General features: G+C 38.3%; 6 protein-coding genes across 6 annotated transcripts; 3 read left to right on the top strand and 3 right to left on the bottom strand.

The window, feature by feature from the left end:
• Positions 1-16696: 16696 nt before the first annotated feature.
• LOC118273603 (fibronectin type-III domain-containing protein 3a) lies at positions 16697-28845 on the top strand. Its single transcript, XM_035590652.2, is given in 8 exon segments — positions 16697-16929; positions 19583-19770; positions 22512-22704; positions 23297-23619; positions 23710-23873; positions 23953-26155; positions 26247-26397; positions 26400-28845. Coding segments are annotated over 8 exon segments (3519 nt in total). The 5' UTR covers positions 16697-16760; the 3' UTR covers positions 26528-28845.
• On the bottom strand, positions 28538-44927 carry LOC118273607 (protein eyes shut). Its single transcript, XM_035590658.2, has 21 exons — positions 44291-44927; positions 43152-43300; positions 41874-42104; positions 41550-41663; positions 41303-41471; positions 40314-41229; positions 39788-40101; positions 39372-39561; positions 39083-39237; positions 38488-38624; positions 36654-36905; positions 34498-34671; positions 33890-34106; positions 33401-33561; positions 32790-32990; positions 32284-32469; positions 31944-32072; positions 31192-31437; positions 30761-30936; positions 30191-30482; positions 28538-29268 (listed from the first exon to the last, which is right to left on the bottom strand). The coding sequence occupies exons 1-21, from the start codon at positions 44422-44424 to the stop codon at positions 29105-29107; spliced, it is 4707 nt and encodes a 1568-aa protein (XP_035446551.2). The 5' UTR covers positions 44425-44927; the 3' UTR covers positions 28538-29104.
• A 659-nt stretch (positions 44928-45586) lies between these two features.
• Positions 45587-49092, top strand: LOC118273605 (MKRN2 opposite strand protein). Its single transcript, XM_035590655.2, has 4 exons — positions 45587-45922; positions 46004-46081; positions 46207-46414; positions 46499-49092. The coding sequence occupies exons 1-4, from the start codon at positions 45798-45800 to the stop codon at positions 46730-46732; spliced, it is 645 nt and encodes a 214-aa protein (XP_035446548.1). The 5' UTR covers positions 45587-45797; the 3' UTR covers positions 46733-49092.
• A 45-nt stretch (positions 49093-49137) lies between these two features.
• LOC118273606 (putative defense protein Hdd11) lies at positions 49138-62954 on the bottom strand. Its single transcript, XM_035590656.2, has 5 exons — positions 62718-62954; positions 59672-59841; positions 57171-57338; positions 52370-52470; positions 49138-49341 (listed from the first exon to the last, which is right to left on the bottom strand). The coding sequence occupies exons 2-5, from the start codon at positions 59828-59830 to the stop codon at positions 49269-49271; spliced, it is 501 nt and encodes a 166-aa protein (XP_035446549.1). The 5' UTR covers positions 59831-59841; positions 62718-62954; the 3' UTR covers positions 49138-49268.
• Positions 62955-68724: 5770 nt separating this feature from the next.
• On the top strand, positions 68725-70191 carry LOC118273714 (transcription elongation factor S-II). The gene is made up of 2 exons (XM_035590814.2): positions 68725-68923; positions 69170-70191. Exons 1-2 carry the CDS (start codon positions 68855-68857, stop codon positions 69974-69976), a joined length of 876 nt encoding a protein of 291 aa, XP_035446707.1. The 5' UTR covers positions 68725-68854; the 3' UTR covers positions 69977-70191.
• Positions 70192-70258: 67 nt separating this feature from the next.
• On the bottom strand, positions 70259-106211 carry LOC118273713 (zinc finger protein Xfin). Its single transcript, XM_035590813.2, has 5 exons — positions 106042-106211; positions 79481-80434; positions 73946-75342; positions 73682-73850; positions 70259-73568 (listed from the first exon to the last, which is right to left on the bottom strand). The coding sequence occupies exons 2-5, from the start codon at positions 80426-80428 to the stop codon at positions 71019-71021; spliced, it is 5064 nt and encodes a 1687-aa protein (XP_035446706.2). The 5' UTR covers positions 80429-80434; positions 106042-106211; the 3' UTR covers positions 70259-71018.
• Positions 106212-112687: the final 6476 nt, after the last annotated feature.

Below are 112687 nucleotides of genomic sequence, written 5' to 3' on the forward strand. Positions count from 1 at the left end.
CTGTCTGGACAAGGAAAACAATAAGTTAATCAAATCTGATATATTTTTTTGTCTGAACGGCAATGATTGGGCAGCTAATTCTATTGTGTTCTGATTTAGCCATTTTTGTGCCAAGCTTGTTATTTTTTGCGGAATAGAAATCGGATTTCAAAATGCATTACTAATCTTCATCCTTTTGGGTTTTTTGGAAATCTGTTAATTTAAGTCTTACCAAACATTACATTTTGCGTATTGTGTAATAGGTACTAATCTTATATATTCATTAAAGGTTCTTAATGTCACATCGCTACCTAACAGGAAAAAATACAAACATTTATTTCACATTACCAATTTTCAGAAAATGTACAGGATAAGAATAAATAATTCAACAGTTTTCCTAATTTATTACATTTCCTTTAAATTCGACGTTAGTCAGAAACTGTGCCAGTACCTACTTGTAATATCACTTTTTTGATAACTGTAGCAATTTTTGCAAATTATAAATCACAATCACAATATCCAAGCAAGTGGAATCGCGGGCAAGAGCTAGCAATATATAAAACTAGGTACGTACAATGCTAATGACATTTTTTCACATTGGCTCGTATGTGATTGCGTGTGCGCATACCATACTGCACATTGTAAATAATGTATGCGGCATAGTTCGTGCTCCATTTACGTTATCACGGCGGTAAATTAAAATTATGCTTGTTATTTACGACATGTGTGAGATTGCCAATAGATAGTTGAATGGTGCACGCGTTTGTCCATTTGACTATTAAGTCATTCATTACTTATCATTTTAATTCATGACCCTTCTCCAGCCATTCTCGTGCTCTAATACATTCATGTTATTATCTTCCTTACCCCCAATTAAACCTTTGATTATATCAACTCTATTGTGAAATGGTTCCAACAACTGATAAAGATTATTTGTCTCATATTCTCCGCACGCATCCATGTCGTAATAAATGATTACATAGTGTTTACAAAATGGCGATATGGTTATCCCACGGCGGCAATATGTGTCATCGTTTCAATCATTATAAATGTGGAATGATTCTGTGCAAACGACCGTTACTCGTATTCACATGTATAATGTAGTTTGTGCGTCTGTATGAGCACACAATGTTAGTGTGAACAGCATTTGCTTGATTGTTATTCAGTTCAGCTGCCGAGCGAGACATGATGCCGGGCGACGCTACTCGCGACGATCGAATCGTGGCTTCTAGTGCACGAATGATTCGGAGGTCGATGTACGACCCCTCCCCACCAGCCGATAGTCAAGCTTTGCCCATATCTAGTGGCTAAAATTAAATTATTATGATGACTTTATCATCCCGCCACAGATTACACACAATACTTAACCCAAAATGTTCTCTTAAAGCGGCTCAGATTATTGATTTTCATTCGACATTCGCACTGATTTAATTTTCTGATATGAAACTGAATCATATAAGAATTTTAATAAAATTGAATCAAAACGGTTGTTACTTACTTTCACGTTTTGAGACACGTGATCGACGTATTTTCCAGTGAGGCAGTTTACGTTTTCACTAAATAAATGTGTGTTTTTTCCAAAGAGTACGACTATCGAATATCGACACCCACTGTTATGCATGCGCCGACTCTCGCTCTATTGATTTTGTTAGAAATCGAGCTGCAAATTGTTCATTCATTGCTATGCACTTCAAACAATTTTATCATTGCTATTATTAGCAGGATCTCAACAGTTTACAGTGTAACGTATCAGAATCACACAATAGTAGACTAAATACAAATGAATGATATTATAGTAGTAATTATTTCATTCATAACTTTAATCGCTTTGCTATTGCTGTCAAGAATATGTCGATTTGTTTACCCACTTCGATGATAATTACACAGATTAGGAATGGAGTACGGCACCGAAATAACTTTATGCCACAGCTGTAGTAAGACTATTAAACTACTTGAAAATTGCGCGAAGTTGTTGACATTTGGCATTTTACTATGGGAATTAACATCTTGTCGCATTGTGTGGCGATGTAAAGGCCGTCTGTGTTCTCCGTCTGTGAAAATTAAGAATGGTATGTTTAGCTTTACCGTTCGAATGTGGTTTTACCAGTTACGTCAGTATCTTAACCCCAATGTGACATAACTATCAAACAATTATCAGTTTATTCATATCTCGTGTAGTAACAAATACAGGACGTAACGTTTTTGGATATTTGTGAACTCTAACCTTTGCTGTGATTAGAGTATTAAACTTACATTTTTTCCTCCTTCAAATTTATTATTTCGAAATATCACTTTGTTTAAAGATGTTGAACACGAACTTGTGAACCCGAAAATTAAAAACAAAAAACTTTTTAAATAGATTGCAAAATGGCGGTCTTGTTTTAGAAACTCTTTTGCAAAAAACTGCTTTGTTGCCATGTGAGATAATCTGTTCGACTTTAGAACGTGCATTCAAATTTAGGAATGGCGGCAAGCTAAAAGCTTTGGATGTAAAACAAAAGGAGTCGTCAGCGTCAGTTTGTCACCAGAGGCCCTGGGCCTTCTAAATGACAGGCTTATGACTCACCAACAGGTCTACCTTCCTTGTTAGGCTCTAAAGCTACTTTCTGTACGTACGTCATTATGTCCATTTTGTTGTGCAAATTTAAATATTCACAGAATTCGTAGAAATACGCGTGTCTACGCGGCCCTGTTGCTAACTAACTGTCAGGATACGCCGGTTTTTAATGATCTCCGTTTTATATAAACCCAATACCTACTCTTTAGTCAGTTTCTAAAATAAAAAGACATATAATTTCAAAATCATTACTTATAAGGTTCTTATTATAAGGTTCAATGGTAACTTAAGTTCATAAAACAACAGTAAACTTGTTTTGTTCGCTACCATGCTTATTTTTGATGACAGTGTCTGTTGAGTAACACAAACGAGTTTAGTTTTAATATTTGTTCCTGAAAATTTAACTAGGTGTCATGATTGTTTTTGGTTGTCATTGTAACTGTGTCATTCTTGCTATATATATCTTTATTATAATAAAACGTTCTTTTTAGATATTAATACTGTTGTTTATTAAGAAATACTCCGTAATCTAACAGGTTATGGGCCCAGGAGGTTCTGTAATTGATATCTAAAAGAAAATAGCAAAGAAAAAGTTACAATCGTATTTTGAGAAATAATCTCAAAATGGAGTCCACGCGATCTATGAACATGGATAAATTTGACGGAAATAACTTCAGACAATGGAAGTTTCAGATAAAATGTGCCTTGAAAGCAAAAGGGATAGATATTTCAGTGCCCAAACCGTCTGAAAATAGTGTTGAATGGACAAAGAACGATGGCATGGCGATGTTCATCATTACATCTTCGATGGAACTCAAGCAAATCACTCTAGTGGAAAATTGTGAAACAGCTCAGGAAATTATGACGAAACTAGAATCTATATATGAACAAAAGAGTGAGTTATGTAAAATGATAATCCATGAAAAATTTTATCAGTACAAAATGTCACCGACTGACAGCGTAGCTCAACATATTTCGAAAGTGGAATCGTTAGCCAAGCAGTTGAAAGAAAGTGGTGAAAATGTCAGTGAAATGGCTGTGATTACAAAAATACTTGGAACACTGCCACAAAAGTACAGATCACTTCGTCAAGCATGGATGTCATTGGATCCAAAACAACAAACTCTTATCAATCTCACTGCACGATTGTTAGATGAAGAAGCTAGTTTGCAATGTGAAGAAGAGCAAGAAACTGCTCTCCTCGTGGCCAACAAAAGTTGGAAGAAGAGCTCTAAACAAAGTGAGCCAAATAAAAATGCTTGTAGTTCGAATCAGAATAATAACACTAAACATAGGTTTGAATGTTACAATTGTGGAAAACGAGGACATTTTTCTCGAGAATGTCGTTATCCAAAGAAATCCAAGAACAGAAAACCTCAACAAGAAGGTGCAAATATGTTAGCGTTCAATGTAGAAGAAAGTTTACATGAAGCTGAACAGAATGTTTGGATTTTAGATAGTGGTGCCTCCGCACATATGACCTACAGAAAGGAGTTCTTTGCAGAACTATTTGAATGCAATCAGAAATCATTGACATTAGGAAACAAGCAATCAGTGGAAGTAGCTGGTATAGGCAAGGTATTAATAAAGAGATATGTCAATGGACAGTGGGAGACTAGTGAACTACATGATGTATTGTATGTTCCGAATTTGCGACGAAATCTATTCTCTGAGGGTGTGATTATGCGAAAATCTTACACCATTGTTAAGAAAGACTCCAATGCATTCATTTACAAAGATAATAAGTTAGTATTGTATGCAACAATGACTGAAAATAATCTATATGAATTGAAAATAAAAGCTGTAATCTCAGATACATGTAACTTGGTACAAAATGATAAAAGTAACATGAAAATTTGGCACGAAAGATTGGGACATATTAACATACAAAATATCAGGAATATGAGTGCTGAAAATACAGTAGAAGGCTTGAATTTTGACAACAATGATAAAGCTGATTTTGTCTGTGAAGCATGTGCCTATGGAAAGCAGAGCAGATTTAGATTTCACAAATCTGTAAGAGGAGAACTACAGCCAGGCGACCTTATATATAGTGATGTCTGTGGTCCAATGAGTCATACATCTGTTCAAGGTGCAAGATACTTTGTATTGTTCAAGGATGCTGCAACAAGCTTCAGGCATGTATATTTTATAAAGCATAAAAGTGATGTAATTGATATATTCAAGAAATATAATGCTATTATCAAAAATAAATACATGCATAGTATCAAAATATTGCATACTGATAACGGAAGAGAGTATGTAAATAAATCCTTCAAAGAGTATCTTAGCAAAGAAGGTATAGTTCATGAGTGTACTGCACCTTATACACCTGAACAAAATGGGCGTGCTGAAAGAGAGAACCGTACCATTGTAGAGAGTGCACGTTCCATGTTGTATGCAAGAGATGTGTTACTGGAATTATGGGCAGAAGCTGTGAATTGTGCAGTTTATTTATTAAACAGAACTTCTTCCAGCCAGACTCCAAAGAAAACACCATATGAACTATGGAATGGCATCAAACCTGATGTAGGCCATGTGAAGGTATTTGGAAGCATTGGTTATGTCCATATTCCTGATCAACTAAGAACAAAACTTGATAAGAAGAGTGAGAAAATGATACTAGTTGGGTATGATAACAACAATTATAGAATGTTCAATCCAGAAACCAAGAAGATTAAAATATCTAGAAATGTTATTTTTGAAGAACATAATGTTCCAGAGAGAAGGAAAAATATTACGCAAATATATATTGATGATGAAGAGAAGACATTAGAACAAGAAAATCAAATGCAAGAAAACAATCTAGAGAATACTCATTTAGAAATATCATCATCAGAGAATGACAATAGCATGTTGAGTTGTAGTAGTAGTAGTGACCCTACATATAAACCGTCTCAAGAATTAGATGATGATTTAATTTCAAGGAATATAAATTTGAGACCTAGAATTAATAGAAGATTTGAAGCAAATCTTGTTGAACTGTCACTGCCTCAGACATACGCTGAAGCAATGAAGAGTCCACAAAGAAATGACTGGTTGAAAGCTATTGATGAAGAACTGCTTGCGCATGAAGAAAATAATACTTGGACTCCAGTCGAGAGGTCTGGTCAACATACACTTACTACTAAGTGGGTTTTTGCAATTAAAAAGGAGAAAATGATCAGGTAAGACGATTCAAAGCTCGTTTATGCGCACGAGGTTTTAATCAAGTTAAAGGTATAGATTATCAAGAAATATTCTCTCCAACAACGAGATACGATTCTATAAGAATTGTTCTTTCTATTGCAGCTAAATATAAATTAGAAATTGAACAATTTGATGTAAAAACTGCTTTTTTGAATGGGTACTTGGATGAGGATATTTTTATAGAAGTACCAGAAGGAATTACATTTAAAAATGATTGTATTTTAAAACTTAATAAATCATTGTATGGTCTGAAACAGGCATCGCGTTGTTGGAATAGAAGATTCACAGAATTTTTGGTTAAGTATGGTTTTGTGCAATCTCAGGCTGACTGTTGTGTTTATGTTGGTATTTTCAATGGGGTAAAAGTAATTCTAATAATTTATGTTGATGATGTACTTTTAGTTTCTTCTAGTTCCTCAATGATTAAAATAATTATGAAAGATTTGAAACAAGAATTTAAAATAAGGGAACTAAAATTGAAATATTTTGTGGGAATGGAAATAGAGAGAGTAAATAATAGTATCTATATTTGTCAAAGGGATTACATAGAACAAATAATAGAGAAGTTTTGTATGAGTAATTCAAATCCTGTCAATACCCCGGCAGATGTAAATGTTGTTATTTCAAAGAAAGTTGATGAAGATATTGTTAATTTTCCATACAGGGAAGCTATAGGCTCCTTATTGTTTTTAAGTTCTGTTTCAAGGCCTGACATTTCTTTTGCTGTAAATGTTTTGAGCAGATATGTAAACAATCCAAGTCAGCAACATGTAAATGCACTTAAACGTATTATTAGATACCTAATAAATACTAAGGACTTATGTATAACTTATGGAGGAAGTAGTGATCTTACTGGCTATTCAGATTCAGATTTTGCAGGCGATATTGATACGCGTAAGTCTACTACGGGTTACATTTTCATTTTGAATGGGGGACCAATAACGTGGTGTAGCCAGAAACAAAAGACTACTGCTCTCTCCACGACAGAAGCAGAATTTGTAGCTGCATGTGAGGCTGCAAAGGAGATATTGTGGTTAAAACAATTATTGTTGGATTTAGGTGAAAATATTATATCTGTGCCATTGTATGTTGATAACCAGAGTGCGATCAAGCTGATCAATAATCCTGTTTATCACAAGAAAACTAAACACATAGATATAAAGTTTAATTTTATAAGAGAAAAGGTTGAGGTTGGTGTAATTAAGATAAATTATATTCCTAGTAATAGTCAATTGGCTGACATATTGACTAAAGCATTACCAACTCAATCTTTTACCTATTTAAGAGATCAGATTTTGTTTTCTTTTCCCACTGTTTGATATGTGAGTTTCAGTGGGAGATTTATTTTTTATTGTAGTTAAATTTTAGGGGGAGTGTTGAGTAACACAAATGAGTTTAGTTTTAATATTTGTTCCTGAAAATTTAACTAGGTGTCATGATTGTTTTTGGTTGTCATTGTAACTGTGTCATTCTTGCTATATATATCTTTATTATAATAAAACGTTCTTTTTAGATATTAATACTGTTGTTTATTAAGAAATACTCCGTAATCTAACAGTGTCTACTGGTAAGTAGTACTAGGTGCTATATCTCATAAAATTTCCAAAAACTAGACCTACAAGTTGCTACTTTAGGAGTCTAGACACCTACTTAACAGGATATTACTCAAAATTATAATATTCGATTCACATTTCATTATGGATATGGTTTTTCAAAATGGAAGCGGTGTCCTGAAATGGTCGATCATAAATTAAAACCTGTCGTTGACCATACTCCTTGCATTCAATATTCATTTACATATTAACTTAAAATACAGGATCTATGAATGTTCAATAATATTTTTAACTGAGGTTTTTTAATTGTTTTTCCTGTTTCGGTTACTTTGTAGCAATAGTATTGTAACTGTAGATCTAGATAAAGGGTAAAACGGTAAACCGAATGTCTTTGCCCACAGTAAAGTTTTAATTGTAAATATGTTCTCTCTCATTTTAAAGCAAAGAAATAACGAATGCGGACTGATAGCTAAACAATGTAGTCAAGAACTGTAGCTAGAATATTTTCTACGTTGTCAGGCGTGGCGTGGTTATTTACTATACATATACATACAATAAGACCAGGCGTCGCCTACTATTGGCCTCGATCCAGGAATAGGTCCATCCACAGTTCAAGTGTACTCCATTTCCGATGAATAGTTTTACGCCCGCCCGTTAGTCGGCACTATTTTGTAATGCAGTTGTACGATAGTGTCTATATTTAAGTTAATTTTGAACTGCACCAAACCTAGTCCGCTATTGATTTTGTCTCGGAGTACAGTTCTCAATGTTATGTAACAAGTTCTATTACTCGTACTAGTGCCGGTTATTTACTAAAGTTGGTTCAATAATATCAGAAATTGCTGAAAGTAGCGTGGCAGTTCGTCGTTCGATATTTCTTAGAAATATACAATTTCTATTGGAATTGTATAAATAAAGTTCTCTTTGCCACAAATAGTGCTTTAGTTTCTTTCAATAATTCCCTCGTTTCGACTTATTACTTATGAAGCATAGCAACCTACCTCCAGTTTACTTTGAGGACGAGGCTTGACATTTAAATGTCTTCAAACTTTTAAGCTTGACTTATATTTCGAAGACGTCGTTTTCAGAAACGTTCTGTGTAATTTATTTTGACAAGCATTTGCATATAGATTAGTGAAATATTCCCCTAGATCGTAGTGTAGGTGTCGGTGGTAATAAGGTTTAATTTTTCATAAAAACATTGTTGAGTTTGGGCGGGGAGTGCGTCATTGCGTGGGCGCCGCCGCCTGCCGGGCGTAGGGCGGGCGCCGGTCGCCACAGCCTCCATAATCCATACCCCTTTTTTGTTCCTCTTTGTTCAGCTTCAAACACCACAAGTCGTTACACCTACATATTAAAAGGTAATAAGTAATAGTGCCACAGATGGCTGTAGGCTCAGAAAAAGTGAAATATTTCGAGACATATTTGTCTAATGATCTTAAAAGCTTAGTCATACATAAGTGGTCAATCTGCCCACCGCCAGGCATTTTATATTGATGACTAACGTTTAAATAATTATGATAATGTATCGTAACTACAAATACAGAGGGTACCTAATGCCTTGTTTACGTCGCTGAGGGAATAATCCGTATCAAAGTGGGCGTATAATGCAGATTACTGAATAAATAAACAGTATTGATTTATTTTGTTAAATGAACGTCATAATTATCGTGGTTAATAATTGGTATCTTTATGATCCGGTCACGCTCGGTTGGTTTGTTTTGCTAAAACATTTTACAAAAAATCTCTTTGCAATAGCAACAGGTAAACGTGTAGTTATTTTATTGAAGTACATTATAATACATGTAGTCGCCGGCACGCTGGCACGGGTACCGATTATAGTCTGTGTTTTGTATAGAAAGTTGTTATTGTTTCCATGTTGACGTGTAGATAATACTTCTAAAAGCTTTATGGGCCGGCTAGACCGTGCGTGGGAGGTGACGCGTAGGCACTCAGTTGTGCGAAAAATTACCCATACGGTAAGGTAACCAACCTTTTTGTTCCGAGTATAATACGCCTCCGAACCGGCGCTAAGTGACAACTGACAAGTAATATCAACATTGCTGTCTATAAAAGTATTGCGAATGAAAAATGTATTGTAACAATGTTATGATCATATGATCGGTTCGTCGAAACACTTTGCAGCGTTGATAAACGAAGATGTCGAGAATTAATAGCGGGTAGCGGTTACTTTGTCAACGTAAGACTTATGATTTATTATATTGTTTGTTCTGCATAAATGATTTAAACAAGTGCTGAGAAAGAATACCTGTTGATTGGATAGTTAGGACAAGCTGGGCGACTTGGAAGCAAGCTAGTGATGCTGGCTGGGTCATGATACCACCAATGTTGTGCGCTCAAGACTCAGCCCGCTACGTTGCGTGTAAACAGGATTTTGTTGAGTCTGTATACTTATACAAGTGTGTCGTTAATAATCGCATCTCCTCATACATTGTGTACAGACCGCGGCTAGCGTGCGGGTGTACCAATCATAACAGGCAGTTCTCGCTACCGGCCTCACTCCACTCCACATTTGCTATGTAAATTAATTCTCGGAACGTCTCTGCCGTTCGCAGTTCGAGACGCACTCGATTCTTCCTTTTGCAATCCTCGATATTTGGGAATCCCGACTGGGAATGTTTAACGGTCGCTGCAACCTTCGTTCATGTGTTTGTTAGTTAACTAATGACTTCGAAGTTAAACTTGGCGTTTGAGATTAGGTATCAACTAAACTAATGGATAAGATTTTTCGCGACCAACACAAAGACACAACCTGTGTGGTGTTGTGACTGTGACAAATATACAACTGTTTGCAAGACAAAGAACGTGGATATGTCACAGTCAGTCGTACACTGACCTAGGCGTAGTACCTACTGCCTAATAGTCAATACGTGCCAACACCAAGTAAGATCTCTACCTCTACGTGCCCCATGCATAACGGCACACTATGCTTAACAATTCACTATCCACTTGTCTCAGGTTTATTGATCTTTACGAATAGACTAAGCAAAAGTTTCTCCTCTAAATTCGGTGTGAAATAAATTAATTAACACAACTATTGTCAGTCTACCAATGCAATTTGACACAAAATGAACACAATTCCTTTGTGAGTCAGACGTGCGAATTGCACATACATTGAATATCAATAAGTTTACAGTAGTTCCGTTTTACCAATACGGGCGACGCTCGAATATTTTTAGAGCTAATATTGTACCGACGTATTGTGTTTAGTCAAACCTGATTAAATGTAGACAAGCCTTAATTTTATGTTAGACTAACACCTCGGGTAATGAATATTGAAGATGTAAAACTATACGATACAGTCATTCGATGACTGTGAAATCCGTAACAAAGCAATTAATCAGGAAAACCACAAATAATAAGTTACTAAACACAGTTGCCACCGCAAGATAGGCCAGTACGGAGATAAATCATGGTCCATGTTCACGTACTGGCATGTTAAGAGGAAAATCTGATAGCAACTTGTTGTTTCTTTGGCGGAGCTGGTTTTTATCGTAAATTATAATTGTTGTCGGATCGATAGACGACGTGAGTGCACGTGCGTCAGCGGCGAGATTACGCTTCGTTTCAATTACCCACACACCGATACGAAAATCATAAAAATGTATTCGCAAAATTGGCTCTGTACTAACGTGAAATCGATGGAACCTGACGTCGGAAATGCTGACTATTGACGGCAGAGACCGACATACATATTATATCAGCTTTCTAAGCTTGACTCATTGATTTGTTATTGTTAGACATCATTAACATACGCCCAGCAGTGGCGCTATAAATAGGAGCTAAGCAACAACTAAGACGTAATTATAGCAAGTTATGACGTGGCATAATAAGCGAGGGCTGAGGGCATCGAGCGTATGGTCGGCCGTGACCCTGGCGGGCACCTCCACGGAGGCAAGCGGCTCATCTGTAGGCACGACCCTATTTACATAACAACGCACGTAGGATCCGGCGTTAATAGCGAACGCCACGCCAGCGCCACGCCATCACCTCCCTGCATTTATTCAATTGAACAAGATCGAGAGCAATAGATGAACGACTTGAGAATTCAGGGGGACGGGAAATTGTCTGCTGCGACGTTGTATTTGTTTACGAGTTACTCGCTGGCCGTCTGAGGCGGAATCTACTGGCCACGAGTGCTTTATCACGTTGCTGGTCTCGACACTATGACGCAACTAGGTCTATACTAGTTAGAATATTTTCGTGAAATATCTTCAAAAGTCCCGCAGGTATCTATTTTCGAAGTTTAAGGTGTATTTTTATGATACGAGCTAGTTTATGAGTCAGTTGTTTAGCTAGCCGCATGCGCAGCTGGGATCGCGAGGAAGTGTGCTTCTCACAACACTAGCTAAGCTATAGTACTAATATTCATATGTGCAAGGCTCAAGGTTGGCTGCGTCAGCCAGCTGTACTATTCGGCTGCGAATTATAATCATATCGAATTAGTTAAGAATGCATGTGTGGTTCGGTCGCGGTACGAGTCAAGGCTGTCTCGATAACGCAAACGATCAATTAACGGCTATGCTTCCTGCCATATTGGTTTAATAAAATATTTGAATGTTCGTGGTCTGGCTGAACGGGTGAATGAGAGGTGAATAATATAATGGAATTTTAAACATTTAAAGCGAAGTTGGTGGCTGAATAGAAATACCTTATTATGAGTCCTTGAATGGCTTTAAAGAGAAATATAGAAGGTGAATGATTGCGGAAGGTGTGTGAAGGGAATAATTATGTGTCAATTGATGATTGAATGGCTGGGAACGTGTAGTAGTAGCCTCGGATTATCTATGGAGTCTAAAAAAGCGGTATGACGTTGTTATGGTCATAAAGTTCCGATGTTGTTACACTACTATCTATTGAATAATTAGGGCAGCAAGCATCGTACCGTGAACTGTACGCTTAGTACGAGTTTGCTTTACGTTGAACGAAAACAAAACGACAACGCGTTCGGCGCTCTGATTGGTTGATTCTCTCACACTGGCCAATCAGCGCGCCGTACGCGCTCTCGTTTGATGTAAAGGAAATTCGTACTAAGGGTACTGAACAGTATTTCATCATAGCGTTGTTATCGCCGTATCATATTGCTAGGGGATTTACCTGTACATAAATATGTTCTATACGTAGCAAAATACTATAAGGTAACCATTATACCTATTGGTATCGGCTTTTTGCTTACGACAAAAAATTTGAGAACTTAACGTCTGAGAATAACAAGCAATAATTATGATGAAATTGTCACTATGGAGCAGTGTGGTCCATATCGCTAGATGTCATCAAAAATCAGATCATCTTAAATTATTTTTGCTTTGGTATTTTGAAGAACGAAAGTGTCAATAGGGCTTATGTATCCTCAGCTACGGACTACCCTAGAGTTGCGGATAAGCTAGTGGGTTTTTGGTGCTCCAACTCGAACAGCAGAAGTAGGAACGGGGTGGTTTTTAGTCAGTAAGATTTTAACACTCCCTCTCGTCTTACCCAAGGCGGGAGAACTTATTACCCCCTTAAAAAGGGCATATTTATGACATAAATGGATAAACAAACATGTTGTACAGTTCCCTGTATACATAGAATATTGTTTGGGTATTTATCGTAAAACATAGGTATCATAAAACGTTTTTTTTTCCTATAAATGCATAAGTAGGTAACCAAAGTAATAATTAGTGCGGGATTCCGTTCCCGCATTAATATCCTCATTGAAATAATATCAACCACGTAAACTGCGATAATGAGCATTTAGTTCAGTATCAATTAAAGTGCCTTTTGTATGTCAATGTTTCTTGGAAATTTTAATCGATTTCGGTTCAAAAATAATGAGGAAAATATTACTGTTCCTATTGAAAATAAATACTTAGGTATCTAAGTACAAAAAGTCAGTGCCCACACTTTGTGAACTTATTGTTCTAAATATAACCCGCGTCCATTGTCATCGAAGATATATCTGATCCGACATAAATCCTGCCGTCCCTTACCAAAGATATAATACGTGTCTTATCATCCTAATCAGTTCACCTTTACAAACACAAAACCACACTTTCGGCATTGGAAAACAAATAACAAAATGTTGAACTTGATCTGACATTTCCTGTTAGGGCCGAACACCCCAGTAAAATATCGCTTGCAATAAAATACATTTAACGATGAGCCATACATCAGATTCAATGTCTCAGGTACTAGGCGCGCATAAATACCAAGTAGTAGTTTACTCCAGTAGGTACATTGTAGAGCTATGTAGCGTGTAATTGTCCAACGGAAATGCAAAGGTTTCTATTACACAGTTATCAAACGCACACAGATAACTATTGAGTTGCATGTCGTGTCGTGCCGGGTGATAAGAAATAAAATGTTTGTTATCATTTAATCATCTATGTCCGTTATAGCCACGGGGAAGGTTTAATCTTTCCTCCGGCTCAGTCGTGAATAAATAATAGAGGAAAACGGCATATTTCAATTCCACCTAAAAAGTTCCATGGTGCCAAAGACTTTACTTTCCTTTTAAAAGATAAATTAATTGGTTCTTATTGAATGTTTAAGAGGATTAAAACTGAAATGAAGTTATCATTTCTCTTTTAATTTTCTACTTTGTGAAGATTGGCTGCGTCTGCTTTCAGTACTTTCAGGCTATAAGAGGGCAAACGGATGAAACTTTCTTTTCGAAATTAAAAATTGATTTAGTTTAGACTACTTTTACTTATAAAAGGTGCGATATTAAATAGGATACGTAATTTTTTTGATAGGAAATTAAAATTTTTGATTATTTCAATCAATCATTATGCTGATATGCAATGCATCAAAATGTTTATTTATCTAAGGTAGTGACAGATAAATGGAGGTAATTTGGAACTCAATTACCAAGTCGTGTACTTATACTTAGGTCCGTACCTAACTACCTATTAATAATTAACGTGCGGCATGTACGTTCAGTAATGTACAACTACACATACATACGAAGGCATCTAAGTAATTTTCCACTTAAAATTAAATTCGACTTTATGTTGCTGTGCGAATTACGGCAGTTCGTTGAAAAATCTGGTTGATCTCTTGACGTCATACAAAAACAGTGTAGTGTACAGTTGTACTATATGTATTTGGAGGAAAATCGGTGACTTTGGAACCGTCATACGTAATTTTCAACCTATTTCGTTTTCCTGTCCGTGAGTGATGTGCCTGTTTATGAATGACCATGATGGGGCCAGGGACTAAAACCTAATACCTATTTACCTATAGCGAGCAACAAATTGGATACCTAGTTCTTTCGTACCGTGATCGTTAATGCCAGGATAAAGTTTGCATGAAAGGAAAAACATGGGGAAAATCGGGAAAGTATATTCGTATGAAGCACCCGCTCGCCTTGTGTAAGATCTTAAGACTTGTTGCATCGAAGTGAAGTTTGACCCATCAAAGTGTACGCTAGCACTTAATATTTAAATTAAATGAGGGTATCAAACCGTCGCGTGACGTTTGAACACAAAGTTATTAATATAATTGATAATTAATTTATTTATAGGCGTGATTGCAATGACACATAGTTAAACAATAAATAACGTTTGCCTAATGACATATTGTAACAGTTTACAACAGTGCAACTGGGCGACCACAATGTGCCCTGCCACGCACATGAATGACTCCACATTTTGTTGATTTGGTGACTCAACTGTGCACGCCACGCAGCTACAGTCGACTCATTCATACGTTCACACAAAACCTTAACAATTAGTCAAACAAATATTAAAAGGATCAAGTTACTTATGTATGTATGTGTGGGAAATACACGTTACCGTGAAGTGAATATTTGCGCGCGATTGTCACGGAATTAGCGCTAATTATTCTAGTGACGTAAATAAATATAGCTACGCTAAGTTTATATTTAGATTGTTTAAATTACTCAGTATAAAAAAAACAAAGTTGTATCACACAGGTGTGCTCCCAGTACATTACTAGTCGAAAGCTATTTTTTCCACTTTGATCGTGCTGTTCAATAATCCTTCAGTTGATAGCTACGAGGAAAAATGTTTCTTTGAAATCCGATACGTAAATGGAAATACACAAACAAAAATGTACCTATATCGTAATTTATGTAAAATGAGCATCAATTTACTTACGTTCATTCGACGAAGCAGAAGGCGTATAAGAAATCGACTTTTTGCTGCGATTACCTAATTTCAGGGTTCTGTCAGCACGACGCCGCGTTGTTTTGTTAGAAAACACCGAATAATTTGCGTAAGCAATTGCTCTTTAGTTAGTGAAGTATAAATATAAATTAGTGAAAATGTGCTAATTAAAAAAAATACAGAAATGCTGCAATATTTGAGGCGCGGAGATTAAACAACTTTTTTATAACGGCTAGGCTATGAGCGTTGGTTTCAAGGAGCTCGGCTCATGCCACAATCACTGACACAGATTGCGGGCTCATCCACGCAGAACTCGTGAGGTTCCATGACAGCACCCCATTTAAAAGGCAAATACGGTCACGACGTGCTCACACGGATGTATCGATATCGTTACGTTACGATGTGCCTTGTGCAACTCGCAACACTAATGCATCTGCTAGACGCTAGACAAAATCAACTTTAAAACATGTGATGCAATACTTTTTGCAACTTTTTGGTTGTGGTCGAAAAGTCTTTGTACTGAATAAAGCGGTTTTTTGGCAATGTTGGGTTAGTAAATATTATTATTCCAGTCATGAATGTAGTTTATGTAGTGTGGTATATCGTTTTGGTAAAAAAATAATGCGTAGGTAACTGCGTCATAGGGTTTTCCTAAACGTAAAGCCTAAATGCAATGACTTAATAATATCCTGTTTTGTTATTCATATTTAGATCCGACTCATTCGAACAAATCTCGAATTATCTGCCCACAATTTTTTGGTTTGGTAAATGTCTATCTATTGAAGGGGGTCGAAGTAATATGGAAGCGTCATGTTTGAATACCACTTATAGTGCTGCTCACCCATTAAGGTAAAAAAGCGTGACGACGATGACATCGGGATCGGGTGAACGGACAAATTGTAACGGTCCGGTCGACTACGGAACTTTAATAACACCATGAAGTTCAGATACTTTGATAACCATCGTAATTTAATTAGAGCTGGTACTTAATGCACCACGATTCAGCCTACCACGATGTGAAGATGAGAAATGCCTCTCATGTTTACGTTTGGTTCCTGTTCCTTCTTCAGCACCTGATGATATTCACGTTTGGTTCCTGTTCCTTCTTGAGCACCAGATAGAACTGTATCAAATTCTTCCGAAAATGTTTTTACCCGTTGAAAAAGGAGTCTTACTCAAATCACGTGCCTTTCATATCAGCCATAATTTTTACGATGCACAACTGTTCTAAGCTAAGCACACAATAGTCTTCCTACAAAAATGTTAATGGCTTAATGTTTTGTCCACAGATCGTTGTCGTTTGAGTCAGATGCGGCGTGGACGGCAGCGTGCCATGCAGTGCTAGTGCCCACCATGGTCGGCGTGGGGGTCGCAGAGGGAGGCGGGGGCGGGGGCGGCCCTGGCGACGGCTACTACGGAGAGTACTACCCTCCCGAACAATACTACGTCCCGCAGGAGATGTGTCCTCACCCCTCGCAACATCCTCAGCATGCGCACATGTGTACCGTCCTCCCTGAATACGGTAAGTTGTTGTTAAGCCTCTAAATTTTTTTTTTTTTTTATATTAAATGGGCCGACGTTTGGCCGCTATCTCGCCTGATGGTAAGTGATGATGCGGCCTACGATGGAGCACGTCTGTCCACAAGCAACCTATTCACTCGGGCTTTGAAGACACCCAGGTTATACCCATCAGGAAACACAATGCTGACAAAAACCTGTTGAAGCCTGATCCTGAGCTAGCGTTGATCATCATTGTTTTATAAGGGGTCTAAAGTGTTAGGTGGTCTTATAGCAAGTGCAAGGTGCTCACTTAAATGATTATAAAACACATGGAACGCCGTGGTGGTCACCGGTGACCGACGTTAGCGGAGGATTTGCCTTCAACAGTTTTCTATTGGCAGTCAAAGACTTAAGTAAACACCTCTGAAACTATGAAGTTTATTAGATTTAGAAAGAAAACCTTAAAATAAAGGGCAATACAATCGTTAAAAGATCCATGGTAATTAATGCTCATATCTTCTCCATCTGAGAAGAGGTCTTTGCTCAGCAGTGGACACTTATAGGCTGTTGATGTGTGATGATGATGATTCTGACTTGGTCATTGGCATTGTGACTTGTAAATTAACTTCCATAATTGGCGTTTTTACTGTTGAGTCAAGCCCAAGTTTTTACAATTACTCTTTAGGTCCTGGTTTATCCAAGATTTGACATAAATTTAAAGTTTCACAAATAGTGTACTCTTTTTCCTCCTACGTTATCTTTTATGTTCTAAATTGATTTTTATTATTTATCTTTTCAAGAACTGCGTTTAATGATGACTTTGTTCACCCTCCTCTTATCAATACTCCTTGCATTAAATTCAATTTAGAGAGGTCACTAACCCTAGTTAGAGGCGTTTAATTAATGTTAATTCAGTTTAGGTGCTTAACATGCTCGTTAACAAAATATTTGTGAAGAAATGCAAAGTTTTCAAATAGTCTTTAGTTAACTAATTTGTTTTATTACAGCCAGTAATGTTTTATGATGTTAAGTGAATATTTTCACTCATGGAATGCGAAATTTATTATGTGTAGTGTTTTATCATGTACATAAATGTCTGTTTTGTAATTTACTTATTATTTATTTGCTCGTAACACTAAGTACGGCAGCTATCTAATAGTTAGTGCTGTGGTAACATTCTTTTACTATCGTTACGTGATTATAAGTTAGTGCCCATACTTTGTAGTCATATAATCCATCCATTTGACTTGACATAAGTACCACATAGTAACCTGTAGTTAGCTATAAAAGATCTTTGATCTAGAATGTAATACCATAACATTATAAATCCTTTGTACAGTAGATTAAACTTTACAGGTAGCCAAGTCAATAAATAATTTGCATAAGCTAATTACCTTTCTAAATATAGACACAATGGGCCGTGTTTAGAATTTGTTTACTGCCATTATTTTGTTTTCCAAAACAGTAATTAGGGTTGGCTAAAAATAGAATCTCGGCAAACCACATTCAATTAGTGGTTGTGTCAGAAAGTTAAGTAACCGTAACGAATTAAAACTGGGAAAAAACCCTTCTACCGTGAGTCGAAACAAAGAGCTTCAAGGCTCTCGTGGGATACCTAGTGCACGGCATTGCTCAAGACTGCGGTCGTGTTGCATCGCGAGTTCGCGAGCCGGCCTTAGCTATGCGGCACGTTTCCGCCGCGGGCGCTTCGTACCGAGCCGGATGATCACACAAAGAACGCTTTCTACGAACACCCGAAACACGTTCATTCATAACCACAAAGTTACGGGGCGGAACGGCGCGTCGGCGTCGTCGATGTCAAAATAAAGCGGAATTAAGCCACCCGTGACGTGGCACTCCGCCCGAGCACGCAACCTGCCGCACATCACTACATGCAAACATTATTTATTATCAGCCATGTTTATACTGAATACATAAATAAATTATACCTAGCCATTAACTTTTTGATGATTTTATTTATCTTATCAGTGTAAAATGTAAACATTAAACAACAATACGTGTACGCTTGCAATAAGGTGAAGCAATTTTTTTGGCGGTTAAGTAATATGGATCGCAAATAACTTGGTTATGTTATCTCGAAAGCTATTTATAATGTTTAATTTATTTTATCAAACTGAACCACTTATTTCTTTTAATTTCTAATTAATTAAAACGTTACTTAAAGTAAGAAGTTTATATAGGTTTTTTTTACCTAGCAACATTATATTATCGTCGTTTGACGTTAATCCGATCATGATTGGAAATTACGTTATTAATGGCCGTTGATAATTGTATTAATTAACTTCAATTATAATAATTTAAATCCGGTCGAAGGAAAAACATTCCTTATATGGACCACGACTATATTTTTTAATCTTTATTTCATAGTGTGACATCATCAGTTGTTGTTTATTAATTAGCTGTCTTAGTAGGTGGGCAATACTAGCAAAACTTAAATACTAAGCAGAAACCAAGGGGCACTAGTTAGTAGGTACCTAAAACCTTTTTAGTATGGCTAATTAAAAGGAGATAGATGGAACAAAATTGCTAGTATGGATTGTGAGCCTTCTTCTTTCAACATAGGAGTGGCTATTCAATGAAAAAGTTAGTTAGTTAGTACATACCTTAAATCTTCTACTTATTTTATTTATTAAACTCATATTGTATGTTTTCAGGCGGTATGCCAGTAGTGCCGTCAGGCACGATGATGCCCCCAATGATGCCGCCGGTGTTAGATGAGAATATGCGGCACTACCTGGTGCATGCGCAGGCGCATCCGCACCACGCAGCGCATCACCAGCCGCCGCACCACCAGCCACAACACCACCAACCACCGCCCCACCACCAGCCACCACATCATTATGTAAGTTTATAACAATATTCGTATCTTTTTGTTTAAAACCACCTTTTCGTTCTTAAGCAAATATCTTCCACTTTGCCAGTTTGTCTAGGAACAAGGTAATAACTACTTAGGTAGGAACTCTACTACGGTAACAAGGTATCTATTCGGTCGCAAAATAGATATAGAAATCAGTCCATCTATTCTAGAACTGTCATGGGCAGTATAAAAACACACAGCAGTAGATCTTTTTTAACGCAGTTATTAACCAATTACTCTTCCTGCTTTGGGCGAGGCGAGAGGGAGTGTCAGACTCTTACTGACTAAAAACCACCTCGTTCCTACTCCTGCTGCTACTTTTCGAGCCGAAGCCCCGGTAACCCACTAGGCAGTATGCAAAGAAGTAGATATTAGGGTCAAACTTATTGTAGGTTTCATTGTTTTTTACCCTTCTTTTTGCGTTAGGCGTCCATGTTCATAAAAAGGTTTTTCTCCGGAATGTGTGAATAGCTCAGAAGTTGGAACCGATCACTTTAATCAATTGCATACTCCATCGGCTGTAACAATGGTCATTGATGCAATATGATCACGTGGTACGTGTGACATGCGTGTCTTGACCAGGATAGCCATGTCATGCCGTGTTATGCAAGTAAAACTAATTAGCCTTATCCCGGATAGAGCTAATCAGATCCTTGTTTTGTTAGAGCTACTTAAGTAGCTTCTTTCTATGAATTTCTGACTCATATACCATATGCGCAACACGGATCTAAGAGGGTTCTTTTTTATTACAAAAACGAAGGATCTTGTCTTACCTACCTAGCAATCCTAGAAAGAATGAACCATATAGGTACAATGACTATAAAATGATTCCGATTCCACAACAGGATAATCAAAGGAATCCCATTTACTGCGCAGTAGGACTTTCGACCTTGCGATCCTAAGAATAGGGGACAATACGTAGTGCACCCGCAATCTAGTAATTCTATCATGCACTTGCAGGTTCTTGTTATCTAATAAACTTCTTGTTATCCGTTTGATAGTTTCACCTCCAACAGCCAATCGCTAACAAATTGCAGCCACCTCGTTATATAACTTTACTCGTGTACATCATGTATACTGCATACTTCTATGTACCTAGGTAGTAGATGTATTCGCAAAAGATGAGCATATTAATCGATTCTGGGCTTTAAAAAATAATATCTTCTCAATCAGATAATGAGGTTCAGTACCCATATTATGCCAATATCAATTCGGTATTCGCAACATCTTAGTAGGTATAGTATGTGTACAACCGTATTTTTCGCTCACAGCATACCTTCGCGGTTCAATGGCCCATCAAGGCCAATATATGCTATTAACATTTTAAAGTTGTTGACAATCAACTACTAACATGATCCGATGTATATTATCCAACGCCCATAAACCTAGTGTAGTTTGACTGCTTTTAATTTTACTTAAATTAATGTATAAAGACTTGGTAATGCTTTTTAGTGGTGGATGAACCAAATGAAAAGAATACCTTAAAATCTGTTAGTCTCTAGTTCGGCTTATATTTTTTTAAGCTTAACAGCAAAATTACAAAGAAAGAGTTTATAAATTGATTAATGAACTGTACTCTTTGATAAATTATGGACGCCAGTTGAGTAAAGAAAAATATAAGATCCTGTTTTGTTTCTAAACGCAATGGCACAATGCAAGTGCAATGCAACTGTCAGTGTCAAATCAAAGTTTGACGTTTAATTAATGTCATCAGTTCGTTGCCTTTTGTTTGTACCGGCGAAACGGTAGCAAAAGCGATTTATTTACCAACAAATAACAAATAATAATCTAAAGCGTGTTTTCTAGATGATTCACAATTTGGCTAACTATTAACTGTGTATCATGTTGTAGTTAAATAAAAATGTACAATGTAAACTGAGTACAAGTTCACAACTGACAAAATCACTTCGATAGCTTGAACCTTCTGTGTAAACATTTCTGTCGTTACATCGATTGTTTCGCTTGTAATTTCAACAGTGTACCTAGGTACATGGACATTTCGCTTTAAAATTTGTGTACAGGCGTTGTTATCCGACAATATTCAGTAGGTAGGTGATTAAATAAAGTCGCGCTTTATGCGAGGCTAATCTAATCGTGGCGAAGTTATACGTTCGCGTATGATTGTGTAGCGCAGTGTTATCACGAAAAACAGTTGGCTGTTGCTAGTACGTGGCAGTGACGTTTACTAAAAACTATTGAAATTGTTATTTAAATGCTGTTAAAGTCTTAAAAATGGGTGATCCTGAGCAAAATAAGGCGAATGCCTCTCAACAAGCAGGACATAATCGGGTCTGTTCAAATAAACTTGTTTATTTCATTTTATTACACAGGTTTTAATACAATATGCTTATGTATGTGGAGTTCTCAATGTTTGTGCCTTATGTTTAATGAAAATTAAATAAATTTGTTTCTCTGTTTTACCTAAATAGGTTCACATCAAGATATAATCTAAGATAATTCTAAAAATAAATACATGCTAACTATCCATACATACATAAGGCAATAATATATCAATGTGTTTGAAGTAATAAAAATACTCACTTGACATTGCTGTAAAATGAAATGGTTTAGATTCTTTCGTTACCTACTAATATTATTATTAATTTTAATCTACCCACTATTCGTAATTACACAAAATAGTTCATTGTAGGTATATGAACAAATCATTGGCAATCATTTTATAAGAATCAATGTAGGTACTTGACAAGTGACACTTGTTCTTCCAGCCTCCTACAAATGGTACGGGGGGACCGCAACACTACTACAGTACGGGCTACCCACCGCACTTCCACCACGTTCCACACCACATGCAGCATTCCCCACCTCCAGTGTACCAGAAAGACGAGAGGACCCAGAGGCAGTACTCTAAACTAAAACAAAAACTAGAAAGGAAACAAACTAATAGGAACAACGGAATTGGTGAGTTTTTTTTTGTTTCCAAATATTTATTGATATTGCTGCTTATAAAGTTGTGTGTGTGTGTTTTTTAATCATTGTTTAGATGTATTCCTGTCTTTTTGTTTAGCTTATTGATTGATAACCTGCATTGCTTCATTGCATCAATTTAACAATATGTGTGTAGTTGCCAATGTGCATCATGACTTCTTATCCTTTTAGACATATTGTCTCCATGTTGTAACTACTATAATTTACTGAAAATTTTAAAACTCATGCTGTGATTTGGTTCTGTTTAGGAAAAAATATATTTAAGTTTAATCATTTGAAATACTTTGTAATAAATAATACTTGATATAGCAGGTAGTTGGAAATTATGTATGCTAGGTAAAAATAAGTTTACATCCTTTTATTTGGAATTTAATAGTTAAAAGTGAAAAGTTGAAGTATGTTTTTGGGGAATGAATGGAAAAAATATGTGGTTTCAAGTATACTTGTAGTAAATTTGCAAGCAGGAGTGGCAAGAAGAGTAAATCTGCTATAACAATAAATAGCAATTTTATTGGTTAATTGTATTTCATCAATCATTAAACAGTTATCAATATTGTGAATGCAGATGCGAATTCGGGTGCTAGTACGCCGTCGTTGTCTCCGCGGAAGGAATTGAACGGGCGCGCGGGCAGTAGTGGCGGTGGCAGCTTAGCCAACAGCATGCCCAGCAGTGGACCCAGCAGCGGCGCCAGCACCGCCGGCGTCGGCAGCGGCACGACCACCTCCTCCGGAGCCTGGTCCGAGGAAGGAGAAGCTTCCTCAGCCGAAACTTCAGTACAAGGCGATGGCTCATCTGCCGCAGCCTCTGTCCAAGGCGACGGAGAGGGTGAAGATGAAACGTCGGCCCAGGCCATACTCGACATGTTTGCTGCTAGACGCACACCTCAGGTTTGTAGTTAAACATGAATGTATGTGTGATACGTCTAATTATTTTACTTTATAGAATATAGAATTAAGAGGTGAATTGAAAATTTTCAGATCACTGATGTATCGTCGACCAGCGCTCTAGTGATTTGGAATATACCAGTGCCAGAAGACGTCATAGTACCAAGTGGCGAGTTAACTTACGATTTGCTCCTGGCTGATCGTAAGGCTGGTGGCCGCTACAAGGCTATCTATAGTGGACAAAGTCTTACATGCCGGTGAGTGAGACTATATATTCCTACAAATTGAAGTTCCATGATTTGATTTCCATAATAACTCGTTCTTTTTTTGTAACAGGGTGAGAGATCTGAAACCGGGTTATGAATATTCGGTATGCCTCCAAATCCGCGCCGGCAAGTTAGATGCGACGAGTGCGTCGGCCACATTCCGCGCCCCCGCCGCGCGCCCCGACCAGATGCCGGCGCCGCGCGTGGCGCAGCGGGCGCGCACCTCGCTGCCGCTCCGCTGGAACGCCGCCACCGACAACGGCGCGCGCATCCTCTACTACGTGCTGGAGATGGACGACGGCGAGGGCTTCGTAGAGATCAGCCGGCCCCGTACTCGGCAGCACACGGTCAACAACCTCCGGCCGCAGACTCGCTACCGGTTCCGTATCGCCGCAGTCAACGAGTGCGGGCGCGGCGAGTGGAGCGAGGAGGCAGTCGCCTGGACCACGGGCTCGCCCCCGCCGGCCCCCGCTCCCCCCGCGCTGACTTCTGCCAGCAACGAGTCCTTGGTTCTCGGGTGGGAGCGTCGCTCCGACGAAGAATTTACCTTACAAATGGACGACGCAGCTCGCGGCCACGGATTTTTACCAGTGTATTCGGGTCCAGACCGATCTTACGTCTGCAGTGGACTCCATCGTGCTACCGATTACCGTTTTCGTCTTCGAAGTGAGACCGTCGACGGTCAAGGTCCCTGGTCTGTAGAAGTGACGTACCGAACGCTACCTGAACGCCCCGGGCCACCTGGAAGACCGACTGCACGTGGACGTATTCATTCACGTGCTTTCCGCCTACGCTGGGAACCACCTGTCGATGACGGTGGCGCAGCCATCGATTCCTATACCCTCGAGCTCGACGCTGGCGATGGATACCGACCGGCTTACCGTGGACCCGAGCGTGAAGCACATTGCGATCGACTACTGCCCGGTACACCTTACCGAGCGCGCGTGCGTTGTAACAACGAGGCCGGCGCCAGCGACTGGTCTGCCACCGAGACTGTGACCACGGAGTGCGCGGTGCCTGGCGCCCCGCCGGCGCCGGCGCCCGCCGCCGAGCCGCGCAGCACGCTGCTGGCGCTGCGCTGGCGGGCGCCCGACTGTACCGGCGGCGCGCCCATCACCGAGTATCGGGTGGAAATCGTTCCCTCGGCCGATACTGACGGAGCTGCTCGCGTCGCCTATCAAGGAGTTGACTGCGAATGTATAGTTCGTGAACTGATGCCCGGTCGTGAGTATCGTACGTGGGTCACGGCGCACAACAGGGTGGGCGCGAGCCCACCGTCTCAAGCTCTCACGTTCTCGACGGCACCGGCGCCACCTGAGGCACCCGAAACCCCCACTGCACAACTGGAGGGCGCTCGCGCTGCTCGCCTGGAATGGACCGCACCACGCGACAATGGAGCACCCATCCTCGACTATCGCCTCGAAATGAGCGCAACGAACGTCGACGACGCCTTCTCAGAAGTGTACAGGGGTGCGGAGACGAGCTGCCTGGTGGGACGTTTGGTCCCGTTCTCCCCCTACTTCTTCCGAGTGTGCGCCACTAACTCTGCGGGGCGCGGCGCGTGGTCCGGCGTGCGCGACGTGCTGACGCCGCGCGCCCCGCCCGGCGCCCCCGCCGGCCTGCGCCACGAGGCCACGGCCGACAGCCTGCGCCTGCACTGGCGCCCCCCGCCGGCGCACGGCGCCATCGTGCTGCGCTACCGCGTGGAGGTGGGCGACGCCGCCTTCGACACGGACGGGCCGGCGCCCGAGCGGCTCGTGCAGGGGCTGGAGCCCGACACCGTGTACCGCGTGCGGGTGGCCGCGCTCAACGAGCTGGGGCTGGGCGAGTGGTCCGAGGAGGCGCGCGCCGCAACCCGGCCGCGGCCGCCCGCGCCGCCCGCACTACGCTGTGTACAGGCGCAGCACAACTACCTGCGGCTGGACTGGCCCGCCGCGGCCGGGGACGGCGCCCAGTACTGCGTGGAGATGCGCTCGCTGGACGCCCGCGACTTCCGCCCCGTGTACCGCGGCTCCGCGCGCTCCTGCAAGGTCAAGAAGCTGCGCGAGGCGACTACTTACGCATTCCGGATACGTGCCAGCGACGAGCGCGGCGGCCGCGGCGTCTGGTCGGAGCCGCTGGAGGCCAGCACCATCAGCGCGCCCCCGCCCGCGCCCCGCGCCCCCACGGTGCAGCAGTGCGCCCCCCGCGCCGCGCTGGTGTCGTGGGATGCGCTGGAAGACTCCGAGTACGTGCTGCAGTGCGCGCGCGCCAAGGACGCCGTTTACAAGCAGGTCAGTTCTCGATTAATCCAATTCCCAATTGTTCGACGTTATCGAATTCGTGTCGGTATAATGTTGGTATAACCGTGCGTGTGTTGTGCAGGTGTACTCTGGCAGCGAGACGCAGTTCCAGCTGGAGGAGCTGGAGCTGGGCGCGGAGTACCTGGTGCGGCTGTGCTGCGTGCGCGCCGGGCTGGCGGGCGCGTGGGGCCCGGCGGCGCGCCTGGCGGTGGCGGGCGCGGCGCCGGCGCCCGCGTGCGGCGACCGCGCACGACGCGCGCGCTGCAGCCGGGGCACGTGGCGCTGCTGATGGCGGCGGCGTTCCTGGCGCTGGCCGTGTGCGTGGCCGTGCTGCTGCAGCGCCTGGTGGAGGCGCGGCCGTGACGCGAGCTGGCCGCGGCCCGGCCGCGCGCGCTGGCCCGCCTGTAGCCGGCCGACTATGGCTGAGTGCGGCCGGCTGCGGCCGACGGTGGCCGAGTGCGGCCGACGTGGCCGACTGTGGCCGACTGTGGCCGAGTGACTCGAGTTCTCGTGTTTTGTACGGCCGAGTCCGGGCGGCGGACGGGCGCCAGCTCGCGATGGCCGCGCCTCTCGTCGCGTCCGTCGATGGATATCGATGTTTTAATTTAGATTACAAAAATATTACCGGCTTTGCATTTTTTGCATCGATGTGAGGTTGCCATTCAGAGTGTATATTTTTTACAGTCGAGCGAGAGAGCCTCTCGTTCTATCGTGTCTCCTATGTGTTGTATCTAAACTTTCACAAATTTTCATAAATCTAGTCTATGCTTGTAACTTATTATTTTATTTACTGTATTAGCGAAATGCCGTTGTGCTTGTTATACTATATTTGAATATCGAATCGTAATATTTGTTTAGATGGTGATACGACACGTACTTCCGATATTTACTATTTTATCCTCTTTGTATTTTTCCATACATTTGATATTTTTATAAAATTGAATTATCGAACGATCTGTTGCATAACTTTATCAGATTTAATTATAAGAAGATAGCAAACGAGGTGCTCTATATTATTATTAAAGTTTTGTTAAGAGGGACGTGGCCCCTCGCTCTGCAACGAGTTTCCAGTGTGTGTGCTGTGATCACTTCCTTATGCGAATGAGACTGATTTTACAAGTAAATGCTTTGTTTATAGAATGAATCAATGCTTATCCTTGACGAGTCCTGTGTCGCCAGTCCCCGGCTGGCCACGGCCGCCCGTGTCCACTCGGCACGCGCGCGACACAGAACAATCCGATTTTATATGCTCCGAGTGCTTATTTGATAGTATCGATGTACCTAATTATATTGTATTATCGATAACTTCATAATATTGTTGTTTTTAATTCTCAGAACATGACCTTTTATTGATGACATTATATAATATAGATTAATTAATTTGTTTATAAATTTAGAGATTACGAATTATTGAGATTGTTACCACCCGGTATAAAAGTAAGAACAGGAATTCAATTTTAGAAAATTATGTTTGAAATATGATATTTTAAATTAGATTCCCATACTGGTGTCTGTTACTTTAATAACATTATTAGAAAATTGTTAACTGATGTTCATATACCTATAAATATAATTTTAATAAACGAATTTCTTGTAGATAAGAAAAAGTGAATTTAAGTATCATTTATATTCAGAACTAGAGTAAATAAAGCATTGTACGGGGATGAACTTTGATGTTTCTTAGTATCATTATTCAGATTAATGTCGTTTCGTGAAGGTAATGTCGTACATAATAAATAACATTGAATATTGTCATTGTTACGTAGGCTTCGTATTGTATTCGACCGTACGTACGTACCGGGCCGCCGCCTCGTACCGCGCGGCGCCCTGTACGTCGCTGTATTTATTTATTATTGTTTATGGTTGGGATACAATTACGCACCAATAGGCATTAATATATCGTAAATATGTAATATTTACTTCTACTGTGATTAGCATATTCTATTCTTTCTATTGTATCTTTATTATTATTATTGTCTGAAACATTCCTAGAGTACGTGTTACTTTTTGGATTTGAAATGTCTTCTGTTTTTATTAAATTTGTTAATATTTCTGTAGTTGAGAAATTCACTTCGTGCCTATTTCCGTACGGCATAATTTAAAACGTAAGCGCAGCTTACACTGTTATAAATTTATTATTTAATTTTCGAAAAATTTATCATAATGACGATGTGCAATTAACAATTATTTATTCTTTATCGCTTAATATAAATATTTATTTTTTAGAAATTATTATCAGAATAGTATCGTGTATCAAGTGAAGGAATCGATGTTCCTAGTGAGTTTTACACTCTTGTACAATACACCGATTGCAAGCTAAATTGTGTACTATGGTCAAGCATTCCAACTTTATTCCACTTGTAAATAGGCCTAATGAATTCTATGACTTTTATAAATGTACATGCTTTAATAATGAAATGTAAATAAATCTGATATTCATGAGCTTCGTGTAAGGAGCATGTTTAGATGCTGAACATGTATGCCAATTGAAATTACTGCATTGTGTTGAGAACTAAACGTTTTTAAATTAATGAGAATAACGGGGATAACATCTCATATTGTATTTGTGTTTGAGTATGTAACGTATAACGAAAAATGTATATGTTTTAATATAATATTTGATGATGTTATGTATACAATTTATTAAACATGAATATATCAATAAAACTATATTTTGTGTACATTGAATGTTTAATTTGTTTTTCTACAATACAAAACATACCACCAAACTTAATTAAGATCTGCTCAAATGCCATAATACTAAGTTATAAGTAATACTAAGAACAACCTTACATATAATTGCACCCATAAGTTATAAATACTTAATTACGTGTCCTATGTTAACATTGTGTTTATAAGACATTGGTCCTATAAGAAGACTAGAGTTTTGTACTATGAGTATTTTCACAATTACCTAGTTCTTATTTTAACTTAGTCTGATTAAGTTGGGGGGTACAGTTGGCACGACTTCACGTTTTCGCTATACACTTCTGTGTAATTCGTTATAAATGATTTCTCCCTTGTAGATATTTGGTCGATGCAGCCTTTGAAATTATTTGGGAATAGTTTTTTCGCTTTTTCGTAGTCATTGTCTGATATGCCACCTGTAAAATAAATAACTCGATTAGTCTTACAAGTAATTTCCACAGCTTAGGTTATACATAAATATGTGGGAAACTTGAAAATTGATTAACGTTACATAAAATACGCTCGAATATGAAGTGTAGGAAGACAAGTTTTAGCTCTGCCCATGGCATTTTTTTTTTTTTGAGGGGGAACATCATCCAATGATTTCTCCTGCCTTAGGTGAGGCGAGGGGAGTGTCAGACTCTTACTGACTAAAAACCACCCCGTTCCTACTCCTGCTTTTCGAACCGGAGCTCCGGTAAACCCGCTAGGTAGTCCGCAACTCCGGACTGCCCATGGCCTGCGATCATTACAGGAATTTTAATATAGACCTTGCCTTTGTTACCCAGATAAATAGGTAGCCCATGTCTTTTTTTTAAGATTTTATCTGTTTTGGGCCTCATCTAAGCCCGTTCAGTAATTTTTGGGTTAAAGAGTGACACAGATACATCCTTTTACATTTAGTAAGAATATACAATGTGATAGGGGTGAGACTTCTAACCTGTTAAGGCTGAGTACTATATCTAATTTTATCGACAAAAATAATAATACGGGGAGTTGAACCCCTAATTGAAAATATTGAAAAATAGTGATTTTTTCGGTAAAAATAATTCACAAATGATTTTTTTTCTCACCAAAACATTATCAAACATATGAAAAAAGTAATGAATTAGTTAGCCAAGGTTATTAGCTACCGTTTGTCGTTTTTTTTTGTTTCTACGACGCATACAACCTTTGTTATCAAAAAAAGTAAAAAAAATATTAAAATAGCCATAATTTTTAGGGGAGGATTCGACCCTTCGACCCCCGACTTTTGTCGATAAAATTAGATGTAGAACTCAGCCTTAACGGGTTAGAAGTCTCGCCCCTATCACATTGTAGATATAAACTAACACTTACCAATAAACATATCAATATCATCATATTCAGCTTCAATATTAAGTCCAGGTTCTTCAGTATACACTAGTGTATTGTCAGCAGTCAAGGTAATATTAGTCTTGTTAATCTGTAGAACTAAAATATGCCATTCAGCATCACTGAGGTAGCCAGCATGAGGCATCAGTCTGGATAAAGTCCTTGGAGATAACACATCTCCATAGTTGGATTTAGCTGTTTTGACACTATTGTGATTGAAAGACCAGACCAGTTTTGCATATCCGTTCTCAAGGCCTAATCCAATGTAATCGTTGCCCTGTTGAAAACAATATGTTATGTAAGTCACATTTATTTACTTTAGTAAAATGTAAAAAGAATCGGTGCCAGGATAAGCCCCTGAGGCACTCCCTATTCTTGATTATGTGTCATAAAACAACTGAAATGCGTCAATTAGCCTACATCAGTTTGGTACATTCTTAGAAAACATTTTAGAGATGGGTTTGGATGAATTTTAGTAAAATATTTGGTGTCGAGCCGTGTTGAATGCTTCTAAGGAATCCAAGATGAATTTAAGACAAAAATATTAATACTTACCATTTCAATCCAAAGCAAAAGACCATTTGGTTCAGCAGTTGTAAAGTTGAGTGCGACGTAACTCGGCCTGGATAGTGTAGGAGCGATTCGTTGTTGATTCGTATGGACCATTGCAGACTGCCGTCCTAGTGATACCAGTGAAGAGCCATCAAACTGCGGGATTTTGATCTCGATCTCTGGGAAATAGAAGAAGGAAATTAAAGAACATGATGATTGAGGGTTGATTTAGCTTTGTTGTAAAATGGACCATTCATCAAACCATATTCAGAATGGTAAGATTTTTAAATAGCTGATAAGTATTTTTCTGACAAATTAGGAGTTACAGCGTTACATGAAAGGGGGTTAAAGGCGCAAAATTGTTCAAAATAGGAAAGGAGTCTAAAATATTATTCATAATTAAACAGATCTAGTAAAATAACTACTATACTAACTTTGATCACAAAAAGTCCCAGCGTATCCTGCAGAGCAGATACACCGGTCAGCTCTGCAGCGTCCTCTAGGCGGGGCACATGTAGATGGTTGGCAGGAGACATGGCGACGGCAACGGCCAGTGCCAATGTAGTTGGTGGAAGCCCCACATGAACACCGAGCCCTGCCCTGTTCTAGTATACAGACGCCACCACCGCACGTTTCATCTCCACACGCTGTGCCGTCACAGTCTGCCAAGTTGCGGCCCTCTGATGAAAAAGGAGTTCAGGATCATTTAGTAGTTTTTGTACGTGGCTCTTTCTCTATCATCAGTAGCTTTTTTGGTTAAATGAGTGTTACTTGCTCACCATTGGAGGTACTAGTGTAGTGTGAGATCTGTTTCGTGTTTATCTAAAGTTAATTCCTTATTTATCAATAGGATATCATACTATGTTTGTTGTAGTCCTATTACCAGAATGGTCGATGACTGAGCAGTGCAAGAGGGACGGAGCTATGTAGGTTGTATAACTCCATCCCTCTTGCACTGCTCAGTGATCGGTGACACAATAAAATTGTAATAGCAGACTTTGGCAACACGGTTGCTTTCGTTGGGTTCGGACTTCAGATGGATTAGGCGGAAAATATCAAAATCATGCATGGATCTATTTTTTTTAATGAAATAGTGGTCTCGTTTGGACCAGTCACCTTATTTGCCGGGTCACCTGATGGTAAGCGAGATTATGATTTAAATCTGAGATGTCTCAGTAAGTGTTACCTTGTATATTCTGCTGTTCCAAAGGCAGCAGAATATTGTTGACGTGGAAGTTTTTGATGCAGCCCGTGTATGGAGCTGGTGCACCGGACATCGCGTCGAAAGGCAAGGTAGACAGGTCTTTTGCACCACCTAAAAGAAGATAGGAGGCAAATAAATTTTAAAACAATTTTTTAGGAAAGGCACCCGAAGATATTAAAATTCTGGCTTTCCTTATTTTTATTGATGGTTATTCAATGAATCTAAACAGTGAACTTTAATATCTGCCTTTATAAACAGAGTTGCAAGGTTTTTGGAGCTTATTTACTGGTTGGGCATTACAATGGCCAAATTATACACTTACCAAGCAATATAGAAGCGTTGCCATTGGTATGAGGATATGCGTGTGCCAACATGGCCTCCGTACTGAGCGACCCATCGACCCACACATACAGTCTACTGCCATACCGACCAGCTTTGACGCTGTGCCACTGGGACATTGACACTACCACTCCACTGCGCACCAGGGACGTCACTCCGGATAGACGATCTGAAAAAATATGCGCTTTTTGTTTGAAGAGAAATGCGTGATTGGCTAAATAGGTTCCCGTGGTCATGTAATCGAATTGGAAGCAGTTACAGATATTTATGATTAAAATGATAGATAGGTAGATGATATGTAAAATTTCATAAAAAGTAATTCAGCAATGGGTGGTGGATCTTCAATTGAATATTGCCTAAATATGATAGTATGCAAGTCAAAATAAAGACTATTTCAGCACACATACAGAAGGTAACCATTAGCTGGTTACTTAGTCGTTGGCAGTGATCTAATGACATGGAACCTATCAAACAAATACAAGTCCATACCAGTCCACCGATACTCCAGTAAGCCCCCTTGAAGAGACAGGGCAGTATAGAAATGTGGGGTCTTGACAAACATCACCAGACCACGCTCCTTCGCCGGTTTGATCTCAGACTCCAAAGACAGACTGACGCTAGATATAGACGTGGGGTGCAGCTGCAAGTATGATCTCGTTCCGGTGAACAGGACATCCGTGGGGATTAGGTCTGGAATCAGAGATTAGATTAGTAGATAGAGAAAATCGAAAATCTCGAGTTGAATCTTTAGAAAACCATATTCAAATTTTGTTGTATCAGTAGAAAAGCTCAATACATTAATAAGATACATAATATTTCTGAAGTGTTTCGTAGAAGAGTGGATAGCAAAATACGTGCGCTGCGCGCGAGACTTCAATCCGCATAGTCGATTATAATATTACTGGGATGTTCAACTATGCCTCAATATTTAACCTTGAAGAACTGCTCTTTGATTGGGAATCTAGGACATAGAACAACGCAATAAAAAGTTGATACTCCTATAGCAACTTCCTTACTGCTTTGCTTATTCTAATAGGGAGTAACAAAGGACTAATGATACTACACTCCATAAAGTCCATAATAAAAACAACACAACCCACCTTGATCACAATACACCCCAGTCTTGCCATAAGGACAGTCGCACTGCGTGTTCCCTTCAGTGGTGATGACGCACTGTCCTTGACATTTGGAGTGCGCGCGGTCGCAAGGGTTGCGGGTGCTAGAGCACGTTGCCCCGAACCAACCCTCGTTGCAGATACATCTAGTTGTTTAGAATTGTTATTAAATTGGTTTACAGAGAATAATGTAATCTTTTGAGGTAGATTAATTGGTTTCTTTGGGAGTTACAAACAGAAGGCAGATTTTATTGGTCATTTATTTTGAGGATGTGATTTTTCATTGGGATCTGATTGTTTAAGTTGGATATATTGTGTAGGTTTACTAAGTCAGATGTTGAATCCTATTTGAGATACAGGAGCTTTAGGATTTTTGGTACTATTTAAGAAGATGTCTTTTATAGATTTCTAGTTTTTACACAATCAACGACTTAATAAAATAACTAAACACACATTTGGCAGCAAAATCCTTACCCATAAGTAGCAGGAGAGTGTATGCAGACGCCTCGTGGTGCGTTACAGGACTTAGCAGTGCACTGTGCGACCCCACACTGTCCCACTCCTCGGCCCCCAGCGGCCCTCGCTCCAGCCCCCACAGCCTGCCCACCAACTTCCCAAATACAACCCCGCCATCCACTATGCAGGGGCAAATCGTGGGGTAGATCTATGAAGTCTGGTGATGGATGTCCACCTGACAAAAACAGATAGACACCTTGGTAAGAAACAAAGCAACGTGATGTTTTATTCTCTTTCTTCTTCTCTGCTTGCTCCTATCCCAAGTTACTTTCGGTCGGTCAGCGCTACAATACACGCAACATGGTTTCCTTTAAGCATTCTTCTCTATCAGTAACCCTTAGTACAAGTTTGCTTTACGTTCAAAGTAATCGAAACGAGTGCCCCTTCGGTACTCTGATTGGCCGGTTCGAATAAACCAACCAATCAGAGAGCCGAACGCGCCCTCGTTTCGTTTTCGTCTAACGTAAAGCAAACTTGTACTAAGGGTATAGGCTTCATCACACCATCAGCATATCCATAGGAGCCATAATTATTTTTCAAAGTATTCAGTATCTTATCAGACTTACCAATAAATATATACGGTAGTAAAGTCATCTTAGTGCTATGAGCAGGGGCATTGCCGGAGATATTGTGGCGTCCGTCCACACTGAGACCGGCTGAGCGGCCGCGTCTCCACACGCGCACTGCATGGCCACCACGTCGGGGGCTTAACGCACGGGATGTGAAGACACGGCGAGGACCTTGAAGATGGTAGAAGTACAATCATATCTTGAAAGTTTGTAGTCATGTTGTTCTTAGAAACTAGACAATACCTATATAGACAAGGTGTTTGTTTGAATTCGACATTGTAGGTATCAAAAATATTCCGAATACTTGCAACGCTTATTGTGTGTTGATTCAGATGTTCTTTGACACTGAAACGCTATGTTTTTCCTATAATAGGTACTATATTAATTGGGAAATTCATTAGGTAATTTAGTCTATTATTCGAGTCGGAGAGCTAACGATTTTGTATTATAATTTTATTGTAACTTTGGTGAGACATACTAAATTAATTATTATGTTATCGGCTTACTCATTACTAGCATGGCTTGAAACTAGTCGAGTTCCTCGTCAAAACGTTACGTGAGTAAGCCGATAACATAATAATTGATTTTGTATTAATTAAAAATTAAAGAAAATCGATATATTTCGTTCTTGTAGACAAAGCAATAAGGCGTATTCCGGGAAACTATAATAACAACAACGTTTTTTACTTTCAAACTATTAATTTAGAGATAATTTTCAGTTTACGCGAGGTAGCATTTACATTGAACGGACTCAAAGTTACTACCTAATTGGAAAGTTCAGGGTTAGTTTCAATGATATCTCTAATTACCCTTTCACCGAAGTTGGTGCGCTGATATCATAGTACAAAAATATCTTAAACAAATTACTGTTTGCTTGTACCGAATCTCTAAATTGTTTGAGTGCAATAACAGCTAGTTGAAACGACACACAATACATAGTTTGCTATGTCCAAATATTGACTCTATCCTTAACATCATCTAAATGGTGACTTCAGAGATATGTATAGACTAGAATAGATATTCCTCTATTCATAACGTACATCAGTAGGCACGGGCGATATGCAATGTTAAGATTGATATGAGTTTGCTTTACGTTTAAAGTAATCGAAACGCATTGAGCAAGCATGGTGATTAATGCTTAATAGACCTCCTTCGTATGAGAAGCGACACTTATGGTCAGCAGTGGCCACTAAAAGGCTGATAATGTAAGAAAAAAGACCTCAAAAACGACACAGACTAGAAAATACAATGGAATCTCGTCGTCTTAATTTTTAAACATTACAATGTTGACACATTTATTTAAATACGGTGCTCTAAGGCTCTCACACTCCCATGAATCCCACGATAGGGCTCTAAAAGACTCTCAAGAGAGCATTGAATTAGAACATAGACATAATAACTGTGATTCAAATAGTTTGATCCTCGCAAAACATAGAATGAGTCATTTATCCGCCGGCATTGGTTGGTTGGCTGTGAATGCAACGTCAATAAAAACATGCATTCTTGAGGTATCGCATTCACTTGATTGCTTCGGTGGCGTGTTGCCAACGCTATCGTATGAGGAGTGATTCACAAATTCTGGTAGAAAGGTTTATAATATTTAGGTAAGACTTGTGCTTAGATCTGGCATAAGAGAACATGTCACATTACATAAAATATGGGGAGACTTTCTCTACTTCACTACATAGTATAAGACAAAGTCGCTTTCTCTGTCCCTATGTCCCTTTGCTTGCTTAAATCTTTACAATTCCGCAACGGATTTTGATGATAGAGTGATTCAAGAGGTAGGTTTATATGTATAAAACTTGTGTAATATATCGGCATTACACCCATGCGAAGCTGGGGCGGGTGGCTAGTTTCCAATAATTATTAAACTAGCAACGAGACGCGATGTAAGTAGATTCATTCAAGTCTTTTATCAAGGCTAAAGTTAAGGTTAGCCAGCCTTCAGAGATCGATGTCTCAGTCACATTCAAACAATTAAACAGAAACAAACAAACAAGCAAGACAATAAACAAAAGACACATCACATCACACATCACCAGCCTATAAGTGACCACTGCTGACCAAAGGCCTCTTCTCGCACAAAGGTTTGAGCATTAATCAACACGCTTGCTGGCTGGTGGTGATTTCATACTAAACAGAAGACTTACCGCTACCCATATTCCAAGTCAGCATAATATATCCCTTGACAAAAGTCAATGCGAGATGTTGACTCCGTGAGTCATGTCTTCCACTCTGGCCGATGAAAGCCAGCAGAGCTATTTGATCCATGTCTGAAGTCTGGAAGCGAAGGCGCAGGTCGAAGCGATCGGAGTTCATTGCAGCCGGGGATAATGCGTACATGATGTAGGAAGATATGCCAGTACTGATCGGAGCTAATGCTGGACGCGTTATTTCTACATCTGTGAATGAAATTTGAAAGGTTTTAGTTAGGAGCAGTCACTAGTGGGCTTTTACAAAAAGGAGGGTGTGTTTTTTGTTTTGTAAAGCACGGTGATCTCCTGCAAAATTAAGGATAGGTACCTAATGAAACTGATTTCTTTCCTAATTTTTGGGACTTGTCGTACTCCATTCAGGCTTTCGATGGGATTTTTGAAAGGTCTCTACTGTGCTTATAGATATTGAATTCATGTGTGACAGTCACAGGTGACAGTGGTTGCAAATATGGGTTAACAGACAAGTTTTATAATGAAAACTGAAAATATCGTTTTGATGAAAATAGGTACTTCAATTTAATTGATTTTTTAAAGTAGCATTGAAGAAAGCGAATCAAGTGATTGTTTGGTGATTGTCTATCTAGACAATCACCTTTTTTATGATTAATCTGATTAGACAATCACTCCGTTTTTAAACAACTGAGCTGCATTTCGATATTTCGAAACTCTTTCGTTGGTTATCCGACATAGAAAAATAACAAAGCAATTATATTTATTTTTAAATTGTTATTAATATGTCATTCATTCCCCAACGAAGTGAATGTAAGTTACGGCGCCATTACTATGATAAGTTAAACTATAATTTAGTTGAGTGCTGTTACAAAACACACCAATCGATCTAACCTCTGACATTTTCTAACCTTTAACGACTGCCATATTGATATTTAGCAATCTAGCTATGTTATTATGTTGGTAAACAGTCATATGTATAAATGTTTTTCCCTGAGGGCATGGGTAGTGAACCTAACGAGTTTTATACGACATGTCTCACTGGTAATAATAATCTATTTGTTTCTTTAAATTAATCTGTCTATCTTGTTTCGAGTAAGTAGTCAACTCGGACCACATGCCTACGGCCCATTTGGGACGAGTTGGGGAAATTAAAAATAAATTAAGTTTTTAGTGGTCAACTCGTCCCACCTTTTTTTGTATGGATTTTTAAACTTTGTCAATGCTTGGTACAGTTAGCAACACAAGATTAAAAATGTTTTTAAATCGTTTTTTTCTATACTTTCGTTTTGTTCATAGATTATTTCATATTAAAAAATCCTGACGAAGTAAGAACATCTTTTTTTAGTGTCGGTTAAATAATTTATTACCTAATTTTTTTTTAGTTAACCAAAATTATTAAGAATAGTAAACATGTGTGACTTAAACAATGGTCATGGCGGTCACTTATGAAGTAAATGATAACATAGATAGAATGAAGTTCCTAGAAAATCTTTGGTTTTCAACAAAGTGAATACTGACTGACTTTTAGTGACGTGGGACGAGTTGACCACTAAAATTATTATTTTATTTTAGTGAAATGGGCCGTAGGTATGTGGTCCGAGTTGACTACTTACTCCTTGTTTCATTAGAGGTGAGACGTATTACTCAAAATGACGTAGTTGGTCACGCAACTGCAAGCACGACTGCCGAATCAGGAATCTCGGGTTCAATTCCCGAGACCGGTGAATGGGACTTTTAACAAAACGAGTAAAAAGTGGGTGTAATCATAAGTTTAACTTGTAAGTTTGTGAAATGAAATGAACAATGTGTTACTTACTGTATTCACACAAGATGCCATGCTTCCCGTAGGGGCACAGGCAAAGGAACCCACTGCCTGGATGGCGGACGCAGCTTCCACCCGACTGACAGGGGTTGTTCTCGCACACAGATTCGTTGCAATGCTCTCCGAGCCAACTGCAAAATATAATGAAATACTTGCTCTTAAAACGTATTTAAATACTAAGATTTTAGTTAAATATATAGTCTATAATTTTACATTCTTGTTATAACGATCAGTGTCCGACTCCCAATGGAGACTAGTATTAATCAACAAATACATTATTGCAGAGTTAAAACTTTTCAATAATAAATAATGTATCTAGTAACCTGTATGTCGATGAAATCTGGCTTGTCGAACAAACCCATTATCGCTAATATTTATAATAGTGTAGATAATAATCTGCTATACTTTGACAATCAGCTACATTGTTGGAATAAAGGTAAACGAGCAGACGGATCACCAGATGCTGATGATTCTATTAAAGACTCTCAAGATAGCATTGCTATCAGCGCTGTCCATGGATAAATGGTACTCAACTACTACTACTACATTGAAATTCTGTCTGTGTCATTGTCTCACTTTACTTCCTTACCCATTAGCACAGGAGCAGGTATACCCTCCATCGTGGTGGTCACTGCAGGTGCCTCCATTGAGGCAAGGGCCGGAGAGACATGAGAGGGACAGGCACTCTGTTACTTCTCCAGCGTCCAGAGCATCACCGAATACATCGCGTTTCTCACCGTTTACCTGAAGTTAAGCAATGTATTCTATAGATGAAGATATAATATTTTTAAATTTAATGCATAATTTATTAATGGTGTCAAATATAGATTTGGCTATCAGACATCAAATTTTATGATGACTGATATTTATGAACTTACAATCAGATCCCGAATGCATCCAATAAAAGGTTTGCTCTCGCTATCCTTGACGTCTCTAGAGTTGCCAAGGTACAATGTAGAGTTATGATCGAGAGTGGTGATATTGGCCACCTGACCACCACTCATAGCCACTGTGTCATTGAGACGTAGGGTCGCGTTGCAGTGCTGATCTTCTGGGTATAAATCTAGCCTGGAAAAGATTGTAAAATAAAATTTACTAATAAAAAAATATAAATGAAGAAAAAAGACAGAAGTAATTACAAAATTGAGAGGTTAAACTGTTTTAAGACCAGATTGGAAGTGATACCGATCACCCTACTCCAAAAGGCTAGAAGGGCATGACTTGACAATCCATAACGACTCTAATAATTATGTCCAATACAAAATATAAGAAGAACAAGCCATTTAAAAGGTACCTTGTTTCAATCTTCATCGGATATCCCTTATTGACAAAAGTCTTCAACTCGCTCAAAAGCATCGTTTGGTAACCGCACGAAAATTTGAATTTCAATAATCCAGAATTCATGTACAGTTGCATGTAAACTCCTTTCGCGATATCCGCATGCAATATTTGTCCGTCCGTAATGAGAGTTTTCGCGTTGAATTCTATGTTGATAGAAGTTGCATTTGCTAGTTTATGTGCTATAAACGAATTGCCTCCGAATGCTGCAGATGTTATTGCTATTGGTTCGTCACAAAATCTTCCTCCATAGTTGAAATTGCAATGACACTGTAAAAAAGATTTTAAAGTAACAGAGAGAGTCGCAATGTATCAATAATCTAATCAATTATTATCTATCGATCTTAATTCATAGCAAACTTTATATTCATAACTTTATGTTACGTTTTTGGCCTTGTACAGAAAATCATGGTATCTTTACACAATCAACTATTAAATCTTGTATTAATCAGTAAAATAAATGATCTTCAATTATTTCTTACCCGTATCCCATGAGGCGTATTGATACAACTTCCATGACCATTACAAATCGAATCAGTGCACTCAGACTGCGCTGTAGTAACAATCTCAGTGCTACCACTACTGACACTACCGCTACTAACTTCCACAGCTTCAGTAGTAAACGAAGATCCAGTAGATAAATCAGTTCCTGGTCGGTCAGTGGGAATGTCTGTGAACATTTGATCTGTACTGACATCGACTTTAGGTGTAGTTGTTATTTCTCCAGGAACTGTTACTTCTTCCGTAGTACTAGGAGTAGTACCAGAAGATGTAGAAGTACCTTCTTCTGTAGTTTCTTTAGTTGTTGCTATTGGTATATCAACTTTAGTACTATCCGTCGAACTGGAAGTGAAATCCGTAGAAGTAGGTGACTGTGAAGTACTAGCTGTGTCATCAGTTGTTGTAGCATCTGTTTTTGCATTATCTGACTCTATAGTTGGTCTTGTCTCTTCATGGTCTGGTAGCTCTGAAATTCCTGCTTTCGTTGTCGTAGATTCACTAGTTCCTGTAGTTTCTTCAGATGTACTACTGATTCCATCTTCTTTAGTTGTTATTTCGGTTACAACGGTTGTAGCAGTGGAAACTAGTTCCTTTTCAGTACTGGTATCTGTCACTGTAGTAGGCATAGCTTCACTATCAGTAGTTAAAAGCGTTGTGTCATTAGTTGGGCCATATGTGGAAGACATTTCAGTGGAAACCCTTGGTGTTGTAGTTTCTTCTATCAATGTTGTTAGAACTGATTGTGTGGAACTAGTAAGAGGTGTTGGGCTAACATATTCACAGTCGTAGCTTTCATCGTCCAGTATGAGACATTCGCATAATGGACCGGTCAGTCTTGGAGGGCATGAGCATGTGAAATTATCCACACCGTCTATACATGTCCCGCCGTTCATACACCTGTAAACAAGATATCAGTAGCCAATAATATTTTTGTCATAATTGTGTAGTTTTAGGTAGAGTAACAATTTACCTGGGTCCCAATAAACATTCGTCGTATTGTAATTCGCATCTTTCTCCATGATAGTCAGGAACGCAATAACAGACTCTCGCGCCATCTTCTACAACGCACAACGCATTGTTACTGCAAGAGTTTTCATCGCAAAATTCTATTTGAACTTCGCAACTCTTTCCTGTGAAACCTGAAATACGCCAAACAGCAATAAATAAAATTCTACCTAGTTGTCTAAATAATTAGGTCTTAAATAATTTGTTTTTACCAAAAGCACAAGCACACATATAATCTGCGTGCACATCGATGCAAACACCTCCATTCTGACAAGGATTTGATTCGCATTCATCAATTTGGTCTTCACATTTTGGACCCGCCCAACCTTTGAAAGAAGGAACATAATTAAAATCCGAGGGTTCCTTACCCTTAAAATAAACAAAGGAAATACTAACTCAAACTTTGAAAGTCCTGGAGATGTAATTGAAAATGAAATGTCGTTCGTTGAAAGAGCATCTTTATTCCACAATCGCGTGACTGACACTATAAGGCAAGACGATAATGCCATCGACGTTGTATTCAAAACATTACTTACCCGGCAAGCATTTGCAATAAAATTTAAAGCCAGGCCCCTCAATACATTGACCCCCGTTGTAGCAACGAACTTCTTCCGTAGAGTTGCATACAGCTACGTCTAACTCACAATGGTCTCCAGAAAACCCTGGTACGCAGGAGCAGAGGTATCCATTGTTCATGTCTATGCATGTGCCGTTGTTGAGGCAAGGGTTGGACTCGCATTCATTGTAGTTTGTCTCGCAGTTGTCACCTAAAATTTTTAATCAACCTATACATATATGTGATATATAGAGGGTAGAAATTATATGGTATAACCATACCAAGAACGACTTGGGATTATAGGCTGCGATTTCGACTATATGGCAATGGAGATCTTTATGGAGACAAATTGCGGCTCTAAGAGATATTAATGATTACTTAAACTATTACTTATAGTAACGATTGCTATGGAATAAGAATAAGTAGGTTTAGCATTACAAACATGAGGGTCACTGGTGTCCGACGTTAGTGGAGGATCAAAGACTTAAAACTCCTTATTTGTGATTTAACTAATCGGTATGGAATCCTCGTAGTCCTCACAAAGTAGGCATGATGTACCTATTAATGTAATTGCTTTCATAAATTCCGTGTGACCCTAATTCGGGGGTGTACCGATAGACGCTTTCACGTTAGGTAAACAATAAACATATTTAGAATATTGTGTTGTGTCCTACATTTATTTAGGCAGCTAGCCACCCACTGTAGGTTCAATCAATACTTTTACGTCAATTCAGATTGTTATCTTAACACACAGGCAAGTAGATTACGGTTAAAATATTCCTTCCTCCAATTTCCATAGCCAGGTATTTCCAATATAAAAATTCAATTTTAAAAGAATCTGAGATATTAGTTTAACATCGTCATCTCATTAGTTTTGAATCAAAGTAAATTATAGTATTCTTTCACGAACATCTGCTTTGCAGACTATTGAGATTTTTATTTATTTTCTAGTCTAATTTCGTATATTTCATTGCCGATTCAGTTTAGATCTGCTTTCTTGTCTGGATTATTATTTTTCAGATATTTATTCAAGTTTCGAATTTATTGACTGACAAACCATTATTTTGAATAATATAGCTACTGGATTAGATAGTAGTGGTATACGTAACGCAATTATTTTTTTCCGTATTGTCAAGAAGACTTTTACATTTCTACTTTGAGTTCCAACGCTTTCTACTGCTTTAATGCTACCCTCTTAATCATCATTAGTGCCACCTGGAGATCGCCAATTTTGACAAACCTGTAATTTTCAACGTACCTATGAATCCGTCAGGGCAGGAGCAGTTGTAGGAAGCAATACCATCGATGCAGGTGCCTCCATTTTGGCACGGATTGGACCAGCATTCATCCCAGTTTGTTTGACACTGAACTCCAGTGTAGCCGTCGACACAGTAACATGAGTATGTCCTGTAAATATTTTAAGAAGGTACATAATTAAATTTTTGAGTAGGTAAGTATATGTATATTTCGATAATGAAGATAGACAAATGGCCTTAGCAACAGGCCCTATTGACTATAAAGTTGTGGAGGCCATCAGGGCCTGCTAATGATATTAAAATGATTTTTATGGTAAACCAGTGCCTCTATAGGCGTTAGCTATTGTAACTAGATCATAGCTGTTAACTTTTTTAATGGATCAGCCTATAACATTAACGTATCAGCTGTTATACGAATAAATTGGTTTAATTGAATTTTCTACTATAATGTATTGCCGCAGTAACTACGTACAAAATGCAACCATTTCCCGGAAATGTTAGCGAGGTCAGGCGCAATTATTTATTTACGAAAAGAACTGTAAATATTGGCACGTGTCGTGTATAACTAGGGTTTAATACATTTATGAGGTAGAATACATTTATTTTATAATTTCTCATTAGGAGCAGGGAGTCTAGAACGGTGCCCAGTTTTCGGTAATAGGCTCACCTCCATTACATGGCACTTATAAGTCAAATGATGAAAATTGTGCCCATTGTACGGTGGCATTACGTACCGTAGTGCTTTATGATACTTTTTTTAATAAATATCTATATTTACCCTTACCGCCGCATTCAGAGGCATTTAATTAATGTCTAATTACTTAAACTATTCCTTAGTAACAATTTTGTATCGAAAATAATTGCTAGGGACTGGGTTAAGTACCTAATCATTAATTATTAATCTTCTAGCGGTGTTGTAAGAAAAAAATCGACTAAGGAACTGCTCATTGAATAGAGACTCAGCAGTAGCATTCTCTGTTAACTCTGTTAAACCTGAAGTTTTTGAACTGCAATCTCCAAACCAAGCATGATTAATATGGCAAACCCTGGCAAGGCTTATATGTAGAGGAGGCTCATAGTCCAGTAGTGGACGGTCACGGACTGTTTATGTGTATAATTTGAATTAAGTGAAGCTACTTACGTGTTTACGTCATCTATGCAAATACCATGGAGGCAGGGACTACTGAGGCAGGATATGCCCGCGGCAACCACCTTCGCTGCTGCTAGCAACCACCAAACTGTTTGCAATAAACCTTTCACCTTCCCCAAAAACATCGTGATCAAGAAACTACGCGATCTCTATACATTCATGTCAATTTTTATGCCTATGCCGCGGTCAAGCTCAACCGATTAAAAAAAATACAAAGTTCAATGACATTGTAATAAGTTGGTCATAAATATTTCAATTGAACACAGTTTTTTTTTAAGTAATTACGTCCTAAAATTACTTTAATCACATGAATTTTCTAATCACACACGCATTTGTTAAACAGTGTATTGAAATGTACCTAATGGTACATGTTAGGCTGTATCCTAACAAAGGATCGCACGCTTTACAGCGCACACTGTCGAAAGAACTGGGTCTCGTGGACGAGGTGTGGTTTACCGCCAGCGTTAGTTACCATGGTAACTGGTAAACACACAATACAACGCTCCATGATGAACGATTATTGACAAAATTTCGACACCATGATCGTAACACGTATTGGTAACAAATAGGGCATACAATATTATGAAACATCCTTTTGTACTTAGTAACAAATGGATTACGTATTTATAATTAGGACTTATTTTATTTGAGGATAAGATTATTCGCGTCTTAAAAGCAGAATAATAAAGATTAATTATTTACCTAAAATTTGTTTCAGTAATAAATAAAATAAAAATTAATTAATACTTTATAATGTTCACTGCCATTTGCTTTTAATTTTAAGCCTATTTTGAAATAATTTTAGCATACAAAACCTAGTCATTGGCCAATGGCACCAATGCGTGCCATTGCCAATGCCAAAGTTTTTTTTTTCATTAAATTTTAAACTAAAGTTTACAACTTATCAAAATTTAAATTTTAGCGCCAATAGTTAAACATTGTATAGCCAATCTTAAAACACAAAGATTAAAGTTTTAACCAATGGAAATGCGTACAATTATCATCTGTTCACAGCTGTTTAGCTACCCAATCACCGCTCAAGGCGTCTACGTGCGTTCGAAACACAGTGCTTAAAACAAAACTAATGGTAGAGATTTAAAGATTTCGATTGAACTAAATACCAATTTCATACTAATAACTTCATGAGAAAGTAATAATATTATAATATCAAGCAAGCATGATTTACTTTTTCTAAATAACAAGACTATTCAGTGTCAAATTTTCATAATTCGGTATTTTCGTATTTTTTGCGAGTTACATTTTCGAACGTAACTTTAGCTTGCTTTGTAGAAAGGTTTGAAGCGAGAGTCGAGTTGTGAAAGGTAGACAATGGCAAAGTTCTTATGAGGTTCTCATTAGTCTTTGCTTGGTCATTACGTTATTCTGCTAGTATTCACAGTTTTATTTTGCTCAAAGCAAATTCATTAATCAACGATTGTGGTGATACTATTGTAAGCGACTGTTTCATTGAAAATTCGGCTTAATTCATTGTGCAAAAATGGATCCGGGTATTCTTTGTTTCCACCATTGTGATCACAAAGTATTTTGCACTATAATACCTGAAAAATGCCCTGTTTGTGATCAAAAATTGGATAGATATGATTACAATCTACTGCCCTTCAGGTAACAATATGTTTATGTAACGGCTTTTCGCGTAGCAAGAGTGATGAAGGTTGTTGCTAAGTGCCCCAAATTTTGTTTTAGGGTTCCTTATCCGTTCGTTAAAGCATCCCAGCATCCTCGCGCCATCGTCATGAAGCCAACTCACGGCGATTTTCTCAAGTAAGTTACAGTTGTTGCTACGTGCCAAAGTATGGCTCATTTCCGTTGAAAAGTTAATAGCTCGTAAAGTGAATCACAGCCTTATCAAATCGTTTATACTTACATGATTTTTTCATTCTTTACAGTGACTATTACAATTCCAAAGATTTGCACATAGGAGTGACTAACTCTCAAGGTTGTGTGGTGGAGTTTAGTGAGGAGGGGATCCGTGGTGTGGACCCCATGACTAAGAAGTGGAGTAGCTGCGACTCCAGCTCAGATTGGGACCAGTGTCTGCTGTTAGAGCAGTTTGATGAGTTGTGGAATGAGATTTGGGATAGTGTTCTTCTCAAGGTATGTAAACATTATGTTTATGAACCTAAAATAATCTTGTTTACATTCCACAAATTGCTTATTTATCATTGTTGGTTGTTCCAGGTAAGCCAGAGTCCACTGTGGGAGGCTGAAAGGTATAATGAAGAAAGGCACAACTGCTTCACATTTGTACTTGCATTCCTGCGAGCCCTGGACTGTGGTGAGCTCTCTGAGAAGGCTAGAGACCCCAAACTTTTCTGTAAGCAATATGTTGTTCCAAGAACCTCTGCTGCAGGGAAGTACATCTCCTTGTATAGACAGCTGAAAAGGCAAAACTATTTCATACAGAACCAATGATAGCCTATATAAAATAACAACTTAATTCTATGTATTTATTTACTACTTATTCAGTATTAACTGTGATGTTTTATATTTAGGTATAAGACTTTTAAATTGAAGTGCATTTATTTTAGACCAATGACAATTTAATTTCTGATTACATTTTTAATATGTTATCTATGATGTAGGGGTATTTATTTATTTCGTAAGTATTTATTGTTTCAAGGTGTAATGAGATGGTAAAATTTCTTTCTTTTAAAATGCATCTGTACAAATAAAAAGGCTGTCTAAATGTATTATGCGAACAGGTATTCTGCTGATAATAAATACACAAGTGACTTAATCTGATAATATGTACATCATGACAGAAATTGAGATTGTGGTAATGATTAGTCTGTATTGGGTATGTCTGTATGCGTGTATATGACGGTAACACTCACCAATATTGCCTTTTACACAAACACATTTTTATACGACCTTATCTTGCCAGTTTATAGTTATATTGTAACGTTTGTATCACAACAGGATATACAACACACATTTTATATAATAAACAGTGGCATTATCTATCTATAGAGTAATGAGATGTCACATATCCATTTAAATTAAACACATGAATTGTCTGCAATTTAAATCTTCCAGCATGGTAGTTAACTTTAATAAAAACTCTTTCTATAATAACTTATTTGAATAATGGAATTACATGTTTAGTGTCGTAGTCAATTACTGTTTTCTATACATTTACATAACACTCATATATTATATTCATAGGTACTGCAGATATCATCTTCCATAGTTGCTAGAATAGATACCAATGTAGTTGTATGTACTTGCAAGTCTCGGTTCCACACCATGTTCTGTGTTTCATGTATTTTTCGCGGCTAGGGGACGTCCATTAACCATTTGAGGCTCGGTTAAGGGGGAGGTTTGATAAAAAATCTCGATGGGGTACAGGGGTTTTAATAACATATCACATGTATTTAATTTTTCATTAAACTCAGGATTTTTTTAATCTTTCGAACGGGGTGTACTTTGTATTTATTGCACTTCCTAACTTCATAAAAGATTATATGTATGTAATTCTCAACCTTAACTAAATTAGATAATATTTTGTATTTTTTGTGAAAAATAATACATGTGATGTTTTGTGGGGGATTAATCTAATGGAATGGACGGCCCCATATTTGGTTTATGTTACTTAACTACTTATTTGCAGTTTGATCTCATTTCATTCTACTGCAAAGATTGTTTAATTATAACCTTTTTTTGTGAACTACCAAGGCTCATTGATGAATTTATTTGAAAGGCTTCTAGTACTTTGTTATGATTTAGTTTTCTTCTTAAAAAGTTGTTGTTTAAATTCTAGATGTGTTATGAGATATTCCTTTGAATTGTAATTTCAAAGAATTGTGTCAATGTTACTGTGACTTCATATGTTGTGAGAGTGTATGAACAATAGTTGTTTATCAAAACTGTGTAGCGGTTTGTATCGGAATTGCTTCAATGTGAATAGAATTCGAGCTTTATTCCTAAACCAAGCTTGGTCGAAGACTTAAAATTGTAATATCTGGAAATGAGTGTATGTTACGAGAAGTGTAAGGGGAATGAGGGATCTGTACTCTGATTCATTCTATTTAAAGTCACTTGCAATGAGATTCGTTGATCTAATTACTGAATTTAATCAATGAATTGAGGATATCAAGCTTCTAAACTTGTCTATAATCGATTTCAAATTAAAGGCACTAAAATAAAATTAAAATAGAACTGTGATATCTCATTATATTCCAAAAAAATCCGTCCCCTTCCACTCTTACGCCGATCAATAAAACCTACTCGAATATCTATGCATATCTTGTAAGACCACTATCTGTAGCAACACAAAATAAAAAAAAAATGTAAGTCTTTGAAAGCTTTCATGCCTGTATCTACAGTATGAGCATAATAGATAAAATATTTATTTAAAAAAAGCTGTTAGAGCTAATTATTTAGGTAATGTGTTATAATTTATTTAGTGTTTTTATTTAATTTAATTTTTAAATCATACTATGTATGTTTTCGGCCTAAGGCAGCTAAGATTTATAATGAGCTATTTATATTATTTTTTTCTTAAAATTGTAAACAAAAAATTAAGATAAGTTTGATTGTAAATATGATAGGAAAGCCTAATTATTAATATTGAAAATGAAATTTTCGTTTAGTATTGCCAGTGATTATAAGAGAGTATTGTAATTAAAAATTTGATGTGCTCTACTGTAGATACAAGCTATTAGTTCCTATCCTACTCTACTCGTATTTATTGAGACTTGAATTTTGTAAACGGATCTCGAAGACAAAAATTCTAGGTGCTATGTTTGAAATAAAGTATTTGTTAAAATTAATTTGCGTTTTGTTTCACACCCAAAAAAAAAAAAAACAGCAACCTGTATGTATAATTAATTATTTTATTTTGTTATGAAATGTCTACTGTCGAAATAGAAGACAAACAAATACACAAGAAATGTGAGAAAGGTATAAATTACAAAATAATAATACTCTTGGGGCTTAATTAAATAAATTAGCTGGATACTTTGATGGGGGCTGATTCGACGCCCACCCAGAATACGGCTCCGTTCAGGGCGATGGTTGCTCTGTGAAAAAAAGAAAAATAAACATTAATAACAAAAGTACTGGCTATTTTGTGCACATCACAGTTTTTTTGAGGTGGGAAAATCATCCTATGGCTTCTCCCGCCTTGGGTGAGACGAGAGGGAGAATTCAAGTATTTATTGCACCCATAATGTACATAGGTGTTAGAAAATACAGTATTTAGTCACAATTATGGACCCTGTCGGGCACAGCAAAATATAAAATTCGTAGGAGAGTGTTAGATTTACTGACTAAAAACCACCCCATGAAGGAACGGGGCCACGGTAACCTTTTACGTTGTCCGCAACTCCGGACAGTTATAAGTATAACACACAGCTTTCAATCCATAATGCGTCTCAGTTGCCAATATACCTAATTGAACCTAATTTACCCAAGGCAACTTAATTGAATCGATCGCATTCACGAACAAAGGACTTGTAACACGTTTGATTCATTTCAAACACCCACACACCATTTTCGAATTAATTCTGTTAATTCATATCGCATCGTGCTCATGCATTATAAAGTTACCAAAGTCTGGAATGACTTTCACGGGTTATGAACCCGTGTCCTTTTTAACCCTTCGACGTCCCTTGTGTCCGTGGTATATAATATTATCTAATAATATGTATTCTATTGTCTAGTGTTTACTTATTGTACGAAGGTAGGTAGTTGATATGTAGTTTGGTGTCGGTCTACAGGCCTTTGTTTTTGAGGTAAATTTAGATCAGACAAAAGCTTTGCTTATTTATAGCTCAGCCGTCCTTTCTTTGTGTATAATCCTGGAGCCGTTTATAAAAATAGATCCATTAGCAAATTAAATCCTTTTCTCGAGTCTTTGAGGCGAATAAAACAAAGTCCGGTAGTGAAATTTTAATTATAATAATAACAGTGGCACCGTTTTTTTTCTTATCTTCAACGGGTTGGCCGAAATGGCGTAGCTTATTGGCGTATTATTTTTACCAGGTTTATGAGGCCTTCTTGTGGCTGATTTAGATCAGACCCAATAAGAGTTAAATGTTGAAAAATAGTAATAAAAAAATCCTTGTTCGAGATAGCTATATAGCTAACTAAAGTAGGCACATGCCTACCTCACCTATACGTATTATTTTTTCTCAATAGTTTTTTTTTTAATTTTAAATGGGCCGACATAAGGCCGCTATCTCGCCTGATGGTAAGTGATGATGCGGCCTTTTTATTTATTTATTTTATTTATTATCATAAGGCACGTCAACAGAATAAACACCAACATTAAAGAAAGACAAGATGAAGACACAAGATCATGTGCTTATGCCAATTATAGACATGCACGACATTTACATTATTAACACAGTTAGATGACATAAATATTAATATAAAATTAAATACAATGCAATTAACAGTATTTTGTACTTAAGTCTAATAGGAACTATAAAATTAAAAAAATACTTAAAATAACACAAAAACAGAACAGGAAAATTGAAATAAATATAACATTATAAAATTAAAGACAAGTAACATAACATAATTAATAAATTAATAGTTAAATTGGAACATTATTCATATTCATATTCTTTTTAATTATTTTGGATCGGAAAAGAGCGGGTCGGTCGTGATAAATGTCCAGATCGTATAATCGCCAAAACTGGTTGTATGTGGATGTTAATCTAACCACGGGGGCACGCGATCCCAAGTTTGTTCTAGATCTGGGGACACTAAAGAAGGACTGAGATATTCTCCTGGCATTCGGTCTTGGAACAGATATCCCTATGCGATCCAAGAAACCATAACATAGAGCAGAGTTCTTAACGACTTTTTGAAGAAAAACCAAATCCAACATTTGTCGCCTCCGCTGGAGGGTTTTCATCCTGAAGTGTGATAATCTATCATTGTAGGGGCATCTGGCACTGATTCCAGGACTAATGTACGCTAGATGTCGGGTGAAAGACCGTTGGATTGACTCAATCCGTTGCGTGTGTACAGCATACTGAGGATTCCAAATAACGCTACCAAATTCAAGTATGCTACGAACCAATGAATTATACAGTAATATTTTTGATGAAATACTTTTAAAATCCCTAGTATTCCGCAAAATGAAGCCCAACATTTTAGCAGATCTTTTGACTGTGCTATCGTAATGTGGTATAAAACTAAGTTCAGAGTCCAAGATTACCCCCAAATCCCGTACTACTCGCGTGACATCTATCACATCATTATTAATATGGAATTGAGTTGGTGTGATTTTTTAACCTACCTAGTTCCTTTAAATTGCAAAACGACTCAGTGATCAACTGGGCGGCAATAAACTGGGCCACGTGGACCAGTTGTACAAAATTAATTATGCCTACTATTTTTGTGGCCAACTGGGCCGAACGCACTTTGGTCTCGTGGACAAGATTTTATTATTTAATTTGCTGTGGTTAAGTGGGCCGAAAGTATCCAATACAGGCAGATACAGAGTGTTTCAGTAATTTCAAATACATCAACCTACAGAGTTTCAACTATGTAGGCCCAACAGTTTTGAAAATAAATGGCTGTGACATACGGACGGACGGACGGACGGACGAACAGACAGACATGACGAATCTATAAGGGTTCCGTTTTTTGCCATTTGGCTACGGAACCCTAATAACGACAACAAAATATAAAGAAACGCACAAGACAGAGGAAGAAAGCGCACTTTACTTTCGTAACGGCTGTAGATACTGTATACATATACATAAGTAAAACAAAATGGTACCCACTAGGTAAATATTTATTATATTTGAAATTACTGAAACACTCTGTATCTGCCTGTATTGGATACTTTCGGCCCACTTAACCACAGCAAATTAAATAATAAAATCTTGTCCACGAGACCAAAGTGCGTTCGGCCCAGTTGGCCACAAAAATAGTAGGCATAATTAATTTTGTACAACTGGTCCACGTGGCCCAGTTTATTGCCGCCCAGTTGATCACTGAGTCTGCAAAACAATGCACATTAGGCATGTATAGGCACCTCGAAGACTGTTTTTTTGCTAATAATATTTAAAAATGAAGTATTGTAGTTACCTGATCTTGACTTCTCCGTTGAATCCAGCAGGGGGAGTCCATGTGAAGGCGACAGTCTGCTTGTCGAACTTCTCATCGTGCTTCTTGTGGGTCACAGCGTTCTGGAAGTAACATGATCATTATAAATTAATGTTTTGATGTTATTAGGTCCTGCGCTACATATGTGATTTGATTTGTTTATTCAACTTAAGGCACTATATTATTAAATGTGATTTCTTAATTGGAGAAGAACAACCCTATTTGACTGTGTTTATGTTTTTATATGCTGTGGTATACTGTGTGGCTAGATAACTTTTTATGTTTTGTCAACCCAATTACATTACAGACACGTTGCGGGTCGGTTGTCTAGCTTTGCAGTCTTATAGTTCTTAATTACAATTTATGTCAGTTTTGGTAGCTATGTTATTCTAAGTACATTAAACTGGGTGTGCAATAGTACCATGTCTGCATCTGATTAAACTGGCACCTGGCATATAACATGGTTTTTGTAACTGAAAAAGGTAACATTTTTTACTGGAGTAGTTATGTGACCTCTATGTCTAGCCTATTGAAGTTTAGAATCCCTAAAGAATTCAGAAATTCAGTCACGTTCGACCCGACTGCGGCTAGTCCCGCCAAATTGAAAAAAGTTTACACATTCCACTAACTTTTTTAATCAACCCACAATGCATAGATGATGAATACTAAATTTCTTAATTAATACATCTTGTCTATAATATAAATATGACACAAATAAAGCTGTTATAGCATCGCAACTAGTACGTGAATACAACCATGCTACGTTGCGCGGTAATCCGTGACAAAGCTACTTAACTAACCCCGTTCCTACTCCTGCTTTTCGAGCTGGAGCCTCGGTAAACCCGCTAGGTTGTCCGCAGCTCCGGAATAACAGTAGGTAGTCTTACTGTAGTATCTATGCGATATGTATGTACCTAATAGGTAGGTGTTAAATTGACGCCTTGTTAGTAAAAGATTTACGCATGTTGTGACACTGTAATTTGATCAAACAATTATATGTATAAACTACCATACATGTGTTATACAGCAATGGCGACAATAATTGGATCGACTAGACAGACTCAACAATTTAGGTACAAAAGTGCATACATGTTCACCTTCATTGTTCAGTTCCTAGATTGAGTGAGATAATATTAATTTTTACTTCCTTCCTATTTAAATATTACCTATACCTATAGATATCTACTGACCTAAGTCACACAGGCATTATAATACCAAGTCGTAGTTAAGTTTGAAGGAATAACGATAGGTTAGTTAGAAATTACTTGTTTCCAGTCTATACTTATAAAGACTAAGCAGTCTAGGCACCCTACAGGCTACTTGGTCAAGGTCTAAATCGAATAGTAATAGTTCTGAACGTACAGACAACGGTTTACTATAGAGAGGCCGACTTAGATGGTATAATGACGGTGTTGTGTGTATATGTTGACTACCTGACACAATCTACACGCAATTATCGTGGTATAAGCCTCGCCATTGATTACACCTACCTAGGTACACATCAAAACATACCCTGCCTCTTTTTCTCTATAGTTATAGCTAACAAAGAAATATGGCTGCAACTGTTGCCCGCACGCCGGTTTGGCAATGACGTTAATTGTATTTAAACCTGAGTGAAGGGTTCCTATGTCCTCGGATGTGAACAATTTGTAAGATTTGACAATATAATCACCAAAAAATTGAATCGTTACAATGGCTAATAAGCCTTGCATATAATATTATGATATTGATACACTACCTTGTTTAGTTTTGTATAAATTAAAACGTTTCACGTGTATAAGATTATGCGTTATTTATTTAGGTATTTATGTAGATTATTTCATTATTATGGATGTGTCTTTTCGGCATTTTTTATTTTAAATTTTACCTCCAACTCTTCTACCTGCCGAAACTAAGCGACCTTTTAGAATGAACTTACAGCCTTGAGTGATGCAACACAACTTTGAGTATTTTAACATCTGTCTGTTTATGTTAAACATGGAAACTCGAACCTATTGAGTATTGACCAACCGAATGAGTGTTTTAACAAGAAAAGGCCTTCTACTAACTTAAATGTTAAGGAAGATTGGTTATTTATTATGCTTAATTATTTATTTATTCAAAATCAAATATGATAATCATAAACAAGTCACTAAAACAACGTCAAGTTTAGTAGGTAAAAGTAGTTTATCTTACAATCGATCTCCAAAAAAACAAAAACTGAATTAATATTATTATTATTTACATTAAGGATTTCATAATGCATGGTAACACATTAAAAAAAAGAATAAACCACAAAACTAGAGGTCATTAAATACGTCAACGGCTACCTTCCTTAATTCAAATTTAAATCAAGTCTTTTTTAATGATGATGCTCCGACTTGATTACATTTGCAGAGCGAGGTTGTAAAACTAAATACCTAATTCCTAATCTAGGTATTTAGCATTAGGTAGCTAATTTATTAATGTCTGTCTGATCCACTCATTGACATTTTAGTGACATGGGAAAGTCTAGAGTCAGACTGGATCATAAAACTTGGTTTTTTATTTTCGTATTTTCGAGTATTTAGGCCACCAAATTAGGCGATTGATTCTGTTGGTAGAATTGTTCTGGTCTGTTGGTAATGACTACCTATAGAGTCATTAGTTTGAAAATATTGCAAAGTTTTTTATTAAGGGGGAGAATCATCCATAGATTTTTGCCGAGGGTGAGGCTAGAGGGAGTGTCATACTCTTACTGTCTAAAAACTACCCCGTTCCTACTCCTGCTTTTCGAGCTGGAGCCCTGTTAACCCGCTAGGCAGTCCGCAGCTCTGGATTCCAGGTTCAGATTTAATCATAAAACTTGGTTTTTATTTTCGTAATTTCCAGTATCTAGGCCACCAAATTAGGTCTTTTGAGGGTTCTGTTTATGGCTACGTTGGCATCAATCATCAAATAGCTTAAGGTGAATGAAGGATTGCAGGATAATTTATTACGAAAGTAGTAATCAAATCTACTACCAAACTAAATATGAGTACCTAAGTTAAGTGTTCGTAAAAATCAATGATGAAATCTGTTGGTTGTCCATGCCCTTTGAAGAAAGGCTATAGTTGTGTATACCTACCTCTAATAAGGTCAATACTCCGATTTAATAAAATGTCGTTGTACTAACTAGGTAGGAAAACCTCTACCGTAACGTAGCATCGTGATTGGCTGTTATTCGGCGCTTTAATTTTCAAAGCACATCCACACAGTACATAGTTTCGAATAAATACATGAGCAAGTAATCTAATCACTTAATTTAATAGATCTTTTGTTACAGAACAACGGAATCATTGTGATACAACTGAAGGTCTAATTTAGAATGACAAACAGGTCTGTAAGGGTCTACGTCATAAGTACGGAAATGTAGACATTTTTTTTTTCAGGTATAATAAACATTTGTCTCCAAACTCGCGTGTCACGTTTTCAACGAAATACAACGGCTACATGATAATTGGTTCTGCTCTAAAAAAATACGAGCGATTTTTTGCGCTCGATCGCCTGATAGATTTTTTGCGGCAACACTGGTAAAGAAAGCTTTTAATCGATATTATTGAATTGTAAACATGTTTCTTTTTGTGTAACATTCTTTTAAACATAACAAGCTTATTTTTGAAAGGCTGGGCAGACTGAGTCTTACTGCCGTACTCAGAGTCATTTAATGACCCAGTCCTTTATTTTCTATTTATTAATTTTTAGTACCTAATTTAGTCAGTTCTTAGCGATTATTTAGGGAAAAATCATCATATTAAGGAATAGTTAAACTAACCATTAAATGTCTCTGAGTATGGCAGTTACCGAGTCCATTCATGTTAATAAGAATTATTTTCTTCATACATACATTATTATAATAATGTCTTAGCTTAGCCTTAGTATCTAAGTTACGCAGCAAGAAAATTAATATGAAACTGTTATTCAAATATAAATATGTTCACCGAACCGTAATATGGCTTCAAAGTTTGTGAAGGACGCGTGTTTCATGGAAATAAGCGAGTAACATTGAATTTACGACGCATTCAAACGGTGTTTTATTCAAATAACCGCAGGATTTTGTTCACAAAAACTTACTTAAAACAAGGATGTGTGTGTATGAATGTGTAAATAAAAAACGATTCGGTAAAAATAATGAGACGTCAGAATATCATCGCAAGGTCTATTGATTTTGACGTTTTGTACAAATACGATCAGATACTATGCATGTGTGTGAATGTTTTAATTCTTGATTTAAAATACCTATTTTATAAGCATTATTTTTTAAAAATATTAGCGTATTGCACTCATCCTACACATTAGTGCTAAATGACCTTTATGTCCGTTTTCACCAGCCTCTTCTAAACTTAGACTAAGTTAGGCACACATAAGCTAAGTTAGGTGACATTTTTGGTATAACCGACACCTACGAATACCAGTCAGCCAGTGTAAAGGCTTATTTTAGGTGCTACGTCACGCCAAGTTACTTCTTGTAAAGTGACAGTTTGTCGGTTGTCGGTCGACAATAGGCTAGTTTCCTACTAGTTAAATTCAATACTTTTTTCGAAACGTTAAAACCTAAGTATATGTATATTTTCTATGATATTTGTATGAAATACTGCGTTATGATGTCATCAGAAATTTTACTTTACTAGCTTTTATATGTAGTTATGTGTGTGAAGTGGAATTTTGCACCTGATTTTCAACACTTTACATACATGTTTAGTTTACAAGACTATGACTATGCTAAACTGCATAAAATATTGTTTTTTAAATAGATTTCCTAGTAAGAGTGAGTATATCTACTTACACCAGGTTCGCCGCAGTCGAGCAGCTGTGCGAAGGGGTCGTTGGGCTTCAGGGTGAACTTGCCGATGGGCTTGTCTCCGGCGCGGGCCTGCGCGAGGAGTCCACGGATGGTGTTGGCGGGGCCGTTGCCGCTGATCGTGATCTCCACTGGAGTACCGGCTTTCACTGCCTGTTGATAATAAAATGTTGTTAGTTCCTTTAAATTGAGTCGAAAGAAAAGGTTCAGTTTCAGCAGTTTCAGGAGCAAGATGTATATAACTGCCGCAATGTGCACCTCTGCCTACCCCTTTGGGGATAAAAGGCGTGACGATGCACATACGAGTATATAGCTCTAGAAAGTCTTATTTAGGACTAGCTGCTTCCGCGTGGTTTCACCCGCTCTTTTGATCGTAGCGTGATGTTTCTTAGCCTACCTATAACCTTCCTCGATAAATGGACTATCCAATACAAAAACAATTATTCAAATCGGACCAGTAGTTTCGGAGATTAGCGCGTTCAAAAAACTCTTTAGCTAAAATTTAGTATATACTAGATTCGAACTTAGAAATATTATAAAGATTTGAACTAATAGTTTTTATTTTCACTAGGTATATAATGTATGTACGTACGTTATATGAGGTAGTCAAAGTACATATAAACATTTGTTAACTAATGATTTCTAAAGATAGATAAGAGCTCTTAGTTTTTTGTACTTGCTATCTAAGTAGTAAAAAATAGCAAAGTAAACGAGCTTTTTTGCCAATTGATCGGTTGTCTAAGCGAATTGGATCAAAATTCTAAGTAGGTAACCTTGTAGGTAGTTGTACCCTGCTTATATCTTATTTGGTTTTAATTGTATGTGACCACGTGTTCCCTACGTGCTAACTAATGGTACATCTGCAATATGGTAAGATACTTTCCTGCTTACTAATGGTAAGATACATCTACAATATGACAGAAAATCCTTAATTTTGATCCGGTTTTTTCCTTCATTCCTCCTACACGCGGATAGGAAATAAATAACCAAGGAAAAAAAGTATTTTTCTATTTATAGTTGTAGATTTACCTATTTTCTTCTTTTTCTAATTTCGTTTTTCTCCGTGGACAATTAATAATAGCTTTGTTATCACAGGAGCATCAATTACAAAACCAATTTTAAGTTGTATCTACTGAAAAATTCGGTAGCTTTTACTTCAGCAAAGCTACGAAAGCGCGCTACGTAAGGTAGGTACGTATATTCAGGAGTGTAAATCAATAAGTTCACATTTTCAGCAAGGGCAGTCGGGACGTCCCTCGCGTTTCGATTCAGGGACAAATGTACCTAGTTCTATACATATAGGTACACAGTAATATGCACTTTAGAGTTGTATTAAGAAATACATATTGATTTAAGCAAAGTAAATAAGTTTTGGAGTGTGTCAAAAGATTTGAATACGATAAAAACTAACACATGTAAACGGGGAATTACATTAGGCCTGTACCATTAGTACGAGTTTGATGAAACGAAACGAGAGCGCGTTCGGCGCTCTGATTGGTTAGTTTATTCGCGCTGGCCAATCAGAACGCCGAACGCGCTGTCGTTTCGTTTTCGTTCAACGTAAAGTAAACTCGTACTAAGGGTACTGTTATTGAAATTTCTGTAGGTACTACTACATAGGTAAAGGATGATATATTTATTATACTTAGCCCAAGATCGATGCGAAATGTTTATAAACAAACCATAACGTTACGTGAGATATTATCTCATCAATTTCTCAAGCGGTCACATCTTCCGCGCCATTTCTTACACATTTTCTATGTTTCTTTATTATTGTAGTCTTACCTTTATGATTTGTTTTCAAATAATTCGCTTCAATCTTGGCCTAAGTACCAATAGTTGTGTAATTTTCATTGGACGTTAAGAGCGAGCTTAAACCCCAAACTAATCCTAAATTGTCACTATAATCTGCTGCAATCTATGGCAGAAGCTTTGCTTGGGATCTGACATCTAATCCGTAATACTGTAATCTCATACTGTAACTTGGACCATCGAAATACAGTTTTTATTGTATGCGTTCTATACGTATAATATTTAACCGTTATTACATTCTAGCCAAAAGCACTTCTTTTAGACCTGTTCACATTAATTTTACTAATTAATTTCAGTTTCAGTAAAATAAAAAGTTCCTTCTCAATCAAGTATATTACTAAGTATTTAGTAACTCTCTCTCACTTCGATTTTGGTATAAAAGCGAGAGAGAGCTTCTATGTACTTTGTTAAAGGACTTAATTACTAGTGTTCGCAAACAAGGCAAATCTATACTAATATATAAAAGTAAAGATTTTGTATTGTTTGGGGTAATCTCCGAGAACTACTGATCCGATTTGAATAATTCTTTTTGAGTTGTAGCGCTATCGAGGCAGGTTATAGGCATAAAACATCACACTACGATCAATAGGAACCGAGCGGAGCGGGTGAAACCGCGCGGAAGTAGCTAGTTACTTATAAATTCTTATTTCTTCTTGTTACAAATTCTTACGCACCTGTGAGCTAGTCGTGATTTTGTATGGTGGTGGGGTGGACTGGCGTGGCACGGGGTGTTTGGGCACCATGTCCCCGCAGACGCTGTCAGGGGCTCCGGTGGAGTAGGCATTGGCGGCGGCCACCAAGGCTACGGCGAGGACTGCGTACGATGCCAACATTTTGACTGTTTCTGGAAAAAAAGGAGTATTGTTATACCATGTACTATGGCATCTCCATGTATATTCATGTATATTTGTATCTACTGTAGATCCTGGCTTACAGGAGTTGCAGCGTCAAAATGGGAGGTTGTGGCGATATTTGTCCCAAAAAATACCATGTAATATCCACTTTTCATCCCCCATTTGTGTTGTAAGTCGCGTGCAAAAGTGGGTGAGCCTATAGCTATGTACGATTTACGTGTAATAATGTGCACGTCTGCCTACCCTATCAGGGGTAAAAAAGGCGAGGTGTTGGCCAGTTGTTATACCATGTCATCGATAGAAATCTTAGGATTATAAACAGTCGGGTCTACAGGAAAATTAACAAAGTTTTAAGTTTAATTTAATTAATGTAACAGCAACCAACGGCAAACTTAGCGCGGGCTTGTTAAGCTCCAGTCATCGTAAATCATAATGGATTATAAAGCTTTAAAGGTATCTTTTCAATTAATTTAAATGGTGTAAAGTCCCTAGATGCATTTTTAAAATTTTACTAGCTTGTGAGTAGAAAATACGAATGTTTGTGAGTTTATGTGTATGTTTTTTACTCAATCACGTCAAAACGGCTGAAGCGATCGGGATGATATTTGGAACAAGGCTAGATTATGATCTGTAATAACACATAGGCTATTTTTCATCCCACAGGAACACGAGTGCAGCCGCTGGCAAAAGTTAGTATTCTTTAATACATATACGTTATTGAAATTAATTAAAATGCATCTCCATCAAAATATTAAATAATATTAATTTTATGCATTCATCCAATCAAAATAATCCTTGATCGATGCATGTTAACAAAAAACGCGAGCCATTTGAAAGGTCTCAATCAAGAGTTCAAGTTAATCGATCCAAGTAAGGACGATGCCTTGCTTACATTAAGTTTTTCATTGAAAAAGTATAATTTTGAATAGATGCATAAATCATTAAGCTCTATGATTGATGTGCGGAGATAATTTTAGACATAGAACGTCGTAGAATCCGATGCTAAGTCGAAATAAATGCAAAGCAAACGAAAGCGGGTCATGGTCCTTTCGGTTCTTCAGAACTCAAGCTCTTGCAAAGATACGACTCTCGAGGACAGGTTCTCAACAAATATGGTGACGTAACCTGACGATCGACAAACTTTGCCGGCGAACGTTTGACTACATTTACTTCAATGTGACCAAAAATAACAGGTTCGGTTCACGCTTTGTTATTGTGTTTAGTGCTTAACCATTGTAAAGTTAATAGTCTTACAACCTAAATATAATATGGGAAGTCAGTGACAAAACTGTTGCATATATTATATTATGTCTTGAAAGTATTGCTTCAATCGAGTTTTCATAATAGTGTGGTACCGGTCCAACCCGGTTTTTGATTTTGAGTCGTTACGACATTTTTGAAATGTAAACATTACATAAAAATATTTCATTGTGTGTCTTTGTCTTTAATAAATGATTCCAACTGCTACACTCAGAGGCATTTAATTATGACCAAAACTATTCCTTAGTAACGATTTTGTATCGAAAACAATTGCTAAGGACTGGGTTAAGTAACCATTAATTAAATGACTCTGAATGCGGTATTAAGTTCCATTTAAAACTAGAATTAGCAATTTTAAGTTTAGACTTTATTAGACGACAGACTTGAGAGAGAAGTTGATCCAGTAACTAATATTGGGGCTAATCTTTAGATTATTCAAACAATGACAATATTCTTAAACAATGACAATATCTACAAATTACTATGACAATAACATAAACTAGAGCATAATCATAAAATATTTATTACATGTATAAGTGAAATAAACAATATTTCCTAATAATTACACTTTTAATTCAACAAAACCCAATAAATTAAAAACGACGATAAAAAAAATCAACCGCAGATGGACATCAAACCTGATTGCTTAGCAACACAGATTAAAAAAAAAGGCCAGGTCAGCCAATAGCAATGAGTATAGACAAAGGTAATGCAACTTCATCCAATTAGAGCTTACTGGTAACCTATTACTGCTTATGTTAGAAGGCCTAGGTTAAATACTGACAGTAAACGCATAGATCGGGAATTTGCATATTGTGAATGGGTCTTACCAATAGAACTTTAAAACAATGCTAATTTATAAATACTTGTTGCTCAGTTTACATAACTTATATTGAAAATGCGAAAGTAATTTTGTTTGTTTGTTACTTTTCTATGATTTATTTACTCAATCAATTGTCTTAATTGATATCAGAGATGTTAGTTTTAAATGCTATTAATGAATCTACAATTTAAACAATGATCTTAAATTCTTAAAATCTTAAAATGAATGTTAACCTAATAAAATTGTAGCAAGGAAAATTGATGTTTCATGCACAATTTTATTTTATAATTTGTGCTTTAGAAACGTAATAAAAATAATTAAATATAATTTTGTAATTAGTGTTTAGCACATAATGTGGGTCATAATATAAGCTTGTTAGATTTTAATGAATAAAATGTTTTTCTTTAATTAGTTAAAGGTTGTTCCGTATTTTGACTTAAGACAGAATATAATAATTGGATTATACAATTTACATTGTTTACTTCATTGCCGATTGAAACTAATGATCAAAATAATGAAATATATGACGGTCATTAATTCTGTATTTATAATTCGAGCCCAGATTCCGAAACACTATTTCAACACCGACACGAATTCATAAATAAAATTAAAACTATTAAAAAATTACATCAATTATTTATTAATTTTTATTGCAAGTACACTTTGTTGACATAGACAATGACATTAAGTTAACTTTTTAACGGAAATATAATTAGTTAGAAACAATAAACACTAGTTATGATTGTTATGTAGGGATATGTAAAGTAAATATTATTTGATTACCTTTTGATTTGTTTGAAATCGCGCGCCGCGTGCTTCGGTTAGTGTGTGAACGGTTACAAACAGCAAACTTGGTAACTTGCAAGTTATATAGGTATCGCAACCACTGTCCGTATGGAAGGGCGGAAGGCCAAAGAATAAACGACAGATGGTGACTCTGTCTCTAGCATTACTTGCGTTTTTTTATAAAATCATCACTGACTTGCACGATTAAACTTCACAATAGTTTTCTGGGTTTGCGTTCGAATTAAGACTTGTTAGTCTGCCCGTCTAAGGTAGTTGTGAATTACTTTTTTTAATTTACCCACTTGTTTTGTTTTGGTTTTTCTAAACTTTTGACCTGATTTAAATAAAATTGTACCTAATTTTGTAAGGTTCGAAAATGTTATAAAATTGAAACATGGATGTAATTCACGATGTCCTTTGGATTCAATGAAACACAATTAAAACCTTCTTTCAAGAAGTTATTGTACTTAAAGCTTAAAATTGGGAGCTATTGTTTTAATCTTCTGCTTATATCCTGTCTATAGGTACTTAGATAAAAAATAGCGAGGATTTATGAAATTAGTATTTTTGTTAGTCATTTTATTAAGTAAGGACATCTTAAACCAACCCATTCGCTTTTACTTATAATGGAACAAAACCACATCTGTCTGTATATTCTTTGACAGGTTTATCTAGAACTATGAAGACAAACCCTGGCGTGTGCGTGCGTCTTACTAAATTATATTAAATTAATAAAATTACAATTTTAACGTTAAAATTAATATTCTTTGGTGTGCCATTGCCACGTTTGGATGAAATTAATTTATTAGACTTATGTATGTCTCTCTTTCGTAAATAAATCGCTGTACAAGTTTCCTTGATATTTTCCTCAAAATCAGAATGGATAATAAATTACTTATGAAGATAAAACCCGCATCAAAGGATTCCTGTTTTCCTACATAACATAAGTAGGTACATGTAATATTATGTCGTTGTTTAGAAAAAATATAACATTTCATAATCTATTATATAAAAATAAGTCGGGTTTTCCTTCCTGACGCTATAACTCCAGAACACACGAACCGATTTCCACAGTTTTGCATTCGTTGGAAAGGTCTCGGGCTCCGTGAGGTTTATAGCAAAGAAAATTCAAGAGAAAAGCAGGTAAACGGAAAATCATTGGTGGTGAAACGGAGTTCGCCGGTTTTGCTAGTGTTCTATATAATAAGGTTAAGTACTTAAGTTGATATTATCTTTATTAAGTGATTCAACAAAGGCATTTGTTTTATTAAGCAGTAATGTTACGACAAACATTCCCCTGCCGTTGTATCTCACGGTCCTGCCACGAAGCAAGAGGTGGAGTGGGGTGATTTTTGTTAGTATAAGTCTGACACTCCCTCTCGCTTCAACGAGAGGAGTTTCTATTATGGCACTGCAAAAAAATCTTATTGCCAATTAGGACATTTTGCCCGACCCGGCAATCGAACCCGAGACTTCTTGCACGGAAGTCGTACTTGCGACCTATCGACAAACGAGGCAGTCTAAAAGTTTAACTATCATCATCATATCACTATCAGCCACAAGAAGTCCATATGCCTCCCCCAAGGACAGTTTAACTATGGAAGTAAAATAATGTTGTTGAGATGTTTAAAGTTTTATTACAGAGCATAATTGAGTCTATTCTCTAATGTGATAGCCAAATATCAGAAGTCTATAAACGGTATTGATGGTTTACCTGATTTGGTGCTCAGTAAACTTGTGACGAAAATAACATGACAATCTTTATTTTAAAGTTAACTCATTCATAACATGTTCAGAATGACTATCAATTTTCGTCTATGTTACCTATGAGTAATACTGTTTATAGTATTGATTTATGTATCTGTGGAGAATATGAAAAACGGCTTGACTATGTAACTTTAAGCTGTGTAGAGTGAAGGATTAATTTGCAGATGATTTGTTTATAGCGAAAAGTTTTACCTATAAACTAAATATTGCTATAAAACTTCCCGGAGCTGCGGATTGCCCAGCGGTTTACCGGGCTCCGGCCCGAAAAGCAGGAGTAAGAACGCGGTGGTTTTTAGTTAATAAGTGTCTCACACTCCCTTTCGCTATGCCCAAGGCGGGAGAAGTTACTGTATGATTTTCCTTGCTCAAAAAAGGTATAAAACTTGAAAATTACTCATTACTTAAAACAGTTAAAACATCAGGTAAATACGGAGTACGTAAGTGGAGAGAGAGGGAGAGATATGTATTGTTATCCCTTTCTAAATTTCTATCCTTAATCCCTGTTGGCAAGAAGGAGACTATTCCCGTTCTAGAATTGATTGAAAGCAATAATAAAGTATACATAGCAAAATCCACATTGCAAGCTTAGTATACAAAAAATTACATCAAAAAGTATTATTTACACAATCACGTGTGACATGACTGTATGAACTATCTTACTCACCGTAGTTTATTTATTTATTGAAGATATTACAACGCGTCTCTCAAGTCATTGTGAATTTATGATGACACTTTACACGTAATATATAGCTATTTAAGGTATTTTTTATAAAAATCATAGAATATAAGTGTATAAGCAAACATGGTACTTTGCGTGGTAGTTGTGGCAGTTTTATGGGTAGGTTTATGGGGGATATAAACATATTTAAAACAGAGACCAAGGCAAGGAGGTCTGTGATAAATCTAATCCTTTTAAACTGCGATCTCCAACCCACTTGCCAAGCATTTAAATTATGGCAAACCCCTATTTAACCGACTAAAAAAGGGGATTTTTTAGTTTGACCTGCATGTTTAATATCTTGTTCTAGCTGGCGGAAAATAAGTTGGAATCACGTAACAAAGTTATTCGGATATAATCTAGTTACTTTATTTATTATATTTTTTTTTGTTGTTTACCTTATTGTGGAAATTAGGTATATAGTATCTACCTAAGACGCGACATCATATAGGTACATCTATGATATGGCCATGAACGAAAAATTGGATAGAATAAATTATAATGAATGTTTTTTTAATATTATATTACTATTACTTATTACATTTTATTAGGTAGGTACCTACATATTAATTGTTGTCATAATCATTCATAATTGTATTATGAATAAGTGAATATTCTCCTAGAATTCTGATTTACGTTTTTCCCTAAGACTAAAAGTGAATGAGTAAGTTATAAACTACCTATTCTTTTCATCATAGTTTAATTGTAACACAAATGCAATTTCCTGTACCTACTGCAATCTAAAGTGTTCAGGAAAATGGTGTAAAAAACAAAGACTTTTGTACTTGGGACAAATGCAGGATTGTAAACAAAGAGATGATGTGTCAGGGGCATAATAGGTTAATTCCCTTGCATCATCATACGGGTATATAAGATCTTACAATGATGAGTACTTGGTTAGTCTACTGTGCGCTTTGTTAACGATAACATGATAGGTTCATTACGAAATGCTCGAGGTCCCAGCTCGAAGTTCTTATTAAATATGTAATAGGTAGGTTCTATTAGTGTATTACATATCTGTATGTTCTTAATAAATATTTTTTTAATAAAGAAAATCCCACAAAAGCATCATGTAAATTGTTGCTACCATAATTATAGTACTGGTCAAAAAGTAACCAGACCTCATAAAGAGAAAAAATTGTAATCTTAATGTCCAATCTTAAAAACCCTAATTTTACACTTAATTTGTGGTACAATAGTTGTTGCATACGCGCAGTTGGTTTTATGTAGCGCGTAGCACCTGCGTAGCGCGTAGAGCGTAGCGCGTAGTACCGTACGTAGCTCATAGACAGAAGCGCGTAGTACAGAGCACGTAGATTGTAGCGCATAGTTCGTAGTGTGTATTACATATTGCGTAGGTTATTATACGTAGCACGCAGATCCTAGTGCATAGTACATAGCAAGGCTCGGATACCGGTTAAATTTCCAAACCGTTATTATGTACTTGTACGCAAAACCTTTACATTGGGTTTCGTTCGCGAAACCGGTTTTTTTAAACCGGTATTTGGAACAGTATTTTCATAAAGGTTTTTTCGGATTAAACGGTTTAGAGCAATAAAAACCGGTTAATACGACGCACATCAAAGAAACGCCGCGCGCTGGTCAGTTTATATTCAATATACAGAGAAAAGTAACGAAAGGTATGTGTATTTTTTGTTATATATTGTATATTTACTAATATTTCAACGCGTGTACCGACATGCCCCTCGTCGAATAAACCGGTTAATTTGGGTTAAAATAAAGTTCTTTAATGTTCACGTTTTTAAGAAAAGTTCGGAGAAAAACCGATATAAACCGGTATTAACCGATATTTTTTAAACCGGTTCCGAGCCTTGGTACATAGAGCCTAAAATAGATCGTATTCTTAGCTTGTAGCGCGTTATCCGTAGCGCGGAGTTCGTAGGACGTAACAGCGTAATCGTGATATTAATCTCGCAGGCGTAACGAGCGAGTCGACCGCGAGAAAAGAGTCTATAAATGCCTTAATTAAAATGTGTGGCCTGCCCATTTCCTTACTACAAACATGTGCATTATGCGCGACTGTGCCTAGCAAACGCGCCCTTGTGTTTGTTTTGGCTCGTCTTGGTGAGACAAGGGTACTACTACCATCTACCCTCAGATAAAATATCATAAAAATCTTGTAAAAAAGATTATGATTCTAGCTTCATACACTATTAAGTATAAATTTCGGTTACAGCGCCATCTTACTGAACTTTCTGAAATTAATTTCATGACTGGGGACAGATTTCGCTGTTTGTATACGTAGGCGTAGGTTCACTTTTCAGCTACCGGCTACGAGACGTACATTTACTTTCAATTTGAGTATGCTGAAAACCCACACGGTAGCCTAAAATTTAGAGATCCACTACTTAAATGTATAACACTACAGCATCAGTACCTATTACAATTTTTACGAAAAAAAATCAGTTTTCTTCGAGTATATCCTCATGTTTCAACTGGAAATGTAATAATTAAATTATTATAACAGTGTTCTAAACCAAATAAATTTGTGCCAGTAGCTCCACTCATGTCATCGGAATAAAAAATAGCCTATGTTATATTCGGTATTTAGAATAGTACGTATTAATTTTTGTTGCTCTCTGATTACTTAAATAGATTTCAAACTTATGTATAAAAAGATTAATCATTGTGGTTAAAGAAGATACCTACCAATTGCTATTTTTTATACTTGGTAAAACTTAATTTGTAACAAATAACACAGAATATACCTGATTATTATATACCGTAAGTGTAGATGTAAAATTATTGAATACTACCTATATTTCATTTAAATATTCCCGCTAAAGAATAGCGTCTCGAAAAAGCTTAAATTGTCTATGATAATCTATAATATTGGTTAGTTTCCTATTGGATAATTTATTTATTTGATTTGATTGTTTTTATACTTTATTGCAGCCAATATTTACGTTATACTTTTTATCGTTGTTTTTAATTTTAGAAATGTTTGTATTACATACAAAAAATACAATAATAATGTTTATAACCAAATCTAACCTATAAAGCGGTTTTGACACGGCGGGAAAAATATTGTCCGTATTTATAATTATGATGGCCGATCTAAAGCAATTAAATTTGGCAAATAGTGCAATTAGTTTATTCAATATTTTATTCTGGATGGAAACGGAATTATCTGGTACTTGTAGTTTCTAGTAAAATTTAAAAAGTAAAATAATTAATTCTTTATTTTAAACATAGAAGTTGCCATAAATAATATATCAGTGTCCCAAATAAAGAATCTAACAACAATATTGAGCATTGGTAGATCTGAATACTCACGGTAATCATCTGATTTACCATAAAAATAAACAACCGATTACTGGAAATATAATGAAAACTTGCTAGTTTTATACACACGGCTATGTTTATCTTGTGCTCCGTATTTAATTTGTTTTTCCACATGTTTTTAAAAACCAATATGTTTAAAATGTTATCATACAGAACTGGAACGTGGTGGTTTTCTGTAAAATTTAATTATTGCAACACTGCGTCAGACTTCAATCGAACTGTCTCAAATTGTCTATGGTTTAGTTACATTTTCCGTGTGGTGGTCGATTTATCAATATTTTTCCTATATTTTGTTTTCGGAATATAGGCGGGAACCTGTTGTCTTCAATAAAACTCACTAACAATGAGTGTCGAAGAGGATATTATGAAAATACAAAAGAAATTGACAAAAATGATTTCAGCGGATGGCACGGTAGGTCTATTATTATAGGAATGAAATTATCGGAACTAAATGCATTTTCAGCCTGGAATTACCTAGAAATAACTGCCACAAATGTGGTAAAACATTTCTGATAAACTAAATGTGTGTTATCTTAACGTTTTGTAATAGATTTTCGAAGGTAATTGTTTTATTTACAGCAGTAGATACGGTATGCATGCTCGTCGCTCTAATGGAACCATAGCCAGACTAAACTAAAACCTCTGTCGTTTGTTTTAGGGCCAGGAAGAAGCATTGGATCTGCTGAAATCTTTACAGACCATGGCTATAAATCTGGATGTGTTGACTAAAACCAGAATAGGTATGACAGTCAATAATCTTCGAAAATCCAGCAAGGATGAAGAAGTGATATCTTTATGTAAAACTTTGATTAAAAACTGGAAGAAGTTTTTGTCAACACCAGGCACACCGGGCAAAGATAATGGCAACTCCTCAAAATCTAAAAAAGAAGGCAAAGATAAAGATAAAAAAGATGATAAGGAAAAAGACAAGAAGTTGCCGGCTTCATTCCCACCACCAAACAATACAACCGATGCTGTAAGGCTGAAGTGTAGGGAACTTCTCACGCAAGCTCTAAAAGTTGATGGTGAATCCTCAAATGCATGTGGCAGCCCTGAGGAACTTGCTGAGGAATTAGAGGAATGCATTTACGCTGAGTTCAAAAATACTGACATGAGATATAAGAACAGGGTACGGTCAAGAGTAGCCAATCTGAAAGATCCAAAGAATCCAACATTGCGTACAAACTTCCTTAATGGTGTGATCTCTGCATCCCGCCTTGCTAAGATGACCCCTGAAGAAATGGCCAGTGATGAGATGAAGAAGCTGCGGGAGAAGTTCATTAAGGAGGCTATTGACGATGCTCAGTTGGCCACAGTACAGGGTACAAAAACTGAGATGCTTAAGTGTGGCAAGTGCAAAAAGAAGAACTGCACATACAACCAGCTGCAGACAAGAAGTTCTGATGAACCTATGACTACATTTGTACTTTGTAATGAATGCGGCAATCGCTGGAAATTCTGTTAAGACTGCTTTTAACCATCCTAAGGTGACTAGTGTACCCTACTTTATGAGATACTGTGTTGTATCAAGTATAATATTACATTTACTATGAATTATGGTTTCTGTTTTTGCTATTTTAACACCACCTTACTACTGTCATTGAGTTTTAAATCATGTTTAGTAGATAAGGTGACCTTAGTTTAAAACTTAATTAAATAAAAGAATCTGCTTTAAGTGAACTTAGCATTTAATTTCACCATGATCTCCATTTCTATGAGTGGATAAGGAATATTCTATTTAAACTACTTTTCTTATTGAATAATCATATATTTATAAAACATTTTGCACAACAGGAATGTGTCCTTTAGGACATACCTAAAGTATATAAAACTGGCACTAATATAAACTATGATTACACATCATAATTATAGTATAAATTACTATTCAGTATTTCTAATTAGCTTTCTATTGATGCATAGAAATGTTGGATTTTTACAATCGGTTATAATATAGTATTTCAGAATCACATATTGGGTACAAAGTTATCAAAACAAAATATCGTAATTGACCTGAAATCGCAATTTTGATAACGAATTTCTTTCATAAATAAAAACATTACTTTTAAGCTACCAAACAGTTTTCTAGGCCCAATTTCTTCAACACTAGATAATTTTATCAGTATTTTCGTCAGGTTTCATACTATGAATCAATCTGTTGATTGTAAAACAACTCACAATCTTTTTGTTGGTAACAACAATAAATTCTAAAATCATGTTATGTATAATACAATTCAAAGCATTAATAAAAGTTTGATTTACATACTATTAATTTAAGCATTTTGTAGTAATTCAGATTTAAAAGCAATTTCAATTTTTAATTTTTTTTATTAATCCAATGAATAACCAAAATGGCCAGAATCGTTACATTCTAATATGGCAAGCTATGCTTTGGTGAACATCAACATTTTTCATTTGGCTTAGGCTAAAACTATACATTGTTGTAAACAATTTCTAATCTATGTAGTTTAAAGTATAATTTAATCACTTATCAGACCTAATGATAAAACTTATTCCACTAGTAACTCTCCAGTTTTAATTTTTACAAATATCTTTTCTTCATTACCTACAAAACATTTGTTTTGTATGTCTATTTTGAGATCAACTGGTTTACTATCATCATCCAACTTGGTGATAGTAAAGGACACATCTTCATTAGCCACGAAACATTCGGGAATCAGAGTTTTATGGTAATTGAAGTGTGTCTTCAGATGTTCACGAAGGAAATGTGACTGCACCACCGCTAGATCGCAATGAGGACATTTATGGCCTCCCGCATTTAAAACATCAGAGTCGTCATGTCGTCTGTAATGATTGTTTAGAGAATCTTGACGCTGATTAGCGTATGGACATAATATACACATGTGCATTTTGCGTTCTTTGGTCGGCGATGCGTCCGATGCATTAAAATCTTTTCCAAAATTATGCATAGACCGTCTTCGTTGCAGCAATCGTAACGTTTGCTGGTCACTGATTGAGAATTGTTGGAAGTCACTCTTCGGTGCGCCCTTCGGCATAGTTTTTATAGCAAGTTTAATGTTATCACTGCTATCTTCTTGCTTGACATCTTCTTGGTTTTCAGATTCCATAAACGTGTCGCTGCCTTTCTTTCTCTCAGCTTGCGCTTCATCGTTCATTTGATGTTTTCGCATATGTTGCACATAATTAGCATAGTATTTAACAGAATAATCACATAACTCACATTTGTACCTTTGTTTGGAGCCGTGCAATGATAAATGGATCTTGTATTGCTCTCTTTTTTCAAAGGCGGATGGGCATTTGTGGCATTTGTATCGTTTTTCTTTTTGTCGTCCATTCTTAAGGTACGTTGGATAGATGAATTCAGGATTACCATGCATTAAGTAACCGAATTGGGGATCAGCCTGCAGAACAGGTGGGAAATGATCATTAGGCTTTACTAATTTATCTTTATCTGTTAAAACTCTCTTCTGTGCCTCAGTCTTTCTCTGGAACAAATCAGTGCCAGACAAGGGAATGTTTTTATAATCCATGTCTTCACCAGATTCATAATCACAACTTGTCTTATTTTCGTTTTCGTGAAGTAATTCATGTTTGGCTAAATTACCAATGTTCTTTACGGCATAGTTACATTTTTTACATTTGTATTCTCCCTCTCCTCCGTGTAGCCCCATGTGATATGTGAGTGCGGAGTTTTTGAAGAATTTCGCGGGACATTGGTTACAGCTGTATTGTCTTGGCGTACTTTTTGTCTCACTATGTTTTTTCGTATGAATTTCGCCAGTTTCAAGTTTGCTGGGACCAGTGGCAATCCATGTTATTGCTGACGTTTTGGGGCAGTGAACGAGTTCTAATATGGGTTGTCGGTGTGAAGGATGAGTGTTGTGAATGAACTTAAGCATCTTTGTTTTCGTGTGGTATTCATCCGTGTGAACGATAGTATGCACTGTCAAGTCGTCCTCTTCTGTAAGTGAGAAATCGCAACTTTTACATTTGTATGTGTGTGATTCATCATGACCCTTTCTATGATCTTCTATTTCTCCTTCTTCAAAGAACCTTGCTGGGCATTTTTGACAAAAGTATAAGAACTTGACTTCTCTGTTTTCAGTTGGAGTTTCGTCTCTAGAACATGATTCTGGGTTTGTTATTTTTTCAAGTTCTATAACTTTCCTTAGTTTTAAGATCTGTTCTTCATCTGGTACGTCGTCCTCAACAGGGCAATAGATACGACCATATATTTCTCCATGGGACTTGGAATGTTCTGACAGCCTGACGGCGTTATCACAGGTATATTTGCACTCCAAGCACTTGTAAATAGTTGTATCATTTTCGAATACGATGCAGTGAATTTTTTCATGATTAGGTATTTTGCATTTGATAGCATTTACATAGGAACAGTAACGGCACTTGTACATTTTATGGAACTCGTTCTTCGCTGAAACCCAAACGTAGGGTATTTCTTCTAAAGTATTGTGGTAGTCAGCTTTTGAGTCTGATTTATTTTGCGATGACGTTGAAGCTTCTAATTCGGCTTCAGATTCCATTCTTTTCGTTGCAATACCGTGAACTCGTAGGTGCTGATGCAGAAGGTGTCTCTTGGATACACTGTAGTTGCATTCTGGGCATTTATAAGGTGTATCGGCTGGCAGTCGATGGAACTGTTCATGATACATGAATTGTGACTTGCTGTTGGTTTCGTACGGGCACTCGATGCATTTGTGTCGTTTGGTGTGGTTCATTGATGGAGTTGCAGCTGCTTGCGGTTCTGGTGCAGGGGATTTAGTCCCCATGGCTTTTGCAATATAATCTTCTGGGTCAGTTATGCCGTGAAGAAGTAAATGTTGTATCAATTCAGGTTCATCCTTTACGAAGAATGGGCAGAAGTAACACTTGAAGATAGAGCTGGCCGAGGGTTGGTGTTGTTGCAAATGTGCGATGAGGAGCTTTTTGTCACTCGTCCTGTATGGACACTTGTTGCAGGTGTCAATGTTGATCTCGTTGATGTTCATCGGTGGATCAGGTTTAGGTTTGACTGTTGTTATAACCTTTATCACTCCATCATGCTTTAATCGGCAGTGACGCTGAAAACAGAAAATAGAAATTATTACAATGAAGCATATTAGTACAAATATCTTATACTTGGAGAAAGGAAAATGATTTGAAATACCTACATATGTTAGGTATAGAGACGTACCTGTATAACATGTTTCCAGTTAGATAACTGATTACAATGGCCACAGCGATACGCCAGGTCAGCCGGGTCAGGAGTATTGTTCTCGAGTTTCTTAGGCATTGGTTTCGGTTCCTCATCAGATCTGGAGTGCTGTCGAACATGCTCCAAGAGAGCTTCTTTTGAGGGATCCCTGAAAACAAGACGAAAACATTTCGTAAATACACATATCAAAGGCAATAATTTTAATAACATATAGATAATCGTGTTTTTTCACACACAACTTACTTGTAGTTGCACTTTTTGCATTTCCATAATGTTTTTTTAGGTTTCTTGATATCGTCCAGAGCTCTATTTTCTAAAAAGTCGTATTTGTCTTCAGTATGCTGAGTCTGCAAGTTTAGTGGCTGCATTTCAAATTGTACGTTCATTGCGTCCGATATATCATTAAATGGTTCGTCTATTTCCATTGAGCTGTCCACTGCAGTATTAGGATCCAAGTAATGAAACTCATTTTCTCCATTTTCATTCATAATTGGCATCGCTAAGAATTTATTATATTTGCTGTAGTTACGACGTCCTGTTTCATCGGTCATGAGTACCTTAGCTTCGTTATGTTCAGGATCCCGGGCTGACTTCAATTTGATGTGCTTGGTTATATCCCATCTCCAATTTGACTTGTATTTGCAGAGGGAACACTCGAATGGCTTCTTGTTCAAATGCCCCACGATATGAACGTGGAATCTCGACGCTGTGGTGGAGAAAAATGGACAATGTGGACATTTAAACACTTTCCGTCCAATAGCTTGACTCGGTGATAGATTCATGCTCTCATTGTCATCCACAATTTCGGCGTCGTAATTTCTTTGTAACTCCGCCGGTAAGGTACTATCATCGTTGATACTTATATCTAGAGGCATTTCAAACTTGTTAGGGTTGTTTTGATTGAAAGTGTTCCAAACAAAAACGATATTTTCCATTGGATGTGGTTCACTTTCCTTCTCATGTATCGGAATGATTCCATCATTGCTATCCTGATTCTTTAGTGCGTTTTCATCATCAATTTTTGCACTATTTCCGCAAGTTTGCATGTGAATGTATAAATCTGCACTCGACTTACATCTGTGTCTGCAATTCTGGCAGCGAGTTGAACTTAAACTTTTGTGGGGTGCGTTCGCATTGATCCGGTTAGCGTGTGGCGCACAATTCTTCTCGTGAACAGAGTGTTCTGACAAGCACTTGCTTTCGAAACCACAGTTCTTGCATATTAGAGATCCTTCTTCCCCAGTTTCTGTTAACAGTCGTTCCTTCAATTTGTCGAAAAACGATTCATTTTTCTTGCGTCCTGTGGTTTCTTTGGTCGGTAGGTTTCCTGTTAAAAGTGAATTTTCACTTGAGACGTCATCGATGTCGTTGTGCGGAGATTCTTTAAACTTCTTGTTTGGTGGCTCGCCAGAACATTGTTTTTGATTGGGCGTTGAAGAATTCAGCGGTATGAGTTGTGGTATTGGTCTAGGGACCTTTCTGCTCTGTTTTTTCTCATCAGAACTGTGTGTGGGTGACAGCTGGCTGTAGCCATCATTTGAATTCTCCTTTTTCGCGATTCCATCATGCGACGCTGTGGCATCGTTTGAATCACTTTTACAACTGACTAGTTCTCTTTCTGCGTATTGAAGCCCCATATCCTGAAATTAAAGATAAAGTAATACATTAATCACTGTTGTATACGTATTTATTTTATTAATAATGTTTTTCCCCGAAGACTTATCATGCAAGTGTTTCCAAATAATACCTATCACATGCATAAGGGATCAGGGTGATACCGACAACATTGAATATATAAATTAGGTGTGAATTGGAACCTCAGACTCAAATGATTAGACCACTAATTTTATCACTTGAAATAACAATTATTTATTTAATAGTTGATATCAATTACTATGCACCAGTATTTAGAACCCTGTGTAACCCATGGTGATAATAATTATGGCACATTTTGTAGTCAGATATTAGGATTTGTGAAACATATAAGGGTTTGGGTCAAGGTTTCATAAAATAGATGAAATTATCCTGAAATTAACGGTAAGAAAGGTACTTCTAGTAACGTCACACATAGAAAAACACGTATCTACGAGTGCACAAACATACAAATAACAATTAAGAGAAAAGTACGGAGTAATACAATTTTCGGAACAAACACTTAAAGTCATCTACGTACTCACTTGAGAAAATACATATCTACTTACTGAGAAACTTGAAAATACGTTTAGTAAAAAAGTATTCGTGAAGAAAAATACAGATTGAATTATTTAAGAATAATAATAATAACTAACTACGTAGACCATGCTCAAATGTTTTAATTTACTCACAAAGATTCCGTTTGTTACGCTTTCATACTAAATTCGATTTTGTAAAATTTTTGTACTGTCTACACAGAGACGATTATGACATATTATTATAAATTACATTTAATGTATACTAATAAGAAAATTAAGAGAAAATTGTGAATAAAAAAACGAGGCTTAATCACTAACAGACCCTGTCAAATAACAATTGTGCTAACCACATCTAGAAAAATGCATATTGCATTTATGCATTGTTGATATTGATATGTGAAATGTTATGAAATATTCATGATAAGACAATTTTCATATAGAAAAATATGAAATTAATTAAATGTCCAAGATGACTCGTTAATACGTTATTAGTTCAACAACTTTCGTAGTCTATGTAGTCAAGCTCCTACTAAATTACGTACAAATGAAAAAAGCACTAACACCAAAACGGTGGACTGTGAAACAGAATTCGTTATTTCATTTCCCGTAAAAGGAAGACTCAGTAATAGCGTCATAGGATTAACTCTTACACGAAAAAGTGCTTAATCTAGGAACTAACTGAATCTAGTCTGGATACTAAAAGAAAAAGTGTGACCTAACACTGTTTTCATGATAACAATAAAAAATATACCTTAGGCCCCTTTATGCCAACCACCCTTAAACATCTCTTAACTAAAAACGACGTAACACCTAAACTAACCCCCTGTGTTGTTATGTTTCACTTAGTAATTGGTAGTTGAAAATGACGCTAAAAGTCACCTATCGCAGCTTCGTGGTTCATTAAAATTCAGTAGTTTTGTGAATACAGGCATGTTGGTATGCGGCTATCTCTAAGAAATGTAATTGTTACTAACTGTTCCCTAGTAACGATTTTGTTCTGAAAACAATTGTTAAGGACTGGTTTAAGTAACCATTAAATGACTAAGTACGGCTGTAAGTTTTATAACGGTAAATTAGGACTATTTTAGTTACCATAGGCATATTATAGTTAAATAGGCAGAGTCGTAACTCGGTCTAGTCTAGATATTTGAGTCGGGCACAAGTCAAGCGTTATTCAGTCTACATAGTTTAGATTCGGGAGCTGGAGAGTTTTAATGTAAACATATCTAGGCAGTATAGATTTGAAAGTGATTTAACATCAAGTCTGTAGACTGTAGTATGATACTGTGAAGCATTGAACTTAAATCCCTATGTACTTAAAGGGCACTTACTTTGTGTGTTATTTGTTTCAGGTACCCTAATACAGAAAATCGCGAAACTTTCACATGTTATTCGTTTTACAAAGTCGAAAAAATCGTAATCCGCATTTTCTACTGTTTTATAAATATGTATTAACAAATGACTAATATTTTATCTAACTTGCGAGGACTGCGATTTTATATTTGGGAAAAGAACTTGCAGTTACTCAAATAGCACAATCGAATTCAGAATACCTTTCGATCCAATAACATTTAATGATTACTTAGACTATTTCTTAGACGATGGTGTATCGAATACAATTGTTAAGCCACGGGTTAAGTAACCTAAATCATTATTATGTACTAAGTACCGTAAGAACAGTTATGTACATACATTTATGTAAAGTAAGTACATAGATTGAAAGCATCATTGACCACCCTCTATACTCTAGCTAGTAAATCTCTATAAACCTATATACACGTTCTATGTATTATTATCAGTGGAGATCTAGCTAATTGATATTAGGTCCGCAACAAAGATTGACCCACCGAAATCGACTTGGCCATTAGTAATTTACGTTTTATTAATATCTTAGGATTAGTTATACCGTATAGGGAAACCTCTTATGACTTAATAAACCACATATCTGTTATCATCTTGGCTGACGATATACGAAAAATGAGCGAAGTAGGCCCAGTAGGTAAGCCAAAAAGTGCATTATTCTGTTTGATCTAATTTGAACACTCTTTGCAAATACGGCACTATAACAGTCGCGCCGCATATTCGTAACATTCCTAGGCAACTTATAACATCATAGCTCTTCTGTGGTGAAGGTAAATGGAGCTGTTCACACAGAATTTAATTATTATTTATTTTGTATGAAAATTTCAAATTATTAATTTTCGGTTTTCGTTGAAATATTTAGTTGTAATATGCTTCTGTGGACGAGTACTACTTGTAGTTTCATTTAAGTCATATGAGTGATCACCATACTGTATAATTCGTGTTAAGTTTACATTTTAATTGTTCATAAGGGATCTAAGTGTCATTTGGGTAAAATACGGTGTTAATCCCGGGAAAAACGTTTGTCCTCTTTCGAGACGAGGAAGGAAGAATGGACTGCCGCATTTTTTACAGAGAAACGGTTTTATAGACTGAAGACTAATGTTAGATTGTTTTTTCTTCAAGTGACCGGTTTTTTTAATGATAGGGACTAAGGCTGTAAGGCTTTAATGATGGATGTCAAACTACAGACAAAAATTCGTGACATCTTACTTAAAAGAATAGAAGTAACAAATATTTAATTATTATTTTGTCCTATAGAGTCGGAAAAGTTTACCAAATTTCCTTATGTTTTTATTATCCTACGCGACCATAAATCGATTGAAACACGAAAGAAATGCATTCATTTTACATTCAATTTCCTGATTGAAACACTGACAGTTTAATTTTTATTTGTATTCACTTTGATAAAGAGTGTTTTAATAGATTCCTAAACAACATCGGTATGCAGAAGCGACACACTTTAGTTGAAAATATTTACACACTTTGTGTATTACGGGATCGCGAAATGGCTTTAAAAACATCTTGTATCTCTTATAATTTAGATTCAGGACGTTGAATTATTTTTATCTAATCGTCACCGACAGATCTGCGATATTTATAATGACAAGGTATTCAGCCGACGAAGGGTGCAGTGGATTGAACGCGCGGCCTACATACGGTGTCTGGGTTCGATGTTCGGGTCGATCGTACCGAACAGTTAGGAAGCAGCGCTGTGGTAAGCAGAAGTGCGGTTATTGACGCTTCCTTATTAGTTGTCGAAATGATAGTGTTGTTTTAAAGCTTTATAGAAACGAGTCGCTCCTAGGACCTAATTATATAATACTTATGCATTTCCTACGTAAGTCTGATATCTGAATGTTTACAGTTTTGAGTGATTATTTTGTAAACAAGTTATCTTTATCTTAATCTTTATGTTATGAACGTCGACTTTTGCTTAAAGTTACTATTGCAATTACTATTAGTTAAGAGACAGAGGTGCTGTGGTTGTGGGAACGACTAGATATAACATTGGCAAGCGTGGAAAACAAATGCAAGCGTGAACGAGACATGCACGAATGTAAACATGATGCAAAAGGTTGCGAGAAGCGATATAATGTCGAGTGCAATCCATGTGCGGTGGCGCTCATGATAAGAGTGACAACGGTGTGACGTCACCGGTGGTACCGGCGAGGCGGCGGCGGCGGCAGCGGCCGGGCGCGGCCCCTCGCCACGCACACAACACACATACACGACGGCGACTCACCGAGACCGAGTGTGAGGACCGTGAGTCGCCGCTCCCTTCTTCCTCCTTGGGGAGCAACGCGCTCGCTGCGTCGAGCTCCGCGGTAACCGTGTCGCTGGCGCCCACCCGGTTGCGGCGGCGGCTGAACAGCGATTGGCCCGCTGCCGGTGTGTGATGATTCATTTCGTGCACCGTCAGACTCTGCTTGATGTCCGCTGTGAAGTTGCACATCGAACAATGGAAACTCCCAGTACCACCGTGGTTCTTCATATGACGATCCAAATTCCACTTGTATGGTGTTCGAAAATCACACATTGTACACTTTATCATAGGCATCGAATGGTACTTGACGTGCTTTGTGAATCTAGCTCTTATGTGGGTGACATAGTTACACTTATTGCATGAGAAAAATTTGTTTTTCGATTTTAACCCGTCAGAGGGCGCTGATTGATCAACACTTCTGTTGCCGTCGACGTCGTTATCATCCATGGAGTCTTCATCGACTTCCATCATCATATCCTCGCAGTCCTCGACTTCTTCGAGTAAGTCTTCAATGCGTTCTGTTGGCTCCATGTTTTCATATGAGGGTGGTGATAACGCAGCCACAGCTTTGGTAGTAGTTGAGGAAGTCGTCGGCTTTGATACTCCATGTATCATTTTGACGTGCCTTACAAGCTTCTGATGATGTCTCGAGGCGTAAATACAGTACGGACAATCGTAAATTTTCAGTCTGACGAAGTGTGCGTCTCGCGTGTGCACGAGATAAGCGCGCGGGTTCTGCGTAAAGAACGTGCACTTAGTGCAGTTATAGTTCCGCCTTATCTTGCACTGTGGTAACTCAAATTCATCCGCAGCGTCTGAGGCCTCCTCCGAAGACACGTCGCCACAGACGCGGCCTTCAAGGTGGCGCACGACAGTCGCGACCTCGCCGGCTTGTGCGCTCGGCGGCGAGGACATCTGCTGTAGCATACTCCGCTGCAACAGAACAATGTTCGTTGTCGGTTAAACGTTCCGGGAGGGCGCGCGGGCGCGGCGTGGGGCGGCGAGGGGTGTCGGGTGTCGCGCGGCGCGCTGCAGCGGACACGTGTGCGGTGCGCGAGAGCGTCGCCGGCTGAATGAGGCGCCGCGGCCGCCGCGGCCGGCTCTCAGGCAAGCAGCCGACAAGCGCGGCGTGGCGGCTGGCGGCCGGGCCGGAGGGCGCGTGGGCGCGGGCCGGGGCGCCGGGCGGAGGGTCGCCCGATGTCGTGTTCCTATGTTTTTCATCCTCGGCGATGGCAAGGGGAGCCGCCGGCCGGACGACCTCCACTCGGCAGCGGTCTAATGAGAGCTTGTGCTCGGGATGTTGTCGACAACATTTTTGTATTAGGTTGCGGTGTGTGCGACATCATCATTATACGGAGCGCGGCCGCGGCCGGTGCGAACTTTGTAATCACGTAATAAGGGCAACGTTTCAAAAGGGAAGACTAATGATGAAGCACAGGTAAGCAGATTTACAAACGCCAACAGAGGTGGGTACTTGAGTGCGGGGTGAATAAGAAGTACCTGCCTGCTACGAATGTTAGTAAAGGCCTCTACGAATCTAATACCTTTAGTGAGTAAGTGAGCAGAAATTGTAAACAACTTGTTGTTGTCAAAACCAATTAAGTACAATAGAAGTGATTTAAACAAATCATAAGCGTTGATGTCTTTTATAAAGATACGAAACTTTTTATTGTTTAAAGTTTAAGTTAATCGTTCGACACTTACTTTACGTACATTAAACGCACATTAGATAAATGTTATGGTAGTAAACATAATTGATGATAGTATCGTGGTGTGTTTAATGAAAAAATGCTTTAAGTAGTAGATAATTGAGTTCATTAAAACATAACTGAAAAAAATGTGTAGACGTGTGAAAATTGCGTAGCTGTTTAAGTACAAGTGTTTATTAATAATCGCTATTGACTATTTGTAATGTTAACTTTTTTTCTTTATACAAAAGAAGGTATGAATAAAGTAAAGTGTAAGCGCTTAAATAGTAATTTGCTTGATATCAAATGTTACCAAAACCTGCTTCGGCTGCATATCAGGGATGAAAGTAAGGGACAGCTTTTATCAGGCGCGACAAACACCATACAAACAGACCATAACCCTTCCTTTTGACTTACCGTGGTCTGCTGAGGACGGATAAAAATGCGACACATCCCCGAAACACAATTATAAACCTTATCTCCTAAGCATACAGTCAAAACTACATTGTACTGATCTTTATACATGTATCTACATTGCTGTACGTACAGGAGAATACCAACAGCTGTAGCGTCTGATTCGAGATGCTTTGTTGTAATTTTGATCTTAGTTGCAGGTGGTTAAGGTTGAGATTTGAGGAGATGGAGGTATTGTCAAAATTTGTAACAAGGTATCGTGCCTATGAGTCTCATTTCAATGATGTATTTATAATATAGCGTATTTGTATGAGAAATGAGTCGTGATCGCGAGTTGATTTATTGTCTATGGTTAGGGTTCCTTGCGGAAGAGCCCATTGACAAACTATTCTTAAAAACATAATATTTAAAATAGTTCTGAATTTAAATTGAAAATGTTTACAGAAATGAAGTGTTAATAGTGCTACTGTTTTCAACTAATGGGGTCGTTAAATAATGCGTTTCAATTTCAATAGATAATTGCAATTAGGGGTTTTGTTTAAAAAGTAATGTACTTATTTGTGTATTAAACATAAATGGTTTTATCGAATTAGTGTAAATAATTTAGGCATTTTGTATATAATTTTATGCATATGCATATTTTATTGATATTATAATGTTTCCAATGAATACAATAATTAAATTAATGAAATATTCTCATAATTTTTGTTACCTAATCAAATAATTTCCCAAAGTTATCAAATATTGTGCGGCTAGTTCGATGATTTGACATAATTGTGCGGTTCATTTGTCAATAATTATGTGTGTGTGGTGGATGACTTGCACTACTACATTATCTAATTAAATCGTTATTACAGCTATTTAACAGATTATCAGATATTTCACTGTAAAAGTGAAAAGAAAAATAACACCAACAAGTATAGTAATAAAGTAAGTTATTGTGTTGAAGTTTCCTTAAATGTCCACTCGTGATATGTTATATCATAGCTAAGAGTGATCATCATATCAAAAACTCTAAGAAGTGTTAAACTGTCTTCATAACAATTAAAAATAAATATTTGTACGGAACCCCGACGGTCAAAAGAAGAAATGCCACGCCGCCGCTATGATCGTTCAAAATAATAAATTACCCGGGAGACAAAAAACGATGCTAATTGCCGACTGCTTTAACCGAAGCTATTAATGAAATTAACTTAATACTTCGCTTCTATTAGCTCGACACGGATACAAGTAGAACTCATCGCGTTCAGCTAGTGGTATAGCAACAATGGTATGTTGTATACTTCGTGCTGCGTTCAATACGGATGGACAACTATGTACCTATATTATTTATCTACGGATGTTCTCTTCGACTAAGTACCTACTGGGTATGTAACCAACACAAGCAAAGGTAACGATTACATTGTATTGTAGTTTATTTATAACTAATAAACAGGCTAGCGTGGCCGATGACTAACTTGCGCAGTGAAAATGTGGCCGATACCATTGAACTTTACGGTAATGAACGCTATCCTGTTGGCTATACATGCAAGGCCGGGCTCGGCGTGGCGGCGGGAGCCTCGAGCAGGCCTCGTGTGTCACAGGCAGTGCTGGTCGACAGGAAGCGCGGGGGGCGCGGGGCAGGCCCGTCGCAGACAAGTGACAGGGCCGAGGCAGGAAACGGCCGGAGAAGGCATCCCAGGCCGAGCACAATGGAGGCGGCGCGCCGCAGGGGGAGCCCTCGCAATCGATATGCCGTCGCTAAGGTCCGATGGCCGCTGCGAGCGGTTTGGAGCGCTGCAGAGGCGGATGCCCCCGGCCCGCGCGCCGCACGCCCCGCGCTCACCACACCTGCTGTGTATTTATAGAGCGGCACAGCCGGCGCAGGGATGCAGGGATGTCGACTTTACCACGGCCGTCGACGTCTACCTACCTATGCGATGTAGGCACGCACGCAACGATCGCACGCACGCCGCGCCCGCTGCCGATGCCGCCCGGGTGACGCCCGACTGTTTATTATTTGTCACAATGAACATAAAAATAGCACCGTCCGTTAAGTACCATGCTGAATACACTGCAGCCAACGGTTCATACGAACACTCATTCACTGATTAACACTGCTTCGACGCAAACTAGGTGGGCGAAGTACCTAATTACCTTTCAACACGAATGTTGGGTGTCGGAGATAGTGGTTGGAGCGAACAGATTGGATGAAACTTGTAATTATTCATTACATAGCTGGTAAACATTGTTATCGAATCAAACTCATATCATTCAAAACACACTTGTTGCCAGCGAACCAAAAAAGAAGATCGACATGGAGATAAAGCGAATGAATATTAAAGCACGTGAATATGGGCCAGTTCCCTATAAACGTGTAATATAATAAACGTTATGTTAATACCACCTCGTTCCTTTCACTCTCGTTTGAGTTCGATTCCCGAGACAAGTCATTTAATGTTATCGAGGACGCTTTTCCTTTCGTTGATAGTTCACGAACGGTATTTTTTATCTCGCACCTTCCAATTATATCGATTGAGTCATTGGGATCGCGTGCCGTAACTCATACTCATTCAATATTAGGTATATCGGTTACTCCCGAATTCTGAAACTACATTAAACTTGGTGCCGCGGTCAGTCGTCTTGAAAGTTTCTTTCAAGGTCAGCGGGAGTTGGTAATTGACTGACGTTTGAGGATCGGGCCGTACCTGTGCGAATGTACGATTTGAAGTATGCAGTAACAAAGATGGATTGTAAAAGACTTTTGTCGGATTTCACGTTTAACACACGTCACACTTACTGCTAACAATTTGCCGGCGTTAAGTCGCTTTATCACAACAAGACGAGAGTGGTGTGACGCCGTATCAGTGTTTCTTTCGATATGGTATTGTTGGATTTGTTGCCAAAGATAGTGTTCACACATTGTAGTTCTTAAGGTAGCAACATAAACTGTATTCCCTTATTAACTAAAGTTACTACCACGTACTTAACATCATCAACAACAAAAAAAAAACCACCAAAGAGTTTGTTTGAAGCAATTATTTACCATGATCCATGACGCTTAATTACTATATTGGCTTACGTAATCAGCTAAATAAGTGCATCAATATTGTTATGTTTGGATTTGTTTTTAATCTCTGATACTTGTTTAGGAAAAATAAAGAATAAAACTAAAACTGATCAGTTTAATTAATTGTCCCTACAAGGATGTTGAATTTTAAGACGCAAAAAATAACATGAGTTATAAAGAAACTCTTCATTTATAAAAACAGTGTGAACATTTTTGAGAATCCGAATTTTGGATACCAGAAAACAAAGAAAAATAAACCCAAACACGTAATATACAAAGTTCAAATTGTAAACATTACCTGTCATTGACAGATAAATCAATGTAATAAACAACAAATACAGCACAAATTGCTGGAAAAGAAATTCTTTCTATGCATAAAATATTGTTTGCAAAATACATGATGACTCAAGGTAACTTGAGCTTTATAACCGTGGCGTTATTAAGGTTATTATCCTAACAAAGCAATTGATGTAAGTCATTGGCTTCGTCGCCTAGTGCGCATTCAATGTGCAATAGAAGATTTTATTCTCTAACTTGTGATACATAGTACTGTCTTGGTGTTATTTTTTTTTTGTATAAAATAACCACGCCTCTTTTGTCTATCAGGTTAAACAGTACCGTAGTCTCTATTGTTAATAAGAGCGATATTATTCTGTCAATTTATTGTAGGTCGAAAATTATTTCTTGATTGCTTTGTTTGCAAATCAATAGTGACTCGTAAGCGTTTATGGTTGTTTACCAATAACTGGTGTTAATTGCTTCTTTCACATACAGAAGTAGCCTAGTAACGCCACCAAATCGTATGAAAATGAGTGTAGCCGTTTAGATGTTAAGTAGTAATAAACAAACTCGGAAACCTTCTCGTTCATTCTGTAGGCATCTACACTGTAGAATGGAGTAGGTACAAGGACTGATCGACAGACAGACATTTTGTTTTTTATATTGTAATATTTGCTTGAAGTTCAAGAGTGCCTTCCTGATCTTTTGAAATAAATATTTTTGACTTTGACTTTGAAACATTTGTAGCATCATGTAGAATGGATTAGGTACAAAAGATCGCCAAACTGTTGGGAGAATTCAAAGGGAAAATAGAAGAAATAAATGAAGAACAGATGTTCAGATGTTTCAATGAAAGATGGCTTCAGTAGTACTGTAAATACTACAACAGATATGGTGCTAACCAACAGGAATGTTGTATAAGTCATGTATAAAGTTGTATATATATGTATAGAGGTCGTAAATAGGTATTGAACAGTAAGCGTTGTTTTTGTTGTAAAAGGAAGTGATTGTCGAAACTTTACAACATTGTGTTTAAGTATATAAAGTACTAGTATTTAATGCTACCTGTATATATAAGTATTGTTTACGCTATAAAAACTTTTCCAGTTGTGTGTGTACCATTCAGATTGGGGCTCAGTAGGACTGATGCCGACCCGGAACTGCGGACTGCCTAGCGGAAAAGCAGGAGTAGGAACGGGGTGGTTTTTAGTCAGTAAGAGTTTGATACTCCCTCTCGCCTCGCCCAAGGCGGGAGAGGGAGAAGTCATTGCATGATTATCCTCCCTCAAAAGGAAAAAAAGTTTGTTTCCTCGCTTGCAATTACGCTTGAAATGACATATACGGTATGTCGCGTGGTAATTGAAGATCGCAATCTATGTAGATGACAAATTTCATCTAAATCCGTTCAGTGATTTCTGTATAATTAAGTAACGAACATAAACTTTTTTGCGCAGTGGGGACATTGAAGTTGTTTTCCAAATCTCTTCTACACATTCCTGGTATCAACAAACAACTTCATCTAATAATTTTATTTGATGATAAATAGAATTTCAAACACTAAGAAGTATTTCAATCTTCCTTTGATCGATATAATGTAAAGACTACGTCTGCCAAAAAACAAAGAGACCGGCAGAGTCGATGGCATTCTACTACTATGTACTTGAGCTACATAATCCTCACAAAATGACAGGCGAAATGAAAGACCGCCTAAATTACCATCAGCTGCCTACCCCGCCCCGCGATGTAAGCGTGACGTATCATGATTTACACGAAACCATTTTTTCACCGAACGTCGGGTTTTCAGCCGTAGCGACGTAGCGCATAGCTACGAATAGAGGTAAAAGTTTGTCTAATGTTGCCGTTTGTTAGCCAATGATGTGTAAACTACTGAACAGTGTTAATGAAATATTGTTTTATAGATAAATGAAATACTATCATTGAGTATGATTGATTGGTATATCAGTAATTAGGTATTAGTTTTTAATTACGAGGAAAAAGTACCGTGTAGCTGTTCCAGTATGCATCCGATAAATGATAGCAGCGAGTTGTTTTCAGCGGCGTCTGTGCTCTGAATTAGTTCGCTTAGCCACAAGTATATGACCGATACGACATATGTATGTACGTCTGTAGGTATGTTCCGCGTGCATGTGTTGGTGCGTCGCTATAACTGTGTGGTGTCTGTCGTCATTTGTTTGCAACGTCTTGTAGGAGGCGAAGTGAGCAGTTGTAAGCATTCCAAGCGTGACTAACCCGAAGTGCCTTCATGTTGAAGCGCTCACCTCGAAGCGGCCTCAGACTGACCACTTCTTGAATTCAAACCCGTTTTTGTCCTTATAGACACATTGTCAATGTCCCCAACCCTTAGAAGACACTTGATACCTGTTTTCGGGTATTCTATTGCCGTAATTCTATAGGGCGTGGATCCGAATGTTGGAGTAATGTTTTCGTAACAAGTTAAACATACAATATACTGTACTTAATGAAGTGACAATGTTGTCATGTTGTTGTTTACTCTGTTAGTATGTCGTTATTACGTTTTCCCGTTAACTTAATTTGACCCTACACATAGCTGCCGCTGATCGACATTGCTTGTAAAAGAGCACTTTATCGTATAATCCTACCCCGCCTACCATCAACAACGCTATAATTACGAAGTTAAATCTGTAATTCTGTTGAGGACGCCGCCGTCGACAGCTAGCAATCAATCGGCACGTGTATGTACCGACACACCGACACTATAGGCTAGTACTTGCAGTACCTATGTACGTACGTACCTACTTAACTACCTCGGCATACAATACCTATTATGAGGTCCGATAAGAATGCGTGCCGCGTGCTTGCCTTAAAGAGTACGCGATGTTAGGCCAATGTTGAATCAGTGATCAGCCATCCATTATTAAACCGAGGCGAGACACAATACGTGCAGCGCAGCAGGAGATGGACTTAAATTATGCGAGTTTATAGCTTCGGGATGGTGCAGCGACGCTGCGGATTTTGCGACGCAAATAATTTGCGCGCCAATTGACCTTTCGTCGGACGTCGTCGACAGAGCAGCGCGGTGGCGGCGGCGGCGGGCGCTTCGGCCCAACACGAGCTATATATAGTTGCGCGACAACACGCCACGCCGAGCGAACACCCGCCAGGGGCCGGCTACGTAGGCAGTTTTCCTTTATCACCCGCCCGACAGCCTCAGCCTGGATTTTACCGAGGCTTTGCCAGCGCCGCCTCTACAGACACAGTCGACGGGATGTCGACCCACACCACCCTCCCGAGATCAATACAGATGGTCGCCGCAAGAACACCCTAGTGTGGAAACGTACAACCGTAGACTCGGGCCTAAATAGGGTGAGCTTTATAGGGTGCGACAGTGTAGGTGCCGCGGAGCGACTGTTACAGCGCCGCCGGTGTTAATTATAGCGACGTGCAATCTCAGGGACCCTATAGGTACACAGTACAGAGAGGTCTGTCTGTGGTGCTCTAAAAGAAGTCCATTGCAGACAACAGATCATTGGAAACTATAAATGTCTTGTTTATGCGAAGATAGATATTAATGCGATGAGTCTCGCTAACGAGTATGACTGTCACCGGTCCGACTGGTAATTAACACGACCTTGAAGCAGGCTGCTAAACGATGCACGGCGCTCGCGTCGCATGTAATGAAAGGATCGCTGCGGTCGGTTGTCGACGGCCATCGGCTTCGTAGCAACAGTGTTCTCGACTGGATGGAATTCGTACCGAGTGGCGGGTGGCGTGCACTGTGCTCGTTTAGAGATGGCTGCGATAAGGCGCAGTGACGCTCCTCGGGCGCGGGCGTCGTGTCGGCAGCGCGGCTGTGTGCGTGCGGCGTGCCGGTGTGCCGACGCCGTCCCTGGAGTCCCGCCCCCCCGCGCCCGCGCCCGCCCCGCTCCCGCGCCCGCTGCACGTTCCGCAACATGTGCGGCTGCCCTGCCTGCCTCCGTCCACACGCCACCCAACAGTCGCAGCCGCTCTCATGTCGCTCCTCCGCTCCTCCCGCGCCGAGGCCCGCTGATAAATGCGCCTTATCAAGCCACCAGATAGCAGAGGTGCTGCTCGCTCGTTTAGGTGTCACGGACGACGCGCACAGATCGACGGCGGCCGACTCGTGCATGAACACAGTCACGGCGACTTGTTTGTGTTACTTGGCGATTTACTCATTATGAGTCAATAGGCACTGTTTTCAACAGCGCACTCGATATACAAGTATTTCGCACATCGCAGCGCTTACCACTAATGTGCATATTAAGCGCAGCTGCTAACTCCCGACATCAGCCAGTCACACGCTGGCTTCGTGCATTGCAAGCTGAAGCGCATATTACGCATCTCGTAGTCAGTAGTTAGCCGACATTCTCGCGGTCTCCAGGCCACGTGTTGCACAAGACACCTGGTGTCGCAAACTAGAACTGCTATAACACCGAACTATTGCTCCGCACGTACCTCCATGGGTTTCAATATATCTACATTCCTTAACACCGAATGACTAAAAGAAAAGAAAAATATCCCGAACATCCGATAACTCACTCTATGTAACTAGCTCTATGAACTACTCTACTGTACACAATATCATACAAACTATGTTTAACATGATATAACATCAGCACAGTGTAAACAATCGACATGATTTGCATCGTTTTTTGGGATATGATGATTGTCCATTCGAATTACTCCATAAAGGATGACTTCAATGTCACGAGTGTTGTCCAATGACAGACGACATAGTCATGTACATCTCTGTAGAGGCTGAACTTTTGTCTACGACGTGCATACAGTGACGCTATCTGCATAATTATTGAATAACAATAAGGTGTTGAACCGCAATTTGCACCGTTTGTATATGCGTGCCTAATATAAATTGAAAATGCGATACCAGCAGTTTGCAGCGAAGACAGTACGGTGCGATCACATACTTCACCTACATATCGAGTGCATGGTGTAGGGAGTAGAAACCTAGGAAAGCGGCCGCAACGTGTCGCAAGAAGCCGTTGAAGTAACATAAGCGCAGCAAATTATCAGGGTCGAGCGACGACGCCGCCGCGGGCCGCACGACCGCCTGCCTACGCGCCTACCTAGCTAGATGTACCGCCTATATACTCGTATATACTTGCTGCTCGTGTAAACAGCCACGCCGCACGCTGTCTGCGCACAAGACGGAAAAATACGATCACGGACATGGCGTAAGGACAGCCGCACAGCCGGCCGACAATACACCGCGACAACAAAGCCATCCAACAAAGTCGCGCGCCCACTTCTCAGAAACGCTCGGCCGTAGCACTGAAGAATATCTACATACCTATAATATTGTTTTGCGTTCGCCTGCAACGTCTGCGTAAATGTAGAACATTCCATTTACGAAACACATGAAGTGGCTGACGCTGAATTGTGGATGACGCTTAGGTTAGAATTAAAATCTGTTGGTAATCATAATACGAGACGGGGGCCGTCGCTGGTCGCCATATTGAGGCGTCTGCTTCGAAACGAGTTTTGTTGTGTGCAAGCGCAGGCAGCCGGCTGCCAGCTGCTCTCGTGTCAGGTGGTGCGTGGCCTCGCACCGACCGCCGCCGACCGCCGACCGCCGACATAACAACTAGCTAGTTAGGTATCTACCGCCACTTCGTATTTGAGATGCAATAACGACGCGATCACAGCCGAGTACTAATTAAGGTATAGAGCGGAGTCAATTAGGAGACGGCACGATTGTTAACGATGGCGACAGCCGTTGCCCACTACCGAGTCACGAACTACTGCTACTACTAGATATCAATTTGCGCTGCTCATATATTTTCAGAAAGTATAGTCGTGTACAATGTAGCTTAAATGAAGATGAATTCTTCAGTGCTACGACCACACAACAGATAAAGAGGTTACGACAGTAACTTTATGTATGTACATATTTGTTAGATATGTATAGTTGTTTGTATATGTACAAGTTGTGTACCAACATACAAAATTTTTGTCATATTAAAAGACAAATAAGAGTACTTACTTACTGAACTGAAAACATATAACAAAACTGTTTCAGTAGTAACTACGACTCCACGACTACAGTTTCTGAAACAGTGATTCAACTGTAATAGTTGATTAGTGCGCTCAACAGAAACAATAGTTTGCGCTTAGGTGATATTTAGGTGGTGAAGTCGCCTGCGCAGTGAGGTCAGTGGCGAGTGCGACGCCCGTGGAGCGGCGCGGCGGCGCGGCGGCGCCGACAACAAGCGCAGCAGCGAGCACGCATACATTACGTGCCGCCTACATCCAACACGCGCCTGCCTATCTGCGGTTATTACGTATGTAGTGTTCGATATAGCGCTGGCACGGCCGCGACCGCTCGCCGCTCCTCATTGTTGGCTGGATGCGAGCGAATGAACGACCTCTTTTCGTTTCAGTGACATCGCGGATGCAACGCTCCAGAGGGGAGCGCACCGCAAATGAAAGCATCCTGCCAAAACCTGCTTTATGACGTTTGCAGCAACAACGATTTCAGCTCGATCAACCTTCGTTAAAGTTGGCTTCGTCACCGAAATTAGTCAAGCACTTTTTTCTTCTTGTAACTCTTGCAGAATACGTAATTTGTGTACATGGCTGCTGGCAGTTATAATGAACCAATTCATCGTAACTTTGTTCGCTTAATACATCGAAGTAGGTAAACAGGTAGTTTGATGGTATCGACAGCTCCCGAGGCGCCCTGACGAGTTAGGTACCTTGTAAATCAGGACTGACAGCCTGCGGTACAGCACTTGAACATAATCGGTCGTTACAGTGGACTTTTAAGGAGATTGCAAATAAAATGAGAGTAGCTTGTGATAAAAACGGACTAATTCAATAGGAATTGTGTGCGGTGTTTTGAGACTCGTTCCCTATTACCGCAGGCTACAATATGCGTGGTAATAATACCTACAGCCAGTACCTACACCCACCAAGCATTACCACCTACACGTTACTGAAGAACAACAAGCTCGAAGCTGTATCATGACAATCACACAAACACGACCATTATGACGTAAAAATACGTAGTCTTAGTTATCGCCTACTAGCCAAAGAAATATCTCTCAATAATACATAACATTACATAACACAGCCACATCTACACATATACAGTCCCGTTCGCCTAGCATATATGTGCGTAGGTAGCTATGTATATGTTAGGCTATGTGGCTTCATAGAATCCTCTGCAAGGCTATCGCTGATAACGTTATCTCGGCTAAGTGCCGGCGACTGGATACTGCAGACCACAGTTTTAGGTCCAATAGTCGCGAAACTGCACCAATTTTAGTATACATTCAATGTTTTAAGCTTCGAAAATTCTTATTACAGTCAGAATTTTTTAAGAGCTCCGTATATAAACACGAAAATATTTAGGTAAGTACTATCTATAGTTGGTGTAATGTAAGTTAAAGATTCAATTTCATCAAAGTGCCTGGTTATGCCTCTGCAGGGTCACTTTTACCTCCTGTGGTGATGACAGAATTATGTCTGCCTTCTCCTTTGAGGAAATAGCCGCAATGTTATTGCTCGCACACATAGAAACGTTCATTAGAGGATAACACAGCTAATTACAATGTTTACCTCATTATTATAAAGAACAAATAAATAAGCAGTACCTATGAAACATCTTTATGTAATTCTCGACCTTTCTTGAAAAAAATATTCTATGATTCTGCCTAAACTAGGCTCTGAAAAACCGTAAACAAAAAGATATCTGAAATTCATGACTAACGGATATGCAAAGAGATTGACGGAAATCAAATTTTGATTTAGGAACGTAAATTGAATACCGTTACATTGTCAATGGAAAACAGTTCGATTGTGTGACTGTATTATAAGTCTATACTATGGTCTATCTATGGTGATGTGACAAGGACGACAGCTTGTCAAACTATACGAAATTGTCAAAATAGTTTAATACATTTTCTACTGTATTCCTTATTAGAATAAAGTCGAAGATCTATTGCCGAATTTCATTTTAGGATATCTTCTAGTGCTGTATCAACGTATTTCGAAGGAAAATCTGTCGAGAGACCCCTGCCGCGCCCCAAGCCTGCGGGGAACGGCGACGGGAGGTCGCTCGACCTCTGCTCCTTAGCTATCTAAAACTAGACGTATATACGAACCCCACACAAGTACATAGCCATCGTTAGTCACAGCTTACTGAGCCAGCGTCGAACAGCCGACGCGTGGTGAGAACAAAGTAATCATAATTTATGCTGATGCTGTATAAGTAAATCAATGTTTGGCAGCTCGAACTAGGACCCTCGATTTATTGGGGAAACGATAAGAAACGGGGAAAAAGAGAATCGTACTCATAACTCATCATATCTCAGAAAATTGACCATGAATTTTAGCCAAGTTGATTATTTGTTAAAGTCAAAATCAAAGGCAAGGCATTTATTTCAATTAATCCTAAATTAGGCACTTTTGAAACGTTAAATTGAATTGTTCGTCTGTCTGTCAGTGAAGCTAGGTGTTCGTTCCAAAGTGTAATTTCGAATGGAGAAGAACGAGCAAGAAACTCCATCGTTATCATTAACACGTCTCTTTTTTTGTAGCTAGATCGATGGTCGCCAAAACTGCTGATGGCATCGCTGTTCATTGATATACTCTAGAGGTATAGTCGATTAAAGCTAGCCCACGTGCCCACGTTGTCGATTTAACGCCCATCGCTCCATTAAAACACCAGAGTACTGCACAACTGCGTTATAAATCACCAACGGATGTTGAAATGTGGACAACATCTGTTCTCAAAGTCCAACGTATTGTTCAGTAATAAAAAGTACTTAACTAACATAAGATCATGGTTTTAATTCACTGAAGAGATAGACAGAGGCACGCATATTAACTACTAGTTTCATCTGTCATTGGATTTGGTAAATTGAGTTAGAATTTTGATCCATTTTGTGTGGAGCTTGTAACATAAAATTCTGAATCTTCCGCAGTGAAATACAGACATATATATGAAGGTTTCTATTGAGACTAGTTGTCTATGTAACACCCACTTAACACCAGTTATGTTAAAAGTTCCTTCTTGTAACAAGGAACGACCCGTTTTTTTATTGAGGGGTGAAAATCATCCAATGACTTCTACCGCCTTGGGTGAGGCGGGAGGGAGTGTCAGACTCTTACTGCCTAAAAACCACCCCGTTCCTTCTCCTGCTTTGTCTGCAGCTCCGGGTAAGGAGTGACCCTAATGCTATGAACTGATGACAATACCAGACTGCGTGCTATTACAATACTTAAGTAATATCAGATAAACATCATTATACTGACCTATTGCTATTACGTAGCGTAATGATAATCATATAACAATTACCTTATCTCTGAAGTCGTAACCGATAGGGCTTACTGTCATTCATTGTTAAGGTTGCCAGAAATTGTCTAAATTACTACTGTGGGAAGAGAAGCTAACTTGAATTGTATTTTGGTTAAAATTATGTCTTGAAAACTTATTTTTGTAGTGACTGCGTAATTGAAAATTGTTTTTATTGTCATCTACAATAGTAATTACATCATTATTTCAATTTGGTACAAATGCCATAACATGAAATATTAACTAATAACAATTTAAGGTAAATGTGAAATGCCAAAAAGCCTCTATACACATATGAATTGATATGTATTGAAACTTTTAAGTAAACTTAGTCAAAGCCAAGGTAAATTATGGTAACTGAGAATTGTACAAGTTGAACTATTCACAGATGGCAAATAAAAGCATATCTTTCCGCAATCTCAAATCCTTTTAAACTGCTATCACCAACCCGATTGCCAAGCGTGAAGATAATCGCCAATCCCTCTTCTCTAGAGGAACTCCTCACGGGCCGTCGATGATGAAATAGCATACCAATAGTAATTTTCACGCCCAAACAATCCTAATATGGTGTCTATATGAGTGACATTGTCAAAAGCCCCTATAAGCCGGCAGAAGGCGACGCCCCAATCCCGGCAGAGCGACCCAAATTCCTATTACGTAATAAGTATGCAACACCGACCATTAGACACAGACAGCTACATGGCATGGACAGTTTGCCAATACTATTTACACGTAAAATCTTTTTAGTTAATTAGTTTAATAAGGCACAATTACATAACAATAATATTTTAGCGTCGACGATAAACCTGAACTCTTTAAAGTACGATCTCCAATGTCTACCGAGCTTAGTTATTATATTAGTCAAATAGAGGTTCGTAGTCCAGTAGTGGAGTGCTACGAGCTGACGATGATGTTCTTGTAAGCCACGTATACCGATCATAATTTGACATTAAAAAAAGACTCTTACTGCCACACTCAGAGTCATTTAATAGTTACTTAAACTATTCCTTAGTAACGCTTTTGTACAGAAAACGTTTGCTAAGTATTGAATTAAGTAACGAATAAATGTGTCTGAGTACGGCAGTTAGACATACTGGCACAGTTGCTACGAAATCGACTGCTTTGCTACGAATCGCGGGTTCGTTTGCCTGTAACATTTCTATGAATTATTATGTCGTGTTCTTTCACTCACTTAACTATCCTTGTCAGATTAAATTAAGAGCGGAAACATAATTATAATCTAAACCATATAGCACCATAAATCATTGCAGAGATTGTAGAATTAATTTCATAATGTTACTGCAAAAAATATGAGCTGAAAGTGGTTTTATCTTCAAAGTAGACGGTAAAATTGTAATTTTAACGTGAAGACCCGTGCCCGCAGGTAACTCCTATGTACTTACTCATGTACATATGTATAATCCTACCAATATAAGTGCGAGTGAGAATAGGTGCTATGTAGGTTTGTTACTCTTTCACGAAAAAATTACTAGACGAATTTGATACAAACATAGTTTTTTTTTTATAAAATGTTGCCCCACTTTAGGATTTTCTCCTGTGTCGTGGGAGCGTTTACAAACATACAAGTTAACATACACTTCACTGGATCCGGAAAAACTATTTGTGGGTCACATAACGAGTTGCTCCGTGCGGGAATCGAACACACGACACGTTGCGCGGCAGACAGTTGCCCAGCCACCGCACCAACCGTGAGTCGATCGATCGAGTCGATTTTTTAATCACAGTTCTCTGTGTAGCAGCGTCATTCACTTCATTATTGAGCGACATGTAATGAGCCATTATCACATACTGCATGACTGAAATAATCACAGTTTCCCAAAATACAAGCTTATAGCTTAGTTTGGAAAGCTGTATCAGTACCATTCGTTATTCACACGCGTCCATGTAATTACCGCATTTCTGTGAATGTACTATTGTGAAATGGGACAATTTTTTTTTTGTATTCATAACACAAAAAAGCTTTAAAAAATAAATAAAAGCAAAAGGCTTTAAATAGAGAGGAGTGCAAGAAGGGTGGGGAGGCTTATGCCCAGCAATGGGACGATCATGGCTGAAATCTAAATCTAATGGGTAACCCATGGGGGTAATTTATCGAACATTATCAGGTACGGTCTCCTGAACACACAAGTGACGTAAAAGAAAATCTATTCTACATATATCTTTGTATATATAAAAAAACTCACAATGTTTTGGTACGTTATCATAAACAAATTTCAGTTTTTCCTGATAGCTAAATTACGCAGCTGGTCTGGAGTGCATTTGAAAGAAAGAAAACAATATGACCAATGGAACACCTCTGGCATCCACTTCTAGGACTAAAAGGCGTCGGATTTACCAGGGCTCTGGCACGAAAAGCAGGAGTAGGAACGGGGTGGTTTTTAGTCAGTAAGAGTCCGATACTCCCTCTCGTCTACACAAGGCGGGAGAAGTCATTGGATGATTTTCACCCCTAAAAAAAAAAAAGCGTGATGTTATTTCTAATAGTCCTATTAGTGTATTATTTTTGTTTGTGTTTAATGATCGTTCTTTAAAAACTTTGATAGGAAAGTGTGCCACACTAATTACGTTTGGATTAAAAGTTTCGGAAGCTTTACGGCTTCGATAATATTTTCTCAGCTAACAAATTGATTGGAAAATTTAAAATTGTGTCTTGGATATCGCCATCATGCTTGTTATCTTCAGGGTCTGCAACTACAAGGGTAGGTGACTATTTTTTATGTATAATGTCCGTTTTGTAGATTGTGTATTTTAATTTAAAATATTAGACACGTATTTTTTTATTTTACGGAAACAAATACTTTCGAAGATACCTATATCGATTTGAAATATCGTGTGACGTCACTTCAAGGTACACTTTATATGTAGAAATGACGTATTTGCACCCATTCCTAAACTTTGTTTCGTTTTAACTAAATATTGTTATTTCATATGAGAAAATAAAAAAATACGTGATTAATATTTTTCATTACCTAACTAACGGACTAAATAGATTATTGATTTTTATACCATATCATCATCCCTATTATACTAGTACCTATATAGACTTATCTATCATTCAAACCGCAACCACGCTGTTACTGCAGAAATAGAAACGGTGACATAACTTCACAGGTCTCAGAATAAACTGACGATATTAATACACTATCAATAATCATTAAAACATATTCCCTATGTAATCAGCCAGTTTTCAGTCCCCAGATGCATATCAACAGCAATAACTACTATTTCACGTACATGATCTTAAGCGGCGAGGTACTAAATTTCAACTCTGCTCAACATCAGAGATCAAAAGCTTCATGTGCCGAGGCTACATAGGTATGTAGTACGAGTATGTAGCTCGCACCGGCCGCATGTACTTATGTGTAGATACTGAGCGAGCAGGATTCTGTACGGTGCAGTAAAACGACCAAAAGCAGACGTCAGCTGCAATGCAGCTGCCGGCATGCCGACGCCCGCCTGCCGCAGCCGAGCTGGGCACTGTGAGCACCACACCATTACAGCTTAGCGAATTATTCAACCGTCTAATGCAGGTGCGAAACCTGCAGATTTCTGCTCGACATGCATTACTCCAACTTTTTTATTTATTATCTGTGGAAATGTTGACGTAGCGCTAGTGTGCTCAGCAGTGCGTCTATGGTGCGTGTTTATGGCGGCTATCGATTTTTAGCTCATTTTTAACGTTAAAGATATATGACTGCGGTGGTGTATTTAAGGCTTTAAGCTTTATAAAGATTAATTGATAATTATGAAGCCTTTTGTGAATTAACAACAACTTAACAACGTTTTATTTATGTTGACATAGTTAAATTAAAGTATGAGTTTCGTAAAACAAACTAAAATATATGGTTATGCCTACTTCTCTACTGTGTTACTGTTTAGGCAGCCCAAGAATTATTGAAACAGCTAAGAAATAAACGTTTCGAAGAAATGTACGCCGGCGACACGATATTTCTGCTAACGTTGTTTTTTTTAGTTCGGACTCATTAGTAATGCTTTTGTAATACTTGTCTAGTTGTTTTAATAGTATTTACTAGGAAAAATTAACGCTGAGATGTGTTGCAATATTTCGAAAATTAATAGGTCTTGGCCACGTGAAAATAGGTTTTAGGAGTAAGAGGAGAGCGAGAAAGAGAGAGAGTGTGTGTGAGAGAGAGAGAGTTTCATCGTGATTTTGTTGTTGTTAACTATTTTTATGATATTGAAATATAACATCTATATCAAGGACATTAAAGTTCAATTTTTAGAACCATCTTCGTACCAAAGTAACATAAATTTGTAATATCGATGGGACATCGGTATTTCATGGTATTTGTCCAAATCGATCGATGTCTGTAACATTACCCTAAGGGTTGGGTCTTAGAAGAACCTCCGTCAATTTTTCTCATTCCCTTAGAACATGTAAACAAAAGCGACCTCTTTCGGAGTTCGTTGAAAGCATTCCTTTTATAATTTACTAACTTTTTTCCCATATATTATGTCCATGGTACTATGGACTTGGCTTGGCAGATTAAGCGCCTGTTTCACCACCTTCATATAAGTACCCGATAAACTTATGTGACAGATAGTTCATACAAATTACGTACCGTACTTAATTCAAATTTATCTGGGGCATAGAGGCTATCCCAGACATTGTGAAACTTTTTTAAGTGGGCAAATTCATCAATTACTTCTTTCTCTCGCCAGGGCGAAGCGAGAGGGAATGTCACTCTTACTGACTAAAAACCACCCCGTTCCTACTCCTGCTTTTCGAGCCGGAGCCCCGGTAAACCCGCTAGGTAGTAAGCTCCATTATTTAAACGTCAGACACTTGTTTTGACGTATCTAGTGTTGTGACATTAAAAAAAGTTAGTTGTTAATCGATTAATTACTGTTGATTAGGGATTGAAAAGCTAGTAAACTACTGTTTTTTCTGTAATTTTGTTGACATCGAGTTGTTTAATGCTATTATATATATATATATATATATATATATATATATATATATTTAATACATATTTAATACTAAGACGATTTCGTAAAAATACTTCAATTGGTAAATCTCATCCTAACCGGAGCTGCGGACTACCTAGCCAGTTTCGAAAAGCAGTAGTAGAAACGGGGGGTGTTTAGTCAGTAAGAGTCTAACACTTCCTCTCGCCTCGCCTAAGACGAGAGAAGTCATTGGACGATTTTCCCATCTAAAAAAAACTGCTCATTTGTTTTTGCGTCATTCACTTCTCAAAATTTATTATAAAGGTCCGAAAAGGACTGCAAAAAAGAAACTAAAATTGTCAGAACTCATAAAAAACAGTGACGAACACCAAGTCCGGTGAGTTCAGATCCACGGTACGGAAACCGTGGACAATTTGAGGCAGTCCTTTTCCCTATCCCCATACATATACCCATAACACAATATTCTTTGCCGCAAACGCAATCTCAGAGGCCTCTGACACAGCAAAACATGAGAAAAAACCAACGAAGTTAGGTTAAAAATTAGGTCACCCCCTAACACCGGTCCACTACTTGCTTAATAGCATTAGGTACTGAGCTTGGGTGACGCAAAATACAATATTTTCCCCAGCGTCCACGGCACATCATATCCTTGTTCCATGTCACTCTTATTCCCAAGTATTAAGAGTGGTTTTTGAAGTGCACGCAGCTTTATTGACATGCATGCCACTTTTTATCTTTTTAAAGGTTTTTTAACAAGTACATTGCGCGCCCTTTGAGTGTCAAACTCGCTACCGTTGTTGACAGGCTAATCTCTATAAAGGTATGAGGTTCGCTTTCCAAGTGAGGAACTTCAAAAGTATCTATAGCAGATGCGAAATACTTTTGGAAATATATCGTATTAAATTTGTTTAAGGGTGACTTTGAAAGTCATGAAATGGAAAGATGGAAAGCTTCATATTTGCATAGAAATGATTTAACAAAAAAATCTTATGGTAACATTTTTATCTGCAAATATGACCCTTAGTAACACAACAATAAGAACGATTCTAATTCACAGACACGTGTTACTTCAAACTTGATTATACCTCTATTTAGTTCATACAGTTGGCGTACAGTACAAATCAAAATAACAGCACTCAGTAATCAGCCTTATTCAGAACGCAACAAAGTGCAAATTAGAGGACCCGAGGATCGCATTCAACATGCTACAGTGCTTATGTTTGTGAATTTGTGTCCAAAAGTTCGACACGTGTCGCAGTTTGACATTGAACTAGAGAAACAGACCTTTGTTAAACATTTTGAAAAAAAAGGTAGATTTTTAACCGACTTCAAAAAAAGGAGGTTCTCAGTTTGACTTGTATGTTTGTTTGCGCAATAATCTCACGTTTAGTTAGCCAATTTGGATGCGGTTTTTAGTATAGTACCTATATTTTAAACTTAGGAGAAGGTTTTAGGGGTGTTATTATTTGCATACTATTTGTAGACTACTTTTCGGTTCTGAAAAAATAAAGATTGGCACTTTTTATTAAGTTACAAGTACTCTTGTGTTTAGTAGGAGTTAAGCAGAGAATAAAGTAGAAGAACTACAAATAGAAGGAGTAGAATAAAAAGTAGAAGATCAAACTTTTAATATTTGGATTTAATGAAACTTTGACGTTTGCTTTCAATAAGAAAGACAATGCTTAATTATGCAGATATGAATGATAATCTCAAGGGCAATGTCAATGGCTGCCTATGAAAGGATGCAAATTAAAAAGCTGGTCTTTTAAATTTGTTGTAAGGTTTGTTTGGTTTATAGCTTTATCATGAAAATGCTTAATGCGTTTGAAAGGGAGTTTTAGGTGTGTATTATACACTTGATAGTCATGATTTAAACTGTTATCTAGCAGATGCCACTATGGATAAGAGTAGGTGTTTCGTTATTTTCAGAACTCGCGAAGATTTTATAAAAAAAAATCAATTAAGTATTGTGATGCAAACTTAGTTTTGTTCGTACCCCGGTAGCTGCAGACTACCTAGTACCGGGGCTCCGGCTCGAAAAGCAGGAGTAGGAATGGGGTGGTTTTTAGTCAGTAAGAGTTTGGCACTTCCTCTCGCCTCACCCAAGGCAGGATAGGTCATTGGGTGATTGTAAAAGAAGTCTTGTTCGCTTGTTGTCTTGAACACGTTTTATAATGAAACGTTGCAATTGAGTAATAAATAGTAATAATGCAATGTGTCAAACATTGTGTAAGTAATAAAATTGTAGCATTTTCAAATATAACAGGGTTTATCAACGGTGTTGAGACTTCGCAGGAATTGAGGAAAATGTTCTATTTATACGTACTTTAAGTAATGACATTCCCTGGTCCTTATAAGGAACGGAGTAATGATAACAGAGGTGCTGTTGACGTGCACTTTGAAGCATTTAACCTACATCATCATCATAATGAGACGGATGATCTAAGAGGAATATGATGCGTACCCCTTAAAGGGGAGTAAGGGGACGACAGATAGACGAGAGACCGACGAATGTATATGTATATAGGTAACTGTTATCCCTCTAAAAAAAATCTTTTTATCATTCTAACTAAGATCTGATTCATAAAAAAGCTTATTAACACATTGAACGCCGTGGTGGTCACTGGTGACCTATATTAGCGGAGGATTTGCCTTCAACAGTTTCCTATTGGCAGTCAAAGACTTAAGAGGACGCAATGCTTATGCTCTTATTATTCATTTGCAATAGGTACAACCTGCTAAAATTTATCAAGAGACTGACGCTGAAGACAAAAAGGTATTGGTGAGTTTTGACAGCATTAATTAAGTAAGAGAGAAGATAATTTGAGTAGTAAATGAATCGTAGTGTACTAGAATACAAATTTGTATGCACTCTACGGAAGCGATGAGAGCGGCTTTTAAAGGTAACAATAAATGTTTACATGATCTCTATTCCTAAATCCAAAATACCAATTAGCAACTATCTCCCTCTTACTCATAGACTGACTGAGAAGGAATGAGCATTGATCACCGTGCTTGCCCAAGGCGTATTGGCAATTTCACATGATAATATTTTTGCAAGTCCGGGTTTCCCTACGACGTTTTCTTTCACCGTATGTTAGCGGGGTTGATATAATTGTTAATAAACTCTAATTAGCTGTTATCATGTAAACTATACTGCATTAATATTGTACTGCAAAGTTATTTATAGTTATTAAATGTCAAGTTCACACCTATTATTGTCCTACAGCGACTACGTTTTAGCGATTGTCCGATCATGTCCTACTGTCCTATCATGGAGCTGTTCTAAAGAAGTTTGATAGACTTTAACCGATCGCAGCTGCGGACTACCTAGCGGGTTTACCGGGGCTCCAGCTCGAAAAGCAGGAATAGGAACGGGATGGTTTTTAGTCAGTAATAGTCTGACACTCCCTCTCGCCTCGCCTAAGGTGTGAGAAGGCATTGGATGTTTTCCCCTCTTTAAAAAAAAGACTTTAACCGATTCAGGATCTAAGTTAGAATTCCGATCACATTGTAAAATAATGTGGATTCTTGTGGCACGCACTCAACGTGTTGAGACATCGAGGTTTTTTAGGCCGGGAGATCCTAACAGTCCCCTTTGTCATTTTTCCGGCAAAGGGGCTGTAAGAGGGTTTTCACTCCAAAGTAAACAAAAAGGAACTGATGCCCAGTAGTCGATAGACCAATGGACAGACAATAAGTTAATAGTAGTAATAACTAACCCGCTGTTGCAGTCTCTAGGAAGCAAAGAAAGCAAGAACATTTATTATTTAACGTGTAAAGATTTGTTGCATTTTTACGCATAAATTGCTGGACAGATTTAGATGTCTTTCGGCGTGTAGATAGATCACTTGTTTTGGAGGCTGGTCCATGGTAAAAGATGATTAGTAGATTTACAAAATGCGTTTCGAGTATACTTCAAGAATGAGTTTATGACACCTATTTCGGAGTGAGAGATAAGATTAAAAACATTATAGTGTGTAAGTAAACATTTGTTATATTTGGGTGAAACCTGTTCTTTGGTGTTATTATCCCGTAACATAACACCATCATCCCTAAAAGGGGTAGGCAGAGAATATTGAATGTAGCGACCACTTTTCCAGTTATATTATGAATCCTACATAATAGGGGACAAGGCTGTTGCCTGTATTCTATATAGGTATATACTAATTAGACCTTTACAGCTTGTTAGTCAATTGGCCATTCATAAACGGTTGTCGGTAACCCATCCAGTGGCTGACCGCGCCAACTGACGCTTTACGTCGAGAGACAGTGTTAGTCTCTGTTATTGATCGGGCTTGTGCCGACTCTGGCTAAAGCTGGACTGTCAGTTGGCTATAATGGTACGTCTATGGGAGTGGTATGATGTTAAATCATGTTTAACCGGAATGATTTGTCAAATTCCTTCGTTAAAATAGATGTTTTGTATTGAGACAAAAAGTATCAGTTTGTGAACTACCTGTATTATTATTTTTCATCAGATCAACTTGATGGTAATCGATTAGCGTCGTTGAAGGACACCCACAACACCAGAGAAGCTACAAGTGCTTTACCACCCTCTTAAAAGATGTTGTAATTGAAAGTTCCGTTACGGATTGCGAAAAATGAATAGCCAAACAGGTCTTGTATACACAATTCCGGACACCCTCTACAAATGCTGAGATGTTAATAGCATCCTGTGTATACGGTAATATGTATGAGCACAACAGGACCTAAGCTCCAGATTAGATGTAAAGCAAACTACATACATGTACTAAGTGAGGTGTAGTAAGTACCTACATGGCTACGTATAATGTTATATATGTGTGTATGTACATATAGCTGCCTCGCCAGCACGCCACGTGTTTTTCGTGTAGCTCGCCCGGCGTGTCAACTGAGTAGGTACTTCTACCTCGTAGCAATGCCAACGAGAGCTGTGCTCTATACATTGACACTAAATACGTTGTGTGTGTATAAAGTACGTATTTGTGTCTTGTTTGCGACTGAGGACAGCGATGACGATGTATGGAGTAAGTTCTGACAATGGTGTATCATGCTGTGCTTTATACTCTACAGGGATATTTTGACTAATCATTGGCAAAAAATACGTAGTTGTATGAGGCATGTTAGTGCGACATCTACCTCAACAGATCGCTTCTCTAATTAACGAAATGTACGTCCAATTTAAAACGGTCATTTGCTTTTTCGACAGCCCCGGCGTGAAAGAAGCAGATTTAGCAAATCCTAGTTGGAAGTCCCGGGTCGACTACTCCAGCAGGGAGCCACCCCGTCACTCACCCACCCTCCCAACTTTCACTCTCTTGTGCGTCGGGGATCTCGACCCTACTCTGGCTACAAAACGCTTTTAACGTCCCACCAAGCGCACGACAGAACAGCCCTTACAAGCACAACCTTTAGAGGCGAGTATCGCATGAAAGCAGATAGTGCGAGGTCGAGAACATTTGAGCGATGCGTCTAGGGCGTAATAAGTGTTGACACATCGCCACGGAATACTCGGCCGTGTGATGTAAGCGGTAAGGGCGAAGTCCGCTTGACGGGATAAGTGTTACACGCACAGTGTACTGCTGCTGAAGACAACACCGGCGAGTACCGGATCCCTCGTCAGCGGGCAGGCCGCGCACATTTCACGAATATTTCATACGCCGTGCCTGATTTAGCGATTAAACAATATGAATATCTCTGAGCATAGTAGGTACGTAGATAGCACGATTGGACGACACGTGCGGCCGCGGCACACTCACAAACAACAACAAAGAATTAACACGCAATAGCAGCACATAGAATAAGTAATTCATCCTCCAATCTTCATTAACCACTTCTGACCCCAATTAGGACCCGCTGCCGACAACAACAGCGCTTTCAATACCTAAGTGCGTGGTGCTACGTGAGCACGGCACGGCACTACCTACTCGACATCACGTTACCACATGACATCATTGCCACTGGATCAACCTCTAACTTCCGTTTGTATCAAGTCTTGTGGTTTGTCATCGAGCAAACACAACTAGCTCGGGTGTAAGCAGTCGGTTGTTGTGATCGCGACTGTACCGACACGAGACGAGAGGTCAGCTGTAGCATCGGTGCACGTAATTTATCAGTTAGCGCTATGTACAAACAATTAACATCTGAGCTGCCATTACGGCTACAGATAAATACTTGGAAATTGTTAGTGTTGCGAATACCTAACAACTAGATGCTCGAATCTGTAAAGTTCGCGGTACGTAGGTACATAGTGGTACTATTGTCTACAACTACAACTGTTGAGTACAGTCGGGTGTAAACAATAACAAACAAACAGCAGCCAGTTCCCGGTAGCGAGAGTCAGCGCGGTTTGTGGCGAACTTGCTTATTGTTGTCTGCGAGTTGTGAGAGGACGTATCTGTTGTCAAGAACGACGCAAGAGCAGAGCAAAGACAGAGCAGAAGCCGAGGTCGGGCGCGCCCGCGTCGCCGACCGCGCCGGGCGAGCGCTTCTCCCGACCGACCCTACGGCCCACACGATAAGGCACACAACGCCGCGCGCGCTCGCTGACCTCACCGCACCGCCGGCAAATAATAAATATGTAACACTGATAAAAGCCGCAGAAGCGATGACCGGCAAGTATTTAGGGATTCTCGTTTGGCAAACACGACGGGTCATCGCGCCCCCGGCGCCGCTGCGAGGCCGCCAAGTAATGGACGTTGCCGGTGTACAGCACCGGCTGTCTACAATAACTAGTCAGCCCGAAGTAGTCGCGGCAAGAGAAACTATAAAGTACCCGGCGACGGGTCCTGCAGCGGCCCTCAACGCAGCGCTCAGTGGAAGCGAAAGAAGTTATGAAAGTCACGTGCGATATACATACCTGCGTGTGGAGAGGTGTGTGTTGCCGCGCTCGAACAGCACTCGTGTCGGAGGCGCGCGGCTGACTGGCGGGCGCCGGGCGGCAGCACGACGTCGCCGCGGCAGCAGCGGCCCCCGCCCGCGCCCCGCGCGCCGCTGCATTCTGTGCGTGCGCCCGCCGACCGCCGGCCGTCGGGAGAGCCGCCGCTCGTCGCTTCCACTGACATCAGCGGAGCCGCCTGACGCCTCCCCATATCTCGCACGCACGCAACTCGCCTGTCACCTCTGCGTGACCCTCGCGACCGACTAGCCGTACCGACCTCGCTATGTTTCAACGTGTAGTAGGTACCTATAGGCACTCCACCGACCAAGCCGTCGACGATTCTAATTACATTATGTCTGCTTATAATATTCTAATTGACACAAAACAAAGGTTAGGTAGATACTTAAAGCTATGTTAGCGTGTTAACGGCAAGATTCCGTCCAGTACAGGTGTGGCGGTCCCCGGGTGGTTCGCGAGGACTTCATGGTCAGCTAACTCACGTAGAATGTTCTACAGGTTAGATGATTAAATAATGATATAAACTCATGCATTAGTTTCAGCGCAGACAATGGCAGGAGTGGTAGTCCGTAGTCGCGTCGTGTGCATGTTTGTTTACATACATATGTAGGTACAACAGGTACGAGTAGACATGTAGGTGTCTGCGTGTAGCTGCGAGTACTGGTAACCTTTAACAAGATGTAGTCGGTCGCTGCGGTTTTATTGGAACAATCTCTTGGAACAGCTGGCAGCGCCGATATCTCTCATTCGTGGGGAGTGTACAGTTTGACTGTGGGCCTACGTAGGTAACATTACGCCTGAGTCCAGCAGTGGACTGCGGCGGTGCTGATTACGTAAGAGGGGAAATCTCGTACTGATAATGATAGTATTCCTAGAGTTATCCAATGATAAAAACAGTGTTATTTAACATAATACATTGCTTGTAAATAAAGTTAGGGAGTGACGGCTTGACCCTGAAAGATGTACCAAAATATTAGCATAACATGTTGGCTTGTCTCACGCCTTTGTAATTTATATTCGGCTAAAAATACTTTAGATTGTCTCTTGCTAACTCAATGGTTGTGAGCAGAACAGTCAAGTGAAGCGTTTCGGGTTCGATTCCCAGGTAGATCAAAGTACCATTGGAGTTTTCAGCACAAATTCTTGGATCCTGTAATAGGGTCACTCTATTTTAAATTAGACTTAATAAATGATGAATAGTGAATTTTGTAGTAAGTTCACCTCTACCTATCCGTTTTATGTTAAAAGTGTTATGTTAGATCGTCTCTTTGGTTGCACGCGTTCAGTGGTTGTGATTTCAGCTGCCGAATGAAACTCAGTGGGTTTGATTTCTAAAAGATTGTCTGTAAAACGGACTAATATGAAAAACTTAATAGAAAAGGGGATGAAACACATCTGCCTAACACCTGCATGATGATAGCATGATGTTATGTTAAACACAAGTTTAGTATAGCTATTCTTTCTCTTACCAGGTGTAATTCGACAACCTATTACCCAAAAATTTGCAATCGAAAACTGAACCGATCTCTCTGGACAACGCGGTCGACAGTCGCATTTATAACCACTGAGTCAAGCAGGGACGACCTATAAGTTATTTTATGGTCACAATACTTTGTAAACGACACGTAGTTAGCACATACTTATAAATACATAGTTACTTATATCATTCTATGCATTGCCTGATGTGTACCCTTAGTATGAGTTTGCTTTACGTTAAAGTAATCGAAACGAGAGCATGTTCGGAGCTCTGATTAGCCGGCTCGAATAAACCAACCAATGGGACCGCACGTTTGGTGCGGTGGCTAAGCAACTGGCTGCCGCGCAACGTGTAGCGGGTTTGATTCCCGCACGGAGCAACTCTTTGTGTTATCCACAAATTGTTGTTTCGGGTCTGGGTGTCATGTGCATGTGAAATTGTATGTTTGTAAATGCATCCACGACACAGGAGAAAATCCTAGTGTGGGGTAACGTTTAAAAAAATACCAAAGGTAAACGTGCCATACTTTAAAACCCGTGCTGTTATGATATTATTATGTTATGTACTAAAATCCGTAACAATTAAAATCGTAAACAATTATGTATATCACGTAACTGTTGTATAAGAGGAGACCGCGCCCTTTCATCCCGTGGGTCCCTAGCAGCATGGTAACGAGGTCAATTGCCTACCTACAGGTACTCGGCAGTTGGTGCGTAAGTTAAATACAGTATACTAGCTTCTGACAGCGGCTTTGTCCGCCTTTCCGTGTGTAAAAAGTCAGCTCATACTTTGTCTGTATAGGTATACCAAAATTCATGGAATTCCGTTCAGTAGTTTCAGCGTGATTGACGGAAAAACATCCAAACATAAAACTTTCTAATGCAATATAGTGTGATTAATAGCACGGTTTTTCATAAAGTAACGGGCAAGACGTTTTCACCATAGTAGGTTACCATAATCCCTAATTTAGTATATCTCACGAAAGTAATATTAAAATCCTTGATATTGATAAAAAACTATTGTAAGTTGCCTAGACGGCCTCGTTGGCGGACAAGGGGTCCTAGGTTCGATTACCGGGTCGTGCAAAATATTACTGGGATTTTTCGATTTTTCGAAAATTTCTTAGTAGTAGCACGGAGTCTGCTTGCGTGCTAATGTATGTATGAACTTCTCTGCCTATCCCTTTTAGAGTTACAGACACGGTTATGTAACATATCTCAACGCATAGTTACATTTACAATAACTTTTGCTAGAGACTAATTGGTTTTTTGATAACAATCCTAGTTTGTAGGTAACAAACTACATGAAATTATAAATAGTTACTAGTTAGTAAGTTTACTAACATAGTGATAGAAACAAAATATAAGTTTGGATTTCATATATTCGACTGCACGGTTGGTGCGGTGACTGGGCAACTAGCTGCCTTGCAACGTGTAGCGGGTTCGCAGCATCTCTTTGTGTGATCCACAAATTGTTGTTTCGGGTCTGAGTGTCATGTACATGAGAACTTGTGTAAACGCACCCACGACATAGGAGAAAACCCTAGTGTATGCAACGTGTATCTAAAAAAAAATAATCACAAAAACAGTCCCACTTAATTCCAAATCTTGTAACTGAAAATCGCTACTAGTCATCGCAATATAGACTCCTATACCTAACAATTACAAATTACGAAAACAGACAGAAAACTGTAGCTATAAAGAAATAACAATTCTAGCACTATTAAAATAAAAACTGTATTTCTTTAGCAAACTCTAAAATAACATTAAGACTCTACTGTTTTAATAGAAAAATCACAATTCTTACCAATGAAATAAAGAAAAATCCTCTTTAAAAAGAGAGATGGGAGTAAAAAAAAAGTTAGTAAAAATATCTGCCTCCTAACAGTTGTTTGTGTAAGAGTGCCCTGCATGAATTGATCGTGCTCCCTCCTCGCGTGGTCTGTTTGCCCACGAATTGTTCCCACGCCTAATCCCCTCGGTTCAGCGGCTAATACGCAAGGACGTTGATCGTTGTTTATTGAGTTCGATTCCTGAGATTTTCAGTCGTTTTCGTTACGTGTGTTGGTAATGTAAGTTTTAGTAAGGTTCTTTGTGTTAGTGTGCAGTAAATTTCATGTAGGCATCCTACATGAAATACAACGCTAATGATTAACACAACGCAAGCGTTGTTTTACGTCGGTTTTCTGTGAGGCCGTGGTGGCACTCCGGTCGAGCCGTACAGAATATACGTGGAACAGTATTCGTAAATTCGTAAGTTACAAAAAGTTATTTTGTAATAGTGTACTCCGGGCAGCACAATTCCAGGTTCAAAATTAAAAATAAGACATAAAAATCTCAATGACATTTGATAACTTGATGTCTCTATAAAAGCTGAGAAGACTGCACTACACGTGCAGCTACGCCTGTGAGCAACTGCACAGCAAAAGTTTACTCAAACGAAACTTCACTGAATTCATCTACCTAGAATTATGAGTACATAATATTGCGATAAAAGTTAAACTTAGTTACCTGCTCATAAGGTTCTATTTCATTTGATAGTATACTTTATGTTTTTAATAATTAAATTAAATATATAAATTATGGCAACTAATATATAACTTTAAAGTTGCTTCTTTCCATCAAAATGCTACTATGCAATTTTGAAGACTCAACACGTTCTTAAAAAAATAGCAATAAAAATATTTGTACGCAATAAAAAAGAAAATAAAATTGTCACATACTTTTTAAATCAACACATTCTTATCTCAAAAACCAGACCGCAAACTGTCAACGCAACATCCATTCATGCACAGATAAAAAAATCCATAAATAAAAAAAAGAAATCGCGAATCTGATGCCGTAGCACGTAGCATCTATTTTTCGTAGGGCTAGCCGTAGCTGTGCTACGAAGGGCTACGAGCGAGGAATATTTCAATTTATTTTATTTCTTTTTGTTTTATTCACGAGATGTCATTTGTTACTGTCTTGTACTGGTCTGATACTCCTGCTGAGATGATCATGAGGTGTGTTTTAAGAGGTTTTGCTTTTGAAGTTCTTAGTAGTTGCGCAGTCTGGGTGTATGGGAATATGTAGGCTGTTTAATGTGTGTACGGCCCTAAGGCCGTATGAATATCCATAAAACACTAGTAGTGTCCAGTGTATACTGCTTATTTGTAGAAAAAGTTTCGTGCTGTTTTTTTTTCTATTTATAGACGTCATTCATGGGTCTACAAGTCTACAATACAAAATTATACGTATCATTATTTATAATTATGATTAATTACTCCTATCTGATAACAAGTAAAGCTCTTATTTTCTTCCACAAAATATTTTTATTACCTACTCGCGTCCATGTTAAAATATCTTTTAACGAATATTAAAGAAATACGTTTTGAAAAGCTCCCACAAAAACATTTCACTTCAGGAATCTTAGAACTGAATTTCTTACCAACATTTTCTCTTATCTTTGCGCACGTGTTTAACAATATAAACAAACAAAACATTTCATTGTTATTGTTTACATCAGATTGTTTATTTACATTTACGAACATACACCGCCATCTGCCGGTTCAGTTGAAACTTTTTAGTACTGTAAGAAGTTCCACGGGTAACCGTGAGATGGCAGCACTATGTCGAAAGAAATATTTGTTAAACTTTTTATAGGTAGGTAGTACAACAGGCACTAGACGGTCCTTTCATTCGTTAAGGGCTACCGCAGTAGGGTGTTACGTAATTTAGTCCTTGGCGTGTCCAATTACCATGGGTTTGTACGTGTCTTAATACAAAATGTAAAAGTGTTAGTGATACCAGTACCTTATACTTTGACTTCCAAGGACATTTATCATTTATGTAAGGCAGTAGGACACCTAAGGGCTGAAATTGATATTTACCAACGAAATAGATTCTCTAGTAAATATTTATTTTAAGGACTGGAGGACTAATGGGGAAGCCTTTGTTCAGCAATGGACGTCTCTTGGCTGATGATGATGATGATGAAATATTTATATTCTATGGGGGAACTGAGGAAGACTCATAATAGCTTGCTCCGCAGTCGCTTTTTGACAATCCAATTAACAATACTTATTTTTAATTTAATGTCGGCCCTATCTGTTCCTGCTGTCGGCTACAAACTCATTACCTATGTATTTGGCCCTTTACGACATACCCGTAGCTAACAAGCGGTACTTTTCAAATAAAGCTGTAACAGTTTGCTTATTACCTCACTATTGACGCGGAAAACAAATGTGGAGTTTCAACAATCTGTAAATCTTATGGGAAGTGTTGTAATTGTAAGCCGAAATAATTTAAATTCCAAATTCTCATTCGTATTATCCTGATTCCTTATAAATGCCGTATAAACCATTTCAGGTAAAATTTGCCAAAATGAGACTATCGTTCGCACTATCTCTGTCAAAATCTAATTAAACATCTATGAGCCCTAATTTTACACTTTTTGCGACAAAATACTACAGCGGTAACTCGTAGCGCGTAGTTCGTAGCGCGTAGTTCGTAGCGCGTAGTTCAATGCACGTAGTAACGTTTTCTTATAATCCATCTCGTAGGTGTGCAAACCGTATTTATTCAACTGGCGAGTTGACTGCAATGAAAGATTTTGCAAGCTATGCAAGCATGCATCTTAGTCAATGTACGTAACCACGTATTAATAGCAGTACAACGCTGCTACGCGCCACGTACTACGTGTTACGAGCTATGACTGTAGTATTTGGCCGCAACAAGTGTATAAATAGGGCTTGGTGTGACGGGTTAGAAACTTTTAAAGATGAAGGACAGCTTGGAGAAAAGAAAAATAATGGCTTTGCGCTTCGCTTAGCGAAGGGGACTCCTTTTCCTCTATACTTAACATGTGTACCTAAGCCTATATTGTCGTTATTTATTTGACTAAAGTAATCAATTATCACCAATCAGCAATTTAGATAAGGTTTATAATGTAATCACGATTCTAATTTGCATACAGGGCTATACAGTCAGAGGGAATGTCTATGTTCAGCAGTCTTGTGGCTGATATGATGATGAGGCAGGGCTAAGGCAGCATTAAGTATTCTCAAAGGAACCTAAACCAACTTAAGCTTTGCCAAAACCGTTTTAGGCTTTAGGTTTCCGCTATCCATATATCCTTTGAGAATATTCT

The sequence above is a fragment of the Spodoptera frugiperda genome, chromosome 1, assembly GCF_023101765.2.
Source record: "Spodoptera frugiperda isolate SF20-4 chromosome 1, AGI-APGP_CSIRO_Sfru_2.0, whole genome shotgun sequence".
Taxonomy (NCBI): Eukaryota; Metazoa; Arthropoda; class Insecta; order Lepidoptera; family Noctuidae; genus Spodoptera; species Spodoptera frugiperda.

Excerpts from the sequence above, each read along its gene's own strand:
- LOC118273607 (XM_035590658.2), bottom strand. The coding sequence starts at position 44,424 with ATGTTTTTGGGGAAGGTGAAAGGTTTATTGCAAACAGTTTGGTGGTTG. Across the intron at positions 39,238-39,371 it reads GATGCATTCGGGATCTGATT|GTAAACGGTGAGAAACGCGA; the intron begins GTAAGTTCATAA and ends GCTTAACTTCAG. Across the intron at positions 38,625-39,082 it reads ACCTGCTCCTGTGCTAATGG|TTGGCTCGGAGAGCATTGCA; the intron begins GTAAGGAAGTAA and ends TATATTTTGCAG.
- LOC118273713 (XM_035590813.2), bottom strand. The coding sequence starts at position 80,428 with ATGCTACAGCAGATGTCCTCGCCGCCGAGCGCACAAGCCGGCGAGGTC. Across the intron at positions 75,343-79,480 it reads GGTCCTCACACTCGGTCTCG|GATATGGGGCTTCAATACGC; the intron begins GTGAGTCGCCGT and ends CTTTAATTTCAG. Across the intron at positions 73,851-73,945 it reads TGCAAAAAGTGCAACTACAA|GGATCCCTCAAAAGAAGCTC; the intron begins GTAAGTTGTGTG and ends TCTTGTTTTCAG.
- LOC118273606 (XM_035590656.2), bottom strand. The coding sequence starts at position 59,830 with ATGTTGGCATCGTACGCAGTCCTCGCCGTAGCCTTGGTGGCCGCCGCC. Across the intron at positions 52,471-57,170 it reads TCGACTGCGGCGAACCTGGT|AACGCTGTGACCCACAAGAA; the intron begins GTAAGTAGATAT and ends TGTTACTTCCAG. Across the intron at positions 49,342-52,369 it reads AACGGAGAAGTCAAGATCAG|AGCAACCATCGCCCTGAACG; the intron begins GTAACTACAATA and ends TTTTTTTCACAG.
- LOC118273605 (XM_035590655.2), top strand. The coding sequence starts at position 45,798 with ATGGATCCGGGTATTCTTTGTTTCCACCATTGTGATCACAAAGTATTT. Across the intron at positions 46,082-46,206 it reads ACTCACGGCGATTTTCTCAA|TGACTATTACAATTCCAAAG; the intron begins GTAAGTTACAGT and ends CATTCTTTACAG. Across the intron at positions 46,415-46,498 it reads GGGATAGTGTTCTTCTCAAG|GTAAGCCAGAGTCCACTGTG; the intron begins GTATGTAAACAT and ends TGGTTGTTCCAG.
- LOC118273714 (XM_035590814.2), top strand. The coding sequence starts at position 68,855 with ATGAGTGTCGAAGAGGATATTATGAAAATACAAAAGAAATTGACAAAA. Across the intron at positions 68,924-69,169 it reads TGATTTCAGCGGATGGCACG|GGCCAGGAAGAAGCATTGGA; the intron begins GTAGGTCTATTA and ends CGTTTGTTTTAG.